Source organism: Gorilla gorilla, chromosome 8, assembly GCF_029281585.2.
Source record: "Gorilla gorilla gorilla isolate KB3781 chromosome 8, NHGRI_mGorGor1-v2.1_pri, whole genome shotgun sequence".
Taxonomy (NCBI): domain Eukaryota; kingdom Metazoa; phylum Chordata; class Mammalia; order Primates; family Hominidae; genus Gorilla; species Gorilla gorilla.
In genome coordinates, this window is record NC_073232.2 from 107,434,593 (window position 1) to 107,573,542 (window position 138,950).

General features: G+C 42.7%; 3 protein-coding genes and 1 long non-coding RNA gene across 4 annotated transcripts in view; 1 reads left to right on the forward strand and 3 right to left on the reverse strand.

Annotated features, from left to right (window-relative positions):
• LOC134759152 (uncharacterized) overlaps positions 1–10,816 on the reverse strand; it is a 19,657-nt gene extending 8,841 nt beyond the window's left edge. The window contains exons 1-2 of the mRNA XM_063709693.1: positions 10,713–10,816; positions 7,163–7,798 (exon numbers count right to left, since the gene is read on the reverse strand). Coding sequence (XP_063565763.1) covers positions 7,163–7,798; positions 10,713–10,816 — 740 coding nt within the window. The remainder of the gene's footprint in view (positions 1–7,162; positions 7,799–10,712) is intronic.
• A 5,689-nt stretch (positions 10,817–16,505) lies between these two features.
• On the forward strand, positions 16,506–50,941 carry ACSM6 (acyl-CoA synthetase medium chain family member 6). The gene is made up of 10 exons (XM_031015449.3): positions 16,506–16,697; positions 24,171–24,381; positions 29,410–29,617; positions 32,820–32,963; positions 34,044–34,200; positions 35,018–35,100; positions 37,015–37,138; positions 42,059–42,139; positions 47,439–47,540; positions 50,801–50,941. The coding sequence occupies exons 1-10, from the start codon at positions 16,506–16,508 to the stop codon at positions 50,939–50,941; spliced, it is 1,443 nt and encodes a 480-aa protein (XP_030871309.2).
• LOC134759230 (uncharacterized) lies at positions 46,245–59,610 on the reverse strand. The gene is made up of 3 exons (XR_010135269.1): positions 55,661–59,610; positions 50,495–50,587; positions 46,245–47,863 (listed from the first exon to the last, which is right to left on the reverse strand). It is a non-coding gene; the product is annotated as an uncharacterized lncRNA (long non-coding RNA).
• A 5,757-nt stretch (positions 59,611–65,367) lies between these two features.
• PDLIM1 (PDZ and LIM domain 1) lies at positions 65,368–118,869 on the reverse strand. Its single transcript, XM_031015346.3, has 7 exons — positions 118,595–118,869; positions 99,442–99,593; positions 96,582–96,666; positions 91,681–91,880; positions 75,040–75,191; positions 66,367–66,484; positions 65,368–65,910 (listed from the first exon to the last, which is right to left on the reverse strand). The coding sequence occupies exons 1-7, from the start codon at positions 118,688–118,690 to the stop codon at positions 65,724–65,726; spliced, it is 990 nt and encodes a 329-aa protein (XP_030871206.1). The 5' UTR covers positions 118,691–118,869; the 3' UTR covers positions 65,368–65,723.
• Positions 118,870–138,950: the final 20,081 nt, after the last annotated feature.

The window sequence follows — 138,950 nt, forward strand, 5'->3', positions numbered from 1 at the left end:
TATGATCGCCAACTATGTTCTCTTTCCACCCCAGGTCCAACACTGGGTAGTTAAGGACTGGAGGTTTCTCCTACATCTGCCTTCTTAGTGCCCACCTACAGACTTTTGTATTTTCCTCCTCACATCCCCGCAGATGGGGTCCACGTTGCCCAACACAGCTGGGTGATCAACAGGGCAGTGACCACCTGTGCCAGCCCTATGAGGTAGCTGAAGGATCACTGTTCCTTCCTTCTCAGGCTCTGGGCAGATGCCAGGGCTGGGGTGACACATACCCTCAAGTTTCTTGCTTTGGAGGGTCACATTTTCCCTTGGCAGGTGGGTAAAGGTCAAAGGGAGCCAGAGACCCGTGACCTGCCTGTGCCATGGGCCCAAACTATAAAGACCTGTCTTAGACAGGCTCTCTCTGTTTGGTATCTAGGTTTATATATATATGGTGTCAGGAGTGGGATTTGAACAAGATCACCATTGGAAGGAATCAGTGATTCCTGGAACCTATATGGAGCACACACTTGGGCTCTTTGACCTTTTCACTTTCGTGGCTCACCTTTCCTTTCCTGGTGAGTGTTCTCTTAGATTACGCCTTCTTCCTATTGGTATAGGCTTTTTCACTTGACTTAGGATTTGGTCGGGGTAAGGCTGCCTTAGTAAGCTTGCTAGCAGGTTTAAGTGTAATAATGTTAAATGACGAGTTAATGGGTGCAGCACACCAACATGGCACACGTATACATATGTAGCTAACCTGCACATTGTGCACATGTACCCTAAAACTTAAAGTATAATAAAAAATAAAACTAAATAAAAATAAAAAAAAAACAGAGCCACTAATTTTAATCCATTTTTCTAAGTCAAGTAACTCAGGAATGGAAAACCAAACATCATATGTTCTCACTCACAAGTGGGAATTAAGCTATGAGGATGCAAAGGCATAAGAATAATACAATAAACTTTGGGGACTTGAGGGAAAGGGTGGGAGAAGGCTTAGGAACAAAACAACATGTTGAGTACAGAGTATACTGCTCGGGTGATGGGTGCACCAAAATCTAAGAAATCACCACTAAAGAACTTATTCATGTGACCAAACACCACCTGTTCCCCCCAAAACCTATTTAAATAAATTATTTTAAATGGAGTTACTAATTTTTTAAAAATTCTAATAGAGCCAGCAAAGGCCATAAAGTTTTCATGCTTGTATGCCTAATAACAAAAATTATCACAAAAAGACTGCAAAACCCACAACCTTTTGCAAGTACACAAGAAATACTTCTACAAGGACATCTGCCCAGCAACTGCCTCTCCAACCTTGGACTGAACACACTTTCTATTGATCTTTGTAGCCAAGTATAATTATTTCCAAAACAATTAAGTAATCCTCTTCATGTTATGTAAAAACCTTTGTCTTCCTTTACCTCTGTGAGTGCACACATGTTTAATATGACAGGTGTATTCTCACTGCAACACTTTATTCCCAAATAAGTATTTTTTGTCTTAGAGAGCCTCTCTCTGTTTGGTGTCTAGGTTTATATATACGGTGTCAGGAGTGGGATTTGAACAAGATCACCATTGGAAGGAATCAGTGATTCCTGTAACCTGTGTGGAGCACACACTCGGGCTCTTTGACCTTTTCACTTTCATGGCTCACCTTTTCTTTCCTGGTGAGTGTTCTCTTAGATTAAGCCTTCTTCCTATTGGTAGAGGCTTTTTCACTTGACTTGGGATTTGGTTGGGATAACGCTGCCTTAGTAAAAGATCATACATCCATCCAGGGATGATAAAATACTTTTTGTCTTTTCTGGTAGGTCCTTTCTGGTATAAAGACAAGTGTCCTTCTGGACTGAGTACTCTTAGTGTCTACAGAATTTACATTCTGCCTGTATGTTTTCTCTGGTTTGCATGCCTGGTTTAATATTTAATTCTGTGTGCATGCCTATGTCAAAATTTTTGCAAACACTTTTATCTTGGTTTCTTTTGATTTGGTTGGACTCTCTTCCCTTGCAGAATGACTAGTTAAAAGTCACCAGTGAAGTCACCACCATCTAAAATACCCATCTAAACTCCTGACATTCCCTGATAGGATTTATAGAATTTTCTTTGCTCTCAAGAGATTAACAAGGAACTGAGTGGTATTCTCAAACATTAAGGGATGACAGGTTTTCTGACACTCTAGACAGCTACATATTACAGCCTGCTCTTGTGCACATTTCAAAACTGTGGGCAAATTACATTAAGAAATGTTCAGTGTTCAAATGGTCATTATTCAAAAACCTACAAGTATAGAGTTAACAGAGTCTTCTAAGTTCTCTATCTCTGTTTTTTTCCTGCCTACTCTGAATCAGCTGACTTTTCTAGTGTTGTTAATATAAAACTCATTGCTTATGGCATTCCAGCTAAAATTTTTTAAAAATAAGTCTTAAAGGGCTTTTAAGTTAATGGCTTTACAAGTTACAATGGCTCCATGGTGAGCAACAACCTAGATACCTTTATAAATACACATTTAGATTTGTCTTACAATTATGTACAGTGATAAAACACTTAACTTAAAAATTAATAATCTAAAAGAAAAGGAACTAGGTAAGTGTTTACCAAAGTTAGGCTCTTAGATCAAACAGGTCAAAATCTTAAGCTCAGAGCAATAATATGTTATCTCTGTCCAGCAAAAAAATGTTTGCTTTTGTTGCCACACAGAAGCCAAAATGTAAAAGCAGAGAGAAAAAAGAAACTACTAAAATTCTTTTGCCCACATTTGCTAACCAAGCAAACTAAATCAGCAAACAAAAGATAGATTGGTTACTAACTCAATGCTACTTGGAGATTTTGTTCTTTCTTACACTATTCCACCAGTCCTAGTTAAAATGTACACATTGAGAATTTAACCATAAATGTATCAGAAACTGAACAAAGGCAGAGAAAAGGGTGAAAGGATTTTTTTTTTTTTTTAATCAAACTGCTGTGAAAATTGCTTTACCCAAAATTTTGGTCCACAGCCTTCACCAGATTATCTATTAGGGCAAATAAAGTTTAGCCTCTATATGTAAACAGGTCCCAATTTTGTCAGAAATATAATTTGGGTCCAAATGTTTTATCAGCCAGTGAGTTTGTATTACTATCTCACAACCAAAATTCTAAAATAAAAGCGATGAGATTTTTATTTTTGTGTGTATACATATGTGTTTAGATGTGTTGATATAGAAGCACATGTATCATGTTACATATTATGGCTACATGGTAAAATCTGGCATAGTCAGCCAGAAATTCCTTAAAGATAAATGAGTACTCATATAAAGTACAAAATATATAATAATTACCAAATGCCTTTTAGTTCACATGACTTAAATAAATCTTTATATTATTATTTTATTTTTTATTATTTGATTTTATTTATTTACTTAAGCTCATTTTTAAATTATTGGTAAAAATAAAAATGTCTTTAGAATTGTCAGCATATATTTCTGTCTGGGTTTACTGGTTACTTTAATATTTATCTCCGATAGATATTTTAAGGTGTCAGGGTTTCACATGAAGGTTATACAACTGTAAGCCCAGGCTAAAACAAAGTGATTTTTGTATAATTATTTGATAAGCAAAACTAACTTAATACTGTTGCTTTAATAAAAACAGCTGTATCTTCTGAGTTGTTGGGAACATGCTCCTACACTTAACTTCAAGGTCCTTAATCAGGTGAACATTGATATTCACAAGCTGTAAAAACGATTAACAGGGAAATAACTTGAAATGAGATCGAGTTTTGTCTAATATCCAAGTTCTCATTGGTAATCTAGGTAAATGTTAGAAAATTAAATGTAAATGAGAAAAATGTCTATAAAGTTTTCATGTAACTTGATGTCTTAAAGTTACATTAAATAATAGATACTAATTAAATGTGTAGGTCATTTCCAAATAAGATTTTAAAGTTATGTTCTAGGGAACCAGGGGCCGTGGCTCACACTGTGGGCCGGGGCTCACATCTGTAATCTCAGTACTTTGGAAGGCCAAGTTGGGTGGATCGCTTGAGCTCAGGAGTTCGAGACCAGGCTGGGCAACATAGCAAAACCCAGTCTCCACAAAAAAATACAAAAATTAACCAGATCTGGTTGCATACGCCTGTAGTCCCAGCTATTCAAGAGGCTGAAATCGAAGAATTACTAGAGCCCGGAAAGCAAAGGTTACAGTGAACTGAGATTGTGCCACTGCACTCCAGCACGGGTGACAGAGCCAGACCCTGTCTCAAAAAAGAAAAAAAAAAAAGTATGTGTGTGTGTGTGTGTGTGTGTGTATTATATATATATATTAGGGAATATGTTTGTAAAAATTATAAAATGGTTCTTATCTATAAAATACTGATAAGTGACAGACAATTTAAAATTTCTTACTTTCAGCTAGGCATGGTGGTTCACAATTATTTTTATTACAAAAATAAAATTTCTGTAATCTCAGCACTTTGGGAGGCTGAGGCGGGCAGATCATCTGAGGTCAGGAGTTCCAGACCAGCGTGGCCAACATGGCGAAGCCCCATCTTTACCAAAAATACAAAAAATTAGCCAGGTGTGGTGGCGCATGCCCATAATCCCAGCTACTTGGGAGGCCGAGGTGGGAGAATCACTTGAACCCAGGAGGCGGAGGTTGCAGTGAGCCAAGATCATGCCACTGCACTCCAGCCTCGGCAACAGCGTGAGACTCCGTCTTTAAAAATTAAGGAAATTTTCACTAAAATTTAAGGTTACTAAGAGTTAAAATTTTTAATTAGTACATATAGTTCTATATATACAATGAGCCAAAAAATAAGGTGTTCTTGGTGAGAAAAAAATTATTAGAAAGTCATAAAAAATACATTTTATTGAGAAAAAGAATATTTTTATCGAATTTGGGGATCATTTAAAAGTTGTTTCACAGTAGCTAGAAAAGAACTAGTAAGTAAGAGACAGAAGTAAAGAAAGTTATGGATATTAAGATGTAATTTTGGTAACAGAAGTATTTCTAAAGATTGAAATTTGACATTAAAATACATTAATACAAAACAACAAAATAAGTTGGTCCCCTATGTTAGAATGACAGTTTGCTTATTGATTTGCTCTTAGTAAAATTTTAAGAGGTTTTATTTTTAATTCTAAAATATTATTTAATAGAAGATTTAAACTATTTCTAATTCTTCCTGAGATCTAATTAACTTCCCTAGTTTCAGATTGGAAATGCGGTGTCTTTCTTTCAGAATGGCCATTTCATTTCTAGAGGTAACATTTTTCTTTTTCAAACTTCTCAGATTTATATCCGAAATTCAACTTTCTCTGTACCACATTGCAGGTCATAAACCACTGCCTTCTGTTTTTTCTCCCTTTAAAAAGGTGTATCTTTTTGCATGGCCACAATGGTAACAGTGGTAGCTCTGTCTTTCAACATTTTTGTCAACTCCTGTAACATTTTTTCTCTGGTTCTAGTTCTGCTGTTATGGCCTGACACTGAAATGGTTAGCATGAAGATCTGGAAAACCAATGTTTTCCTCCAACATAACTTCAATCTGTACTTTTGGCTTTTCTTCCTATGTCTAAATTGTTGTTCCATGTAACCAGGAAACTTCCCATGCTGTTACTAACAGCCATGTATTCCCTGGCTCATGGTACTAATTTCCTTGTTTACATTCCTCTAAAATACAGTGTACACTCATATCCCTGTACATACTCTTCCTGTGTCTGATTAAATTCAAGTACCCTTTTTGATTACTCAGGAAAACTAAGCTTTAAAAGGGTTCAAGTTTTCATATCCACATAACTTTCTGTATAGCTTTTAAGTCTCTGGTTAAATGACTATTCTTTTAACAGTGACCTGTGATTCTGTGTTGATCAAATGTTTTCAATCTTTGACAGGTTTCCCCAGAGTCAAAAATCCTAAATTAAGTCTTAAAATTAACTTCGGGACTGTTCAGCTGGGTCCCTGGAGAGTCTAAAGAATGGATCTCTCACCTTGTAGAGATATTAAATTATTAGATTTGGTAGATTGTATGAGCGGGCATTGTCAAATGTTGTGATACTGCATGGGAGAGCATTGTCAAATCATGTGATATTAGATCCCACTTCAGTTACATTTATAGGTATGTTACTGATATGCATGTTCCAAAAATTATATAAATTTATAAAAATTTAATGATTCATAATTTTGATTGTTACGCTAAATATTTGCTTAAGTTACATTTGTATAAATATGTTATTAATGCATTCTGAAGACTGTATGAAATTTATAAAAGCCTGGTGGTCCTGATGTGATGCTGTCAGTCATGATTTTGGTTATTGTCTTAAAATGCTGCACGTAAGAGAAGTAACTAAATTTCCTTGTCAATTGGGAACTTTCATCAGATTTTCATCATAGCTATTCTGTTTCCATCATCCACAGTTACTGCTTTGAATTCTAAAAATATTTGCGATCAGCGATAGTCCAAATTTGCTTTTCATGGAAAAAACTCTTAACAGGTCCTCTTGAACACAGGTTTCTGATAACTTTCAGATCAATAAACTACCCCAGGCTTTACCACTATGCAATATAGGCATGTAAGAAACTTGTACTTATACCCTTTAAATATATTAAAACAAATTTTTTAAAAAAATAAACTAAACACAAATTCCTAGAACTCTAATAAACTTAAGGGTTCAAAAAACTGCTAAGCAAGATCAAGCAAAACAAAAAATCTATGAAATTAAGATAATATTTTTATAACTTTTATTTAAAACACTGTTGGTTCTTGTTTTCTAGATTTAAGAAAGGTTTCTCACAGATGTTATCTATAATTTACATCAGTTTGGTAAAGCACACTTGTAAACAAAGGTGGAAGCATTTGGTTTTTCTCCCTACTTGATCCCTCCAAAATTTGGAAACTATTCACAAATATTGTAATTTTCGTTTACATATCGGCTCTTTATAAGCAGGATAAAATCGGAAATATTGGTTATATTATCAAGGCTTTGACTGAAACATCATATTTAAGAATATGCATAAAATGCCTGGATTCAAGAGTTTCCAGCCTTACAGTGAGGGGAGAAAAATGTCACTTCCTGGCAGACCTGACAACCTTAGAACTTTTCGGGGAGAAGCTTGGCAGGGAGGGGACCTGGCAGCTGCTCCTGGGCAGGAACCAGAGGGCGCAGCCCGTGGCGACCCTCGGGCCCGGCGGGGACCTTACGCTTCCCGGCGTCTTTCTCTCTGCCCCGCCTGCTGCTGAGGGAGCGGCGGCCGCCCTGCGCCTGGAGGTCGTTCCCTCGCCTCCTCCGCCTCCTCCGGGCCGCGGGTAGGGAGAGGCGGCGGCGGCCGGAGCCGGGATGGGCGGCCTGAGGCGAAAGCCCGGCCGGCCCCTAGGGGAATGAAACAACCACCGGCTACCAGAGCAACAACGGCCTCCGCGGCTGCACCGCCGACTTCCCAGAGGAGCGAAGGCGCCCCGCAAAAACACGCCGCACAGCGGAACCCCGGCCCCGCCGCCCCAGCAGGGGGCAGCAGCGACGCAGACGGGAAGCCCAGGGCCTGGGCGCTGGGCACCTCGGCGGCCTCCGCGACCAACGAGCGCCACACCAACCTCCAGGCGGCGCTCCCACCGCACCTGCCGCCGCCGCCGCCGCCCCGGGGCGAGAACTGCGCCGTCGGCCCTGCCACGCTGACCTGTGGGGCCCCGGCCGCCGCCCCAGGGTGACGAGGAGGAGCAGGACAGGGCCCCGGAGAAGGGCAAGAGCTCAGAGCTCGGGCTCCAGTGCCAGGAAAAGGCCAGGGGCAGAAGATGGAGAGATGGAGAAGCAGCAGGTGCGGAGAAGCGGCGCTCCATGGGCTGGGTCAGCATCCGCTGGCGGATCTTAGATATCTGACTTTGAAGATGAGGAAGCAGGGCAGAAAGAGCGGAAACGAGAAGGTGCAATGACACAACGGAACCCAATGCAGAATCCAGCCCCAGGACTCAAACGCTGGCTTTAATTCCAACTCACACCCCGTGCCCCTAATCAGAGAGGATCAGGGGAGATGGAGGACCCAAGGAACCCTGGCACCTGAAGGGTGGGAATCTGAGGCCAAGACTGATTGTGGGAAATTGTGGGAATCAGGAAAGGAGGAAGTGAGGCAGAATGGGGGGACGGCGGGGGTGGGGGGATGGCGGGGAGCTGGGCTAGGAAGGATTAAAAATCAGAACCTCAGAGGCGAGTAGATCATCTGACGTCAGGAGTTCGAGACCAGTCTGGCCAACATGGCAAAGCCCCGTCTCTAAATAAAATACAAAAAATAGCCGGGCATGGTGGCGCGCGCCTGTAATCCTAGCTACTAGGGGGCGCTGAGGCAGGAGAATTGCTTGAATCAGTATGTCAAAGAGACATCTGCACTCCCAGTTTATTGCAGCACTATTCACAACAGCCAAAATATGAAATCAACCTAAGTATCAACGGATGAACGGATAAAGTGTGGTACGTATATATGAAAAAAAAAGGATTTGTGAATATACTAAAAGCCATTGAATTGTATGCCTGAAATGGGGAAGTTGTATGCTGTATGAGTTCTATTTCAATAAAGTTGTTTTTTAAAACATAAGGAATCTTATTTAATAATCGTGGGCATTCTTGGAAGCCCTCTGCAAGATCCTGTTTTAAGTTCTGCAAGTTTGGGGTCCAACCTGTGTGAACCTTGTTTCCCTATGAGTACATTATTTATGTTTGTGAAACCTTGACAGCCCCAAGAACACTAGTACTTAATCGTTGGTTTTAGCACTAGTCTGTGTAACCAAATACCACCTGTACCCCAATAACTTATGGAAAAAAGTGAAATGTCTTTTGCACTCTGTTATTTCGAGTTTGTTGATTTTTAGCAAAATCTGGGTCATCCCTTTTCTTCTGCTCTGGCAGGCTGCCCCTAGGGATTCCCTGTTCAACCGGTTTGATGAGAGCCCTAAGAAACCCATCAGATACCAAAATAAATGGCTATATTCTGCTGGAATGTTTGTAGTGGGGGAATCACATATGACCAGGAGGTGAATTATTATTGTCATTTCCTTTGTGAAATGTGTCACTTGTCATCTCTTGATTTACCCAAGGCAGGGAGAGAGAAAGAGAAAAAGGGAGTTGATCAGACACTTCCCATTAACATAAGTATTACTAGATTTCTTCTGATCACCATGGCCCAGATGCCTATGGAGGGATCTGGAAAGGTCCAGTGTTCAGGAACAACCCTATCATTTAGGCAGTGTTAGGCCAATTGAATACTTCCAATCAAAAGAACCTATTCTGTTTCTTTTGAGTCTTTTAAAAGAGCAAATGTCTTGAAAACGTTTATTCTTAGAGTTTTGGGGGTTTTGTTGTTGGTTGTTGTTGTTGCTTCTATCTTGGCTGCATTTTTCATAGGTCATCTAACCTCTCTTTTCCTAGCGTCTTTGAGCATTTGGATAAATTAACCTGTCTTGCATTTCCCACCTCCACCCTTGCTCATGGCCGCATTCGCCTCTCAAAATTCCCCTTAGCCTTCTGAGGACAACTTTTTTTTTAACTTTTATTTTAGATACAGGGAGTACATGTGCAGGTTTGTTACATGGGTATACTGCAATTAAGTAGTTTTTAGTGAGCATAGTACTCAGTAGGTCGTTTTTCAACCCACGCTCCTCTCCCTCCTTCCCCACTCTAGTACACTGTGTCTACTGTTCCCATGTTTATGTCAATGGATGCTCTATGTTTAGCTCCCACTTATAAGTGAGAAAGTGCGGTATTAGGTTTTTCTATTCCTGTATTAATTTGCTTAGGATTATGACTGAGACCAACTCTTATCCTTCACGCTGTTAAGTAGCTCTGATCTTCAAGATTAGCCAGAAGGAATCTGTACACTCTGCAAGTGTTTCAGTGGCACTTTGTTTATACTGCTCATGGGGCATTTGAGTTCATTGCCTTAAATTGCAGTTAATTTGTTATAAATTTGCCTCCTCTAGAAAGTCACAGGTTTTGTAAGGGAAAGAACTGGGTCTTGTCTGTTGACTTTTCCTATAGGATATTTCCGTATTGGCAGCAGCTCATATTTCCATGTATTTTGTGCATCACTTGAGCAGAATTTGTCCCACTGAAATAATACCTACATGTCTTTTTAAATCAAATTAGTAATTCCTTGCTGAGGTTGATCTATATCAGTACAGTTAAACGCTGGATGAGCGGTTGAACATAAAGATTACTTCCAATGTTGACAGTTTAAGATTCTGTAAAATTATTTGTGAGGGTGCAAGAAATGTGAAACTACCACATGTATAAGAATGTATAAGAATGGAGTGTACCACATGTGGTAGAATGTGTAGTACGTGGTAGAATGTATGGCACACTGTTTGACACTACACTATGTGGTATATCATAAAAACGTGACACTACCACATGTAAAGAATGCTATGACCTGTGGTCTCAAAGGTTAAAAAGGTTTTAAAAAGGTTTATATCTCACCCTTCTTCATATATTTTTTATTTCTTTCCTTTTCCATATTCTCTTATTTAAGTTTTTTCATAGAGAAAAGTATATTTTCTCTCAGTCTCCCCTCTCATTTTCAAGCCTGATACCTTAGGAAATTTTAAATTCTCTCTTCTTAGCTTTCAAATTAATTGTTTGTGTATCTTCGCTCTGCTGTACTTTTCAGTTTCTCAGAGTTCAGACAACCACCATGAGACCTGCAGCTTTTGTGGCCCTGTTGGATCTAATCTAGGTAGGAGAGTCCACTATGGTTATCTGTGTCCAGACAGTTGCCAGATGGAACCAGAGTGACCACGACTGGGAATGCTTTCCCAAGTAGTGACAAAATGGCCTTTGTCCTTCTTGTCCATTTGATCCCCATCTTTAATCATTGTGCTCAGAGCTACTGCTCCCATTCAGAAAGTGGCTGCTCAAGGACAGTATATTTTTCCCAAAAGTACACACTTTACATGCCTTAGCAGTGAGTGCTGAAGATAAGTGTTGTAAGAGTTCAGAGAGGTTTTATATGCAAGAAACTAATGCTTGAATGTGGATCAGTATACATTATGGGTTTACTGTCTCCTAAAATACCTGTAAAATCTAGTCTTTGTAAAACAGTATGTTTGTCTTTTTTGTGATGATAATATGTTCCAGAAATTTTATATCTTTTTTCATAATAATTTTATAGCTGCTATTAATTGGTTTAGGTGCAATACTATGAAACATGAAGGTGAATTCTTAGTGGTGATTATTTGGGATTGTGTTTCTAATAAGCTTCTATTTTCAGAGTTTTAATCGTGTAATATACAAAAATCCTCTAGTATGAAGTCTTTTATATACTTAAAAACCTTACATTATGTGCCTTGTTTCAAAATGAAAGTGAATGTTGAACAAAAACTGAAATGGTATTAGAAGCATGGATTAATGGAATAATCCCAGTACAACTATAATAACGGCCACCTGTTTTTTTGTTACATCTATAATGTATTTCTATATTATTTTTTCAATATAAAATTTTGATCATTATTTGCATTTTTAAAATTTTTCCATTCTTTCATACTGGTTGTATGTATATTGGGATATTTTCCAAAGGATTTAACCCAGACAATTCATGTATGTTCAAAAGAAAACCTAGGCCCTCTTTTTGTTTCCCATCAAGTTACTAACATGAACACTAATTTATGTTTGAAATCAAAGCAAACTTGTAAAATAACCTTTTAGTAAAGACCTCAGTAAGACAACTGTATAATCTCAATTTTAAAACTTCAATGTACACATTCCTTCTATTAAGAAAGAAAGAAATCCTTTCTATCAAAAAAAGCAATAGCATATATTTAGTAGTCAGTGGGCTTTTTTGCATACTGTTAGCGGTATCGTGAATTCTCACAGGCATCCTAAAAGGCAACTGAATAATAAAATATATCTTTGAAGGCTTTAAAATATTCATATCCTTTTTTCAGTATACTTTCATCTCTGACAATCTACCCTAGCAAAATAACCAGTTGTGCATTCAAAGAACTTATAGGAGGACATTATTTATTATTGTGAAAGTATACAATAATCTAAATTATACGTAGTAGGAGAATTATTAAATTATTTTACACCCTTAACGTGGACTATTAGGCAGTTCTTAAAATTCACATGTTTCAAAGACATTTTAGGATACAGACACTAATCTTGAGCTAATGTCAGATAAAAGAAAGCAGAAACCAGGAGTTTCTATATAGTATAATTAAAAGTATATATGCTCTGCCTGTAGAGTGAAAAACTGCTACATAAAAATACCACAAAATACTGTAAACACCTATTCACAGGGACCAAGATAATTCCTTTCCTTTTCCCAATACATGTCTATTACCAAAATTTCTAGATTGATTATGTAGTACTGTGCTCAGAAAATACCATTTTCTTTGAAAATGCAGATTATATAATGTTTTAAATCTTTGATTTTTACTCATTTGAATGCATTTTTGGTTTAGAGTTTATCTTTGGACTTGGTTGTTATTACATTTTTCTGATTTCTTATCACTTTTAAAAAATGAAAATAGCTTATTAATTTTTAAGTTATATCAGTAATAGCCATCACCATAATCAAGATATGGGATATTTTCATAACCCTCAAAATGTACTCTTTGTCCCTCTTTGCAATCCAACTGCTTCTCCCCTGTCCCAGGCAACTAATTATCTGTTCTCTGTCACTATGGAATTCTTTTGCCTTTGATAAAATTTTACATAAATATGATACACTGTATTAGCAAAATGAAGAACAAAAACCATATGATCATCTCAGATGTAGAAAAAGCATTGACAAATTCAACATCCTTCACATTAAACACTCTCAACAAATTACATATAGAAGGTACATATATGTACCTCAAAATAATAAAACCCATATATACAAGCCTACAGCTAACATTACACTCAACAGTGAAAAGCTAAAAGCTTTTCCCTAAGATCAGGAACAAGACAATAATGCCCACTCTCACCACTTCTATCAACATAACACTGTTAATTTTAACCAGAGCAACTAGGCAAGAAAAAGAAATACAAGGCCTCCAAATCAAAATGAAAGAAGTTAGATTGCCAATGTTTGCAGAAAACATGATCTTATATAGAGAAAACCTAAAGACTTCACCAAAAACCTGTTAGAACTAATAAACCAATTCAGTAATGCTGCAGGAGATAAAACTAACATACAAAAATGAGTGGTGTTTCTATACACTAAAAACAAACTATCTGAAAAAGAAATCAAGGAAACCATTCCACTTACAAGAGCATGAAAAATAAATTAAGATATTTAGAAATAAATTTAACCACAGAGCTGAAGGACTTTTAAACTGAAAACCATAAAACATTTATAAAAGAAATAGAGATAGTTTTAGCAGGACAATGTACCTAGGATTTCTCAGTCAACTTCTCCATACAGCAAACCTAAAGGGAAACTGGTTACATTCCCATTTTACCCAAACCTATAATTTTGAATTGCCCCAAAGTAGCTACCATTAAGTTAGTAGGGAGGATTGGTGAAGCCCAGAAGCCAGTATATAGAAGATCATACTTTCCAGGCCTGAAAGCTATGTTTTGACAAAATATTTGATTATGTCTATTTACACATGGAATTTATCTAAGGAAAGTAGACCAGAAGCCAAATGCTTGAGGAAATTGTATGACAAAAAAAAAATACTCGTTAAGTCTGGACTTTGTGATACATAGACTAGTTTGACCCATAATAGAACTCCTGAGACCCCAATTCTGTACCAGCATGAGGTGGGCTACAAAAGCCATGCTGTCCTCAAGAAGGGCATATTCACCAGTGCCACTTCAGATATGGCCAAAGAGGATCACAAACAAGAAATGGCTTTCCAGAAGGCAAGCCAAATATAGAGATGACAGCAAAGGTGAGATTGCCTCCCAGAAAGCAGAATTAGTACTTGCCAAGTGAGCTGAGAACCCAAACACTGCCAGGATGTATGCTTTCACCATTCCTGCCCAGCAGGATTTGACAACTGGGTATTGCTGGGCCCAAGTCAGCTGGGTAATGCTCATTTTTCTCTTTCCAGTCTTGGAGTTTTCCATGCAATTTTATGGTTCCCACTTCAGACCTAAAGAGTGGGTTGTTTGGAGAGTAGAGATAACTTATGTTTTAGTTTCTAGTTTGCCATATGGCAGGGACCCCATCCCTGTTGGTTGAAGAGAACTGAGCAATACCCTCCATCTTGAATTTTGAGTTAGATGTAGCAATTCTGTGAGACTTAGAGGTTATGCTTCTTGGAGAATATTCTATAAATGGGAAAACTGTTCCATGTTGTGTTCATGGATAGTCAATGAATAGACTGTGATGGAAAATGCTAGTTGTCTCTCAGTATTCATGCCCACATCTGTCTCACGCATATGGAATCTCCAGTTCTTAGTTGAGCATATAGGCACTCAGAATAAAGATCACAGTTCCCAGACTCTTTTTGAAGCCACATAACTTAAGTCTGCGCCAATGGAATATGAGCAGAGGTAATGTGTAAAAAATTCTAGTTATTCACCTAGGCAAGGGGAATGTTCTTCCCCTCACCACTCTCCCGTCCCACTGGGTGGAATATGGACGTGATGGCAAGTTGTTTCAGAAATGCCCTAAAAATGGCGGAGCAACGTTACAGAAAGAATCTGGGTCCCTGAAAGGGTGAAGATACTAAACCAGTGTGATGGATGATTTTAGGTGTCAACTTGACTGGATTCAGAGATACCTAGATATCTGGTAAAGTATTCATTTCTTGATGTGCCTGTGAGGGTGCTTCTGGAGGATATTGGTGTGTGAGTAGGTGGATTGAGTGGGAAAGATCCACCCTCAATGTGGTAGGCGCCATCTAATTGGCTGTGGGCCTAGATGCAATGAAAAGCTGAGAAAGGGAAAATTTCTCTCTCTCTCTTTCCCTCTGTGTGTGTGTGTGTGTGTGTGTGTGTGTGTGTGTGTGTGTGTGTCTACCTCTCCCCCTCCTGGAACTGGAACACCCTTATTCTCCTGCCCTTGGATATCAGAACTTCAGGTTCTCAGCCCTTCAGCCTCAAATTGAGAGTTAGGCCATTGGCTTCCCTGGTTCTAAAGATTTCAAACTTGGACTAAGCCACACTACCAACTTCTCTTGTTCTTCAGCTTACATCATAGGACTTCTCAGCCTCCATAATCACATGAGCTAATTCCCCTAGTAAGTCCCCTCTCACATATCTGTATCTATATTCATCTTTATTTCTCTATTTCCTATTGGTTCTGTTTTTCTGGAGAACCCTGACTAATACAAACAGCTTTTCACTGCATATGCTCAGACTGTCAATTGAAGAAACAAATTTACTATTTTGTGTCTTTGTTGAAGCAGCCAAACCTATATCTAACCAATGCACCACAATAAGGAGTTTATTCATCTTAAAGGCAGCATGATGTTTTAGGCAGTACTTGGACTAGATAATTTATTGGAATATTTTAGTTCTAATATTAGATATAGTTACAATGTTAATATCATCAAATTGAAACCATTAAATCTCAGATTTCTGGAATGCAAATAAGTGAACCCATCATCCAAAGCTGACATTATTTTACTCCCTCTGGTGACTGGAAACATGGATAGGAATTGTGATGAAGAACTTCAACCACCAGTAACCAAGTTACACCTCACACAGTTATAAATAAAGTTAAAATCTTAACAAAATGATAAATCTTCAATATTTTATTAAACAAATATCGTGACCTCTTTTAAATATCTATTATAAACACCCCCTTTCAAATTTTAGTTTTGCTAATTTGAGGCTCCAAGGTGGACCCTCGCCCCGCCCCCCGCTGAGGATCATGAGATCTGGCTCCCTGCCTGATTGTTACGAGACTTTCACCTACACTACCTTGAGAGGCAGTCCCTAGAGGGCCTTAGATGTGCCTATTTATTAAAAAAAAAAAAAAAGACCTGTCATCTCAGTGGGTTAAAGAGGCAGGGTGTGGTTACCTCACCTGGCTGATGAGCAACCCCCTTCTCCCTTTCTGCAGTGCAGGATTTTGTAAGCAACAAAATCGTATTTAAACTCTGTGTCCATCATCTTTTCACCACACTTGGCACAGTAGTCTGTGACCTATTTCTCCTGACATCGTATCAGAAAGCAAGGCACACCTGTTGCTTCAACTTAGCTCACAGCCCACAGATTTTATCTCCCAGAAGCAAAAGAGATTGCCTTTTAGGCTTGAGAGCCAATGAAAGTGAGCCAGGACTTAGTTTGTGCTGGCACCAAGGAAATGCCTTTTTCCCCAGAGCCGGCAACTAAACTATAAGAGGTAAGCAGTTCTCAGAGGAGACAGGAGACAGAAGACAACAGCTCTACCATCCTCCAAACATCTGAAGCCCCCCATAGAAACTCCTCTTGGAATTGGTTAAGTATCTGTGCTCATGGGCTTCATCTCCAATGATCTGACTGTTGCTTGTACTCATAAGGAAATTGTTTGCCTTATGGATTCATTCTCAGCACTACAATCTCAGTGATTATCTCTCTGAGCTGCTCAATTACTCCCTGTCTTTTCCTCGATTTACCTAGGTGGTTCCCTGTCTGACCCAAATGCTAGGCCGATTTCAACCCTTCTCCTTGGTCCGGAGTTTCAGACTGGGATTTGGAGCCTGCTGCTATCCAAACCGAAAATATGCTACTCAGACCATCAGACCCCCTGACTCCAGGTGCCTAGTCCAAGCAGTTTCTCAGAACTTTAATTTTGCAAAGGATGTGTTGGATCAGTGGTCCCAGCTGGAAAAGGTAAAACTTGTTGTTTTCTACCTTGGAAACTTTGGCCAAGGCCAATTGGTAAAGCGTCCAAAGATCATGAGATACAAATCCCATCTATGGCTGGTACTAGAAAGTGCAAATTCAGAGAAAAGAAATTATAGCAAAATGACTAAGAACATAGGCTTGACAGCCAGATGGTTCTACATTGAAATCCTGGCTCTCTGCTAAATAACCATGCAAACTTGGACAAGTTATTTGCCTTCTAGGACCTTAGTTTTGTTATCAGTAAAATGGAGATATTAATGGTGTGTTTTTCACAGTGTTGTTGAGAAGATTAAATGAGACAATCAATAAAAAGTGTTTAGCACAGGACTCAACACCCTGAAAACACTCAATAAAAGTTAGCTTTTATTATCACTAGTAATATTATTGTCACATAGATATGATTCTAATTAACCAACATTTTTGAGCATCTTCTAGCACATACAAAATTTTAGAAGCCAAACACTAAAGGAACTTACTGTGTAGTGTTTTTCTTTAAAGCAAATGATAGCCACAAAGTGCTGAAAAAGAAGTGCCAAAGGAAATAAGTATAAGTATGCCTCTGGATAATGGAATTTAGAAAGATTTGATAAAGGAGGTGGTATTTACTGCATCCTGAAGAATGAGAAGAATTTCAACAAAAAAAAGACAAGGGAAAGACTGTCTAGGCAGGAACAACCACATGAATAGAGACATCATGGAAAGAAGGAAGAGTATTCAGGAACAGTTTGGCTAGGTATAGGGTCAGAGGGAAGAGTATTGAGTTATGAGGAGAAAACAGGCAGGAAGCAGTCTAATTTTGAAAGGCCCTGCTGTGTGGAGTGGCCTTGCTTACTCTCTGGCTAGGTAACTCTGGAGCAAGTCATTTTAACTCTCTGAGCCTCATTTCCTCCCTCTATCAAGTGGGGCTGGTGGTGCCCGCAGGAGAATCCAGTGCGTGTGGAGAGTGAGCAGCGAGAGTTATTTGCATGTGTAATATCTGATTGCTCCTCTATTCTCCTCCCCTCCCCAGGCCCCTTCCTGGCCCTCCCCACCTTAATCACCCGCTTTGGGAGGAGTAAGGAAAGTGGACAAAACAGTAATTCATTGTCTTTGTGCAAAATATACTTATTGCCTTTGGTGCATCATCTAGGGTTAGATAAAAGGGAAGACTTCTGTTTAGGAGACTTAATTTTTACCCATTTGGGCCAAAGAACAAAAATTCTGTAGAGCAAGGATTGTGAAAGCTCCTTGAAAAGGTTTGAGGCATGTATCCTGAAGGACTTTGGGGTGCTTTCACCTTTGCTGAGCTGTGCCCCCTCTTGGGGTGCCCTCCCCACCCATTCTGCCTTCCCAGCCCAGCCTGTGCTGCTTTCTCTCTCCTCTGCTTTTCTTAGCTTGTGTTCTACAACCAGGCACTATGTGTGAGTCCTGGGTCCCAGTAATATTCTAGGGCTAGCGTTGTGCCTTTTATCTCTTTGTGCCCGCATGGCATCTGGCACCATGCAGAGCCTTGTTCCTTTGCTCAGCTCTTGATTAAGCATATGGATTACAGATAAAGGCCCAGCTGGGCCCTACCCAGCAGAAGCTTCCAGGCTGGGAGGCAAGACAGATGAGCAGTGATTGGGTGCCAAGGAATTCAGAGGGCTGCAGCTGTGAGCAAAGGCTTGGGCTCCAAAAGCCACACAGTCAGCCCAACTAAACATTGGTTGTCTGAAGTCACTTGGGGCATCAATCACAGGTGCCCAAAATGTCAGTCAGCAGGAACTTTACAAATCATCTGCTCCAACCCTTTATCATTTAAGAGCACTTCATTATAGAATTGTTAGAAAATACTGGTAAACATGAAAAAATTTTAATATGGAATATTACCCAAAGATAACCACTGGTAATTTTCATATATATTTCTTTTCTACTGATATTTATAGATCATCCAGTTTCACAAAAGTAGAGTCATTCTATATATAACTATTTGTAACCTGGAATCACACTTGTTACTTGACTTGTTACTTGCTGTTTTTCTCCTCCAAACACTATGCTGTGAAAGCACTATGCTGTGGAAATAACATGATGTAGAAACAATGCACTGTAGAAATAATATAATGTGGAAACAATATGATGTGGAAACTACCTTTCAACACCAATAAATATTCTACTTAATACTTTAATATCTTTATGTTTATAAAGTATTTCATTGAGTGTTGAACCAAAATGTATTTATTCTTTATTGTTACCCCTCTAAGTAGTTTACAAGGTTTTTTTTGCTATTGTAAGCAAGGCTGAAATGAATATCTTTGTGTATCTATATTCTTTTCTTCATTTACATTAGCAGAAGTGAAATTACTCCACCAAATGCACTACATGAGCATTTGGAAAACACATTTCTGGATTGCCTTCTACAAAAAAAGTGCCAATTCCCACACTCAATGGCATCGTGTGGTAGGGTGTGTTTCTTCATACATACATAAACTCTTGGTATTTTCATTGTTTTTCATTTGTAGTAGTCTGTTCATCAGTAAATTCTATCATGAAGGGGTGGCCTGCCTCTCCACATCTGTGGGTATTTCTAGTCGGGTGGGATGAGAGACTGAGAAAAGAATTAAGACACAGAGACAAAGTATAGAGAAACAACAGTGGGCCCAGGGGACCAGCGCTCAGCATACCAAGGACCTGCACCGGCACTGGTCTCTGAGTTCCCTCAGTTTTTATTGATTATTATCTTCATTATTTCAGCAAAAAGGAATGTAGTAGGAGGGCAGGGTGATAATAAGGAGAAGGTCAGCAACAAACATGTGAGCAATAGAATCTATGTCATAATTAAGTCAAGGGAAGGTACTATGACTGGACATGCACATAAGCCAGATTTATGTTTCTCTCCACCCAAACATCTCAGTGGAGTAAAGAATAACAAGGCAGCATTGCTGCAAACATGTCTTACCTCCCACCATAGGGCAGTTTTTCTCTCATCTCAGAATTGAACAAATGTACAATCGGGTTTTATACTGAGACATTCAGTTCCCAGGAGCAGGCAGGAGACAGTGGCCTTCCTCTATCTCAACTGCAAGAGACTTTCCTCTTTTACTAATCCACCTCAGCACAGACCCTTTACGGGTGTCGGGCCGGGGGACGGTCAGGTCTTTCTCATCCCACGAGGCCATATTTCAGACTATCACATGGGGAGAAACCTTGGACAATACCCAGCTTTCAAAGGCAGAAGTCCCTGCGGCTTTCCGCAGTGCATTGTGCCCCTGGTTTATTGAGACTAGAGAATGGCGATGACTTTTACCAAGTATACTGCTTGTAAACACTTTGTTAACAAGGCACGTCCTGCACAACCCTAGATCCCTTAAACCTTGATTTCATACAACACATGTTTTTGTGAGCTCCAGGTTGGGTCAAAGTAGCTGGGGCAAAGTGGCTTGGGCAAAGCTACAAATTAACAACATCTCAGCAAAGCAATTGTCTAAAGTACAGGTCTTTTCCAAAATGGAGTCTCTTATGTCTTCCCTTTCTACATAGACACAGTAACAGTCTGATCTCTCTTTCTTTTCCCTACATATCACCCTAAAAAAAAAAAAAAAACCAGGAAGCCAAAGAATTTGGACCTGATGTGATGGGCTGTGGCAAACCACTAAAGGTGCTTGAGTGATGTGAGCAGAGCTCTTACTTGGGTCGCACAAAGATATTATAGAACAAAAATTAAAATTACAACCAGGCACAGTGGATCACGCCTGTATTCCCAGCACTTTGGGAGGCCGAGGCAGGTGAATTGACTGAGCTCAGGAGTTCAAGACCAGCCTGGGCAACACGGTGAAACCCCATCTCTACTAAAATACAAAAAATTAGCCTGGTGTGGCTGTGTGTGCCTGTAGTCCCAGGTACTTGGGAGTCTGAGGCAGGAGAATTGCTTGAATCCGGGAGGCAGAGGTTGCAGTGAGCTGAGATCATGCCACTGCACTCCAGCCTGGGCGACAGAGCAAGACTGTTAAAAAAAAAAAAAAAAAATTACTTCCATGGTCACATAAATAAAATTATCTCTGATGGCCTAGGCCTGAACTACATCAAAATGTGGTTGACAAGAAAATAAAAATTAATGGCAGGGGAGAGATATAGTTGTGTTTGTTGTTATTGGTCATGAGAGGAGAAGGGGTTGGGGAAGGCCTATCCCATCCCTGCCAATTCTCATTGTTATAATAAGAAACTCTATGGAAGAACATTCCATGCTCATGGGTAGGAAGAATCAATATCGTGAAAATGGCCATACTGCCCAAGGTAATTTATAGAATCAATACCATCCCCATCAAGCTACCAAAGACTTTCTTCACAGAATTGGAAAAAACTACTTTAAAGTTCATATGGAACCAAAAAAGAGCCTGCATTGCCAAGTCAATCCTAAGCCAAAAGAACAAAGCTGGAGGCATCATGCTACCTGACTTCAAACTATACTACAAGGCTATAGTAACCAAAACAGCATGGTACTGGTACCAAAACAGAGATATAGACCAATGGAACAGAACAGAGCCCTCAGAAATAAAGCCACATATCTACAACTATCTGATCTTTGACAAACCTGACAAAAACAAGAAATGGAGAAAGGATTCCCTATTTAATAAATGGTGCTGGGAAAACTGGCTAGCCATATGTAGAAAGCTGAAACCGGATCCCTTCCTTACATCTTATACAAAAATTAATTCAAGATGGATTAAAGACTTAAATGTTAGACCTAAAACCATAAAAACCCTAGAAGAAAACCTAGGCAATTCCATTCAGGACATATAGGCATGGGCAAGGACTTCATGCCTAAAACACCAAAAGCAATGGCAACAAAAGCCAAAATTGACAAATGGGATCTAATTAAACTAAAGAGCTTCTGCACAGCAAAAGAAACCACCATCAGAGTGAACAGGCAACCTACAGAATGGGAGAATATTTTTGCAACCTACTCATCTGACAAAGGGCTAATATCCAGAATCTACAATGAACTCAAACAAATTTACAAGAAAAAAACAAACAACCCCATCAAAAAGTGGGCAAAGGATATGAACAGACACTTCTCAAAAGAAGACATTTATGCAGCCAAAAGACACATGAAAAAATGCTCATCATCACTGGCCATCAGAGAAATGCAAATCAAAACCACAATGAGATACCATCTCACACCAGTTAGAATGGTGATCATTAAAAAGTCAGGAAACAATAGGTGCTGGAGAGGATGTGGAGAAACAGGAACACTTTTACACTGTTGGTGGGACTGTAAACTAGTTTAACCATTGTGGAAGTCAGTGTGGCGATTCCTCAGGGATCTAGAACTAGAAATACTATTTGACCCAGCCATCCCATTACTGGGTATATACCCAAAGGATTATAAATCATGCTGCTATAAAGACACATGCACACGTATGTTTATTGAGGCACTATTCACAATAGCAAAGACTTGGAACCAACCCAAATGTCCAACAATGATAGACTGGATTAAGAAAATGTGGCACATATATACCATGGAATACTATGCAGCCATAAAAAATGATGAGTTCATGTCCTTTGTAGGGACACGGATGAAGCTGGAAACCATCATTCTCAGCAAACTATCACAAGGACAAAAAACCAAACACCACATGTTCTCACTCATAGGTGGGAATTGAACAATGAAAACACACGGACACAGGAAGGGGAACATCACACTCTGGGGACTGTTGTGGGGTGGGGGGAGGGGGGAGGGATAGCATTGGGTGATATACCTAATGCTGAATGACGAGTTAATGGGTGCCGCACACCAACATGACACATGTATACATATGTAACAAACCTGCACATTGTACACATGTACCCTAAAACTTGAAGAAGAAAAGAAGAGGAGGAAGAGGAAGAGGAAGAATAGGAAGAAGAAGAAGAAGAAAAGAAGAAGAAGAAGGAGGAGGAGGAAGAGGAGGAGGAGGAGGAGGAGGAGAAGGAGAAGGAGAAGGAGAAGGAGAAGGAGAAGAGAAGGAGAAGGAGAAGGAGAAGGAGAAGGAGAAGGAGAAGGAGAAGGAGAAGGAGAAGGAGAAGGAGAAGGAGAAGGAGAAGGAGAAGGAGAAGGAGAAGAAGAAGAAGAAGAAGAAGAAGAAGAAGAAGAAGAAGAAGAAGAAAGACTCTAAACAGGTCAGAACAAAGTAGAAATTCTATGGGCTGCTCCAGGGTGGATGAGAAAAAGAGAAGAAAGGCAAGAGAAAGAGATAAAAGGAGGAAGAAAGTTGTAAAGGAAGAAAGAAATTAAGTTCAGAAGGTAGGAGAGAAGGAAACGAGGGATGGGGAAAGAGGTGAGAGATGGGGGAAAGAGATGAGAAAGAGAGAGGACAGAAAGGAGGAAAAAAGGAATAAAGGAGAGAAAGAAGGAAAAAAGGGAGAAAAGAGCCTTCCTTCCCTCCATCCTCAGGGAGAGAAGAGGACAAACCCATGTTGTTAAGGAGGAGAAGGCTCAGCTAGAATGGAAATGCTTTGAAAGTTCTAGGTAACTTCATCCATGCATTCACTAAGAGGTATTGGAAATTAAATTCTTTCCCCTTCAAAACTCGTCCCACTGAAAAATAAGTTGCATTGGAAGACAGGTATATTTGAAGGCAGGAATAGAATCCTATGGGCTAGGAGGAGGGCACTCTTCTCTACTTACAGGATCATGCCCTGAGAAATCTTTTGTTAAAAAAATTTAGACTCAGGAGGTGCATGTGCAGGTTTGTTGCATGTATAGATGGCACAATGGTGAGGCTTGAGCTTCTAGTGTACTCATCACCCAAACAGTGACCATAGTACCAAATAGGTAATTTTGCAAACTTCACTCCCCTCCAGCCTCCCCAATGTCTATTATTTCCATCTTTATGTCCATATGTACCCACTGTTTAACTCCCACTTATAAGTGAAAACAGGCAGTATTTGATTTTCTGTTTCTGAATTATTTCCCATAGGATAATGGCCTTCAGCTCCATCCATGTTGCTGCAAAAGACAGGATTTCATTCTTTTCCATGGCTGAGTAATATTCCATGTTTTATGTATACCACATTGTCTTTATCCAATCATCCACTGATGGACCCTTAGGTTGATTCCATCACTTTGCTATTGTGAATAGAGTGCTACCATAAACACATGAATGCAGGTGTCTTTTTTATATAGTGATTTCTTTTCTTTTGGGTAGACACCCAGTAGTGGGATTTATGCCCAGAGAAATCTCTGCCATCCTGGGCAGGGCTGGTTTCACATTACATGCTGAGTTCTCTCAGGAGGTTCTTCCCTAGGCTCATGCCTGACATTATGTTGAAACCTACCAGTACTGCCATGTCAGTAAACAGTAAATATTTCTGTGCCAATTGAGAAACAGTAGCTCCCCCTAAGCCCAGGCATCCTAGCCTCTCAAGATCTAGCCACTTGAGGGTGCTATCTGGCAACAGTGGCCTCCCATAGCCAATGTCCATGCTGACTAATATTCATATTTTAAACATCATCCTGCCTAGGACGGACTCAGAGGGCCTTACCCCGCCCTCTGGAAGGTTAGTGCCAAAGGAGAAGAGGACAAATGGAGCTTTGAAAGGATGACTCAACTCTCCAAGAAGGCCGCCAGCATCCTCTCAGACACCTGTGCCCTTAGCCATGGAGACCGGCTGATGATAATCTTGCCCCCAACACCTGAAGCTTACTGGATCTGCCTGGCCTGTGTGCGCTTGGGTGAGGCATGGGAGAGGGACCCCAGGGGTTGGAGGCTTATGTGAATCCCAGCCTCAGTTATTCACAGAATGGAGATGTTAGAGGGATCTCTATCTGATGCCTGAATTCTTCCCACAGTGTGGGGGATCTTTAAACAGGCCTAGATTTGAACCCAGCTCCACCACTTACCACCTCTGTAAATTATGCCTCTCTGAATCTCAGTTTCCTTGTCTATTAAATATGGACAGTAATAGTCCATATTTATAGAACTGTTACGGTCCAGTCTTACAGAACTGTTGTGAAGAGTAAATAATCCACAGAGCGCTTAGCTCATAGGCTGTTTATCACCTCAAGGAACTGTAGACCTCTGTCCTAACATAGTCATCATCAAAACAATAGACAGAACATGCACATCTTGCCCTCTCTGGGCCTCAGTTTCCCCATCTATAAAAAAAGAGAATGTAGGGGTACTGGGTGCAGTGGCTCACACCTGTAATTCCAACACTTTGGGAGGCCAAGGCAGGCAGATTGTCTGAGCTTAGAAGTTTGAGACCAGCCTGGGCAACATGATGAAACCCCAACTCCACTAAAAAACACACACAAAGCAGAAAAAAAAAATTAGCTGCATGTGGTGGCACACACCTGTAGTCCCAGCTATTCAGGAAGCTGAGGCACAAGAATTGTTTAAACCTGGAAGGCGGAGTTGCAGTGCACTGAGATTGTGCCACTGCACTCCAGCCTGGGTGACAGAGCAAGGCGCTGTCTCAAAAAAAAAAAAAAAAAGACAGAGAAGGTAGGAATATCTCTAAAGGGTCCTCTACCTCAGTCTGTGACATGTTAGGAACTAGGCTGCACAGCAGGAGATGCGCAGAGGGCAAGTGAGTGAAGCTTCATCTGTATTTACAGCCACTCCCCATTGCTTGCATTACCACCTGAGCTCTGCCTCCTGTCAGATCAGAGGTGGCATTAGATTCTCATAGGAGCGCAAATCCTATTGTGAACTGTGCATGCGAGGAATCTGGGTTGTGCACCCCACATGAGAATTTAATGCCTGATCATCTGTCACTGTCTCCCATCACTCCCAGATGGGACTCTCTAGTTGCAGAAAAGCAAGCTCAGGGCTCCCATTGACTCTACATTATGATGAGTTGTATAATTATTTCAATATATATTACAATGTAATAATAATAGAAATAAAGTGCACAATAAATGTAATGCACTCGAATCATCCCAAAACCATCCTCTTGCCCCAGTCTGTGGAAAAATTGTCTCCCACAAAACCCAGGTGCCAAGAAGGTTGGGGACCACTGCTCTTCATCCAGTATTAGAGAGTCCTTGAGAGTCACCCTGAATGAGCTTGGGATCAGCCAGAATAGAGCTGCTCTTTGTGGATATCCCATCCATGCCCCTGAGGCTCACTCCTCCAACATAAACAGGAAATGCCTCAATCAAGAGCCCCTTCACATGTGAGAAGTGAAGGATACTGGAAAGGAGCCCACCCCCAATATCATTCCTCTTTATCTGCTATAGTACCTGACTTTCTATTCTTAGGATACAGGCATATATTTTTTGGTAGTTGGAAGGTGCGTATGAAAAACAAAGTACCCCTGAGATGGGCCAAACTCATTAGGAGTTGCCACAACTGGCCTGGCCTACTGCCTTTGCCTGCTAACAGGGATGCTAGATTAAAAAAAAAAAAAAAAAAAAACTGAGAAGTGATTCAAAGAGCAGGTGTCTTTGAGAATGCCAGCTGTCAGTTATGGGGAGCATACAGAAGAGAGGAAGGGAGTGAACCCTACCCTCAGGCCTATCCAGGCTCCCAGTGTTTCCCCAGTTCCCAATGGACTGAGTTATCCTGAGGGACAATTGATCCATGTCTGAGAAAGGACAGGGACCACTTCAGTCTGGGTCACCAGAAATTCTTCCTACCTGAGGCCAAGTTACACAGAGTGATTTCCTTAGCCACATACCAGTCCAAAGCAGGGCTATCATTTTCACTCACAATAATTAAAATTGCTTATTGATGGTATAAGGCAAAATGAATGAAAACAAAATTGAAAGCTCAGAACAGACCAAAGTATATGTAAGAATTTATCGGCCAGGCGCAGTGGCTACGCCTGTAATCCCAGCACTTTGGGAGGCCGAGGTGGGAGGATCACCTGAGGTCAGGAGTTTGGGACCAACCTGGCCAACATGGTGAAACCCCGTCTCTACTAAAAAAATACAAAAATTAGCCAGACGTGATGGTGGGCACCTGTAATCCCAGCTAATCCAGAGGCTGAGGCAGGAGAATCTCTTGAACCCGAGAAGTGGAGTTTATAGTCAGCCAAGATCACGCCACTGCACTCCAGCCTGGGTGCCAGAATGAGACTCTGTCTATTTAAAATAATAATAATAATAATAATTTATCAGGTCTTTTCAAGCCATTAATGAAAGCATTGATTAGTTCTTAAATGATTTAAAGATAACTGTTTGAAAACGTTAAATGTCATAACTCTACCTCCAAATAATGTACCAAAATAAATTCAAATGAACCATTAAAAATTGAAATGTTAGAAAAGGACTTAAGTATTAGAAGAATATATAGGTGAGTACATAAACTCATGGAAAGGCTTTCTGAATATGACACCAGATACCCAAACAAAAAAAGAAAAAAAAAGATGTACTACACTTAATGAAATTTTTAAAATTTCATTCATCAAAAAAATCACTATAATGTATAAGAAGCATCTGTGTGGCCAACTTGGAGGAGGGACCAGGGTGCACTCCTCCCTTCTCCATATATGTGAGATCTGTCTGTGTGATTACATCTGATGTGCCCTTTTGGTGGCATCCAGAAAGCTGCACAGTGATGGCTCTAACAACACATGCATCTCTCCTAATGAGAGAGCTCTCAATTATTATAAATTACTCAACATGATAAAGTTAAATTGGCTTTTAAACTACGCTGACATTATCACAAGAAATTTCAACATTATATCTGTAAACAAAATGAAAAGCTGTTAGATTATTTTTTAGATATAGTTTCTACTATTATAAAGTTCTAGTATTTTTCTTAAACCACCACAAAAGAAATTTGAACACTGCCTTAGTCTGCTTGGGTTACTATAGCAAAATGCTATCAACTGAGTAACTCATATATAACAGAAATTTATTTCTCATAACTCTGGAGGCTGGGAAGTCCAAGATCAAGGCAGATGCAATGTCAGTGAGGGCCCACTTTCTGATTCAGAAATAGCTCCTTCTAGCTGTGTCCTCATATGATGGAAAGAATGAGGGATCTCTTGGGAGCCTATTTTATAAAGGCACTAATCCCATTCATGAGACCTCCACTCATGATCTGATCACCTTTCAAAGATCTCACCTCCATCACCTTGGAGTTTAGAATCTCAACATATAAATCTGGGTTGGAGGACACACAAATTCAGACCATGGCAAAGACAAATGCCAAAATCGAAAACATATTTGCAACATTTATGAAAGATAAGTGGTCAATGGCCTTAATGTAGAAAGAGTTCTTACTAATCAATAGGGAAAATAAATTAACATTACCTGGCACTCCTCTTCAAATGCTTCATCTAAGGGTGGGGGCACTTGAAAGCGTTTGCAGTTATCTAAAGAAAGATACTTCTTTGTGTCACCCACAATTGCACGGTTTCATATATATATATATATATATATATATATATACTCAATGCTAAAGGATAACTTGATAGCTATAAGATGGCAATCAGTGATACTGAACAAGTCTCTTCCACTGTGTCTCTCGGCCTTCCCATCAGCCCAGTGAGTAACTCGAATTAGATGAACTCCCCATTCCATGCCAGATCCTGTTTCCTATGACTTTGTTTTGGAGATATAATTTATATACTATAAAATTCACCATTTAAAAGTGTACAAATCCATGGTTTTTAGAATATTCACAAAGCTGGGCAACCATCACCACTGTCTATTTCTGGAAGATTTTCATCACCCTAAAAAGAAACCCATTAGCAGTCCCTCCCTATTCCCCGCTCTCTGCAAAACCTGGCAACCAATAATCTACTTCCTATCTTTGGATTTGCCTCTTCCAGATATTTCTTACAAATAGAATGCAACATCTAGCTTTTTGTCCCTGACTTCTTTCAGTTACCATGTTTTCAAGGTTCACCCATGTTATAGCATGTGTCAGTACTCCACTCTTTTTATGAATTAATAGTATTTCATTGTGTAAATATATATACTATATTTCATTTATCAGTTCATCAGCTGATAGATATTTAGGTTGTTTCCACATTTGGGCTATTATGAACAATGACATTTTATGATGCCCAAGAGATTTCAGTGTGAGAAACAGAAGATGAAGGTGCAGTATGTGGGAAAGGCCCACACCGGTAAACCAGATCCTTTTCCAAAATCAATAGGTCTGTAGTTGGGAGTGTAAGCATTACTGCAAGACAAGCAAGGTCATCACCAGTTAATCCTAGAAGTATTCTAGTTCTCTAAGCTTGAAAACTAAAAAGAAGCATCTGTCAGAAGAGCCTCTGGCACAGAGATGCAACCAGCATATGCCAGTCTCATAGGAGGTCCACAATAGGTGTTCTATGGATGCAGAAGAATCTATAGAAACAGCCCAAGAAGAGAGGCAGGAAGGTCTTTTTGTTTTGTCTTTTCTCCAGTGCAAATCCAGAAATCCACAGCAAAAGCCATTCTCAAGCCATGAGAAAACAACAAAGAGGAAGTTTTCATAATCCCTTTGCATCACAGTTTCAAAATTAGGCTATATTTCAAGTAACTGGTGGTCTGACACTTAGCCATATAAACTCAGGACCTGATTGAGGTGAAAGGATAACAGCAACAGAGCCACAGATCACTGGATTGTTTCAGTGGGCTCAGTCTCCTGCCTGTCTCAGTTTTCCCCAGTCGCCATCGTGTTACTGACCCAATAGAGAAGAGAGACTCCTAAGAGAGAGGGTAACCCAGAGACCTCATCCATGCCTGCCAGAATGCTTGAGGAAAAATTCTCTACTCAAAAGATAAAAATGAAGCCTTCTTTTGTGGTTTTTTCAGGAATCACCTTTGTGCCTGGGAGCCCCCAGCTGACTGCCAAGAAAATCCGCTATCAATTACGCATGTCTAAGGCCCAATGCATTGTGGCTGATGAAGCTATGGCCCCAGTTGTAAACTCTGCCGTGTCCGACTGCCCCACCTTGAAAACCAAGCTCCTGGTGTCAGATAAGAGCTATGATGGGTGGTTGGATTTCAAGAAGCTGATTCAGTAAGTGGACACTGAATATGAGATGCTTAAATGAAGGAAATGTTTGACTTTGAAAGATGATGATATATGAGAAAGTGGTGTGAGTGGTCAGAATGAAAAGCTGAATGGCAATTTCTATGCAAGATGAGATGATGTATGAGAAGGTGGTGTGAGTGGTCAGAATGAAAAGCTGAATGGCAATTTCTAGTCCTGAAAAAAGCAGAGTAACCCCCAACACAAGCATCCCTGGTCTGACCTACAAGTTCCCAGTCTGAGTGAAAGTCTTATGTTCCGATTCATATGTAACCATTCGTTCTGAAAGGGTAAAAAATTAGGTAATATAAATATAAACATATTACAAAAAAATAACAAAAAACTTATATATAGACTATATATAATGGAATACTATGAAGCCATAAAAAATGAAATCATGGTCACGCATGGTGGCTCATGCTTGCAATGTCAGCACTTCGGGAGGCTCATGCCTGTAATCCTAGCACTTTGGGAGGCCAAGGTGGGCAGATCACCTGACATCAGGAGTTTGAGACCAGCCTGGCCAACATGGTGAAACCCCGTCTCTACTAAAAGTACAAAAATTAGCTGGGTGTGGTGGCACACACCTATAATCCCAGCTACTCAGGAGGCTGAGGCAGGAGAATCGCTTGAACTCAGGAGGCCGAGGTTGCAGTGAGCCGAGATTACACCACTGCACTCCAGCCTGGGGGACAGAGTGAGACTCTGTCTCAAAAAAAAAAAAAGAAATAATGTCTTTTGCAGCAACATGGATGGAACTGGAGGACATTATCTTATGTGAAATAACTCAGAAACAAAGTCAAATGCCATATGTTCTCACTTATAAGTGGGAACTAAATAATGTGTACAAATGGACACAGAGTGTGGAATAATAGACACTGGAGACTCGGAAAGGTCAGAGGATGGGAGAGGATGAGGAATGAGAAATTACTTAATGGGTACAAGGTACACCATTTTGGTGATGGTTACACTGAAAACCCAGACTTCACCATATATATATGCAATATCCACGTAACAAAACTGCACTTGTTCCCCTTAAGTTTATACAGAAGAAAACCTCACCCTCACTGGGATATGGGGAAATACTTATTAAAATAGCGAGATGATGCCATGTTCATCCTCAAGTTAGCCAAATACAGTAGTGCCCCCTTATCTGTGGCTTTGTTTTCTGCGGTTTCAGTTACCTGTGGTCAACTACCGTCCAAAATAGGTGAGTACAGAGATCACATTTGCATAACTTTTATTACAGTACATTGTTATATTCTATTATTTGTTTTTGTTTTTAATCTCTTACTATACCTAATTTATAAATTTAACTGCATCATAGGTATGCATGTATAGGAAAAAGCATAGTGTATATAGGGCTTAGTACTATTTATGGTTTCAGGCATCCACTAAGGGTCTTGGGACACATCCCCCACGGATAAGGCAAGACTACTAAATTAAGTTTGATAATTATAAATGTGGTCTTTAGAGGGCAGTATTTCAGTGTCCAGGGATGCTAAAAAAAAAAAACAGTAAACGAGACAGTCAAACCCCGACCCTCATGGACTTTATATTATAGACAACAAATAGACAACAAGAAAACACATAAATTATCAATATAATAAAGTTTCCAAAAGAAACTCCAAAACAAAACAGGCAAATTAAATAAATTGATCTGATGTGGAGATGGGGGAATGATTTTAGATTTGGTGACTTCTGAGGTGAGGATAAGCTGAGATTTGAATATGACAGAGCTAGCCTTTGGAAGCTCTGAGGGAACACTGTCCCTTGCAGAGGGAACTCAGAGGTAAAGGACCTGAGGTGAGAGCGAGCTTAAACTGTGTGAGGAACAGAAAGAACACCAGGGCACCTGAAGTGCGGAGAGTGGGGAAGAGAGTAGCAGGAGAGGAGGCCGAAGCGCAAGGGAGGGGAAGACTGCGGCAGGTCTTGGAGGTCATGTAGGAGTCGTCTAGGAAACACTAAAGGGAAGGACTTGATCTCAGCCACAATTGTGAAACTCCCTCAACTGCTGTCTGAAAAATGGGAGACGAGAGATAGTAAAGGGACCCAGGAGAAGGCTGTTGCTCTCGTCGAGATGAGAGGCCGTGCCGGTGTGGACCATGGTGGTGGCAATGGAGACAGGACTGAAAACAGGCCAGGCAAATGAGGAACTCACCTCAGGCACAAAATGTAAAAGGGCACTGAAAAATCCAGTGATCGAGGGAAATAATACTTTAATTTTAAAATATTTTTAATTAAATTATAAAATAATTTTTATAATTGAAGTTTTAAATTTCCACATTTATTTTATATATTTATGTAATGTTTTCATAATTTATAATTTTATAAACTGTATACTCTTTTCAATTGAATAATTTTTTTTAATTAAAAAAATCAAATTGGTAAACTTCTCATGACAGACCAGCTGCCTATTTTTATAAATAAAGTTTTATTGGAACCAGGGACTGGACTGGGCTGACAGGTAAGGTGAGTCATGCAAGTGCCTATCTGGATTATAGGCTGTGTGAGGACTGCATCTTGAAGCTGGCCTGAATCCCATTCCTAAATCATACTGGGAATATTTGAACAGTTTGGAAGTGTTGTTGTCCTGTCTTTGTTTTAAATTTCAATATTTTGTTTATCATGGATTTTTGCATTAGTTTTGATTATTTAAAAACATTTCACTAAAATATTATTTATCTTGACTACTGAATTTGCTGGTATCCCCTTAAATATCACAATGTTTGTGGCAAATGTTTCACTCACTCCACCTTAGTCCCATCCCTGGTTAGGGATAGTGAAGAGAGAGAGACTTGTGACATGTTTTGGAAGTAGAGTTGTCAGGGCTTGGCAATGGTTAGGATGTGGCACAGATAGCTAGGTAGGTAAGTCGATAGATGGGGAAAGAGGAACAATAATGGTTACTACAGATTTTTGACTTGAGCAATTGAATGAATAAAGAGGGTCTTTTACTGAGAAAAATAAGGCTGGCGTATAAATGCATCATATATTTCTTATGCAACAAAAATTAATGCAAAAAAATTTAAGGGAAAAATGGCAGCTGCCCCTCTAACAAATAATCCTCAAATATATCAAGATACCAGCTGTTATTTTTTAAAATCAGAGATTACCAAACCCAGGGCCTAGGCACTTAATCAGAGAACCTAAATTTAGATCTCACTGTTGCCTCTTTCATGGCTTACAGAGTTGCCCCTCCAAAGCAGACCTACATGAGGACCAAAAGCCAAGATCCAATGGCCATATTCTTCACCAAGGGTACAACAGGAACTCCCAAAATGGTCGAGTATTCCCAGTATGGTTTGGGAATGGGATTCAGCCAGGCTTCCAGGTACGGTTCTCGCACAGCCTGTACAGGCCTGAAAGTTGCTCTCTTGCAGGTAAAGGGAGCTTCATGGGACTAAAGCTAAGAAAGGAGTTTCTTACTCAAGACTGCAGAAAGTGTCAATATTGAGAGAAGGAACAGGGCTGAGGGCCCCAAAAGATGAAAAGCAAATTACTATAGTTCAAAATTCTAAGAGTAAGCAGGAGGGAAAAGAGGAAGAGCAGGGATTCCATGCAGTAGGTGAGGGATCCAGGATGATCACCCCAAAGACACACTGTGGGATGTTACTTGTTTTTCTATGCTACCAGCACCAGGGTGAACAATTGTGTTGACCACTATATGTAGTGATAAACACAGAGGTAGAGTCATAATTGATAAGGGGTTTGGGTTCTAGAGTCAGCCTCTAAGATGAAAATCACATGTCATCACACCACCCCTTTTTTAAGAAAGTTAAGTAGCTCATGGGTATCTCTCGGCAAATTCAAAGGGCACTGAAACTGATTTCAATCTCTTTGGTTGAACACGCAATGAAGTAGTTGGCTTGCACTTGTGTTAGCTTGGTTTGTCTGGGGTTAAGTTTCCCCACCTTACGTTCAATTCTGCCTTAGACAAATGGTTGTGTGTTGTTACTCCACCCTCAAGTTCTCTTAACAAACTACACAAAGGTCCCTTAGCGGAAATAGGTGTATGTTCCTCACCTTCACCTCAAAGTCTTTGACTCTCATAAGCTACAATGGCCAGTAGATATCAGGTAGAGAAATAAAACAGGGGAAGCTGAGATCACTGACTTAATCAACCCATTAATTAATAAAAGTGCCTACTGGATTAATTAATTTAATTAATTAATAAACTTCTGAGACCCCTGAAAGCCATAAAAACTGGAAGGCAATGCCATGCCAATTAAGGCTGATACTGAAAAAATTTAAGGAGTCCATTGGCCTCATGACCTCATAAATAGGCTTTGCCTGTTTTCATCTGTGTGATCTCTGTTTCTCCCCACAGGTCAGGGCTTGATAATAGCAAGTATTATTGTTGTTGCTAGTACCAGCACGAGAGAATTCAAATGTCTTTCCTCTTTCTCTTTAGACGGTGGATGGATCTCCAGCCAACAAATGTCTTGTGGAGTCTGGGTGACGCCTTTGGTGGATCTTTATCCCTGAGCGCTGTCTTGGGAACTTGGTTCCAAGGAGCCTGTGTGTTTCTGTGTCACATGCCAACCTTCTGCCCTGAGACTGTTCTAAATGTAAGATCAATTCCTAGTGTGGAATGTGTGGGACAAAGGCCAGAGAGAGGCATTAGCAATGACCCAGTGACTCATGACCAGAATGGGGCAAATCAAGAATTAAATTTGGAATGTGATCTTGACTTGAAGATGCTCTCCCTGCTTGTGAGAGCAATGCTCTCTCTCTTCCCTAGGGGCTTTGCAATTAGGAGGACTTGGCTACTTCCATTGTATCACTGAGAAGGAAACTTTTAAAAGACAATAGTGATATTGAAGAAGATAATATCAGTTATCATTTACTGATTACTTACTGGCACTTCATATGGATTATTTCATCTCCCCAAGAACCCTGTGAGGGAAGAACTGGGGAAACTGATTCTCACAGAGGTTAAGTAACTAGCCTAAGGAATCACAGAGGCAGAACTAGGAATTAAACTGTGGTCTACTGAACTCAACAGCACAATTTCTACACTGCTGTGCTAACCTCTCAACTGCTGCACAATCCACAATTTTGCTGGCAACATCTAGGCTTATTATTTAAAGCGACAAAGATCAAAACAAGGCTTCTTGGATCCAGAAGTAAATGCCTCGCTGTGTATGCATTCGATTATCAGTGATTAATATGATAGCTCCTATGTTCACAGAGCTAAAGCTAAATTCTCTCCCAAGGTGTGGAAGGTGGGGAATCACTAAGTCTTTGAGATAAAAGGCATCCCCGAACTGAGTGTCAAAGTCCGTGACCCTCTTCCCTGGACTTTCCCGCCTGGACCCCTGCCACAGTCTCACTGTCTCTCCCACCTCACATGCAGATTTTGTTTTTCCTTCCTTTGGGGCCCAGGTCCTGTCCAGATTTCCCATCACCACTCTATCTGCAAATCCAGAGATGTACCAGGAACTGCTTCAGCACAAGTGTTTCACCAGGTAAGAGAGGATCCCTCAGGAGAGAGTCCATTTCCACTCATGGTACCATAAATAAAATTAGGACCCCTTAATTTGTTGAAGTAGATCCAATCTTACCCTCCGGTAACACACTTGTCTTGTTGCCATTCATAACAACAACTCCATTAGTGTGTGTGATTTTTTATTCCCTTGCAACTTGAAATCCATATCTTGACCCAGAACATAAAATTAAGTTATAATTAGAAGGTTGAGTTTGTTAAAAAATTTATAATTATACCTCCCTTTAAAAAGATAAACATTAAAGACAAATATACTACCTCTAATTCAAAAAGTAAATATTAACCCATTTCCCATTTTGAAGAAAAAAAAAATGTGTAATTCACCACCAGCACTCATTTCTCAGAGCAAACGGGAAATGAGTTATAGACAAAGACCACCTTCTCTCTTGGATATGAATTCTTCTAGGCCTTTTTAAAACAAATTTATACCTATGTGTATCTACCTATCCATCTATCCCAAAAGAAACATATTATGATATTGGGGTGGGATTATATAGATGGTATCTGTTTATATCATAGTGAAACTTGCAGTTTTTTCACACTATTCCTTAAAGCTCTATTTATGATAATATGGGTAATACATTTTTAATCATTGCATAGTATTCTTTAGTATGAATGAATTGTACATTAATAAGCCAAGTACCTATCAAAGATAGTTGAATCTTTTCTAAGCTGCTGAAATGAGCATCATTGCACACACCCCACAATTCCCTAGGGTACCAACTAAGAAGTAGAATTGCCAATCATCATCGATAAAGATTAATGAGAAATCACAGGTTCTCAATCATTGTATCAAGCCTTAGCGTTTGCTAAATAATCATTTAAGTGTAAATTTCATTTTAGCTATGTGGGCAAGGACATAAACTCTACAGAAGGACACAACCATGGTAGCAAACAATACCACCGTATTAAATTATGTTGACATGAAGGAACGCCTAGTTCATTGGCATTTTGTGGAGCAGTTAAAAATCGCTATGATTAAATATGGTATATCTTTATTCAGCAACATTCCATCTCATATAAAATGTTCAGATTATTTCTTAAACCCTTAAAAGCACTTAAAAATTTTAAAATAGTCATCTCTCACTTATACCCTGAAATTAATAATATAAAGGCAATGATGTAATGGTATATTTGGAATTAATTCAGAATCAGTTCTCCAATTCTGATCTTGCTTAGTCTTGGGACCTAACTGGGCAGGCAGTTATTATCTAATACAGATGAGCTACCACATTACCATTAATATGGTACATTCATGTATTCAGAATATACAGGGTCACTGCCTCTATCTGAGACCATAAAAAGTTTTGCTATAATCTTCCCACACTTGACCCTTCCACTGGACATCACCAAAATCAAATAAACATAAAATGAATTGTGGGTTTATAAAAAATGCTCACTACTATTCTATTATGTTGGGGCGCTGTGGAAACTTATAATATCTAGAGATTTTGAGCCTAGTTTATAAAATTAGTGGCTCTCTTTCCACCTCCAGACTTCAGAAAATTAGTTCCTTTTTTACCTTACCATTGCTGACACGTCCTTCACAAACACTTCTGGCTTTGGGAGAGGTAATAAAACTCAGAAGGGTTTCTGCAGAAGGCTGGCTTCCTGCCATCAGTTAGCACTGGTTGATTTGCTTTTAACATTAATGCCGCTTGTCCAGAAGAGTAAATGAGAGTCTTCATGGAGATTGATCTAACTGGGGTGTCTGAATAGATTATCTAATAGAGTAGTATTAAGAACATCAACTACCACTTAATGAGCATTTCCTGTATTGGAATATCTGCATCATTTTTCCAAGATTCTTTCTAACAGGCCTGTTATTGGTAGAAATATTCCCTGAGGCTAAGAACAACTTTTGATGCCTCTCCAGCTACAGATTCAAGAGTCTGAAGCACTGTGTGGCTGCAGGAGGACCCATCAGCCCTGGGGTGATTGAGGACTGGAAACGCATCACTAAGTTGGACATCTATGAAGGCTATGGGCAGACGGAAACTGTAGGTTGATGCTGACTCACTATTTAGCCAGAAACCAAACTTGCCCATTCACTGTGTAAGCACACTGTCAAAGCACTAAGCACGCACTAGAAATGCACAACTGGATCTTAAGCACAGGAAGAGGAAATGGCTTAAACTAGGGAGACCCCTCTTCCATGATAAGACAAAGAATTACAGGTACAGATAACTTACAGATTTACAGATTTCACAACAGAAACTTGAACTAGTTTCCACCTGACAATTCCTGCCCTCTTTGTGGAGTATAAGGCAATGTCATGTGATAAGAATGAAAAAATGATGGGGTAGAAGTCTGAGTGGAGGATGTTTAAAATTATCATTGCTGAAAATGGAAGAAAGAGTAGATTATGAAAATAAAGGAGAAATGGGTTATGATAAGAGCACATTTGAGGTTGGAGAGCATTAATCTTCAAAGTCACTAACTATTTAGTTGTGTCACTTTCTCCAATATCACTCTAAAACACAGATGAAAAGCATGGTAAAAGTGGACAGTTAAGATTGAAACAGGATTAACATTTTGCCAAGAAGGTGCAATAAAAGGGCAGCAGGCAAGGGATATAGGGATATTGGCATTAAGATGAAAGACTAAGAAACTAAGCTGATCAGAGAAGGAAGGGAATTCAAGAAAAGGCAGGTCAATGGTGAGAAGACAAGGCACTGGAGATGTCAATGGAGCTGGAAGGACTGAAGATAATTGTCTTAGTCTGCTCAGGCTGCTGTAACAAAATATCATAGATTGAGTGGCTTAAACAACCAAAGTTATTTTTCTCACAGTTCTAGAGGCTGGAAGTCCAAGATCAGAGTGCCACAAAGGCCGGGTTTTAGGAAGAGTCCTCTTCTAGGTTGGAGACTACCAACTTCTCATGGTGTTCTCACGGACAGGGAGAGAGAGAGAGACCAAGCTCTTTCCAAGCTCTTTAGTGTCTTTCAGTTTGTTTGTTTGTTTTTAAAGAGAGGCAGGGTCTTGCTTTATTGCCCCAAACTAGAGTGCAGTGGTGTGACCATAGCTCCCTGCAGCCTCAAACTCCTGGGATCAAGAGATTCTCCAACCTCAGCCTCTCAAACAGTTGGGACTACAGGTATGCACCACCATGCTTGCTATTTATTTTATTTTATTTTTTAGCACAGACACAGTCTTGCTATGTTGCCCAGACTGGTTTCAAACTCCTGGCCTCAGGGACCTTCCCACCTCAGCAACCTAGAGTATCCAAGATGACAGACACAATTCACTGTGCCCAGCATCTCTTCTTATAAGGGCACTAATCCCATCATGAGGGTGCCACCCTCATGACCTCATCTAAACCGAATGACCTCCCAAAGGCCTCATCTCCAAATACCATCACAGTGAGCAGTAGGGAATTAGCACATTAATTTTGAGGAGACACATCACACTCCCTGGAGATCAGGATCAAGGAAGGAAGAGACTGGGGGTAGAACTGATCATTCACATGGATGTAGAAGGCACTAGGGATGACAGTGGGACCTGAAGTCAAAGGAAAGATCATGAACCTCATGCTGAAGGCTTTAATGGATAAGGAATGACTGAGAGGTTGGTAAATTATAGACAACAAAGAGTGGTATAGGGTGGTAAATGTAAATGTAAATGGCATGAATCTCAAAAAGACAAGGGAATTGCACCTAGCGTCAGAGAAGTAATGGTCAGAAGGTGGTACTGGGAGCTCAAAAGATGCCAAACCCAAGGAATATAAAAGGATCAACATCCCCCACTTGAAAAAAATAAGTAGAAACCTCTTCCCATGGAAAAGCCAGGTCTCTGGAAAGGTAACTGATGAAGAGAACATCCAGTAAAGAGGATATAGATGTGGATGTAGAATAGTTCCTTAACCACTCAATTGATGTTCTATCTAGACACCACTGTGAAAAGTTTCTGGAAGGAAAGAGTCAGGGAACAAACAGTCCTGTTCCTGCAACATGAGGATGAAAATAAGCAGAAAAGCTTATATGATGGAAACACCACAGATAAGAATGTAGAGCTGGTACCTTAGGCTGGTGGCCAAATTTTTACATGAATTGGTTTCAGTGTTTTCCAGGTAGATAGGAACAATAGAAAATAGAGAAGTGGGCCAGGAGCGGTGGCTCACGCCTGTAATCCCAGCACTTTGGGAGGCCAAGGGAGGCAAATCACGAGGTCAAGAGATCGAGACCATCCTGGCCAACATGTGAAACCCTGTATTTACTAAAAATACAAAAAATTAGCCGGGTGTGGTGGCACGCACCTGCAGTCCCAGCTACTCAGGAGGCTGAGGCAGGAGAATCACCTGAACCTGGGAGGCGGAGGTTGCAGTGAGCCAAGATCGCACCACTGCACTCCAGCCTGGGGACAGAGTGAGAATCCATCTCAAAAAAAAAAAAAAAAGAAAAAGAAAATAGGGAAGTGTTGCCTGAATTAACTGCATTCACTGCCAGATGGTCCATAAAATAGGCTCCCTGAGAAGCAAAAACACAAAATATTTTTGAGAGAATTGAATACCCAATATTTTTAAAACATTCAAATAGCCAGCATGGGAAAAATAAGAATTTGTAGTGGGGGGCAGGGGGATTTCTTACATTTGTTTTATATATTACTACTGTTTTTATGAATTATACTAAGAAGGGAATTCCATAATCTTGGTAACACCAAAGCCTTTTTATAGGACTTAGTTCTGTCATACGTCCAAAAAAAATTCTTTGGTGACTAGGAAAACCTCAGATTGTGTGGGAGAAGACAAAACAGTCAAATTGATAGCCTAGGCTCTGGGGAGAGGTCTATAGTTTGAGGACCCTGGTGGAGCTATGTAGTTCCATATGGCTCAGGAAACATCCTCACTTAGAAAGCTAAGAAAATTCAGAACACAAGCTTCAAATCTTTGAGACCTCATAGTCAAGCTCACGCTTGGTAGGCAAGTTACAATTCAAAACTGTAAAAGAGGGAACTTGAGAAATGATCAAATTCTGTCTCAGATTCTGTCTATACTACACTCACAGATCCATTTAATTACATCCAAAGAGTTGACATTTTCAGCACCCAGGACTCATTGCATTGTATTTCCCCACTGATCTCAGGTTGTGAATGATTCTGTCTAGCAAGAAAACAGCACATCTTAGGCAATAATGATTTTGGCTTTATCTTTCTTTTTATGAAATACAAATATAACTGACACTCAGAACATCTGAAATAAGGCAAGGTTGATACACTAAGTTGATATGACTCCAGCAACACCTAATAAGCTTGGCATTTTTAGTTAGTCACACAACCTGCATGGGAGAAAATGTACATCTTCCGTTTAATTGTAATGTACTGGCAATAGCTAAGGAGTCTTGGGTTTTGTGAGCATTATTTGGGATGCAAGTGATGGAAACGTATTTCAAACAAGCCTGAGCAAAAGTGGAAATTATAAGTCCATTTTGCTGGGAACAGCTTCAAGGCTTATGGAATCAAGACTGGAGAGGCCAAAACACCAGGACTAAAAAAAACTCTTAAAACATCAGCTCTCTTTTTCTCTCCCTCTCAGTTGCTCCATCTGTTTTTTTCTCTGAGTTGTTCTCTGATGAGTTTCTTCCACAAAGCAGACAAGATTAACACCAGCAACTCTGGAGTCACCACTCCTTCAGACAAGATCAAAATAGCCCTACTTCTACCTCTACTTTGGAAAATTCTTGAAACAGACTCTGATTGTCCATGCTTCTGTCATATGCTTTTCCCTTGGACTGTAACTTAAGGGGCCTAACCTGAGACATTTGTTCATGCCAAAATGTGGATCTACAGAACCATGATTAATAGTCCCACCAGATTAGATGGAGGGAAGGAGGAGTTCTTAAAGGAACCATAAAACTAGTTACTGCAGTACACTAGAGAGAGATCACTATGGCCATCCTCAAAAACATTCAGAATCTGGGGGCTCCAATTTGTTAGCATGTAAACACAAGAAAATATTAAGTCTCTTTCCGTGTAAGACACAGCAATAGGTACTAGAAAAATAACTATGTAGAAGACAGAAATAATTCCTGTTCTAGGCTGGGAACAGTGGCTCATGCCTATAGTCCCAGCACTTTAGGGGTAAAATTCTAATAAATAAAATTTTCTCCATCCCATTACACCCATGGTTGACTCATCCAAGATCCAGTTCTCATGTCCTCCAAGGTAGACCTCTGTGCCCTCGTTGGGGTGCCCTGCATGTATGCTAAAGTATTTCTCGGCAGTCAACAATTACTTATTTTTGAGACATTTATTATTGAAAATCTCAAAAGACAAAAAAAGACAAAACTGTATTTGAATTCCCATGTATCCACTGCTCATTTCAACAATTATTACCTAATCCTGTTTTATCATTACTCCTCCACAATCCCAAAAATATTTTTTCATAGCTTTAGTATATTTAAAAAAAACAAGCACTAAAAAACAAACATATTCTCCAATTATACCTGAAAGTTAACAGTAATTGCCTTTTATTAACAAGTATCTACCATTGACATTTTCATCCATCATCTAAGTCATGCATGTTTTCTTGCTACCATTTATTCCAATTAAGCTCACACATTGTGGCTAGTTGATAAGACTTTTGTGTATCTTTTAATCTATGAATTTCCTCATTACTTTCTTTTTCCCTTGAATTTGTTATTTTAAAAAACTGAGTTGTTGGTTCTTTTGAATATTTCACAGCCTGGATTTTGCTAATTGCAGTATGGTTTACATGTTCTTCTGTTCCCCTGCATTTCCTGTGAATTGACCTAGAGGTTAATTTAGTCACACTCCTGCTTGATTTTTTTTTTAATCAAGATTACTTGTTAGACTGTGTAATGTTGTTCTGTTAGGAGGCACATAATGTCTGGTTATGATCAATAACTAGATCCATTAATTTATTGCTTTTTTAAAGAAAAACTTGTCTGCATTTCTTTGAACAGGGTCTACTCTGTGCCACTTCCAAAACAATAAAATTGAAGCCAAGCTCTCTGGGGAAGCCATTGCCACCTTATATTGTCCAGGTAGGAGATCATAGTAATGATTATGACAGATATTATTAAGTGAGCTCTTACAGTTGTTTATCTAAATTTCTGACATAAAGGTAGGCAATGAGGAAAGTCCAGCATTCTCTAAATTCACCCCAAGGATAATCTCACATTATTGCTTTTATTTCCACCTCAATATCCTTTTGGAATACAGAGCCCAGACACAGGAATGAGGGAAGGAGATGCTGACAATTTTGCAGAATATCCCTTTAATGTAGTTCAAGTTTCAAATATGGAGAAATCGAATTAAAAAAATTTGCTATTAAAAAGATATGTGCAAAATAAAGACAACTATTTTGAGTGCACCATAATAAGCATTCTGTACTTGAACTAAAAATATACTAAAGTGGGAAGTCTAAGCCACAAGTCAGCTGCTTGGGTGTCGATTATTATAAATACTGTAATGTGATTCCCAAATGATGTAGCTGAATTCACAGTATGGGCATAGGTAGCAATACTAAGATGGTAGGGCAAATGCTGTGTCTAGGATTTTATTACATAAAAGCAGACTCAAATTAGCAGCAGTTATAAAATTACCATTATTCATTTTAAGATAGTCCTTTGCTTTCACGTCTATCTTGCCTTTTTTTAACATTGGTCAAAAGGAAATAGTAAGTTCTCAACCTGAATGAAACAAATATTAGTATTTACTTTAACTATTGTATCATTCTGAAATTGACCCAATTTTGTTAAAGATAATGTTTACTGTAGAGTTCTATTTTTTGTTTTTTGTTTGCCTATCCAGTTTCACTACATATTATTTAACAGGATGTGGAAGTTAACCTAATACATTGAGGTTTATATGTTTGTTTTTTCCAATAATCATGAATAGGTACTACATTATATTAAATGTGTTTTCTGATCCTATTAAAAAGGTAAAATAGTTTTTCTCTATTAATAGAGTTAATTAAAAATATTTTCAAATGTTAAATTTTCATTGCATTTCTTCTTTTTATTTTCTTGGATTGAATTTCTTAATTTTTATTTGGGCCTTTGCATTTAGAAACATGAATAAAATGAGCATGTAATTTTTCCTCTCAAAAAATAAGAAAAAATTAAAATGTTCCTTGCATACTAAAGTATAAACAAAAATGAAATAAATGAAATTGAAAAATAAAATGTTCCTTAGGATTTTCTTAGAAAAAAAATCTTCCTACAAAATCAACAAACCTTAGAACTAAGAAAAACAAATGAGAAAAATACACAAAGAAATAAAATTAGAAATGAAAGAGGAGAAACTCCAACTCATGCCATAGAAATGTGAAGAATCCCTATAGAATCCCTATGAATAATTATATGTCAACAAAGCCAGGTGTGGTGGTACATGCCTGAAATCCCAGCACTTTCGGAGGCCGAGGCCAGTGGATCACTTGAGGTCAAGAGTTCAAGACCATCCTGGCCAACATGGTGAAACCCCGTCTTTACAAAAATACAAAAATTAGCCGGGTGTGATGGCAGGTGCCTGTAATCTCAGCTACTCAGCAGGCTGAGGCAACAGAATCGCTTGAACTCAGCAGGCAGGGGTTGCAGGGAGCCAAGATCATGCCACTGCACTCCAGCCTGGGTGACAAGAGCAAAACTCCATCTCAAAAAAAAAGGAAAAAAATGATATGTCAACAAAATAGACAACTTAGAAAAAATGGAAAAAGTCCTAAAAACATACAACCTACCAAGACTGAATCATAAAGAATTAAAAAGTCAGAACATACCAATAACTAACAAAGAGATTAAATTAGTAATCAAAAACCTTCCAACAAAGAAAAGCCCAGCACCAAATGCCTTCACAGATGCATTCTACCAGAATGAGGGACAAAGATGACATGATAATCTCAAAAGACACAGCAAAAGCATTCCACAAGATTCAACATCCTTTGATGATAAAAATTCTCAAGAAATTGGGTAGAGAAGGAATTTACCTCAACACAATAAAGGCCATATATAAAAAGCACATAGCTAACATCATACTCAATGGTCAAAAACTGAAAGCTTTTCTCTCATATCTGGAACAAGGAAATGATACACATTCTCACCACTTCTATCCAACATAGTATTATAATTTCTAGCCAGAGTAAGTAGAAAATAAAAGGAAAAAAGAAGTATTCAAATCAGAAAGGAAGAAGTAAGATTATCTCTGTTTGCAGATTACATGATCTTATAGACGTGCAGAAAATTATATTTCTACATATGGTATAAAGAAAAGTCTAAAGATTAACCAAAAAAATTAGGATAAACAAATTTAACAAAGTTTCAGGATACAAGATCAATACACAAAAATCAGTTGTGTTTCTATACACTACAATAAATTATCAAAAAGGAAATTAAGAAAACAATCTTGGCTGGGCAAGGTGGCTCACACCCGTAATCCCAGCACTTTGGGAGGCCAAGGTGGGCAGATCACTTGAGGCCAGGAGTTCGAGACCAACCTGGCCAACATGGCAAAACCCCATCTCTACTAAAAATACAAAAATTAGCCAGGCATGGTGGCATATGACTGTAATCCCAGCTACTCAGGAGGCTGAGGCAGGAGAATCACTTGAACACGGGAGGTGCAGGTTGTAGTGAGCAGAGATCGCACCACTGCACTCCAGCCTGGGTGACACAGCAAGATGTGTCTCAAAAAAAAAAAAAAAAAAAAAGTCTAACTCATAGATCTGGAAAGTGAATTGGTGGTTGCCAGGAGCTGGTGGAGAGGAGAAAACAGGAAGGTATCCACCAAGGGGTACAAAATTTCAGCTACACAGACAGTAACTACTAGAGATCTACTGTACAGCATAATGCCAACAGTTAACAACACTGTATTACATACTTAAAATCTTGCTAAGGAAATATATTAAGTGTTCTTATTACCAAAATAATAATAATAAGAGGGTGGGAGGAAACTTTGAAGGTGATGAATAGGTTTATGGCATAGATTGTGGTGACAGTTCCATGGGTGTTTACTTATCTTCAAACTCATCAAGTTGTACACATTAAATATGTATAGCTTTTTGCATGTCAACTGTACCTCATTAGAGGGTTTATTTTTTTAATTCAGGTGAGAAAGGAGAAGAGGACCCACACAAAGGGGGAAGATGAAAGAGATATTTTTTAATTTGTCAAAATGAAGTGTAACTTCATTCCTTACACTCCCTATCCAAAACACGCACACATACAGACACACACACACACACACACACACTTCCCACAAAGAAAAACAGGCCCAAATGGCTTTGCGGTGAATTCTATCCAACATTTAAGGAAGCATTAACATTAATCCTTCACAAACTCTCCCCAAAAACATATAACACCAGGATTTTGGAGGCTGTGTCTCAAAATGGGGTCATAGTATGAGCCAGGATCATCCTGATACCAAAACCAAAGACATCACAAGAAAAGAAAACCATAAATTAATATTTCTTATTACTATAGGTGCCAAAAAAACTCAACAAAATACCAGCCAACCTAACAAGGAACATATAAATGGATTATATACCATAACCAAGTGGCATTATTCCAGAAATACAAAGTTGGTTCAAACTATAAAAACCAATTAATATACCATAAAACAAAGTACACAAATCACATGATCATCTCAACAGACACAGAAAAGTCACTGACAAAATCTAACACCAACACCTATTTATGGTAACAACCCTCAACAAACTAGCAATGAAAGGGAGCTTTCTCAACCTGACAAAGGGCATACAGAAACCCCATAGCTCACATCAGACCCAACAGTAAAAAACTGAAAGTGCTCCCACTAAGATCAGGACTTATGAGAATATTCACTCTTCATAGAGGTTCTATCCAGAGCAATCAGGCAAGAAAAAGAAATAGCATCCCAATTGGAAAGGAAGAAGTAAAACTATCTCTATTCAGCATGACATGACCATGTATATAGAAAATCCTAAGGAATACACACACACTATTAGAGCTAACAATTGAGGTCATCAAAGTTGCAGGAAATAAGATCAATATACAAAAAATTATTAATAGTATTTCTACATAGTATCAATAAACAATCAAAAAATAAAATTAATAGAACAATCTCATTGAAAATAAAATTTTTTAAATCTCATTTAAAAATGTATTCTCTAGATAATTCATCTAATTTACTAGACTTAGTACTAAATGCCACTTCTTTTCCCAAAGTCTAAAGTTCGTCATCAAAGTATAAAGATGTATTAACCCTGAAGACCTCTGATCCTTAGGGCTGGTAGTTTCTATAGAAAAGTTTCCAAGTATTCAGCAAGGATAATAAATTCAAAATGAGTATGCATATTGCTTTCCAAGGTGACAACTTGGAAGGTTGTAGCCCTCAAAATTGAGCTAGCATCTCAGTGTACTTTTTAACTCCTGTCACATTACTTTATGGTCATGCCTTCCATTTCAGGTCAATAAAGAAGCCACTCGGCTGAAATAAGTCATTATTTTCTTTTTGAGACAGAGTTTTGCTCTTGTTGCCCAGGCTGGGGTGCAATGGCATGATCTCGGCCTCCCGGGTTCAAGCAATTCTCCTGCCTCAGCCTCCCATGTAGCTGGGATTACAGGCATGCGCCACCACACTCAGCTAATCTTGTATTTTTAGTAGAGACAGGGTTTCTCCATGTTGGTCAGGCTGGTCTCAAACTCCCGACCTCAGGTGATCTGCCCACCTCAGCCTCTCAAAGTGCTGGGATTACAGGCGTGAGCCACCACACCCAGCCAATAACTCATTATTTTCAAACTGTATTTTATTTATTCCTAACCTGCCCTCTAATTCTTAATAGGAAAAAATAACACCACCTCCTAGACTGTTATAAAACTGCCAAATCTGTTTTTAAATTTTCATGTTCTTTATATTTCTTTTCTTATACATAAGATGGCTAATTAAGTGTCCTTGTTTGAAAGGCCTTTCTGAGATGCTGGCTTTCTTAAAACTTTGTACTAACCAGGCAATGGAGCCCTTACCTGTATTGTCTTATTTCATCCTCACAATAAAGCTGTATAATAGGTGCACTTTAAATCTCTGATTTTCTAGATGACGTAACTGAGGTACAGAGAAGTATCCAAGAATCTCAGAGTCAGAAGGCGTCAGAGTGGACATGCAAACCCAAATATTTCCAGCTCTGGCACCCTCACACTGATGACTGAACCACACTGCCTCTTAGGTTGCCCAGTATCTAAGTACACCAACCAAGCACTTTCCTGGCATCTTAAATGGGGGTAGAAAGGCTTAAGTTTAGATCTTGTGGTGTTTTAGGAAGAGCACAAGTGGTTTGTAAGGAAAATTCCTTTAGTGATTATCTAATTTCAGATTGTGGATGAAAACTCAAATCTCCTGCCTCCAGGGGAAGAAGGAAATATTGCAATCCGCATAAAACTAAACCAACCTGCTTCTCTGTACTGTCCACACATGGTAAGAAATTTTTCTTCTTTCCTAAATACTTTCATTGTTGCTACTAATCATAGTGCCATTACTGTTGAGTACTTTATGATTTGCCAAATACTTTTGTCCCAATTTTTAATTTTGCAAATGTTTGAGTCTCCAAAAATGTTAAATAGTAGCACTCACCTATATTCACTTCTTATTAAGATTTTGCCCCATTTACTTCATATTTGCCCATTTTTGATGAGACATTTGGGAGTAAATGCAGACATTATGACACTTTGTCCTTAAATATTTCAGCAGCATTCTCCTAAGAATAAGGACTTTCTTCTTAAACATCAGCACCATCACATCTATGAAAATTAAAAATAATTATTTAATACTATCTAATATCTAGCCAATACTTAGACTTTCTCAATTGTACTCAAATGTGTTTTATAGCTTTTGTAAATCCAGAATTCAATCAAAGTTCATGCATTTATTTGGTTCTCATATCTCTTTAGTTGTTTTTATCTATAACTGTCCCACCACCATGTTTTTCGTGATGTGGACATTTTGAAGAATAGAGGACTGTTGTGTTAAAAAATGCCTCACTTTCTAGGCTTACATATTGTTTCCTTATAATGAGATCCAGGATAAACATCTTTCTCAAGACTATTATGTAGACGATGTATATTTCTTATTTGCTTACGGGGGGAAACATTAGGTTGTCTCATTTTGGGTGCTGATCATTTTGATCGTTTGATTAAGGAGGTGAGTGCCATTTCCATTGTAAAGGTACATTTTCCTCTTTGTAATTAGTAATAATCTGCCGTCTAACAATTTGAGAATCTGTAAATATCCTATTCTCCAATTAACTTTCACCCAATCATTTTAGCATCCATAGATGATTCTTTTCTTTTTGGAAACAATTATTAAAATAAAGAGTGGCTGGGCACAGTGGCTCATGCCTGTAATCTCAACACTTTGGGAAGCTAAGATGGACAGATCACTTGAGCCCAGGGGTTCAAGACTAGCCTGGGCAACATGGCAAAACTCCGTCTCTACAAAAAAAATACAAAAATTAGCCAGGCATGGTGGCATGCACCTGTAGTCACAGCTACTCAGGAGGCTGAGGTGGGAGGATAAACTGAGAGCAGGACGTCAAGAGTGTAGTGAGCTGGGTGTGATGGCACCACTGTGCTCCAGCCTGGGCAACAGAACAATACCCTGTCTCAAAAACAAATAAATAAAATGGAGGGTGCAGAACGGTGATTTTCAAACTGCTATTTCTTATACATTAATTAGGTGGCATTATTCCATAAAGATGAGCAGTCCATTTTATCTATAAAGAGAGGCTTTCTTTTAACTACTTTTAAAATATTTATTTAGCCTTTCCTGATAATAAAACTCACTTGTGTTCAATATAGACAACTTTCAGAAATACAGAAAAGACCAAAGAAGAAAAGCATATTAACTCATAATGCCACCATTCTTAGCCACTATTAACATTTGATGTGTATATATCCTTCATTCTTTTTCTATTTATATGTCTTGTTTTATAAAAGTGGGATTGTACTCTATCAGCTTTTGTGAAGCCTGTTTTTTTACTTATGATTTTCAGGGATCAGTAAATCTTATATGACAACTTTTTTTTTTTTTTTTTTGAAACATGATCTCACTCAGTCACCCAGGCTGGAGTGCAGTGGCACAATCTTGGCTCACTGCAACCTCCACCTCCCGGGTTCAAGCGATTCTACTGCCTCAGCCTCATGAGTAGCTGGGATTACCAGCTCTCACCACCACGCCTAGCTAATTTTTGTATTTTTAGTAGAAACAGGGTTTTACCATGTTGGCCAGGTTGGTCTGGAACTCCTGACTGCAAGTGATCCACCTGCCTCAGCCTCCCAAAGTGCTGACAGCCACCGCACCCAGCCCTTATATGAAAACATTTTTAATAATTTTATAAAATCTTATCAAGGAGAACTATCATGATCTATTTAACATATCTGCTATCGTTGAAAATTTTGGTTACTTCCAATGTTTTATATTGTAAATACTTCTTCAATGAGTATCCTTGTTAACTCTTTAAATGCCTCTGAGTATCTCTCGTGGAGTTTTTGAGTTAAAGCCTAGGTAAACTGTTTTAAATATTTTAATATTATGAATTTCTGTGAGAGAATAATGCTTAATATTTCCAAACTTTGATAACACAACTTCAATACACTGAGACTTTAAAATCATGTTCTCACCCATAAGACAGATTCCAAAGAAGAGACCCAGATATCTCATATACCTACTGGGATTATTGTGCTGTTTGAGAATGAGCTGCTTACACAGCTTTTCACTAAAGTTTATTAGAACTCTAACAAGCAGGTTGTCCATTAGATCTAAGAATCTGGACAAATTGGTGACACGGTCTCTATGGCAATGAGTCAAATGCTGTTAGAATCTGGCCGGGCGCGGTGGCTCATGCCTGTAATCCCAGCACTTTGGGAGGCCAAGGCAGGCGGATCACCTGAGGTCAGGAGTTTGAGAGCAGCCTGGCCAACACGGCAAAACCCCATCTCTACTAAAAATACAAAAAAAATTAGCCAGGCTTGGTGATCAGCGCCTGTAATCCCAGCTACTGGGGAGGATGAGACACGAGAATCACTTGAACCTGGGTGGCAGAGGTTGGCAGTGAGCTGAGATCACACCACTGCATTCCAACTTGCGTGACAGAGTGAGACTGTTTCAATTAAAAAAAAAAAAGAATCTGTGAACATTCCATAGAACGATCCTGCAAAATGGGCCAATCTCATGCAAAGGGAAATTTTCACCAATCACTCTAATTGTGCTTCTGGTGTAAGAACCTTAAGCTGAAGCCACCTTTTTCTGATGGAATTTTGGTCAGGGGCGGTATGAAAATTAAAGGCACAATTCAAAGACAGGGAACAGTGATTGCCTCTGATGGATGATGAGCCTGAGAAAATAGCAGCCAACACTCCTTACACATACTGTACCTGGCCTTGTGCTAAAATGCTGTGTCCATGTTGCCTCATTTAAGCCTCAGGACAAACCTCTGAGTGAAGTGCCATCATTACTCTTGTTTCTAGCTGGGACAAAAAAAAAAAAGCTGAAGTTAAGAGAAATGACCAAGGAAAGTTCTCCGTGTTTGTTGAGTTTTCTATGTGAGATCCCCTGGAGAGTGGGGATCCTGACTTATTTTTCTCAGTCTCCCCTGGGGCTAGCCAGAGTGCTCAATTCATATCACTAAATGATTGTGAGAGGGAAGTAAATGTAGGTTTCTGGATTCGTCATTCTATCAGGTGAGCTGGGAGGAATATGCTTCAGCAAGAGGCCACATGCTTTACCTCACAGGTGACAGAGGGATCATGGATGAAGACGGCTACTTCTGGTGGTCTGGTAGAGTTGATGATGTTGCCAATGCATTGGGTCAGAGATTGTGAATGCTTTGGTTATTGCTATTGAGCCTGGGGCTGTGGGAGTTTGAAGAAGACTCTGGACTGCTTCCAATACATAGGAATTATATTTCTAAAGTTTAGAAAATGCAAACAACCAAAAATAAAAAAATAAAAGTCATCCATAATCTCATATTGTGGAGTATATTCTTCTAATCTTCTTTCTTCTTATATATAAACTTTTTTTTTTTTGGTAGAATTGAGTTCAGGGAGAAATGCTCTAGCATAACTTGCCTTTTTCACTCAACAATGTAACAGAAATATTTTTCTGTGCAATTAAATATAAAAATTCATTTTTTAAATTAGTTTATCATGACCAATAAGTACACAGATCTTACATGAATAGTGTCAGGCCTCTGAGCCCAAGCTAAGCCATCATATCCCCTGCGACCTGCACGTACACATCCAGATGGCCGGTTCCTGCCTTAACTAATGACATTCCACCACAAAACAAGTGAAAATGGCCTGTTCCTGCCCTAACTGATGACATTATCTTGTGAAATTCCTTCTCCTGGCTCATCCTGGCTCAAAAGCTCCCCTACTGAGCACCTCGTGACCCCCATTCCTGCACGCCAGAGAACAACCCCCCTTTTTCCTTTACCTACCCAAATCCTATAAAACGGCCCCACCCCTATCTCCCTTCGCTGACTCTCTTTTCGGACTCAGCTGCCTGCACCCAGGTGAAATAAACAGCCTTGTTGCACATACTAAGCCTGTTTTGTGGTCTCTTCACACGGATGCGAATGAAAAATAGCCCAATGGATGTCTACACACATACACACCCCTGTAACCATCTAGATCAAGATATAGGATATTTTTAGCCTCCTGGGCTCTCTCATGTCCTCATACCTCTGTGAAAGCTGTACTTCTTTCATGAATTTTGGACGAATTTCTATGCCTAATGACAGTTTCAGAGACTGAGAAAAGGAGACTAAATTCTAAGGAGCAACAAATTCCAAGGGCAGATGGTGCCAAGTAGATACCATGGGTCATCCTGATTCAGAGCTTGCTGACCACAAAAATCACAGGAATGTTGAGAAATAGAAATCAAGATCTAGGTTTTATGGACTCATTGCTATTACATGCCACTGCTTCTGGGACGTGAGTCAGCAAACTTGCTTTCTCTCCACTATTCCACTCTGATCCTTGACCCAATTAAACAATCCCAACTATATTTTGCTCAGGAAGTCTCTCTCCTTTGAGCACTCCTTGTTGCAGTAGCAGTGAACGAAGTGCTTGCCTCTGCCTCTAACTGCTCTCAATTTGTACTTTGAGACCCTCCTCCACAAGTAGCAATTATTCTGACTTCTAAAGTACAGGTCAAATTTGCCTGATCCTGAATTTCATATAAATGGAATCATACAGTTTGCACCCTTTTGTGTCTGTCTTCTCACAAAATAATGTCTGGACAATTCATTTATGTTGTTGTATGGATCAACAGTCCATTCTTTTTCATTGCTCTGCAGAATTCCATTGTATGAATACACCCAGAATTTATCCATTCTTATGTTAATGGTGACTGAGGTTGTTTCCAATTTAAGAATGCCTCCTTTGCCCAACACCACTGCACCTGGGAAGTTAGGCATTTTCTCTCACCCTTGGGATTAAGTGTGCGGGTGGTCGAGCAGCAGCGATTTCCAAGCCCCGCTAGCAGCTCTCACAGCAGGTGTCACAAAAGAGTTTGCACCGCTCCAAACAGTCAAAACGGGCCATCCACCCACCCGACCCCCGCCTTCTCTGGATTTTAAAGACTGTGTAGGAGGAGAAAATGGGGACGGGGGTCCCCTGGTTAATTCATTTATCTTAAGTTCTCGTAACAAAACTAGCCCCTCAGTTTACGCGTTTGACCCTCAAAGTTCTTTCCACTTCCTACCGTGAGATCAGAATCCCTGAAAGAAGCTGCTTGCCCTACCCGGCTGACCATCCTTGGGCACTCAGCGGTGCTGGGATGCTGCTGCCCTATTTTCCGCGTAGAAACAACTGCTGGTGGCGCCGCCGGCTGAAGAGTGCAGAACTGAGGCCCTGAGCCAAGCTGGGGCAAATATGGGAGACACGGGATGGGAGAGAGTGGGGAGAGAGGACGCTATGAGGATTCTTGGAGGGAGGGACCAGAGCAGAGGCGGTGAGTGGCAGGAGGCGGCAAATGTCCCTGCAACCAGGAAGTTCATCGGGCTGAAGTTTCCTCTGCCGTCGCCTGCTCGCCAGCAGAGCTGAGCAAGGTGTGCTGCCTTTCTGGAAAGCCGGCCGCCACCACCCTCGGCATGGGATGCCAGCCCGCAAGGAGCCTCGGGGACACACAAATGGCCGCACCTTAATCTGGCTGCGCATTGTGACTCTGCTGCGCATGCGCGGCTCTGTCACCTTGGAGGCGCGCATGTGCTCGCCAAGGGGGCGCTTCTGTCAGGCCTCTGAGCCCAAGCCAAGCCATCGCATCCCCTGTGACTTGCACGTAAAAGCCCAGATGGCCTGAAGTAACTGAAGAATCACAAAAGAAGTGAATATGCCCTGCCCCACCTTAACTGATGACATTCCACCACAAAAGAAGTGTAAATGGCTGGTCCTTGCCTTAACTGATGACATTACCTTGTGAAAGTCCTTTTCCTGGCTCATCCTGGCTCAAAAAGCACCCCCACTGAGCACCTTGCGACCCCCACTCCTGCCCACCAGAGAACAAACCCCCTTTGACTGTAATTTTCCTTTACCTACCCAAATCCTATAAAACGGCCCCATCCTTATCTCCCTTCGCTGACTCTCTTTTCGGACTCAGTCCGCCTGCACCCAGGTGAAATAAACAGCCATGTTGCTCACACAAAGCCTGTTTGGTGGTCTCTTCACACGGACGCGCATGAAATTTGGTGCTGTGACTTGGATCCGGCGACCTCCCTTGGGAGATCAATCCCCTGTCCTCCTGCTCTTTGCTCTGTGAGAAAGATCCACCTATGACCTCAGGTCCTCAGACCCACCAGCCCAAGGAACATCTCACCAATTTTAAATCGAGTAAGCGGCCTCTTCTTACTCTCTTCTCCAACCTCTCTCACTGTCCCTCAACAACTTTCTCCTTTCCATTCTTCAATCTCTCCCTTCTCTTAATTTCAATTACTTTCATTTTCTGGGAGAGACAAAGGAGACACGTTTTATCCGTGGACCCAAAACTCCGGCGCCGGTCACGGACTGGGAAGGCAGCCTTCCCTTGGTGTTTAATCATTGCAGGGACACCTCTCTGAATATACACCCACGTTTCAAGGATGTCAGACCACGCAGGGACGCCTGCCTTGGTCCTTCACCCTTAGCGGCAAATCCTGCTTTTCTGGGGAAGGGGCAAGTACCTCAACCCCTTCTCTCCTTGTCTCTACCCCTTCTGCTTTTCTGGGAGAGGGGCAAGTAACCCTCAACCCCTTCTCCTTCACCCTTAGCGGCAAGTCCCGCTTTTCTACGGGGCAAGAACCCCCAATCCCTTATTTCCACGCCCCAACCTCTTATCTCTGTACCTCAATCCCTTATTTCCGTGCCCCAACCTCTCATCTCTGTGCCCCAATCCCTTATTTCCGCACCCCGACCTCTTATCTCTGCGCCCCAATCCCTTATTTCCGCACCCCGACCTCTTATCTCTGCGCCCCAATCCCTTATTTCCGTGCCCCAACCTTGTATCTCTGTACCCCAATCCCTTATTTCTGCACCCCAACCTCTTATATCTCTGCACCCCAATCCCTTATTTCCACACCCCGACCTCTTATCTCTGCGTCCCAACCCCTTTTCCCACTTTTCTGGAAGGTAAGAACGCTTGAACCCCTTCCCTCCGTTTCTCTACTCTCTCTTTTCTCTAGGCTTGCTTCCTTCACTATGAGCAACCTTCCACCCTCCATTCCTCCTTCTACTCCCTTGGCCTGTGTTCTCAAAAACTTAAAACCTCTTCAACTCACACCTGACCTAAAACCTAAATGCCTTATTTTCTTCTGCAATGCCGCTTGACCCCAATACAAATTCGACAGTAGTTCCAAATAGCCAGAAAATGGCACTTTGAATTTTTCCATCCTGCAAAATCTAAATAATTCTTGTCATAAAATAGGCAAACAGTCTGAGGTGCCTGACATCCAGGCATTCTTTTACACATCAGTCCCTTCCTAGTCTCTGTGCCCAGTGCAATTCGTCCCAAATCGTCCTTCTTTCCCTCCCGCCTGTCCCCTCAGTACCAACTCCAAGCGTCGCTGAGTCTTTCTAATCTTCCTTTTCTACAGACTCATCTGACCTCTCTCTTCCTCCCCAGGCTGCTCCTCGCCAGGCCGAGCTAGATCCCAATTCTTCCTCAGCCTCTGCTCCTCCACCCTATAATCTTTTTATCACCTCCCCTCCTCACACCTGGTCTGGCTTACAGTTTCGTTCCATGACTGGCCCTCCCCCACCTGCCCAGCAATTTACTCTTAAAAAGGTGGCTGGAGCCAAAGGCATAGTCAAGGTTAATGCTCCTTTTTCTTTATCCCATATCAGAAGCATTTAGGCTCTTTTTCATCAAATATAAAAATCCAGCCCAGTTCATGGCTCGTTTGGCAGCAACCCTGAGATGCTTTACAGCCTTAGACCCTAAAAGGTCAAAAGGCCGTCTTATTCTCACTATACATTTTATTACCCAATCTGCTCCCGACATTAAATAAAACTCCAAAAATTGGAATCTGGCCCTCAAACCCCACAACAGGACTTAATTAACCTCACCTTCAAGGTGTACAATAACAGAAAAAAGTTGCAATTCCTTGCCTCCACTGTGAGACAAACCCCAGCCACATCTCCAGCACACAAGAACTTCCAAACACCTGAACCGCAGTGGCCAGGTGTTCCTCCAGAACCTCCTCCCCCAGGAGCTTGCTACACGTGCCGGAAATCTGGCCACTGGGCCAAGGAATGCCCGCAGCCCGGGATTCCTCCTAAGCTGCGTCCCATCTGTGTAGGACCCCATTGAAAATCAGACTGTTCAACTCACCTGGCAGCCACTCCCAGAGCCCCTGGAACTCTGGCCCAAGGCTCTCTGACTGACTCCTTCCCAGATCTTCTCGGCTTAGTGGCTGAAGACTGACACTGCCCGATCACCTCAGAAGCCCCCTAGACAATCACGGACGCCGAGCTTCAGGTAACTCTCACAGTGGAAAGTAAGTCCGTCCCCTTCTTAATCAATACGGAGGCTACCCACTCCATATTACCTTCTTTTCAAGGGCCTGTTTCCTTTGCCTCCATAACTGTTGTGGGTATTGACGGCCAGGCTTCTAAACCTCTTAAAACTCCCCAACTCTGGTGCCAACTTAGACAATACTCTTTTAAGCACTCCTTTTTAGTTATCCCCACCTGCCCAGTTCCCTTATTAGGCTGAGACACTGTAACTAAATCATCTGCTTCCCTGACTATTCCTGGACTACAGCCACATATCATTGCTGCCCTTCTCCCCAACCCAAAGCCTCCTTCGCGTCTTCCTCTCATATCCCCCCACCTTAACCCACAAGTATAGGACATCTCTACTCCTTCCCTGGCAACTGATCACATGCCCATTACCATCCCATTAAAACCTAATCACCCTTACCCCGCTCAACGCCAATATCCCATCCCACAACACGCTTTAAAAGGATTAAAGCCTATTATCACTCGCCTGCTACAGCATGGGCTTCTAAAACCTATAAACTCTCCTTACCATTCCCCCATTTTACCTGTCTTAAAACCAGACAAGGCTTACAAGTTAGTTCAGAATCTGTGCCTTATCAACCAAATTGTTGTGCCTATCCACCCCGTGGTGCCAAACCCATATACTCTCGTATCCTCAGTACCTTCCTCTACTACCCGTTATTCTGTTCTGGATCTCAAACATGCTTTCTTTACTATTCCTTTGCACCCTTCATCCCAGCCTCTCTTTGCCTTCACTGAGACTGACCCTGACACCCATTAGGCTCAGCAAATTACCTGGGCTGTACTGCCGCAAGGCTTCATAGACAGCCCCCATTACTTCAGTCAAGCCCAAATTTCATCCTCATCTGTTACCTATCTCGGCATAATTCTCATAAAAACATACGTGCTTTCCCTGCTGATCGTGTCTGATTAATCTCCCAAACCTCAATCCCTTACAAAACAACAACTCCTTTCCTTCCTAGGCATAGTTAGTGCGGTCAGAATTCTTACACAAGAGCCAGGACCGCATCCTGTAGCCTTTCTGTGCAAACAACTTGACCTTACTGTTTTAGCCTAGCCCTCATGTCTGTGTGCAGCGGCTGCTGCTGCTTTAATACTTTTAGAGACCCTCAAAATCACAAACTATGCTCAACTCACTCTCTACAGTTCTCATAACTTCCAAAATCTATTTTCTTCCTCACACCTGATGCATATACTTTCTGCTTCCCGGCTCCTTCAGCTATACTCACTGTTTGTTGAGTCTCCCACAATTACCATGGTTCCTGGCCCCGACTTCAATCCGGCCTCCCACATTATTCCTGATACCACACCTGACCCCCATGACTGTATCTCTCTGATCCACCTGACATTCACCCCATTTCCCCAAATTTCCTTCTTTCCTGTTCCTCACCCTGATCACGCTTGATTTATTGATGGCAGTTCCACCAGGCCTAATCGCCACACACCAGCAAAGACAGGTTATGCTATAGTACAAGCCACTAGCCCGCCTCTTAGAACCCCTCAACATGCCCGAGTCAGGAAACTAAAATACCTCTTAGTCTAAATAGACACTTTCACTGAATAAGTAAAGGCCTTTCCTACAGGGTCTGAGAAGGCCACTGCAGTCATTTCTTCCCTTCTGTCAGACATAATTCCTCAGTTTAGCCTTCCCACCTCAATACAGTCTGATAACAGACGAGCCTTTATTAGTCAAATCAGCCAAGCAGTTTTTCAGGCTCTTAGTATTCAGTGAAACCTTTATATCCCTTACGGTCCTCCGTCTTCAAGAAAAGTAGAATGGACTAAAGGTCTTTTAAAAACACACCTCACCAAGCTCAGCCACCAACTTAAAAAGGACTGGACAATACTTTTACCACTTTCCCTTCTCAGAATTCAGGCCTGTCCTCGGAATGCTACAGGGTACAGCCCATTTAAGCTCCTGTATAGACGCTCCTTTTTATTAGGCCCCAGTCTCATTCCAGACACCAGACCAACTTAGACTGTGCCCCCCCAAAAAAAAAAAAACTTGTCATCCCTACTATTTTCTGTCTAGTCATACTCCTATTCACCGTTCTCAACTACTCATACATGCCCTGCTCTTGTTTACACTGCCGTTTTACACTGTTTTTCCAAGCCATCACAGCTGATATCTCCTGGTGCTATCCCCAAACTGCCACTCTTAACTCTTGAAGTAAATAAATAATCTTTGCTGGCAGGACTATGCCGAATCTCCTTAAGCACTATCTAATCAGACATCCTGAGTCGTCCCAATTCTTAGACCTTTTATACCTGTTTTTCTCCTTCTGTTATTCCATTTAGTTTTTCAATCCATACAAAACCGTATCCAGGCCATGACCAATCATTCTATACGAAAAATGTTTCTTCTAACATCCCCACAATATCACCCCTTACCACAAGACCTCCCTTCAGCTTAATCTCTCCCACTCTAGGTTCCCACGCCGCCCCTATTCCCACTTGAAGCAGCCCTGAGAAACATTGCTCATTCTCTCTCCATACCACCCCCCAAAAATTTTCGCTGCCCCAACACTTCAACACTATTTTGTTTTATTTTTCTTATTAATATAAGAAGTCAGGAATGTCAGGCCTCTGAGCCCAAGCCAAGCCATCGCATCGCCTGTGGCTTGCACGTAAAAGCCCAGATGGCCCGAAGTAACTGAGGAATCACAAAAGAAGTGAATATGCCCTGCCCCACCTTAACTGATGACATTCCACCACAAAAGAAGTGTAAATGGCCGGTCCTTGCCTTAACTGATGACATTACCTTGTGAAAGTCCTTTTCCTGGCTCATCCTGGCTCAAAAAGCACCCCTACTGAGCACCTTGCGACCCCCACTCCTGCCCGCCAGAGAACAAACCCCCTTTGACTGTAATTTTCCTTTACCTACCCAAATCCTGTAAAATGGCCCCACCCTTATCTCCCTTCGCTGACTCTCTTTTCGGACTCAGCCCGCCAGCACCCAGGTGAAATAAACAGCCATGTTGCTCACACAAAGCCTGTTTGGTGGTCTCTTCACACGGACGCGCATGAAAGCTTCCTCCAAAAGGAAAGCCAGAGGCACGCAGGCCTAGGTTGCCTCGCCGCCCCCTGCGCCCTTTCCTGCAGACTGGTGCATAGTATTTTTAAAAATACTGCGAGGACAACGTCTTCTCTGCGAGCCTGAGGAGGAGGCGAAACCACGGGAAGAGTTGAGATGTATCCAGTTAACCAGGTAGAAATTGTACCTCCAGGACTCATCAAGGCTAAATATAAAAGTTGCATGGTTGTTTTGTTTTTGCTTTTTGTGACTGAGTCTCGCTTTTGTCGCCCAGGCTGGAGTGTAATGGCGCAATATCGGCTCACTGCAACCTCCACCTCCTGGGTTCAAGCAATTCCCCCGCCTTGGCTGGGATTACAGGCGCCCGCCACCACGCCCGGCTTTTTTTTTTTTTTAAGTAGAGACAGGGTTTCCCCATGTTGGCCAGGCTGGTCTCGAACTCCTGACCTCAGGTGATCCGCCTGCCTCGGCCTCCCAAAGTGCTGGGATTACAGGCGTGAGCCGCCACACCTGGCCAAAAGTTGTGTGTGTTTACCAGGGACAACCCCTGTGCTTTGAGTTCTACCTGAGCTGTGAATCTCCTGTTATTACCAATCTGTCTACAGATGAGTAAACTGAGGTTCAGAGAGATTACATGACTTATCCATGTCATACAATGATCAAGAAGTGGAGCCAGGATTTGAACCCATGAAGTCCCACTCCAGATTCCTTCATATAAGTTTACACGGAAAAAAATTTTTAGATAAGATGTCTAGGTGCCTTCTTTCCTGCCTGCTTTAAAAAAAAAAAATCAGCTGGAAGAATTTTTTAATTGTTTTTGTTTTCATAATTGATAATCATGTGGGGAGCACTAATTCCCCAAGTGGGTCACAAGGAGTTATCCTGAGCAGGAATGCTCTTACTGTCCCCCTTGCTCCTGTACTCATACAGTCTACCTCTTGGGGACACAGCACCAAGTAAATTTCACCAATTGAGTGTTCCTACGTTCTAGAAAATGGCACTCTACACTCACAAGGGGTCGTATATAAGTTGGCATTTCAACTATGTCTTCAACAGGCCATACCATCACCCTTTTATGCTGGCCATTTCTGGGTGGTGCAGATTGTGATAGATCCACTGGACTCCATGGTCATGTGCCCACTGCTGTGCCTCCTTTGCAGTAAAATGGGTCCTTGGTCCCACAAGGCCGTGAGGGATCCTGCGCTAGTGGATCTAAAGGTCTTTATGTCCTCAGAAAGTGTTGTGTTTGAGGCCCTGTGGACAGCAAAGACAAACCCAATATACCTATATGGGTCTATTCCTGATTGAATAAATAAATCACTGCACTTTCCAAAATGGAAGGGATCCAAGCTATTCAGCTTGCCACCAAGTGGCTTAGCTGGTGTCTTCAAAAGATAGCACTGTCCAGTTGGTCATTCTTGCTGGAAGGTTGAACATTTGGCAGCAGCAATAGCTAGATTGGCCTTGAAATAGAAGCCCATCTTACTGCAACCATGTAGAGCCTCTGACAATCATGGCTACCCCACCCACGCACCCATTACGCCAACACAGGGGTGCCCAACAACAGGCTGGCTCATGTCCATTGGTTAATTCATTTTTGTCAACCTGGTCACTTACTGTCTCTTCCATGGTTTATTCTAATGAGGGTTAACAGAGGTCTATCCACATTCCTCTACTCCAGACCTCCTTGTCCTGATCTTCTCATCTTTACCCTCTGATCAGCCAACCACATCATTCACCACTGTCCATAAGTCCAGGCACATTTATACTGAAGCCACTTCTCTTGCCACACAAAGTAGATCATTAGGAATACTACCGGAAGCTCTGCCCAGTGGGAGGACTTCTTTTCTCCTTACAAAGCCAGCTCAAGAAGTAGAGCAGTGCAGCCACCATTTCAGCATGCCCTTACATACCTAGCCAACTCATCCATGAATCAAGTCTGGGCTTCCTCTTCCACCATCTGCTGCCCATATGGGATCCCCCATCAGCCATGGGGAACTGCTAAGGGAGGGGCACAGCAGTAGAAAGAATGAGTATCCAGGCTGCCATGCCCCTACAGCTCACATACTTCCTCCAGCCCTGCTCAAGCCTTCCTCTCATCTCATGAGGGATTGCTCTGGAAGATGCCTGACCTTCTGACCTAATGAGAATGAGAGAACCCAAATCATGATGGGCAGTTCTGCCACCTGATGTCCCATGGTCAGGGGCTTTGTCTCTATCCAAGCTGTGGAAGAATGCCAGGAGTTATTTTATGAAAAGCATAAAGTTCTGTACTGCAGATGGCAGTCTTGTTCTAGAACCCAAGGGGCTTGGGTTTTTATTCTCCCACTGGTGTACCATCTTGAGAACTCTGACATCATAGGGTCTCCTAGATCATATGAACCAAGCACAGAGCCACTTCCACTATAGCCTGCACCTGCTGCAGATCACTTTTCTGCTCTGGGCCAGATCGAAGCTGGCAGCCTTGAAGGGAAACAGAAATCCAAGATGTCTTTGTTTTTTTGTTTTTTTTGAGACGGAGTCTGGCTCTGTCGCCCAGGCTGGAGTGCAGTGGCGCGATCTCAGCTCACTGCAAGCTCCGCCTCCCGGGTTCACGCCATTCTCCTGCCTCAGCCTCCTGAGTAGCTGGGACTACAGGCGCCCGCCACTACGCCCGGTTAATTTTTTGTATTTTTAGTAGAGACGGAGTTTCACCATGTTAGCCAGGATGGTCTCGATCTCCTGACCTCGTGATCCGCCCGCCTCGGCCTCCCAAAGTGCTGGGATTACAGGCGTGAGCCACCGCGCCCGGCCGATGTCTTTGTTTTAAGATGAGTTTAAAGTTGTGTTGTCCAATACAGTAGCCACTACCCCCATGTGTCTACTGAGCACTTGAAATGTGGCTTGTGACAAATGTTGAAATGATAATACTTTGGATATATAGTATTATATAAAATGTATTATTGGCCGGGCACGTTGGCTCACACCTGTAATGTCAGCACTCAGGGAGGCTGAGGTGGGCTGATCGCTTGAGCCCAGGAGCTCAAGATCACCCTGGACAACATAGGGAAACCCCACCTCTATTAAAAAATATAAAAATTAGCCAGGCACGGTGGCTTGTGCCTGTAGTCCCAACTACTCAGGAGACTGAGGTGGGAAGATCACTTGAGACCAGGAGGTCGAGGAAGCCATGATTGTGCCACTGCACTCCAGCCTGGGTGACACAGCAAGACCTTGTCTCAAAAAAATAAAAAAGAAAGTATTATTGGCCGGGCGTGGTGGCTCACACTTGTAATCCCAGCACTTTGGGAGGCCGAGGTGAGTGGATCACAAGGTCAGGAGTTCGAGACCAGCCTGGCCAACACAGTGAAACCCCTTCTCTACTAAAAATACAAAAATTAGCTAGGCATGGTGGTGCGCGCCTGTAATCCCAGCTACTTGGGAGACTGAGGCAGGAGAATGGCTTGAACCTGGGAGGTGGAGGTTGCAGTGAGCCAAGATTGTGCCACTGCACTCCAGCCTGGATGACAGAGCTAGACTCTGTCTCAAAAAAAAAAAAAAAAAAGTATTATTATAATTAATTTTACCTGCTTTTTTTGTCTTTTCACATTGCTACTAGAGAATTTTAAATTACATTCATGCCTTGCATCATACTTCTATTGGACAGCGATGAAGCAGCAATCACCCATTTACAGATTTACCAAGCTTGTGGACTATCTGCCACTTGCAAGGTACTGAGCTGAGTGCCGAGGAGAAAAGGCTGAAAAAGACAAAGGATCAGCTCTCATGGAGGCTTCTTTCCCTTCACAAGATGAGTGATTAGTGTCTTGTGTGATGCATGCCAAGGAGGAGGTGTCCCCTGGGTATGGGAGCATAGGAGAGTGGCATCCAAGTCATGCTGGGCAGTCAGGAAGCCTGTCTGGAGGAGGAGGTGGCTCAATCTCGAAAGACAACAGAAATTTATTAAATGTTAAGTAATCAAGAGGTGCAGGAAGAGCATACCAAGTCAGAGAAAACAGCTTGATCACAGTCTGCATGACTCTGGCTGACTTTTTCCTCTTCAGGAAATTTTCTGAAAGCTTAGTAATTAAAGATGGCTACAGAGTTAGACTGTTCCTTCCAATCTTTTCATTTTAGAGGAAGCATGAAAGAGAAACAATCAGATAAATATGGTAGGCATGAAGCACAAAAAATAGGCCAAATCTCAAATTGCTCTCAGCAGTAATTTTTTTTTTTTTTTTTTTTTTTTTGAGACGTAGTCTCACTCTGTCACCCAGGCTGGAGTGCAGTGACACAATCTCAGCTCACTGCAACCTCTACCTCCCAGGTTCAAGTGATTCTCCTGCCTCAGCCTCCAGAGTAGCTGGAACTGCAGGCATGTACCACTATGCCCAGCGAACTTTTGTATTTTTAGTAGAGACAGGGTTTCACCATGTTGGCCAGGCTGGTCTGAAACTCCTTACCTCAAGTGATCCACCCACTTCAGCCTCCCGAAGTGCTGGGATTACAGGCGTGGGCCACCACGCCTGGCAGAGCAGTAAATATTTGTATGTGCCAAATACTGGGGGCAAAAGGGAAGGGCTTCTTTGCCACATAACACAGCTGGCACTTAGGGGTGGTAATGCCTGTTTCATTCAGTCAGGAAATGAACTCCTCATACAGGCTATATTGAATAGTAATAATGGTCACCTGAAGCTGTTGGTGTTTGGCCTCCCCTGGAAGCAAGATATCTGTATGAAAGACCCACACCTAAGAAGTAATACTGACAAATGTCAGACATTTGATTGGCACATTATCTGAGGAGAGGGATTAGAGAAAGTTCTAAGTATCCATGACTCATCTATTCCTTACAATCAAAATCCAAATCATAACTGTTAATGTCTTTGTAAATGAGTCAGACCTGCTGTGGTTCAGAGACTTTTCATTTTATGTTGATTTCTAAGAATTGCATAGTTTAAGCCACCTTGACTTTTATAAGCGTAGAAACAGATGGGGTTTAAAGTAAGAACTCATTAACTGCCAAAAAATAAAAAAAAGAAATCGAGAGCTTTAACATGGCATGATTCTCTGCCTGAACAGTTTCAGTTCTGCTTGTTGTGGCACTAAAACAGCTCATGTGCATTAACTGTCCATCGTACATTCTGGCTTCAGAGTCTGTGGTATGAAATCCTGGTACTAATTAAAATTCTTACTCTTAGAGTATGTACCATGTTAGTGCATTCATAATGAAAGGTCATGAACTATTACCGAGGGTGGTGAGCACTGCTCAAGAATAGATGGTTGCTCCTTTGGAGGAAAGAGGGTTGCTTGGAGTACCCTGTCCGCCTCTCATAACAATCACTTAGTCTCAGTGTCTGGAGGGATGGGGGCACCACTGTTTGAGCCCATGAGGGATTAGTCACCAGGAGATAAACTGTGGTGACCTCAGATCTTGACTCAGGACTCTTTCTTAGCAGCCAGGGTCCTCAGTCTCCTCTGTGAGGAGGACACAGTGGCCATGTCCTGGGCTCTCTGCTGCTGCTGGACACTTTCCTGAGGTTGCTGCCCCTCATGAAGGGGAGCAGCTGTGATGTCAGCAACCAGCCTGAAGAGGGACTTACTAGGGAATGTTTCCAAGCCAACTGCTAATGCTCCCACCTATTATTTGGGAAGCATTCATTTCCTCAGATAAGCCTCAGAACAGCCCAATGCAAAGAAAACTTCATTTCATTAAAACAGAGCTAGGGGCCGGGCGCGGTGGCTCACGACTGTAATCCCAGCACTTTGGGAGGCCAAGGCGGGCGGATCACGAGGTCAGGAGATCAAGACCATGCTGGCTAACGTGGTGAAACCCCGCCTCTACTAAAAATACAAAAAAATTAGCCGGGCCTGGTGGCAGGCGCCTGTAATCCCAGCTACTCGGGAAGCTGAGGCAGGAGGATGGCGTGAACCCAGGAGGTGGAGCTTGCAGTGAGCCGAGATAGCGCCACTGCACTTCAGCCTGGGCAACATAGCAAGACTCTGTCTCCAAAAACAAAAAAAAAAACAGAGCTAGGTATCTTATATTAGCATTACAGAAAGAGGATTTCAAGCAAGCTTCGAAGAAATATAAGAACAGAGCTTGTTAAGATGCAAATTGCGGGGGAAAGGCCAGTAAATCTGAGAGAAACAAGAAACCCAAAACAAGAAGACAGGCCTCAGAAATCTCATCAGGCTTGAGTAGGAAATGGGACACATAATCAGATAACAGACACCACACTGCTTTGTAGTCTATACATTTACTGAGTAAAAACAAAATCAGTGTCAGACACGTTATATTTGATTGGGTTCAAATTTGGCTGATGTCCAAATGCAGCAGAGAAGAACGGCAGGGCGAAGGGACACAGTGTTGCTGACAAGGTGACACTGAACAAAACAGTTTTCCTTTAATTGTAAAAGCGGGCATCGCACAGCTGGTGTGAGTCAATTAACCAAGGCAGGGAGGGGACTCAATGTTTTACAAGCAGAGGGAAAACCAAAGTAAGCAGAGAACTTTCAAGAGAGGAGAGGGCCAGAACACTGAGAGAAAAAGCTGCAGCAGAGGCCTGCTGGAGAACAGTGGTCGGATCTGCTGGCTCACTTGGGGAACACAGTGACCACTTCATAGCCCTCAGGTGGTGTGACTCGCTCTCGGGCATGCTTCTCACAGTAGATTTGATCCTCCACAAAGAAATGGCCCTTCTGTTTCAGGTTGGTGCCACAGTCAGTGCACACATAACACTCAGGGTGGCGGTGACGGTCCCGCAGCTTCACGAACACACCGCTACAGAAGCAAGGGAGGGAAGGGACTCCATCAGTGACAAGCACCTGCAGGTGGCACCCGAGCAGGTGGCACCATCCTTCCTGAGCAGGGGCCTGGGGCTTCTCCCCAGGAACCCATCACAGGGGAAACCAGGGCCTCCCAACTGGCCTCCAATCATAAGGGGCTTGCTTCTCCTTCCCAGGGTCCAGAGACATTTTTCCAAAAACCCCTCCTACTTCAAAAGGGCAGCCCTGATTTTTCTCATTTTACATGTTCATAACCTAAGGGCTCCACAGTGAAGGAAAACCTTCACAACCTGGCTCTGGGACACAGGACCTTTCTGGCCTCTCTTTTGCATTTTTCCAGGAGGGATTTGTCTCCCTCACAAGCAAAATGTGCAACATCCAGCACTTTCCACATTTTCATGGTTTACCCAACCTGCAGGGTCTGCAAAGGCTGTGGGAAGCAGATACTCACACAATCCCAGTGCCACATTTGTCACACATAGGCAACTTCTGAGCATTTCCAATCGACGCAGCCACTTTAGTGACAGGAGCTTTAACACTTCTGAATCCTGAGGGCTTGTTGGGATCCCCTGAAATGAGGAAAACACTGTCATTGGCCAGGAAGGGCAGAATTGCATAAGTATCACTCAGCTCTTCAGAACCACTCATAAATATATGTTCAAGCAAGGCCATGGGAACTGGAGTGACTCTGCTCTGTGATCCTGGGCAAGTAACTTAACCTCTCTGGTCCCCAGTTTATTTTTCTATAAAACAGGAGATTAACACCTGGCCAAAAAAAAGCCCAAAAAGCCAAGACAATCCTAAGCAAAAACAACAAAGCTGGAAGCATCATGCCACCCAAATTCAAACTATATTACAAGGCTACAGTAACCAAAACGACATGGTACTGGTAGAAGAATAGACAAGACACATAGACCAATAGAACAGAACAGAGAACCCAGAAATGAGACCACACACCCACAACCATCTGATCTTTGACAAACCTGACAAAAACAAGCAATGAGGAAAGGATTCCCTATTTAATAAATGGTGCTGGGAGACCTGGCTAGCCATATGCAGAAAATTGAAACTGGATCCCTTCTTTACACCATATATAAAAGTCAGCTCAAGATGGATTAAAGACTTAAATGTAAAGCCCAAAACTATAAAAACACTGTAAGAAAATCTAGGCAATACCATTCAGGACATGGGCATGGGCAAAGATTTCATGATGAAAACCCGAAAAGCAATTGTAACAAAAGCAAAAATTGACAAATGGGATCTAATTAAACTAAAGAGCTTCTGCACAGCAAAAGAAACCATCATCAAAATGAAGAGACAACCCACAGAATGCGAGAAAATTTTTGCAATCTATCCATCTGACAAAGGTCTAATATCCAACATCTGCAAGGAACTTAAAACAAATTTACAAGAAAAAAATAAGCCGGGCACAGTAGCTCACTTCTGTAATCCCAACACTTTGGGAGGCCGAGATGGGTGGATCACCTGAGGTCAGGAATTTGAGAATAGCCTGGCCAACACAGCCAAACCCCCTCTCTACTAAAATTACAAAAATTAGCCAGGTGTGGTGGCATGCACCTATAGTTCCAGCTACTCAGGAGGCTGAGGCAAGAGAATCACTTGAACCCAGGAGGCGGAGGTTGCAATGGGCTGAGACTGTGCCACTGCACTCCAGCCTGGGCAACAGAGCGAGACTCCATCTCAATAAAAGAAAAAAATAACCCCATTAAAAAGTGGGCAAAGAACATGAACAGACAGTTTGCAAAAGACATACATGCGGCCAACAAACATGAAAAAAAGCTCGACATCACTGATCATTAGAGAAATACAAATGAAAACCACAATGAGATACTGACTCACGCCAGTCTGAATGGCTATTATTAAAAAGTAAAAAAACAACAGATGCTGGCAAGGTTGTGGAGAAAAAAGAACGCTTTTACACTGTTGGTGGGATGTAAATGAGTTCAAACATTGTGGAAGACAGTGTGGTGAGTCCTCAAAGACCTAGAAGCAGAAATACCATTCAACCCAGCAATCCCATTACTGGATGTATACCCAAAGGAATATAAATCATTCTATCATGAAAACACATGCACTCTTACGTTCATCACAGCACTATTCATGATAGCAAAGACATGGAATCAACCTAAATTCCCATCGATGATAGACTGGATAAAGAAAATGTGGTACATATACACCAGGGAATATTATGCAGCCATAAAAAGGAACGAGATCTTGTCCTTTGCAGGGACATGGATGGAACTGGAAGCCATTACCCTCAGCAAACTAATGCAGGAACACAAAACCAAATACCACATATTCTCACTTGTAAGTGGGAGCTGAATGATGAGAACACATGGACACATGGTGGAGGGACAAGACACACTAGGGCCTGTCAGATGGTGGGGAGTGGGGGAAGGAGAACATCTGGAAGAATGGCTGATGGATGCTGGGCTTAATATCTAGGTGATGGGATGATCTGTGCAGCAAACCACCATGGCACATCGTTACCTATGTAACAAACCTGTGCATCCTACACATGTACCCCTGAACTTAAATGTTGGAAATTTAAAAATAAATAAAGTTCTTAAAAAAGAAAAGAAATCCACATCACAGATAGAACAAAACCATCAGAATACAGCATGCTACAGCAGGCAGATAACAATCACCTCCTACAGATCAGAGGAAGGAGCCTTTCTGTAAAGGCGTGTAAAATAAGCCCCTAGTAGCTAGATGCTGAGCTGCCTAAGGCCCCACTCATCACATCTTAGGTAACAAAGCCCTGTACCATGGTAGCTATTAATAATGGTAAAAATCACCTGGAGGCCTTGTTAACACACAGATTGCTGGGCCCCACCCCCAGAGTTTCTGAGCCAGAAGGCCCAGGATGGGGCCCAAGACTTTGCATTTCCAACAAGTTCCCAGGTGCCACTGATCCAAGAACCACTGGACAAGAGCAAAGAAACAGCTTCCTGTGCCAGGTGAGGGGATGAGGAGAGGGTCACCCCATGACTGCAGTCACGTCGGGCAATCGCGGGGCTGACAGACAAGGGCCTTAGCTCTCTTGTTCTTTCAGAAAGTGAGTCCCTGTATGCTGACCAATCCTTCCGAACCAAAAATTGAGACACATGTTCACACAATGGACATTTATTAATTGTTTATTTTTACTGATTAGAGATAGCATCTCGCTATGTTGTGTCTCAAAGTCCTGCCCTCCAGCGATCCTCCCACCAGAGCTTCTCCAGTAGCCACTGTGCCTGGCAACAAGGGGCGTTTAGAATACATGGTTGACTGTATTTTGACCACAATTACCCCGCCCCTCTCTTGCCGTGCTTACCTCCAGTCAGTGGTTCCCTACTGGGGGCAATTTTGTCTCCTAGAGAGCAGTTTCGATTGTCACAGTGAAAGGGGGTGCCACTGGCGTCTAGTGGGCAGAGGTCAGGGATGACGCTGAACATCCCAAAATACACAGGGCAGCCCCACAACAAGGACTCATATGGCCCAAAATGTCAATAGCACCAAGGCTGAGAAACCCTGCTCTCGATGGAGTAGACTTCCCCATCCTGACTTTAGCCAATGTGAGCAGATGTGAGCCTTATACAGGCAAAAGCACTAAGGGCACTTGTGTGGTTTGGCCCTGTTCCCACAGAGTTATTGCCTCTGCCATGAAAACAGCAAGCACCAGAGTGCCTCTCCCTTCCCTGGGCTTGAATGAGAGGACTCAGGGGGCCTGGTCCAGCCCTGCCAAGCCCAGCAGAGCCACAGCTATCCGGTAGCCCTCATAAATACAGGTTACCCACTGCTGAATAATACAATATGAGAGATGGTTTGGGGTACTTGGCTGGCTTATGGGGAACAACAAGAGGGTATATGTGAATGCAGCCTGAACTCTCAATAGCCCTATCATGCTGCCATGGCTCAGACTTAGGCTTCCCCCGTCAGAGCTGGGACTATTCATCGCTGGGAACCGATGCACACAGATGTCCCCCTGGCAGCACATGAGATGGGGCTGAGATTAGGAGGCTCCATGGTTTTAAGTGGTGAGCTCTACAGATGGGCTTGGGGAAGACTCAGTTCTGCCCCACCAGCAGGTGCATAAGGAGAAACCACCTTGGTGCTTCTGTTCTCCCCGAGCCTAAGGCACCTTCTTGCCCTTCCCAAGCCTTCCTCCCTTCCTTTGGGAGGAGGCCAAAGTTCCAACTTTGTTCACCATATATTTTACCTGTATTAATTTTTTTAATATTGCATTTAAATGTCATTTTTTTTTCATGATTATTGAGTTTTCCAGTGCCCCCTTAAATTCTGCACTCAAGGCCGGGCGCAGTGGCTCATGCCTGTAATCCCCAGCACTTTGGAAGACCAAGGCGGGCAGATCACTTGAGGTCAGGAGTTCAAGACCAGCCTGGCCAACATGGTGAAACCCCATCTCTACTAACAATACAGAAACTAGCCGGGCATTGTGGGACGTGCCTGTAGTCCCAGCTACTTGGGAGGCTGAGGCAGGAGAATGGCTTGAACCCGGGAGGCGGAGGTTGCAGTGAGACGAGATCACGCCACTGCACTCCAAACCTAGGCGACAGAGGTCTCAAAAAAAAAAAAAAAATTCTGCCCTCAAAGCAGTGCCTCCCTCACCTCACCCTGATCCTGGCCCTTCCTAGAGGGATCTCAGAAGGGCCTGGGTGGGCATCTTCTCTAAGCATCATGCCTCAAGCATCCCAAACGGATTCCCTCATTTTCTGGCTGATGAAGCCATCTGGCTGCCTGCCCATGACAAGAAGGAAATGGCACCATCTCTACATACCTGGGCAGTTTGCAAAGGCACTGATTGGGCTGAGAACCAGCTCAATGAGGTTGGGCTCTCTTATGCAATGGGCTTTTTCACATTTCACACTTAAAGACCTGGAATCCACTCAATCCATAGAAAAATCACCAGGAAAGAAGAGAGGCTGCAAAAGGGTAGAATGAGAAAAAGCCAGGAGGGACATGAAATCTCCATTAGGTAGGAGAATCCACATCTGTTTCTAGAATGAAGAGACCTGACCTGGATAAAACTGGGCACAGCTTGGGGGAGAAGGCTGCCTGCCCAACAGAAGACTCACTGTGGCCTGTTCAGCCCTACGGTGCCACCTGTTGGCTTTAAGGTTTTTTCTCTCGCATATCCAGCCAACACTGCTAATCCAGAGAAATCTCTCTTCCTTTCTTCTCAACTAGCTTATAGTGAAAATACTAGCTTCCTTTGAACTCCAGGCAACTAGAAAAATTTCCAAATTTCTCTTCTTACAGTGAACCCTGTATCCCAAATATTTCTGGAAAAAAAGTGAAAATTAGCTAAATAAACCACAGCTGTTTTTCTGTCCACTTCACTGCTCAACAACCTTGCATGGCTTCACACTACCTTTAGAATCAAGCTCATGATTCTTAACCTTGCACCTGGTGGTCCCCCATATCTAACTCGAGATCACCCGAGGATTCACCTAGAACCCTGGGTAACCAGCCAAAACGAGCCTCGGTACTTGCTGAACAAGTCTCCAGTTTTCTCATCTCAGAGCCTCTGGCCACCACTGTGTTTTCTCAGCCCATGACTGCTCCTTCCAAACCTCCAATCATTAAAAGTCTCCTTCAATGGACAGATGAATGGATAAATAAAATGTAATATACACAAACAATGGAATAATACTCTGCCTTAAAATGGAAAGAATTTCTGACACATGCTACATGGATGAACCCTGAGGATATTAAGCTAAGTGAACTAAGCCAGGACCAAAAGGACAACTACTGCATGACACCACTTATACAAGGTATTTAGAGTAGTCAAATTCATAGAGACAAGCAGGAGGGTGGTTACCAGGAGCTGGAAGGAGAGAGGAATGGTGAAATACTCTTTAATGGGAATAGTTTCAGTTTTGCAAAATAAAAGAGTTCTATGGATGGATGGTGGTGATAGTAGCACAATCACATAAATGTACTTAATACCACTAAATTGTACACTTAAAATTTGTTAAGATGGTAAATTTTATATTAAGTATATTTCACCATTTTTTTTTAATATAACGGCTTCTTCTGCCTGCAAGTTTTGGAATTTGATCCAGAACAAGATGAAGGTGAGGAACCAAGAGCCCCTTTCTCCTAGTCTAGAAGCTGAATTTTACCCAAAATGAGACAGCTTGTGTTGGGTCTTCAAGGTTTATGACCAAATACTGCTGTAGCCAAGCTTCCTTCAGGGAGGGGCCTTACTCACTGTGCACCTGGCAGTTTACAGACGTGGCTTTACTTAACCCTGTAAACAATCCCATGAGGTCCTGGCTATTAGCTTCAATGGATCTGTGCAGAAACTAGAGCTTAGAAAGGCAAGCAACTTGCTGGAGGTGTCACAGCAGGTCAGAGGCAGATCCTGGATGCCAGTGCTCTTTCTGCCCTGCAGCACTGCTTTCTGAACCAGAGGCGTTTCTGAATGACAGGACCTCTCATCAACTGCTTTTACTACCTTAACCTTTCACCATTTTATCTCAAATAAAAACAGGCATTTGGGGCCGGGTGCAGTGGCTCACATCTGTAATCCCAGCACTTTGGGAGGTCCAGGTGGGTGGATCACCTGAGGTCACAAGTTCAAGACCACCCTGGCCAACATGGAGAAACCCCATCTCTGTTAAAAATACAAAAATTATCTGGGCATGGTGGTACACATCTGTAATCTCAGATACTTGGGAGGCTGAGGCAGGAGAATCGCTGCAACCTGAGAAGCGGAGGTAGCAGTGAGCCGAGATCATGCCACTGCACTCCAGCCTGGGCAACAGAGCAAGACCCTGTCTCAAACAAAAACAAAAACAAACACAAACAGGCATTTGGGTTCCTTCCCCGAAGAGCCTTCTGCATGTAAAGAATGTTTAGAATGGAATTTATCCTGTTACTGTCAGTAAAGATTTAATGCGGGTACACAGTAAGAGATACAAGAGAAACTACAAGATTTGCTATCTCCCTCTTCCCTTCCGGCAGAATCTTGATTCTCTTTGGGGCAAGAACCATCCAGACTAAGGGCTAAAATTTTTTTTAAAAAGAATCCTAATTCCCAGACTCTCATTTAACTAAGTGTAGCCAGGTGACTAAATCATGGTCAATAAAATAGAAGAGTAGTGTGGGACTTCTGGGAAGGAGAAAGCTGGCTCATCTGAAATTGGAACTCCCCGGTTAGCATTATCTCCCTTCTTCCTCCCTGTCACCTGGAGGCAAGCATGATGGTTGGAACACCAGCTGCCAACCAGGACCACGAAGTAACCTTGGGAATAGAAGCCACAAATTTGGGTGCTGGAGTGCCGGATAGGAGTCCAGATCTTTAAGAGCATGGAGCTTCCAAATCCATGCTCAGGTCCTTCTCTGTGAGCTGAGATGAGCTCTGCAGCATGTCTAGTTGGGCACGGATGAACTTGACCTTGCCTCTCATTGAAGGGTTTCACATCCACATAAGAGTGAAATAAGTTGTGGTTTCTCACATGTTTTTACAAAGCTATCATCCTCAAGGGTTGGCCCCCAAGTTGTTTGTCAGGCAAAGCTAATACTGGAACTTGATACGAAGTATGGCTCATTACTTCCCAGCTGCTCAGCTACTCCAAGCAAAAGAGGAAAGCAGTGGTAGAACAGTATCATTTTAGCATAAAAGAAGCACATGCAAACACATGGCCCATGGTTTCCTAATTTCCTATGGTTGTAAACTGCCACTCTCTCTAAAGAAATCACACAAATGGGGAGGAAGCCCAGGTGTCGGGTGTGTTCAGAAGAGAACTTTCTTATCAGAAAGGACTCCCCAGGAAGCTGAATCTTCGGCTGCGGACTTTGAGGAGGGAGGTTCATCTTCCAGAGAGCACAAGCCTCTCAGCCAACATGCCAATCCCTTTGCAGCCTGGCTGAGGCAGGTCTCACACTCACCATCACAAGGTGTCCCCTCACTGGAGCATCCACTGTCTCTTTGCAGATGGGTCCATGAGAGAGATAAAGAGGGCATAGAAAACAAGACCCCACTGAAGTGCCCAAGCCTCAAGAAAGGAAGGGAGAGTGTGGAGGACTGGGCATCACAGGGACCAGGAAAGGGTACAAAACGCAGCTCTCTGGAAAAGACTGCCCATGAGCACCACAGGAAGTGCTGATGAGGAACTACCAGGGAAGAAGCGGGTGTGAGGGCTGCTGATCATCTTTGTGAGGGGAATAAAGCATCCCTTCTTCAATACATCCGCCTGTCACAATTTCTCGACGTATAGCATTGTTATTAAGTGAAGATACTTTTACCACTATCCACTTAAACATCATCATAATAAGTGTACATTACATAATGTCTTCGGTGAGAAGCATGTCTCCTGAGACCTGCAGAACCCTACGGGGTGACCCTGGGTGCCTCAACATCAAAGTTCACCCCAAGGACAAGAAAGCCTCTTCATGACATTTCAAACACCACAATAACTATGAAGCGAGTACTCAGTTACGATGATGGATGTTTTACACAACTTATGCCATTTCATGACCATGATAATCTTAGAGGAAAGGAGTTTTATCCCTGATGGACAGATGAGAAAACAGGCCTGGGAAGGTTGAGATTTGCCAAAGGTCACAGAATAAGAACATGGCCACAAGGGGGAGCTCTTGGGCCCTCAAGAGGCCACTCGCCCTAGAGCAAATGCAAACACATGCCCCCAAGCAAAGCCAGCCCCTGGCTTCACTGAGCACTAATTCATTCTCATTCTGCTGCTCATTGCCCATGGCCTTCATCACTGAAGTTCCTCAGCCACCACCAAGGTATTGTTTCTGGGCTCAAAGCAAATAAATGGCCAAGGGACAGACCAACAGGCTCCCACAGCAGTCAGGCTCACCTCAACCTTAGCATCCTCTTGCACATGTGACAGGACACAGTTGGCCAGGCCTGGAGTTTCTTAAATACAGACCCAGATGGGAAAATGTGGTCAGCACTCTCTTCCTCTCTCTCTCTCTCTCCCTCTATCTCTTTTAAAGAATTTCAGCATTTTAAAAGCCCATGCCCTCCAAAGCAGGCTCCAGAGTGTGTTCACCTGTGCTTCCGCAATGACTGACTCTCACATCTGACCTTGAACAAGAGCCTCTGACTGCAGATGGAGCTGATTACCTTTTTCTTCAGACTCCAGGATTTCCTGCAAAACCAAGAAAGACGTGGACTGTTTCGGGGGCTCATTCAACTCCTGTTTCTCCTGAAGCATCTTGTAAACTTCAGATTCTTTGTCGATGACAAGGCTGCTTGGAGGCTGAGCATGGTCTAAGCTGTAAAGAATGTTTGAAAAATTGATTAGGACATGACAGAAGTTAAAAATAACTTCACCAGGAACCTCCTCCAGGCAAAGACACTGCTGATTTGAAGGATGGATAGAAATGATCTCAAAGCCCTCTCCTAAATCAGCCACAGACCTGCTGCCAGCACAGTGAAACTGAGATGTCTTTGTAGTCAGAGCTGGCTGCTGCTTCAATGCAATCAGAGGCTCTTCTTCTAAATAGCTTCAGTAGCTCAATTACTTTTTGGCCTAATCCAGTGGAATGAGAATGCTCTCTTTATAAATTCCATCAGCAGCATTATGTCCAGAGAAAATTTAGAAAAAAAAAAAATGTCAACCACAACCCAACCATGAAGAACTCAGCCGGGTCCCCCTTGTATGGGCCACAAACATTGCTTGCACAAGCAGGAATCAATAGTGTTATTCATTCCCGACGATCTCACAGTGCTTTCCCTGTCTATAAATACTTCCTGATTCTCAAGGCCAGGCACTTGGGTCTCCTCACCTATAACACAGAGGTAACAGTACTTTCCTTGCCTGGTTCACAGTTTGGTGGTAAGGATGGGACATGCAAGTGCTTTGTGAACTGTTGATGTTCAGGCCCAGGGACTGGGCAAGCCAGGCCTTGTCTTCCCCACCTTCCTCCTGTCATTCTGGGTGACCCAGAACAAGCTAAGACAGGCAGAGCCTGCCTCTTTCCCTGAGGGCTCCACTTTCTAAGCAGTGGATGGTGACAGGGAGGTAGTCTCTCATCAGCTATACCTGTAAATCTATCCTCCATCTGACCCCTTCTCACCTCCCCACCTCCCCCAGGTCCAAGCCATGCCATGCTTAGGTCAAAGTGATGGCCTCCATTCAAAATATCAGAGTGATATTTTTTGTTTTTTAGAGACAGGGACTCACTCTGTCACCCAGGCTGGAGTACAGTGGTGCAATCACAGGTAACTGTAACCTCGAACTACTGGCCTCAATAGATAAATCCTCCTGCCTCGGCCTCCTGAGTGGCTAGGACTACAGGTGTGCCACCATCCCCCGCTGATTTTGTCATTATTTTGTAGAGACAGAGTCTTGCTGTGTTGCCCAGGCTGGTCTCAAAGTCCCGGCCTCAAGTGATCCTCCAGCCTCGGACTCCCAAAGCGCTAGGATTACAGGCATGGGCCAGAGTGCCTGACCTAGAATGATATTTTAAACATGAATCAGACTGTGTCATGCTGTGGCTCAATGTATTCTCATTTGACTTAGCACAAAATATTTAGTTTTAATACTAAAATATATGTTTAATCAAATCCAACTTTTTTGGAGTAAATGTTATCACAGAGGAGAAAGTCCCTCACATATGTGACCCAAACTTCTCCCTCCACACACATCCCCTGCCAGCCCTGGCCCACTCTGCTCTACTGAGACCAGGCTTCCCGCTGTACCTGGGAAACACTAGCTTCACAGCCTACGCACTTACTGCGCCCTCAGCCTGCAATGCCCTTCCCAGGTGTTGTCATGGCTCCCATGCTTCATCCAGGTCTCTGCTGAAGTGCACTCCTCAGAGAGGCCTTCCTGACCCCGACTCCAAACAGTCCGCCACATCCCCACTATCACTCTTAACTCCCTACCTGCTCTCTCACCATGGATTCCAGTGTATTCCCTTATTTCTTTGTTGTCTATCTCCCCCTGGAAAGTAAGCCCCAGGAGGGCAGAAGCATGGCCTGTCTTGCTCCCCATCACATTCCCAGGCCTGGCTCAGTGCCTGGCACAGGTCACAGTTCAGCAGGCATCAGGCAAGTGAATGAACACTGAAGAATGGGTCCAGGGCCTCCTTCCTCCTTGCTGTGCTCCCCCTGTTCCTGCAGTCTCACGAGGTCCTCCAGGGCAGCTGGCCTCTGAGGGTTGTGCCAGGGACATGGGCAGCCCCACCTCCTGGCCCCAGATCACCACCTTCCTCTCAGCTGAGCTGCTAAGGAGGAAGGCCAGTGTGCCCAGTGGAACCAAAGAGCAAATATCAGATGGTGGGGCAATTTATTGATGCAGATGGATAGATTTGTATATAAACAAGTTGTGCTTCCTGAGTAATAAAGCTATAAAGTCTCCAGCCCACCAGGCTGCCTCCCAGCTTTACAGATGCAGGCAGTGGCCAGGAGTGGTTTTATTCAGCAACTCTAAACAGACTCTCTTTAGGGCTGGAGCCACTTTCACAGGTGCAAATGAATTATATCAGTTACGCTTACTCATTTCCAGGGTATATGTTTTCCCTAGGTAATTCTCCGCAAGTTCCCTTTTCCTCTCCCTCTCTCCCTCTCCTTTCTTCCTTTCTCTTTTCTGAGACAACCTCTGGGGCACGTTCAGTACTCAGGTCCCCAGCTAAAGGCAGAGTCAATCATAGCAATCAAGGTCCAGGTGTTTCCCTTCCACTCCAACCATGTTCTCACAATAAAGGAAAAGGCACCCAAAGAGTGGCATATGCTTCATGGCTACCAAAGAAGGTCAGAGTTTAAGTAGCAAGATTCATGGGTTGGTCACTCCGGCTGGCTGCATTTGGGGAAGGGAAAGCAGCTATCCCTGCCTGTCCTGCCCACTCCTGCTTGGCCTCTTCCCCCACCTGCAGGGAACTGTGGATGCCTCTCAGGGCAGGCAATGGGGCCACCTGGGGGAGTTGTTTTAACCAAGGGTCTTTCTTTGTCTCACTTTCCAGCCCTTTATTTGAGTTATATGCCTGACTCTTTGAGTCCTGAGTTTGGAACTTGCCCCATAATAAGCATATTACATTATTTTTGGATAAATCTTTTTTCTATTACACTTAGGACTATTTTAAAATTGAGATCAGACTATGGAATGTTCTTGGGAAAGATTTTTCTTCTTCTTTGGTGTATGTTATGTCTGGAAGCCACCAACGGAACACACCAAAAAAATGACAGAACCCAGACCACAAGGCCATCACATATTCTTCCAGCAAATCACCTTGTGAGGGATTTCTATAATTAAAAAAAAAAAAAAACTTACCATTTTTCTCAAATAATGATAGTATCTTTAAACCACTGGACAATTTATAAAGGATTTTCAATATCTATTACCTTACTTAAGGTATTGATACACCTGACTCAAAAATAACATCCTAAGATCCAACGTCTAAGTCTTAGACACTAGATTACAAGGTATTGACATGATACCACAATATCTTAAAAAATGATGACAAAAATATGAAGGAGAAATGGAGCAAAAAAATTTCTCGTTTTTATATTAATAACAGCAATGAAAGAACATTACAGTGATATGGCTTCAGAAAATATAATACACACCACTCAGTCTCCAGGAGAAAAAGTTCTGACGGCGGAACAGTGAAAATAAACACTTTCTTCTGAACCCACTCTATACAGTTTTAATAACGAGTTTAAGCAAATTCAACTACTTTGGAGTAACAATACGTTACACAAAGTTTCCTAGTTCTTGTTGCTCCCTGGGAGCTGATGTGTATCTGTTTCCTAAATGTTTAATATTTTCTCCCACTATTTTAGGACGTGACCTGAGGGCCCCAGGGTTATTCTAGCCAAGCCACTCCCATCCCTGCCAAATAAGATGGCTGACACAGCCAGGCGTAGGAGGATCCTAGTGGTCTTTAGAACATAAGCAGAAACTCCCCTTGAGCCCACCTCCCAGAGGAGGATTTTGGAGGCTGAGCCTGCAGACCTTATGTGATTCTCACAGCTGCTCCAGCCAAAAGGGCAGCTGGGGTGAGGGTCAGAAGGACAAGGAGGATGGAAAGCAGTACGCCCATGGCTCTGGAGCGTGGGTCAGCACAGCAACCCTGGGATGAAAGTCTACTCCGTCAGAACCATGAAGTGCCCAGAGTGAGGATATAAGGGGCTTTTTTTTTTTTTTTTAACTTGGGCCATCATCTGTGGCAGCAACTTAATTATCTGTATATAAATCTCAGCTAGGCCAGGTGTGGTGGCTCACACCTTTAGGAGGCCGAGGCAGGCGAATTGCCTGAGCTCAGGAGTTCGAGACCAGCCTAGGCAACACGGTGAAACTCCTAACTCTACTCAAATCCAAAAAAAAATTAGCCAGGTGCTGCAGCGTGTGCCTGTAATCCCAGCTACTTGGAAGGCTGAGGCAGTAGAATCGCTTGAACCTAGGAGGCAGAAGTTGCTAAAACAAGACAGCCATAAGAAAAAAATCCTCATTGCTGATACAACCTTAGTAGGGTCATTTTCTCACACAGTAAGAACATTTTGATACTTTAATAAAACTACCTGTATGTGAGACAAAAATTGGAATAGAAAGGGGGATTACGTGAATTATTGAAAGCATCCAGACAGGAGAAGATGGTCTCCTCATAAAAATCTTTTTCCTGTCTGAGAAGATGAGGTAGACATATTTTTCCCTGTTTCACCCAGTAAAACCAAAAACCCTGGACATTACATATAAAACAACATAAGAAGACTCTGAAGGCAACGGAAGGCACACTGGCTAGGGACCCCGCGTCCTGAGGACCATGGTGGTGAGCTCCCAGGGTGTTCTTGTTTCCTTGGACATCCCAGACATGGAGCTGAGGGCAGCAACCTGGAAAGGGCAATGGGCACAGACAGAAGAAGTCTCAAGAGGAGCCTGCTGTATCTGACTAAATAACCAGAAAGGGGCAGCCCAGCAAAACACAACACGTTGAAACAACACTATTCTCCAGCCAAATGCCAGAAAAGGCCAAGTGGGGGGTCCAGACTTCCAGTCTCACCAGGCTATGATGCGGTTCCCCAACTATCTCACTGGGGTAGACTCAGAGAAAGCCCAATAGAGAGTCCATATTTCATCCTTACCCAGCTGTAATGAAGAAAACCTAGGAGAGAATCAGGACTCTCACCACCGCTCAGCAGTGTCTAGGCCACCACTCACCCATAAGGTGTCAGTGGAAGCCATATGGGGAGCCAGAACTCCCACCCCATCCAGCAGTAATGAGTGGCCCCAATGACCTCAGATGTGACATAGGCAGAGTGGGGAAAGTGGACTTTACCCCCACCTGTCAGTAATGAGGCAGCATCCCCAACCCCATATCTGAGAGGAAGCCAGTGAATACAGAAGGTTTTAATGCGATCCAGAATCTAATAACATAGTAACAAGAATGTTCAAGATTCAGTTGAAAAATCACATCTCTCAGAAGAACCAGGAAGATCTCAAACTGTAAATAAGACAATAAAGAGATGCCAACACCAAGATGACAGAGATGTTGGGATTATCTAACAAAGATGGTAACACAGTCATCATAAAAATGTTTCAATGAACAATTATGAGCACATTTAAAACAAATAAAAGTCTCAACAAACAGAAGATATAAAGAATGAAACGGAAATTCTAGAACTGACAAAATAACTGAAATAAAACCACAGCGGATACACTCAGCAGCAGCATGAAGGAGACAAAGGAAAGAATCAGTGAACTGGAAGGTGAATATTAGAAATTATACAATTTCAAGATCATAGAAAAATAGAATGGGGAGAAAAAAAAGAAATGAAGAGCCTCACAAACCTATGGGAATATATAAAACATCAAAAATTCATGTCAATGGAGTCTTGGAAGAAGAGAAAAAAGGTGGAACTAGAAAAGTACTAGAAGAAATCATGTCTGAAGGTGTCCTAAATTTGGCAAAAGACATAAAGAAGTGAAGTGAACAGGAAACAGGATAAACCTAAAAAAATCCACACCAAAACACATCATAGTAAATTTCTGAAAACTACAACAAAGAAAGAATTTCCAAAGCAGTAGGAGAAAAATGACGCCTTATCTAGAGGGGAAAACCAATTCAAAAGACAGCAGATTTCTTATCAGAATCCATAAAGAAAAGAAGGAAGTAGCACAATGCTTTCAGCTGCTGAAAGAAAAAAAACTGCCAGCCTAGCATTCTGTATCCAGTGGAAATATCCTTCAAGAATGAAGGAGAAATCAAGACATTCTCAGATACAGGGAAACTGAGAGCATTTATCTCTAGCAAAGCTACCCTAACAATGTTTAAAGGAAGTTCTCTAAATAGACGAAAAAAAATAAAAGAAGGAACCGGCCAGGCATGGTGGCTCACCTGAGGTGAGGAGTTCAAAACCAGCCTGGCCAACATGGCAAAAACCTGTTTCTACTAAAAATACAAAAATTAGCTGGGCGTGGTGGCAGATGCCCGTTAATTCCAGCTACTCAAGAAGCTGAGGCATGAGAATCACCTGAACCCGGGAGGTGGAGGTGGCAGTAAGCGGAGATCGCACCACAGTAGTCCAACCTGGGTGACAAGAGTGAGACTCTGTCTTAAAAAAAAAAAAAAAGAAGGAATCTTGGAATATCGAGAATGAAAAAAGAACCCATAAGCAAAAATATGGGTTTAAAAAATACTTTCCCTCTCAATATATTCTAACTCTTGTTGACAAGTAAAGCAAAAATTATAACACTGTCTGATGTGGTTCTAAGTGTATAAAAGGATCTATTTTAACTATATTGTAAGCAGGGGAGGGCAAAGGTTCACAAAGAGAAGCAAAGTTTCTATACTTCTTTGAACTCCTGAAATGATGACACCAGTAAACTGTGATAAGTTATATATATACAATGTAATACCCAGATAACTACTGAAAAGGTTATACAAAGACATAGAATAAAAAACACTACAAATAAAAATGTTATTCTAAAAAAAATGATATTAAATAACCCACGGGAAAGCAGGAAAAAGAAAACAGAGAAATGGAAAACAGAAAACAAAATAAAATACCAGACTTAAGCCCTAACATATCAATCATTGCATTAATGTTCATCATCTAAATAAACCAACTGAAAGACAGAAACGAACAGGGTAGATACAAAACAGTACATTTTAAAACATGACCCAAATATATGCTATCAACATAAAACTCATTTCCAATATTAATATATAAGCAGGCTAAAAGTAAAATGGTAGAGAACAATATATCATGCCAATATTAATCAAAAGAAAACAGGACTGGCTATATTATTAATAATATCTGATAAGTATACCTCTGAACAAGTAAATCTACCAGAGATGGAAATGGACATAATGGACATTATATAATCACAAAAGGGTTAACTCACCAACACCTATAGCAATGTTAAATGTGTGTGCATCAAATAACAGAGCTTCAAAATATGTAAAGCAAAAACTGATAGAAGTGAAAGGAAAAGAGACACATTCACAATTTTAGTTGAAGACTTCTATACCCCTCTCTTAACAACTGATAGATCAACTAGACAGATAATCAGAGAGGATACAGGAAAATTCAACAATACTACCATGCCAGGCACGGTGGCTCACGACTATAATCCCAGTACTTTGGGAGGTCAGTGCAGGAGGATTGCTTGAGCTCAGAAGTTCGAGACCAGCCTGGGAAACATGGTGAAACCCTGTCTCTACAAAAATTACAAAAAAAATTAACCAGACATAGTGACACATACTTGTAGTCTCAGCTACTCAGGAAGCTGAGGTAAGATCACTTGAGCCCAGGAGGCAGAGGTTGCAGTGAGCCACTGCACTCCAACCTGGGCAAGAGAGAGAGGCTGCCTCTAAGTAAGTAAGTAAATAAATAAATAAATAAATCAGAAATGAAAGAGACATTACAACTAATACCACAGAAATAAGGATAATAACAGACTACTATGAACAATTGTATATTAACAAATTAGAAAACCTAGAAGAAATAGATAAATTCCCAAAAACACAACCTACCAAGACTGAGTCATACAAAAATTAAAAATCTCTAAACAGACCTATAACTAGTAAGGAGGTTCAATCAGTAATCAAAAACATCCCAACAAAGAAAAGCCCAGAACCAGATGGCTTCACTGGTGAATTCTATCAAACAATTTTAAAAGAATTAAAACTAATCCTTCTCAAACTCTTCCAAAAAACTGAAGAGGAGAGAATGCTTCCAAACTCATTCTATGAGGCCAGTATTACCCTGATATCAAAACCAAACATACTACCAAAAAAAAAAAAAAAAAGCTACAGACTGATATTACTAATGAATATTGATGCAAAAATACTCAACAAAATACTAGCAAACCAAATTCAACAGCATATTAAAAGGATTAAACACCATGACCAAGTGGAATTTAATCCTGTAATGCAAGGATGTTTTAACATATAACAATCAATCAGTGTAACACATTACATTAACAGAATGAAGGACAAAAACTACAGTCATCTGAATGCAGAAAAAGCATTTGACAAAATTTAACAAACTTTCATGATAAAAATACTCAACAAAACAGGAATGAAAGGAAATTACCTCCACATAATAAAGTCCATGTATGAAAAACCCACAGCTAACATCTCACTCAAAATGAAAAACCAAAAGCTGTTCCTCTAAGATCAGCAGCAAGGCAAGAATGCCAACTTTTACCACCTCTTTTCAACATAGCATTGGAGGTCCTAATCAGAGACCTTAGGCAAGTCAAAGAAATAAAAGGCATCCAAATTGGGAAGGAAGAAGTAAAATTGTATCTGTTCAAAGACGCGATGATTGAATACACAGAAAACCCTAAAGATCCCCCCCCCACCACACACACACACACACACACACACACACACAATTGGAACTAATAAATGAATTCAGCATAGTTGCAAAATACAAAATCAACAAACAAAAAACAGTTGTTTCTATACACTACCAATGAATAATCCAAAAAGAAAACTAAGAAAACAATCTCATGTAATCATCAAAAAGAACAAAATACCTAATAAACTTAACCAAGGAGGTGAAAGACTTGTACACTGAATAGAGTACATTTTAAAATTATAAAACATTTTAAAATGTTTAAAAATATAAAACATCATTGAAAGAAACCAAAGAATGCACAAATAAACAAAAAGACATCTCATGTTCATGGACTGGAAGACCTAAGACTGTTAAAATATCTGTACTACCCAAAGCAATCTACATCTTCAATGCAATCACTATCAAAACCCTAATGGCATTTTTTGCAGATAAAAAAACACCATTGTAAAATTATATAAAATCTCAAAGGATCCTAAATAGCCAAAACAACCTTGAGAAGGAAAAACAAAAATGGAGGCCTCATACGTCCTTATTTCAAAACATTTTACAAAGCTACAGTAATCAAAACAGTATGTTACTAGCATAAGACAGATATAGAGACCAATGAAATAGAATAGAGAGCCCACAAATAAACCTTTGCATACACTGTCAAATGATCTTTAACAAGGGTGCCACAGCTACACAATGGTTAAAGAATAATTTCTTCAATGGTGTTGGAACAACTGGATATTCACATGTAAAAGAATGAAGTTGGACCCTTACCTAACACCACATAAAAAAATAATTTGGCCGGGGACAGTGGCTCATGCCTGTAATCCCAGCACTTTGGGAGGCTGAGGCAGGCAGATCACTTGAGGTCAGGAGTTCAAAACCAGCCTGGCCAACACAGTGAAACTCCATCTCTACCAAAAACTACAAAAAAATTAGCCAGGAGTGGCAACGCAAGCCTGTAGTTCTAGATACTCAGGAGGCTGAGACCAAAGAATCACTTGAACCCAGGAGGTAGAAGTTGCAGTGAGCCAAGATCATGCCATTGCACTCCAGCCCAGGCAACAGAATGAGACTTCATCTTTAAAAAAAAAAAAAAAAGAAAGAAAGAAAAAAATAATTCAAAATAGATTAAAGACCAACATAAGACCAGAAACTATAAATATAAAACTTCTAAAAGAAAACATAGGGGGTCAGGTGCTGTGGCTGACACCTGTAATCCCAGCACTTTGGGAGGCCAAGGTAGGAGAATCACTTGAGCCCAGAAGTTCGAGACCAGCCTGAGACCCTGTCTCTATTAAAAAATAAAAATAAAAATAAAAAAAGCTTCCTAACATTGAATTTGGTGATGATTTCTTGAATATGACACAAAAACACAAGCAACAAAAGCAAAAATAAACAAATAGAACTACATCAAACTTTAAAACTTCTGCATCACAAAGGAAACAACAGAGTGAAAAGGCAACTTATGAAATAGAAAAAATATTTGCAAAACATACGTATAATTAATATCCAGAATATATATAAAAAAACTCCTACAACTCAACAAAAAACAAATAGCTCGATTAAAAAATGATCAAAGGATTTGAATAGACATTTAGCCAAAAATGATTAACAAGCATATGAAAAGATACTCAACATCACTAATCATTAAAGAAATGCAAATCAAAACCAAAATGAGATATCACCTCACATCTGTTAAGATGGCCACTATCAAAAAGTCATAAAACAAATGTTGGTAAGGTTGTGGAGAAAATGGAGCCCTTGAGTATTGATGATGGGAATGTAAAATGGTGCAGCTGCTGTGGAAAACAGTATGGAGATTACTCAAAAAATTAAAAATTTACCATATGATTCAGCAATCCCACTTTTAATTATATACAAAAGAAATGAAGAAGGATCTCAAAGAGATATTTGCTCACCCATGTTCATTACAGCATTACTCACAATAGCCAGGAGGTGCAAGCAACCTAAACGTCCATAAAAACATGTGTATTCGTGTGTTTTCATGCTGCAGATAAAGATATACCCAAGACTGGGCAATTTACAAAGAAAGAGGTTTAATTGGACTTACAGTTCCACATAGCTGGGGTGGCCTCACAATCATGGTGGAAGGAGGAGCAAGTCACATCTTACATGGATGGAGCAGGCAAAGAGAGAGAGAGCTGGTGAAGGGAGCTCCTCTTTTTAAAACCATCAGATCCTGTGAGACTTAATCACTATCATGAGAACAACATGGGAAAGATTTGACCCCATGATTCAATTACCTCACACTTCGTCCCTCCCACAACACGTGGAATTCAAGATGGGATCTCGGCGGGGACACAGACAAACCACATCAACATGAATAAAGAAAATGTGAAAAAAAATGGGATATTATTCAGCCTTAAAAAAAGAAGGCCCCATCTCTACTAAAAAAATACCAAAAAAATTAGCCGGGCATGGTGGCACACGCCTGTAATCCCAGCTACTCGGGAGGCTGAGGCAGAGAATTGCTTAAACCTGGAGGGGCAGAGGTTGTAGTAAGCCAAGATCGCGCCACTGCACTCCAGCCTGGGGGACAGAGCGAGACTCCGTCTCAAAAAAAAGAAAAGAAGAGGAAATCATGTCATATATTACAACATGGGAAAACCTTGAGGACATTATGGTAATTGAAAAAAGACAAATGCATGACTCCAATTATATGAGATATCTAAAGTAATCAAACTTAGAAAGTATTATAGTGGTTGCCAGGGGCTTGAGAGATGGGGACTTTAAGGTGAGGTTGTTTTGCAATGGGTATAGAATTTCAGTTTTTCAGGATAAAAAAGTTCTAGAGATGTGTTGCACAACAATGTACACATAGTAAACATTACAATACACTTAAAAACGTTTAAGATCATAAATTTCATGTTTTTTAACACAATAAAAAAAGACAAACCCATAGAACAGAAAAAAAAGGAACAAACTATTGATATATAAACCTATCGATACAAAAACCTAAATAAATCTCCAGACAATATACTGAGTAGAAAAGCTAATCCCAGGTTACATACTGTATGATTCCATTAATATAACATTTTTGAAATAATAAAAATATAAAGAGTAGATGAGTAAGTTGCCAGGGGTTAAGGAGGGTGAGGGAAAAGGAGGGAAGCGAGTGTGGCTATAAAAGAGCGACATGAGAAACCCTTGCAGAGATGGAAATGTTCAGTATCTTGAGTGTATTGATGTCAATATCCTGGTTTTGTTACTATTGTGTTTTCAAGATGTTACTATTGAGGGAAATTGGTAAAGGGTATAGGGGATCTCTGTATTATTTCCTATAACTGCAAGTGAATCTACAATTATCTCAAAATAAAAATTTTAATTAATTTTAAGAAATATTTTCCCCAAATGGTGGAAGTTAAGTGCTAGCTGGAAATAATGTAGAGGAATACTTGTTTTTCTATGTAGGTGGGGGAAAGGAGGTAGACGGACCCAGAAAAATCTTTCCTAGCTCATATCCCAAGAAATGAGATGTCCCAGCCTGATTACCCCAATGTTCACCCAAAAACGCCATTCTGGGAAACCCTATGTAATCATTTTCAGAAGGGAAGCCTGGCCTGTGTGCTTCCTAAGTTTTGGTCTTCAAAGGCACACATATTGGTCCTGCAATAAGAAACCAGAGGGGTAATTGTGGGCACCAGGAGAAGAGAGAGGAATGCCCGCACACCAGAGCCAGTTTTCTGTGGGTGGCAGGCAAGTTTAGCTAGAGGGGCAAGCAGCCTTCATGATAGAGGTGTACTTCTGATTCAGCTCTGAAGAAGCCAGGGTTAACATCATCCTTGTGATAATATTTGAATAGAAAATGATGCATCCCTTTATTTCCAGGGCAGCTGCTTAGAAATCTCCCTCATGAATGTTTGGGGGCAACACCTTAAAACACAATTTGGAAGAGCTATTATCTAGGGCCTAGTATGTTGGTTACAGGAGCTCTCCAATCATTCCTTGAAGAGAACACAACCACCCCATCAGTAAGCTGATTAGCTGTGTGGGCTGGCTGAATTTAATGGGAAAGAAAGAAGTGTACCATAAGCCACAGCAAAGTCTTCTCCATTACATTTGTCTATGTGCTTCCACACTTCTGTAGCCCCCAGTTCTCAGAAGTGATGGGGATGGAGATCCTCATGGAAACTAAAGTTAGCAATAATTAGCATTTACTGAGCACCTACCAGGGGCCAGGCACTGTGCTGAGTGCTCTGTGCACATCCCATTGCATTGTCTCAACAACCTGGTGGTAAAGAAGTTAGTATTATTTCCACCTTAAATCTCAGGAGACTGAGTTTCAGAGATGTTACATGGTTTTCCCAAGGTCACACAGCTAGTAAGAGGCAGAGCTGGAATTCAAGGCTCAGGCCCCTCTATCTACCAAGCCTTTAGGAAGTATCAGGCAGTATCATATAAACAATGAAATCTGGGCTCTGAATTTTCTGATTTTGACCAGGGTCCCCTCAACTCAATTAAAAGAGAACAGAGGAAAGGTGCTAGCTTTCTGCTGAACTGACATTTTCTTCGCCCACCTGGTACACAGTAGGCACTCAATAAATGATTATTATGCTGAACTGACCTAGAGGAAAAAGGCCACTGAGGACCTCCCCCTCCACTGTGTGCACTGGGAGGAAGGGCAGCAGAGAAACCCCCTCACCTGCCTTACCAGTTGGCAAGGCTATCTCTGTTCTTATCTGACTGGGACACAGCTCTGTAAAGACCTACAAGACAGATAGCAACAGACACACCACGATACTTTCAAGTGCATAGGACAAAGAAATCCAGGGCAAGCCCCAGAGAATGGGTGATGACCTCAGATGCAAAGTATGTAGTGAGCCAATTCTGGAACTTCAGCGAATTTCACAGACTAAACAGTGGGAGGGAGCGAGCACTTGGGACTTGTGCTGACTGAGCAAGCAAAGTTACCGGGTGACTGCTGGGCTCACAGGAGAATCTTTCTTTGTGGGAATGCACTAGAAATACACCAGCAAGCTGAGATCCCCCCATACAAGCAGCATGGCCAGTTAGGCAGCTCCTCTGCCTTAGGCTGTTGGTTTTCCCACTGTTTCTGGGTTCAGCCTCAAAGAGTGCGGGATGGAACAGAAACAGCACCCTCTCTGCTGAGAAAATCTGCAAAGAGACAAATTTTGATACTCGGCAACTACTGCAGCCAAAGAGTCTGGGCCAGGGGCTAGAGGAAAGGCTTACACAGCCACCTGGTAGTTTCAGACTCGGAGGAGGGAGCAGGCAGGGAACATGAGAGAAGAAGAAAGACATTAATGAAGGAAAAATAGCCAAGGCCATACTAAAAATATTTCCCAGGCACATATTTCTCCCAATGCATAGCAGCTCTTTCAATTAAGGATGTGTCATTTCCTGGGTTACTAAGTCCAGATCATGGAATATTCCACTCTGGGACAGTAAAAGAGGGTCATGTTCTCAGCCTCCCCAGCACCAAAGCAGCTAAAAACAGGGATCACAGCCCCCAGTGTTTCCACCACTCCTGAGCTGCTTGGGAGCTTCCTCTCAGGGTGTGTCTGTGGAAAGCCTAGGGGGCCCAGTATGATACCGTTTCTCAGGTATCTCAAATGTTCCCACAGTCACCTGGAAGAGGATCACCATCTCAAGCCAGTAAGACCTTGCAAGAACCAGAATTGGAGGGAAGAAGAAACATTGGTGGAGACTTTGCCTTGGTTACTATGACAAATGGCCAGTAACCTTTAACATCTTCTAAAGCCAAAGTCACACAGAAAAAAGTCTGCCCTACTAGACTCAAAGAAATGTTAAAAGAAATCTTAGTGTGAGCTGGGCGCAGTGGCTCACGTCTGTAAGCCCAGCACTTTGGGAGGCCGAGGCAGGCAGATCACCTGAGGTCGGGAGTTTGAGACCAGCCTGATCAACATGGAGAAACCCCATCTCTACTAAAAACACAAAATTATCCGGGCATGGTGGCGCATGCCTGTAATCCCAGCTACTCGGGAGGCTGATGCAGAAGAATTGCTTGGACCCGGGAGGCGGAGGTTGCAGTGAGCAGAGATCACTCCATTGCACTCTAGCCTAGGCAACAAGAGTGAAACTCCGTCTCAAAAAAAAGAAAGAAAGAAAGAAAGAAATCTTAGTGTCCTCTCAGTGTCAGGCACAGGGAACAGGGATGCACATGTCATGGGTGTCCAATGACATCTGTCTCTCTCTGGGGAGGGGAGGGGTGACTATATGCACGGAATGGCCAAGGAGCCCTTGAGAGGTGTTGCTACAACAGCCCTTTCCAAACATTTAAGTAGTTTGGAACCTCTAGTATCTTAACCTCTCTCAACCTACATTTGAAGCCATTGGTTTGCAATTTAATTACCATAAGAGTTGAGCAGGTTCTTGTTAAAGGTGAATTGGGGAGAAACTGAATGGCAAAGCGGGCTTCAGAGGCAATACAAAAATTGATGATTCCAAGTGGGAAAGGTTCTCAGAGCTAAGGCAAGTTTGGACCACACAGTGTTTTCCAACAAAATTTAAATGTCACCAATAATTAAAAATCAGGAGATTTCCAAAAAAAAGAGGCTTTCCAACTTCTGTTTTAATGGAAATAATCAGCAGAAATGAGACCTGCATGAGGCACGTGGCTGGAGCCAAGGAGCAGCGTCCCCTCTGGACCAGGAATGCACGCTCCAGCTGCCACCCCCACCCCCACCCGGCACGCTTGTTTACTCAGAGCTCTGCCTCAGTTCCTCATCCTGCCTGCCACTTTTGGGTATTTGAGTGGGCAATTCCTAACCTAGTCCACCCCCTTTACACCTACAGAGAATTGGCCCCATCTTTAACCCATCCTCAAACCCAGTTCCTTTGCTGGGATTCCCAGTGTTTCTGGATTCATCCTCAAAGAGCCTGAGATGGAGCAGACACTGGGCCCCTCTGCTGGCAAGATCCAGGAGACTCCAATAAAGACTCAAAGGGCTTGGTGGCTCATGCCTGTAATCCCGGAACTTTGGGAGTCTGAGGTGGGAGGATCACTTGGGCCCAGGAGTTCGAGACCAGCCTGGGCAACATAGTGAGACCCCAATCTCTACAAAAAAAAAATTAAAACTTAGCCAAGTGTGGTGGCACACACCTGTAGTACCAGCTACTCAGGAGGCTGAGGTGGGAGGTTCACTTGAACCCAGGAGGTCGAGGCTGCAGTGAGCTGTGATCAAACCACTGTACTCCAGCCTGGGTGACAGAGCGAAAGCTTGTCTCAAAAAAAAAAAAAAATAAAGACTCAAAGGCAGCTGCAGCCAGATGATCTGTGACAGAAGAGGACATGCCTCCTCAGTCCCCAGCAAGGCACTTCCTCAGACACCTCTCCCCTTTCCACCTGCAGCCCTACCTCTCCCCCAGTTAAGCCTGCCTCTGTCCCCAGATCAGAACCTATTCCTAGGACAAGCATTTATATCCTCAGGGACCTCTCTTCTTTCATGACCTCTGGTCCACTCTAGGGAAAAAGCAAACACTGCTTCACACTGCTTCACCAAAACTGTGCAGCATGAAGTATTTCTCCCTTGCTTAGTTCAGATGGTGAACACAAGCACAGGCTACTCTAGATTCCCTCAAACACTCCCCGACTAATAATACTGAAGAATTTCTCGGGAAGCAGCAGGCCTGTCAAGAAAGGACTATGTTCAATTAGAAGATGATGACCACAGAAATCAAAACACAAATAAAAACAGTTCTGGAGGATTAAGTGATTTGTTTGTGCTTAACACAATGCTGGGCATTTTACGTGTTAATTCTTACTTTTACAGACACCCTATAAAGCAGGAGGTATTGTCCCCTTTGTGTAGATGAAGAAAATGAACACAGAAGTGTTCTGCTAATGTAGTCATTTTTCTCCCTGGAGTAGTGGCTCTTGCACCTGCCTGGGCAGCCCTGGTCCTGATGTGAAAAGCCCCTCCCAGGAGCGGCTCAGAGGAGGACTCCTGGGCTACTTACGGTCTGCTGTTCGCCTCCACCCCGCTGGCAGCAGTCTTTGACTCCAGGGCATTGTTGAAGTTGGAGATATTTTCAGAAGAGTAGAGGCCAGCTGGGTTGTTGTACTGGTTTGTGATGACCCTGGCAGTAGTGCTGGAGGCAGGCGAGGCGGTAAAGGGCATGGCACTTCGGTTGTGGGCGCTTCCTATGTGCAGGACCTCCTGCAGGCAGGGATCAGAGGAGAAATCAAGGGGGGCATCCAATGCAAACCCCTTGATGGGCAGTGCAGGCTGAGCGCCAGGGAGAGGTGTTCCAGCTGCTAAGATGGCCCTAGTTCAACCCAAACTTTAGCTGAGGAACACTGACACACCCACTGAGACACATGGGCAATGACTGGGGAAGTTTCCCACAATGGGCACCTGTGCGAGTTCACACCCCCTGAATCATCTCTACCTTCTGATTCTTCCTTGAGGCCCAGCAAAGCCTGCCCTCTAAGGCACCCTCGGGCAGGACAGCCCTTGATGCTTTGGGCTGTAAGATTCAAGTCAGAGCTAAAACACGCTTTCAGGGCACATACCAAAGAGATTAAAGCACTAGGTGGAGAGAAATACGCAGTCACTTTGGTCAGTGCAAAAGCAGGAGATGATAAAAGGTGGAGATAAATTCTCCAGAAGTGAGCAAGTTAGACAAGCAAGATAAGAGGGTGTGGTGTCACAGGGGAAGCAGCTGCTGACTAGGCAGAGATGGTCTCAGCCTCCTGCAGAGCAAGGGTAAAGGAAATTAAGGATCTATTGTTTCTTCTGGGAGAAAGACAAGGCTAATCAGATAGAAGGTCGGGGATACCTGTTACAGGGGTGGTACCCAGCAGAGCTGCAGAAAAGGACTTTTGAGTTCCTTGTGTTCTCATTCCCCTCTTTCTGTAATTTGAGAAAGTTCCCTCCACCCCCACCCTAGACTTGTTAAGAGTCAGGTGAATAATTACTACAGCTACAACATCTCAGAGCTCCTTTACAAACCCCCAAAACCACTTTGGAAATTAACATTCCTGTTTTCTAAAACTACAGCTTTTCTACTTTTTCTTTCCCTCCTGCCAGCATCACAGCTTTTCTGATAGCCCAATCAGCAAGGTCCTTTCTATATGGGTGTCTGGATCAACCCATGGCTTCTAGGTGATGCATGCTCTGTGCAGCTGGCTGAACTCAAAATGTGTCTCAGTGTCTGTGTTTTCCAGAAAAATCTTCCTGAACTCTAGTCTCTTTCTTAAAACACCCAGGCCCAGAACAGCTGCCTCCAAAAGAGTTCCTGTCATCTGTTGCACTTCCTTTTTTTCTCTCCTTTTTTGTTAAATCTTCAAGTCTTTTATGCTTTCTTAAAAAAAAAAGTCATGAAAACTAAAAGCTTTATTGAGTACCTAATTTAAAATAAAAGAAAACAACCTGAAAATATTTTTATGTTTAAGATTTCTCTTTTGGGCTGAGCGTGGTGGCTCACGCCTGTAATCCCAGCACTTTGGGAGGCTGAGGCGGGTGGATCACCTGAGGTCCGAAGTTCAAGACCAGCCTGACCAACATGGAGAAATCTCATCGCTACTAAAAATACAAAAATTAGCCAGACATGGTGGCGCATGCCTGTATTCCCAGCTACTCGGGAGGCTGAGGCAGGAGAATCTCTTGAACCCAGGAGGCAGAGGTTGCGGTGAGCCGAGATTATACCACTGCACCCCAGCCTGGGCAACGAGAGTGGAACTCTGTCTCAAAAAAAAAAAAAAAAAATTCTCTTTTGGCTGGGTGCAGTGGCTCACGCCTGTAATCCCAACACTTTGGGAGTCCAAATCAGGAGGATTGCTTGAGCCCAGGAGTTCAAAACCAGCCTGGGCAACATAGTAAGACCCCATCCGTAAAAAAAAGTTAGACAGTCAAGTAGCCTGTAGTCCCAGCTACTTGAGAGGGCTGAGGCAGAAGGATCATGTAAGCCCAGGAGATGGAGGATGCAGTGTGCCATATCGTGCCACTGCACGTCAGCCTAGGTGACAGAGCAAGACTCTCATCCCTAAAAAAACAAAACAGGCCAGGCACGGTGGCTCATTCCTGTAATCGCAGCACTTTGGAAAGCCAACGCAAGAGGATCACCTGAGGTCAGGAATTGAAGACCAGCCTGGCCAACATGGTGAAACCTCGTTTCTACTAAAATATAAAAATTAGCTAGGTGTGGTGGCACCTGCCTGTAATCCCAGCTACTCAGAGGCTGAGGCAAGAAAATCACTTGAACTCAGGAGGCAGAGGTTGCAGTGAGCCAAGACTGCACCACTGCACTCCAGCCTGGGTGACAGAGCAAGACTCCATCTCAAAAATAAAAAATAAAAATAAATAATAAAAAATAAAAAACAGCACAAAACTTCAGCAGTTATCAAAGAGTAGTTAAGTAAATTTTATGGCACAGCTACCCAAATAAATAATATATAGTAATTAAAGGCTATGGTCATGAAGACAGAGATTTACAGATGGGTGGCCTGGTACCCTTGCCTACATGTGCCGCAGCCAGGATGGTCATTCTTTCTTCTTCTCTCCATCACCATGGCAATTCCTAGGAGCAGCAGAGGATGCAGAGCCCCAAGGAAGGGTCTTTATTTTTCTGCCTTGGCTCAATTTTTCCCTGCAATTTCCTGTTTGGCAAGGAATACCCCTCTAAGCCCGTTTTTCATCTTTAAAATGAAGAAGATAAAGCCTTCTTTACAAGGATTTGTGTGAGTTACTAGAGTGTCAAGTACAGTGCCTGGCTCGTGGCACATATTCAACCAGGGTCTGTTCCCTTCTCCCTCCACCGAAACACATTTCCAATTAGAATGGAAGTCAATGGAAAATTCAGGTTGAAAATTCGGATGATTTCACTTTATAAACAATCTTTCAAGAATGCATCTGGTTTGTACATAAAAGGAATATCTCTACCCTCATCTGAATACTGACTGGTCTTTCCAGAAAGCAGGCAGATTCAGGGCTTGCCTTTTAGAAGGGATGATGTAATTGTTTGGGCTTTGTATTTATCAGTCTCCAAGGAAACTCAATAATGAGGAAGTACAAACTAGGTGTGTAACTATGCTGACCTCAGATAAGCTGGGGTGTTGGTTGGCATTACATGAACCAACAGATCTTTTTATTATAGATGAACTCTGCTCTTACTCATTTATCCTCTACTTTAGAATGGCTGGAAGTAAAAGACTGGAAAAATGATGGGTGAGAAGTTTTTCTTACAGTAATAAAGCATTACTAGAATCACAAGAAAAATACAAGGGTTTAAAGTATTTGAGAGTTTTTGTAATCTGAAGAGAACTACCTTCAAAAGATTAATACAGGTAACTATAGATTTAAAATGAAAATTCAAATATACTACAAATGAAAACTATAACTGAAATTTACATAATTACCTTATTTACATGAAAATGAGGATTTCAGATAGACCAAGTTAAAATGAAATCATTCCTTGTGTGTTATAAAATATGTAAAAATTAAAATTTAACAATTAAAATTTAACATTTATGGTAAATTTAATGAAGTAGCTGAGAACTCCCAAGGAAACTGAAACTAACTGTGGCACGTTTTAAATTAGTTTGCACAACTGCCAGTGTATAGACCAAGTGCCATTTTACGAACTTTCCTGAGAGGAGTTGTATAGAAGAATATGTTCACGTCAGTTTTGAAATGATGCAAAATGATCCTTAAAATGACTCTTGGGATTTTTAATAATTATTTTTACTATCTTAATGGCAAAAATTTTATGTGACTTCGTTTTTGAAATTTTAATGGATTCTATTTGAGAAAATATGACTTATATCCAACCACCCAATTAACACACACTAATATACCAAGTGAGTTCAACTTCATACAAGTTTCTGTTTTATGTATAAAAGATAGCTAGCTATATACTGTATTTTAATTATATCTTAATTCACCGTAAAAACTAAATAGTATCCCAAATGTAGAAAAATAAGTTAAATTTCAAATCTTCAACTTGGGTCAAATGCATAACCATGACAAACCAGTGTAAAATTTTCAAAAGGCATTATCAACATACCTAGTTTATCATTACTAATTCATTAATGTATCCAACAGACACATACTTTGAGACAAGTAGCATGTTGGGTGTGAGGAATTTTACAAAAGATGTTCTAAACATCTCTAAGTTTGTCCCTTATTTCAAAAACAATATCCATGCCTTGTAGATTATTTAGAAGAGGCACATAAGGCAGAAAGAAATAAAACCACCTACAATCCAATAATCCAACTACTGAGATTTATTCACAAATATGGGATCTTAGGGCAGTCTACTGTCCTGAGAAATTCTATCTGGGTGACAAATTGTACACTATGTACTGCTTTTTTTATATTAATTGCTGCTTTATTTTAGTAATTTTGAAGTCTCACTAGAAGTTTCACTGTAACAAAAATAGAGATTTCCACTCCATGGCTCATGGAAACCAGACGGGGCATACAGTGGGGAAAAGCAGGGCTTCCTATTACATATTCCCCGATTTCTTCTAGGCTCTAGGCCTCCAGACCTAAACTTATTTTCATCCCTGTCATGATTCATTTGTTGCTGAAATCCATAACGAGCTGAATAGCTCCTTGACTTCACTGTGATCCTGCCAACCCTTCCCACGCAGGAAGGCTTCCACCGGCTTCCCTTATCGCCTTCCGACCCCCTGCTTCCAGCCCAGGACACAGCGTCACTGCCCTGGGGTTTTCCAGCCCTATCCTCCTGCAGTTCCCTTACGGGAAGAACTGAACAAGAGCCAGATACCAGCAGTGACAGTGAAGGGTCTTATCCCCAGGCCTCCAGGGCAGGAAAAACAGGAATGTGCTGAGCAGTGTCAGAAACGGCAAAGTGCTGGATGGTGAGAGCAGCGGCAATGATGAGCAAGAACTTACCTGGGGTTCAGAAGCTAAATTCATCTTGTATGGATGACGCTTCCCTTCCTCCGTCACCAGAGGAGACCAGACTTTATGTTCAGATCTGCAACAGATTAACAAAGCTGCTGTTTCACTCATGTAAAATAAATAATATATACCAAAGACAAACTGGAAAAATGCCCCCTCTTTCCTGGACTAGGCACTGAACTAGCACCCTCCCATCCGCTCTACCTTCCATTTGCCACCAGGTTGATCTTTTAAACACCCCCAATCTGATAACATCCATGGCTGATGGCTCCCCAGCATAGCCCCAAGGGGCTTCCCAAGCACTTCATCCTCCCTCACCACACTCTGGGTAGCTGACACCAGCAGTGTGGTCTCCTCCATGTTCCTAAGCATGACTCACACTGCCCTATCTCTGCTCAGGATAGAATGGGCTTCTCCTCTATCTCAACCCAGTGTGTTTGGTCCAGACCAAATAACCAACTTATTTGTGAAGCCTGTTTGACCCAAATGAAAATAACGCCTCTTGGCTGGGCGTGGTGGCTCACGCCTGTAGTCCCAGCACTTTGGGAGGCTGAGGTGGGGAAATCACTTGAGGTCTGGAGTTTGACATCAGCCTGGCCAACATGGTGAAACCCCATCTCCACTAAAAATACAAAAATTAGCCGGGTGTGGTGGCATACGCCTATAATCCCAGCTACTCGGGAGGCTGAGGCAGGAGACTCACTTAAACCGAGGAGGCAGAGGTTGCAGTGAGCTGAGATAGCGCCACTGCACTTCAGCCTGGGTGACAGAGCGAGACTCCATCTCAAAAAAAAAAAAAAAGAAAAAAAAAAAAGAACGCCCCTCTTTTGCTCTTATAAACTATTTTCTTTGTACCAACCACAGAGCAATGATTTTACTTTAGTCTCAGTCTTCATTAGTGTCGGTGTTTCCTCTCTTGCAGGTAGAAAATATTTATACTTATCTTTATTTATTTTATTTATTTATTTTTTGAGACAGAGTCTCGCTCTGTCGCCCAGGCTGGAGTGCAATGAATGGCATGATCTTGGCTCACTGCAACCTCCGCCTCCCAGGCTCAAGCGATTCTCCCACCCCAGTCTCCCGAGTAGCTGAGATTACAGGCACCTGCCATCATCCCTAGCTAATTTTTTTGTGTTTTTGTAGAAACAGGGTTTCATCATGTTGGCCAGGCTGGTCTTGAACTCCTAACCTCAGGTGATCTACACAACTCGGCCTCCCAAAGTGCTGGGATTACAGACTAGCGCCACCATACCTGGCCATACTTAACTTTGTATTTGTCACAATGTCTATGCCAGATATACAAGATGTCCCTTTTCAACATGTCAGTAAACAAATAAAAAATCAATTAATCAATCAATGAATGAATGTCCTGAACTCAGGCTTGAAGGAGAGGATTTGGACAAAGATAGAAACGGAGATGAGAATGAAGGGCAGATGTGCTTTTGAGGGGGTAGTAATAACACAGTGTACCTCTCATGGGGTAGGTCTCTGAAGTGTACAAAATATTTTGATATACTCCCCCACACTCGATCCACCTGCCAGTCCTGTGCCACAAAGCGAAAAAAAAAGCAAAAAACATACTTCACAGATGAGAATCTAACCAAAGGCTTCATGACAAAGAGCTGTGGCAGCTAAGGTTAGTGAGATAACAGGTGATCAGAATGAAACATCTGAATTTGATGCAGTAGGAAACAGTGAGCCAACTGAGGGTTGAACCAAATCACTTCAGAAATCCTGCCTTTGCGGGACCCCTTCCAAGGCTAAATGAAAGAAGAATGGAAATTCTACCCTAATTACAGCTCCCAAGGTGCTACCCTCATTCATTCTTTTATCCCCAGCGCTCCCTGCTTGTCATGTACTTAAAGTTACACTCAGTACTCTGCTGCTAATGTGTTCAAGTTTTTCTCTGTTATTGCAATCTCCCGGCATGGTACCCACTGCTCAGCACAATGCAGTAGCAGCAGCATCCTAAGGACATTTTTTTTTTTGAGATGGAGTTTCGCTCTGTCGCCCAGGCTGGAGTGCAGTGACGCCATCTCAGCTCACTGCAAACTCCGCCTCCTGGGTTCAAGTGATTCTCCTGCCTCAGCCTCCCGAGTAGCTGGAACTACAGGTGCACGCTACCACACCTGGCTAATTTTTTAATTTTTAGTGGAGATAGGGTTTCACCATGTTGGCCAGGCTGGTCTCAAACTCCAGACCTCAAGTGATTTGTCTGCCTCGGCCTCCCAAAGTGCTGGGATTACAAAGACAGCCACCGCACCTGGCCAGGACATTTTACTTACTCAAAATTTTGGTTGAGTTGGATCAAGTGAAAATGCAGGTATCTTACTGAAAGAAGCCCACATCATAAGCACTGTGAAAATCAGAGGGGGGCTGGGCACGGTGGCTCACACCTGTAATCCTAGCACTTTGGGAGGCCAAGGCAGGTGGATCACCTGAGGTCAGGAGTTTGAGGCCAGCCTGGCCAACATGGTGAAACCCCATCTCTACTAAAAATACAAAAATTTGCCGGGTGTGGTGGTGCACATCTGTAATCCCAGCTACTCAGGAGGCTAAGGCAGGAGAGTCACTTGAACCCAGGAGGCAGAGTTTGCAGTGAGCTGAGATTGCACCACTGCACTCCAGCCTGGGCAACAGAGTGAGACTCCGTCTCAAAAAAAAAAAAAAAAAAAATAGAGGGGAAATAAGCAATCTGAAGTTCAAATTCCACAGACCTTTTGGCATGCCTATAGTATATACATGGCACTGAGCTAGGAGGTCTGGGGGATTCTGAGATAGGGAAGGCAGTCCCTGCCCACAAACAGCTTCTAGTCAATCAGAAATGAACAAAACGTTTCATAGGCTTCACCTGGCTACAGTGAGAGTCAAGTTGTCTGTGCAGCCTTTGATTCTGTTCTGAGCTTCCAAGTGTGTCATATTGCTAGTATTTTCCCCATCAATGGCTGTGATTACATCTCCGATACATAAATTAGCTAGAGCCGCCTTGCTTCCAGGAGTGACCTAGAAAAAAAGGGGAGAGCAGGCTAGTTACTATTTGTCTCCAAACCACTAAGTTACCACCAAGTTAAGTATTCACTGATATGGAGCAAAGCCCTGAAAAAGAAAAGAGGGCTGAAATCATAGCTTAAATAATAACAATCATTTATATTATGTTATCATTGACAAAGAGGGCTTTTCTAATATGATCTCATTGTATCCCTATAGCAACCTTATGAGAAAGGAGGACAAATAGCAGTCCCCATTTCCAAGACCAGGATCTGAGGCTTAGAAAGACCTATGACTTACCCAGGATCACCCAACTAGTATATTATATTACTGGTCCTCCAACTAGTGTATTACTGAGCCAGGAAACAAACCCCGAACAGATCTGATGTCCTTCCCACTGAACCACATTTGCTTCCTTAAAATTAACAATTACATTTAAAAAAACACACACACACATTTAGGGAACATTATATACTATAACACCCTATTTCTTTAAAAATCTTAATAATGTTATATATACAAAAGAAAGTGGAAACACTGCACACTAAATTGTTCACAGTTATACAGTTTTGCAATGTTTTCTACAATAATATTGAATTACTTTTTAATTTAAAAAATTGTTGACCAGGCATGGTGGCTCATGCCTGTAATCCCAGCACTTTGGGAGGCCAAGGCAGGCGGATCACCTGAGGCCACGAGTTTGAGACCAGCCTGGCCAGCATGGTGAAACCCTGTCTCTACCAAAAATACAAAAAAATTAGCCGGGTGTGATCTCAGCTACTCAGGAGGCTGAGGCAGGAGGATCACTTGAACCCAGAAGGTGGAGGTTGCAGTGAGCCAAGATCATGCCTCTGTACTCCAGCCTGGGCAACAGAGTGAGATTTCGTCTCAAAAAATAATAATAATAATAATAAAATAAAAATTAAAAAAAAAATTGTTAAAAGCAATCAAGGATATCCTAAAGTATGGTAGTATAGGTTTATACTGGTTTAATCTCCCAAAATGACTAGGGTCATTCCCTATAGACGGCTGGTTTTCTGCAGACTGATGCTTCTAAAACCAGTGGTTCCAAATTGACAGATCACTGATGCTTGGGGGAAGCCAATCAATTACTGCAATAGGTCCTTAAATTCACCTGCCTACAGAGCAATACATGCAGACTCAATACATATCACATCTCCTACACTGATGTACAACCATTTTTCAAGTGAATATAGATGCTATTAGAATGAACAAGATCCAAACTCATTTTGAAATAGTACTCACCTCAGAGTACTATCTCTAACCAAGGTATCTGGTTAGATTTTCTAAACTAAGGTATACTAAAAATATTACTGTCATTGTCCCAGGGTAAGTTCACAACTTTTTTTTTTCCATATTACAAGACCTTCCTGGATGGGAATTCCAAGTCCACAGGATCAGGGTGGCAGTAACACCCCCAGGCTCCCAGTGCCCACAGGGCTCTGGCTACCCTTTGGAGAAGGCCCTTGACTCTCAGGATCCAATTGAGGAAGATCTTATGAACACCTGGGTGTCTCCTTATGGCTGAACCACAGGTAACAGGTTCTTCAAGGCACCAAACCAGGACACACAAGTTGGGTCCTAAACCTCAGTATCTGATGCAGTTTTCAGCAGCTACAGTTTCCGATTAGCCCTCAGCGCAGCTAGTGTGGTGCCGCTATTATGGTGCATTCCCCATCAGCACCGTGACCCCATAAAATGAGGACAAGACAAGTTGATCCTTGAGGTCCCTTCTGGCCCGCACATGCTATGACTTTATCAGGCAAAACTCTCCTGGAATGTGGCAGGATGTGGAAACCAGTACCGAGATCCTGACCTCCTAACCTTCCTTTCTGGCTCTCCCATCATTTGTTTACCAGAGATCTGGGTTTTAGGAAACGAAAGCAGCCTCCTGATTCAAGGTTCAGATCGTCCCCTCATCCAGCCACTGGGACAGGACTTTTTATCCAGGCAAGCACAGGCCGCTCTCATTTCAGTCAACAATGAGAGTTAGCTTCTGAGTCATCCAGTGCATGCAATAAAAAAAAATTCCTCCATTTTCTGACCTGTTGTCCTGAGAAGACTGATCTGGTGCATCTTCATATACATTTCACTGTTACTAAAGGACAATGCAGGCTCAGTTTTTAAATGGCTCTAAGCATCATTTTATTTGGGATTGGCAAGCGTTCTTGACTGACAAACTCTAACTCCAAGGAGAGCAGCCTGAATCAAGGAGAATAATGCCTTTTGGAACTCATTTATCATGGCTAAATCTAGCAGTTTCAAAGAGCAGTCCCCTTAGGATCAAATCCAAAATCTTTAACAAGGCCGCTAAAGCCAGTGCCTCCCTCCCCACCCACATCATGCCTCTTCCCCACTGGGCTCCAGCTACAGGGCCTCAGGACTTTCACACCTGCCTTTACCTCTGCCTGATTAACTTCTCATCTTCCAAGTGTCTGTGTAAACAACCCTTCTTCTCAAAGAGGCCTTCCCTCACCTCCAATCTAAGCTATACCCCCACAGTCATCCTTTTTTTTTTTTTTTGAGACGGAGTTTCGCTCTTGTTGCCCAGGCTGGTGTACAGTGGCGCAGTCTCGGCTCACTGCAACCTCCACCTCCCGTTCAAGCGATTCTCCTGTCTCAGCCTCCTGAGTAGCTGGGATTACAGGCTGCACCACCATGCCCAGCTAATTTTTTGTATTTTTAGAAGAGATGGGGTTTTTTCACCATGTTGGCCAGGCTGGTCTCGAACTCCTGACCTCAGGTGATCCACCCACCTCGGCCTCCCAAAGTGCTGGGATTACAGGCGTGAGCCACCATGCCCAGCCCAGTCATCCTTTTAATACACTTGGTTCTTCTTCACGGCACTGGTCACTTTATGTTTGCAAACCTCCTTGGTGGGTTAGTTTGTTTAATGTTGAAAGGCCTACTCAGCAGTAAGGTGCATGAGGGCAGGATTTTGTCTGCCTTCTGTGCTGTGATATTGCAAAAATTTTAACAGTGAGAAAATTATGACAGTTAAAGATCTGGCCTGACCAATTTCATCTTGCCTTTAACCTCCAAACTGTCTTTGGTCATTCCTGGACATCAGCAAAGCTAACTTCCGGAGAAATTTTAGTGTATAGTTTAAATGATGATAGCACTTTCCAAAACTAAACGTCTGAAAAACTAACGAAAGGCCACCAGGTTAGGAGGATGAGAAGGGCCTGAATTCTGCTAAGATGTAGGCATAGTTAAATGATTATCAGCCATTATTCCAGAGCTCACAATATTTGCAACTTCCCCAGTTACTCCTGTAAATAACACCCCTATTGTAGAACCTAAGATTGGCCTTTTGCGATGTCCTTTCAGGCTTTTGCATCTCTGACTACCTACCGGATGCCCCCCGACCAAGAAGCGAACTCAACACACTGTTTTCCACACCCCTGTGATGCCATGCCCAACCAATCAGCATTCACCTTCCCTAGCCCCCTGCCTGCCGAACTATCTTTGAAAACCCCTAGCCTTCAACTTTCATGGAGGCTGATTTGAGTAATAATAAAACTCTAGTCTTCCATTTAGCCAGCTCTACGTGTATTAAACTTTCTGTATTGCAAATCCCCTGTCTTGATAAATCAGCTCTATCTGGGCAATGGGCAAGAACCCATTGGGCAGTTACAGTATCCTCAGCACCCAATAACTGGAACATAGTAGGTGCTCAATAAATATCTGTATAATAAATGATTGGCTCTAAAACACCTAGTGTTGTTAAATATGTAATCAGCCTGCTTCATTTTATCCTTTAAAATGAATTATTTCAAAAACATCAAAAATATTTTTATTTCAAAAATCAAACAATCATTTCCCTCTACACTGCTATTCTGAAGCATGACCACTCACAAAACGCAAATGAGATTGGAACTGGAGAGGTTGAGAAGATGAAAAAGAAGTTTCCTTTCACTTTTTTACGGTGAACTGCTGAGAAGTCCAGAATGTCCAGCATTTGGTTCTAACTGTTTTGTGGGAGAGACATTTCTGCTAAGTATATCCCAGCAGGTCCTGGACAAGCTAGAACCAGTCTTAGGAGCCCCAAGCCTGAGTAATTGAGGTCTGGTCATCCTATCTTTCAGTATAATTTCTTTGTTTTTTTTTTAAAGCCAAACTGGTAAGAAGCCAAAGGAAATCTCAGAAAGTCACAAGCAACATCAGATAGGACTTGAAAGAAATTACACATACAGATTAAGTTCACATTCTTTTATGAGCTATCATTTTTAGGGGAAAAAATTGATTTAAACGAATAATGGGATTTGCCTTTCCAAAGCCCTTTCATATACAATCTCCTATTTGAGATAATAATATGATTACCTCACCACCAACATATTAGATAAACTTTACAGATGAGGAAATTGAGATTCAGAAAAATTGTGAGTGGTTCAAGTTCACACAGCTAAAGGCTGAGCCTGAACTTGAAAGGCTCTCTCATTGCAAATTCCATTCCTTTTTGCTTTAGCACATTGCCACAAGCAGAGGCTCCAAACTCAACTGTCAAAGCCAAAAAAAAATCCAGGAGACTCATCTGCACTGGCCTTCTACATAGGACCTGGAGTGTCACAAAGTCCTGATGCTGGCTGAGTGCCTCCCTACCACAGGACAGTCACTCCCCTGCCCTGTACTGATCTGGGGCCCAGTAACCCCACCCATTATAAAATTTACAAACCATAACACAGAAGTGACAAGGGTTACAGGAGAGAAGGCCTGTGCCTCCAACACTGGATAGTTCCTGTCTTGAATGGTGGATTCCAATCCTTGCCAAACACTATTTATCACAATCATAATCATAATGACAGCCATCAGTTAATGAACGTTTAGGTACCAAGCATGACAAAGTCTTTAGCAAGGGTTAACTCACCAATATTCACGTGATGCTACCAGACAGGCAATGTTATCTGCATCATTACAGATGAGGAAATGGAGGAACAGGGGTTAAGCAGTTTGCCTGAGGTTCCACAGCTGGTGAGCGGCAGGCCACAGCAGGCTCCAGAGTCCACCCACTTAACCAACTAGGCCACACTATCTGCTCTAATTTCCTCCTGACCATCAAGTTCCATCAGAACCAGCTCATAATAGAGTCAGCTTCAGTTTCCTAAAAAAAAAAAAAAAAAAAAAAACTTCTGGGCCAGGCATGGTGGCTTACACCTGTAATCCCAGCACTGTGGGAGACCAAGGTAAGTGGCTCGCCTTGAGCTCAGGAGTTCGAGACCAACCTGGGCAACATGGCGTAACCCTGTCTCTACAAAATACAAAAAAAATTTGCCAGGTGTGGTGGCACACGCCTGTAGTCCCAGCTACTCAGGAGGCTGAGGTGGGAGGATAGCTTGTGCCCAGGAGTTAGAGGCTGCAGTGAGCTGAGACTGTGCCACTGAACTCCAGCCTGGGTGATAGAGTGAGACTTGTCTCAGAACAAGAAAAAAAAAATTATATACTCACTCCGATTAGTTCAATGAACATGGCATTGCCAGCCTTTTTCCCCAGAGACCATATAACTAGATCACACAACTCTTGCTGCATAAGAATAAATGGGGACAGGCACAGTAGCTCATGCCTGTAATCCCAGCACTTTGAGAGGCCAAGCACTTTTGGGAGGTCAGATGGCAGGCAGATCACATGAGCTCAGGAGTTCAAGACCAGCCTGGCCAACATGGTGAAACCCTATCTCTACTAAAAATACAAAAATTAGCCAGCTGTGGTGATGCACACTGCCTGTAATCCCAATTACTCAGGGGGCTGAGACAGGAGAATTGCTTGAACCCAGGAGGTGGAGGTTGCAGTGAGCCGAGATCACACCACTGCACTCCAGCCTGGGCAACAGAGTAAGAATGTCTAAAAATAAAATAAAACAGTAAACGGGTTTAGGCACAACAATTTCCACTAATGAACAATCTATCATTTTCTGCTCAATTCATTCTTGTGTCCCTCACTCTTTGTCCCCACCAGCACCCCAGGCAGACACTGCTTGCTTAGAGGCCAACATGTTCTCCACTCCAAGTTCATAATGCAACTTTAAGACCTGTCCACTGCTGCCAGTCCTGAGCACATAAGAAGGTGTTTGAAGTTTAACTGCACTTCTAACTGGTGTAAATAAAATAGGATGATGATGTAGCTCTCCCACTTTCTTCAACTTACATTTAAATAACTACATACCTAAATGACACTACTATCATACAGAACTGGATGCATACCCATGACAAATAAAAAGATAGCCCTCCTCCTCAGTGATAATGGCATGTTTCTACTTCATCCCTCCCCTGTTCCTTCTTTCTCTCTCTGTTCATTCACTTATCAGACATCCTTATGTACATTCTGAAAGACAGTGTAACTTGTTCATTAAGATGTGGTTTCTGGAGTCAGATGGCCAGGGTTCAAGTCCTGCCTGGCTTGTGAGCTAAGTGTCCTTGGGCAGGGTATTTCACCTCTGTGTAAACAAGGATGCACCAAGGATGGAAAGAACAGCTTTGACATCAGAAGGCTGTTGCGAGGATTACATTAGGCAATTCAGGCAGAGCCCCCACTGTCAGGGCTCCAGAAATGTGAGCTATTGTTTGTAGATTCCAGGAACCACACAAGGCACTGTAACTCAGCTGTGAAAAGGGTGGTGCCTGCCATCAAGAAGCTCACAGTCTCCTGGGGGGAGACAAGCATGTACAACAGCTGATGAGTGTTGTGCTAGAACCAACAAGGTAGTAGGGGCCTAAAGGTGGAATCACGGAACACTCCCTGGAGGAGGTGCTGCTTAAAACTGTGCAAAGCCACAAAAGGAAAAAAGCAAAAGGAAAGAGCATGCCAAGTCTCAAAAAAAAGAAAAGAAAGAAATTTAGCAAGCGAAGGGAGAGGAAGAGGATGAGGCTGTAGATGTAAACACAGACTAGGAGACCAACAAAGAAACTGAAACATAGCGTCTGACATTGACTGCCCAGTCAACTGCCAAGAAACAACCACTGAGCCTTAGCTCTGCTGAGATTAAGGTGACTGCATTTGACAGATACTCTAACCTAACCGACACTCAAAGAAGCAAACCCATTCAAGGGGTCACCCGTTTTTGGCCTCTAGGTCAGCCATTCTGTGGCTGGCTTTCCCTAGCAGGTCTTTCAGAAGGCAGTCCTACTTAAAAATCACATGTTCTACTGACAGCTAGATGGGGTTCCTTTAACTCTCTGGCTCAAGATTGAAAGCTAGAGGCCTGTGAAATGGACCCAGCCAACAGTCTTGTTTTTTTTCTTACATTTAAATTACATGCCAATATTTATATATCAACAAAATCACTCAAACCCCTAGATTCGCAGCTTCTTTAGAAAAATCAGAAAATCTGGCAATTCTGGGCCTAGATTCCCATATGGCAACAATCAGCACCAAATGAGGAGACTCTGATCCTCTATATGAGACACATGCTCTCCATTTAGCCACAGGCTCTACCATGCTCTACTGCCCCAGCCACAGAAACCCAGTACCTGTTACCATTTATGATCATTCTTGCAGCTATTAATTTTCTGACTATCTCACCTACTCAAAACTCATTTATTATGGTATATAAGTTTCTAGCCATTTTTTCCCATTCTAATATACACATATAATTATACTTTATACCACAATATAACTACCTTCTTGACTCTTCTAATACAGTATGGGAAAAAAATAATTGAGCAGAGCTTACTGGGTAAGGCAATTCAAACCCCAACTCTAACGCTTTTCCTCTCTACTGCCTTAAAGGGTGCCAGTTTTTAGGGGAAATCATTTCGGAGGTCTGGTCCACATCATTTGTTGATTCAACCAACACGCTGAGCTCTGCATGCTACACACTGGGCTGAGTCAGAGTTTACTGTGATTACTCAGGGGAGCAAAACGTTGTCCCTGTGCTAGAAATGGTTTGGACTAGGGATTATAATTTGCCTTCTGTAAAATTACTAAAGCAGAAATGAATGCAGCAAGAAAATGTGATTCTCAAACAAGCCAAGCAACATTCTTATTTAATTCTCATAGGCAAAGAAAGAAAAGATAGCAGAGATCCCATTGGGGACCCACTGGGATTCAGCGACGAGGAAAAATATTATTTACCAGGCAACTTCCTGCTGCAAACAGGCCATATGCTTCAATTCTAGGCAACATAAACCCAATGCCAAGTTCTTAAAAGTTGCATTTTTTAAAATGTTCTTTTACATATATAACATACAGAATTTAACAAAAATGAGTAAGTATGAGCATATTAGTCCTTTTTAGTAAATTTTCTTTTTAAAAAAACAAATTTTAGGTCAGGCATGGTGGCTCACACCTGTAATCCCAGCTCTCTGGGAGGCCAGGGCGGGTGGATCACTAGAGGTCAGGAGTTCAAGACCAGCCTGGCCAACATGGCAAAACCCCGTCTCTACTAAAAATACAAAAAATTAGCCAGGTGGTGGCAGGTGCCTGTAATCCCAGCTACTCAGGAGGCTGAGGCAGGAGAATCACTTGAACCGGGGAGGCAGAGGTTGCAATGAGCCAAGATCACCCCACTGCACTCCAGCCTGGGCAACAGAGTGAGATTCCATCTCCAAAAAAAAAAAAAAAAAATTAAAAACTCTTGTGTTGCCTCCTAGCCCCTTGATACAAATGAGTTTGTGACCACTGGCTCAGTTTAAAAGTTATGGAAAGCATGATTATATGTAGAAATACTTTATGACTAGGATTACCAAATGCCCTGATTTGCCCAAAACAGCTTAACTATCAAGACCACACCATTTCATTCTCAGAAGTACTCCAGCCTGGATAATAAACAGTACTGTTGCCTTTTTGACAGAGGTGGGGGTTTTAACCAAATATTTGTCAAATGGTTTAAATGGTTCTAAGGCAGAGGTTTTTGCTTTGTTTTATTTTTTTCTTTTTCTTGAGGGAAAAACCGTGTCTATTCAGAAGGTTTATTTGTGGACAGGACTACAGGTCAATTTCCTGACTCTTCATGGAACGTTGTTAACCTTGCCCCTTGGAGTTGGCTCTAAACCTCAGGCCAGAAATCAACCCCACTCACCAATACTCAGCCAACTGTGATATTTGCAAGGATGAGGCAATGGTTTTCAAACAGGTTGGTCATCAGATCCCATGGGGGCAGGGATTCAAAATATAGATAGAGCTCCACAACCCATCTCAGATCCACCAAAGACAGCCTATACAGTGAAACCCAAGAACCCATACCTTTTAAAGCTTCCCAGAAAATGTTAATGCTCATCAGGTTTGGAAACACCAAGAGAGATGATGACTATGACTATCTTTTCCCCTTAAACTCTCTCCCTGAATGAAGTTAAAGTCATCAGGTAGACAAAAAGTAATTAGACCCTAAAATCTCAGCTCCTCCAGAAACACCTTCAAGGGCAGAACTTATACTCCTATAAAATACATAGAAAGCCCTTGAAAGGAATATCCATTAGAATAGTATTTCTCTATCTCTTACCAAAACAGACTTAAAAAAAAAAAAAAAAATAGGCCAGGCAGGGATGGCTCATGCCTATAATCCCAGTACTTTGGGAGGCCACAGCAGGAAGACTGCTTAAGCCCAGGATCTTGAAACTAGTCCGGGCAACATAGTGGGACCCTGTCTGAACAAGAAATTAAAAATTAGCCAGGCATGTAGTCCCAGCTACTCGAAGAGACTGAGGTGGAAGGATCGCTAAAACTGGGAGGAAGTGGAGGCTGCAGTTAGCTATGATAGCACCACTACACTCCAGCTTGGGCAACAGAGCAGGATGCTGTCTCAAACAAAAAACAAACAAAAAAATACAGCCCCTGTAATGTTGGTTAACACCCCTGAAAATGCTATGCAAATGAAGCATTGCATAAGTAATTTTGTTGTTTTTTTAAAATAGAGATGGGGTCTCACTGTGTTGGCCAAGGTGGTCTTGAACTCCTGGCCTCAAGCAATCCTCACACCTCGGCCTTCCAAAGTGCTAGTTTCACAAGCATGAGCCACTGCGTCCAACCAGTAGAAGTATAATAACTCCAAACAAGATATCTAAATAACTCGACGTGGGTCCTATTTTCCCTTGGCCAGAAAACTCACAGCTAAATGTAGTGTGCAATCACAGAACCAACTGATTTAAAGTTCCTGGCACTTCTCTCTCTTTCCTCTTCCATGTTCCAATTTTTTGTTAAATCTTATATGTGTTCTTGTGTTTTAAATATTGTAAATGTGTAAGTAAGTGAAAGACAAGCCTAAGACAAGCCTGCAAGTAAGTGAAAGAGACAGCCTAAATAATGATAGTAATAATTATATACAACTGGGATAAAGAAATGTGAGATTCAAGTTCAATCTCAATGCTACATGCCTTTAAGCATAATCTCCGCTGATTTAATAGTTGTGTCAAGGTATTTGGGTACAAATTTAACAGATTCTAAACTGGGGATAAAGCAGGACCCAGCTCTGTAGGATGCCATTTAGATGTGGAATTTGAACTCTCTTTAGTTAGAATCTTCTGACTCAGTATGTTTGTCAGCCGAGGCTGTGGCACAGACTTCACAGCCACATTATGGCTGCAGAAGCTGTATGCATTTACACAGGGTGACCTGAAAACATAACACTGTTTTAAAATGTTCTTGGTTAGTCTATAACCATTTTCTCAGAGAAATGAGGCAATAAAATAGGGTAGATGCTTGTAGATAAGTTGCACCTTAATCCAGCTTCACACTATGCATGGTGCAAAAAGAAGTTATTAGTGCTAAGGGGTGACAGTTCAAAGAGACGTGCTGCTCTCTCAGTCTGAAAGACCGACCACCATTTCTCAGATAGGAATATAATAAAACAGGTAGCCAAATAGAATACCCTGACTAAATTCTTAAGAAGTCATCGAGGCCAGGCGTGGTGGCTCATGCCGGTAATCCCAGCACTTTGGGAGGCCGAGATGGGCGGATCACTTGAAGTCAGGAGTTCAAGGCCAGCCTGTTCACCAACATGGTGAAACCCCATCTCTACTAAAAATACAAAAATTAGCCAGGTGTGATGGCGCACGCTTGTAATCCCAGCTACTTGGGAGGCTGAGGTGGGAGGATCACTTGAACCCAGGAGGTGGAGGTTGCAATGAGCCGAGATAATGCCACTGCACTCCAGCCCAGGCGACAGAGCGAGACTCCGTCAAGAAGTCGTCGAGTTCCTCAAAAGTTTCCAAACAAGCTCCTATGAACCCTACGTGCTTTTAAATAGCTCCAACAGCTACCACCCATAACCCAAAGCCTAAACACTCACTATACCTTGAGGGAATTACTTTCTCTGACTCAGTATCTTCATTTATCAAATGAAATTTATAATGCATCAACCTCATCAGGTTGTTGGAAGGGTTAAATGAGACTGCATTTGTAAAGAGTTCAGAACAATGCCTGGCACGTAATAAACACTCAATATATAGTAGCTACCATTAATATTTTTAATATTTAATAGTTTAATAGTACCACTAGGCTCTCTCTATATATCATCTTAATCCTCACCACAACCTTTGAAGACAAGCGCTATTATTCTCACATTGCAAATGAGGACACTGAATTTTCAGGGGTTAACCTGTCCAAGAACATACAAGCTAGTAAATGGACAAGATAAGGTTTGAACTAGATCTAGCAGATATCAAAAATGTATTTTTCCCTTGACATTAAGATGTCTTTAATTCTTGATTTGTTACAGTAAAAATAAGGCAGAAAGCACAAAGCAATGAAGTCCCAATAGTTCACTGAGATACAGTAATTTGGTTTTAGAAATGCTACGTGTACGGAAAAAGTCTGGAAAGGTTTTCAGCCAGCTGTTCACTGTGTTTACCTCTGTAAAGTAAGACTGGGGAAGCCTTTTACCTTATGCTTTCTGCAGGTTTATATTGTCCGATCTTTTAAACAATTACGCAGGCTTCTATGTAACCTTTACTGAACGATGACATGTATACAGCACAAATGGTAACGATACAGCTGATTGAATTCTCACATACAGAGCACACCCAAGGAAACAGCATGAGATAAAGAAGAGGACATTACCTGAACTGCTAAACCTCCCTGTGCCTGCCTTCCGTCACTGACCTTCTGGCAAAGGTCTGCCATGATCCTGACTGCTAACACTGTAGATTAATTCTGTCTAATTTTATGTAACTGGAATCACACAGTATTTACTCTTTACTCTTAGGTATGGCCTTTTTCTCTCAGTGTGTGTGTGTGTGTCTGTGTGTGTGTCTCCTCCATGTCACTGTGCATAGTTGTAATTTCTTCATTCTTGTTGCTGTGACGTTTTATATCATATAGTTACACCCACTACGTATCTATTCTATTGCTGTTAGACATGTGAATCGTTTCAAATTTGGGGCTATTATGAATAGTGTTGCTTGGAAAATTCTCAAACTTGTCCTTTAGCACTCATGTGGACCCAGTTTCTATTGACTATTTAACTAGGAGAACTGTTGGGTTATATGGTATGGGTATGCTCAGCTTCAGAAGCATAAGTATTTTTTATATTTTTTTTAAAGAAATGGGTGCAAACTATTTGCTGCATCAACCATATTTAATCTATCTGTATGCATTTTTTTTTTAGATGGAGTTTCGCTCTTGTTGCCCAGGCTGGAGTGCAGTGGCGTGATTTCAACTCACTGCAACCTCCGCCTCCCAAGTTAGAGCAATTCTCCTGCCTCGGCCTCTTGAGTAGCTGGGACTACAGGTGCCTGCCACTACGCCTGGCTAATTTTTGAATTTTTAGTAGAGACAGGGTTTCACCATGTTGGCCAAGCTGGCCTCAAACTCCTGACCTCAGGTGATTCACCCACCTTGGCCTCCCAAAGTGCTGGGATTACAGACATAAGCCACCAAGCCCAGGCTCTGTATGCATTTTCAATATCTTTATCTAAACTAGGTCCTATCTATGTTCTTATTGTCTTACTTGATATGAATGGTCGTGTCTATAAAAATTAGTCCCTGAGTGTTCACTAAGGAATCTGGCCTCCTACAAGACCGCTGTTTTCTTCAGAAAATCATTTTTAGTATTTATGGCATTTACCAAGGAGACAGTGTACTACATATGGGAAAGTGCACCACAGAACTCAGCCATGGATGAGCAGCCCAATTTGCCCAGGATGTGGCTAACAAGAGTATCAATAATCACACAGGGTGCTAACAGCCATACAGGAATTACCTTTTTTGTCTTAGGTTTCATGGGTATATTCGGTTTTGGACTTAGCTTGGCTACCGCAAGGTGGAAGTGTTCACTGCCTGGTCATCTTCATCTACCACAAGAACCATTCCCAAATGCCCTCCTATCCCCCACAAGCACGTCTTTCTCTAGCCAGTCCTTCCACTCCTCTGCTCTTGTTCTTCACTGTCCAAGTGGGCATAGAACCTCATAACTGGACTGTAAATTCTCCCAGGTGGTGCCATGACTTTCAGTTTTTCAGGAGGGACAGGGAAGGGAGGTGCTGCTTTCTGAGGTGCTCTGAGCTGAGGCCACAAGGCAACTGGAGGGCCACCCCAACCAACCTCAGGAGAATGAGAGGCTCCAGGGTGTGGAGCCCAGGAGTGTCTTATCCCTCATGTTGAAGCCTGCACCACCCTTAGCACTTTTCAGAGCTGTGTGCTGGGTTAACACCGTTAACAATGAAATATTGACAGTTATGGCTTATTAGGAGGCAGAATATAGTGGTTAAAGCTGGCCTGGAAGTGAGTCTGCCTGGCTTCACTTCCCAGCTCTGCAATTGTCTGACTTTGTGTTCTGTGTCCCTCTGTCATGGGTTGTGGGGAATACAGAAGAAGATAATGTAAGTGCACACTTAGCACAGAGCAGGCACTCAAAAAATGTTAGCTGCTATTAATATATTACTATGACATAGAGATTAAGACTACAGGCTTGGAAGCCGGACTCCCCAGCCAAACTCCAGGTCTACCACTCACTGCTATATGATGCAGGCAGTGTACTTAAAGTCTCCATGCCTCAGTTCCCTCATCTGTAAAATGGGGATCTTAATCCTACCTCACAAAATACGTGTGAAGATCACTGAATATATTATGGTCTTAGAATGGTGCCTGGCATATTAAAAGTCCTATATATGTTTTAACTATGGTTATTACTGCAAGCAGATCAAATAAATATTTCTCACACAAATCTTTCAAATGTAAATGGATGCTGCTGTGATTAACAGAAGACAAATACATCTGAAACATTCCTGAATTCATAGTGTTTTCTAAATCAACTTATGATTGAAGGTACAACTAATGCCATGAGAGACTACGACACTCTAACAATAAAAAAGTGGGCTCTTGGCTCATGCCTGTAATCCCAGCACTTTGGGAGGCTAAGGTGGGCAGGTCACTTGAGGCCAGGAGTTTGAGACAAGCCTGGCCAACATGGCGAAACCCCATCTCTACTAAAAATACAAAAATTAGCCACATGTGGTGGCTCATGCCTGTGATCCCAGCTACTCAGGAGGCTGAGGCACAAGAATCACTTGAACCCAGGGGGTGGAGGTTGCAGTGAGCCGAGATCATGCCACTGAACTCTAGCCTGGGCGACAGAGCGACACCCTGTCTCCAAAAAAAAAAAAAAAAAATGTAGCTCTCATATTCAAAGGGTATGAAAACCTCTGGGTTTGCTTGCTTATTATTTTATCTTTACAGGGAATATTATTTTATTTTATCTTTACAGGGAACTGAACCCAGGAGAAGACATATGATTTTCCCAGGATCACCCACCAACGTGCTCCGGACTAGAGCTCAGCTTGAGTCCCTGCCCTGGACACTGTACCAGGCCCTCAATTAAAGTCCTGGAAGCTTCCCCCAGGCTTTCCTCTGAGACCTACTGGAAGCGAAATAATCCTTTAAAAGTTAGTTTTCTGACACAACCACTTTTGCTCCAGTCTCTACCCTATCCTTTACAAGGAAGTTGAGTAGTAAGTCAGCCAGTGAGAAATTATGTAAATCAACCAAATTACCTAACCTGTGAGCACCTGAGCTTTTCTGTTTGCAAAAGGCAAAGAATGCTAGCTTTCCTCTCCTCTGTGGAGCAAGAGTTAAGGCATGGCCTAAGAATGTGCCAGTCCTATCCTGATCCCAGTACACAGCAATTCCTTGGTGCTTTTCCCAGTCCTGGTCAGCCTAGGAGAATATGACCCAGATGCTTAGATGACACTCTCCTCTCAGTCATCTACCTGGCTACAATACCCTAAAGCCATTGTTCTTCCCTCTTGCCTCCTCAAACAAACCAGCAAGGTTGGCATCAGGAGTTTAGGGAGGCGAGACTATCTGGTCAGAGGGTGATAATGTAGTATGGGCTCAGGCATTCACTTACATGTCATTCTCTTTGGTTTGTCCTCTTCCCCCTCTCTCCTTAAGTCAGCTGCGAGCAGCTGAAGTCGCTAATATTTCCCAGGTATCAATTTCACAGACCAAGGGCATGCAGCACAATGGCCATTAAAACATAATGACCCTTTTTGGACATTTCCTGCTTTTCATAATCTGAGAGACAAACCCTTCTCTTTCAATCTTTACGACATGATGTAAAATCTATCTGAATCCGGAAATACCACTCTTAAAAATCAGAAATGACCCTCTGGCCACAGTAACCATTATTAAGCATCCCTTGGGATACTTGAGAAAAAGCATAAGCACTTGCCACAAAACCGCTCAGCTCTTAGCAAAGGGTTCCCCAGGACTCCAGAGACAAATGAGCAACTCCTCCAACTAAGGGCATCCCTTGATCTTGGCCTCACCCTTTCCTGTCTTTTATCAGTTGCTGGGAGAGAAAAACAGTCAACATAAACTGAGTTGCAATGTTGGCCTGGGTATTTCTCTGAAGGCTTCCCTTGAAAGTAACTACAGGGAATGAGAAATTAACATGGAAAATTTTTTTAATTAAATAAATACCTCAAGGAAATGGGCAAGTGTTGATTTGAAGCAGGAACTGACAGAAAAAAATATCAGAGAACAGTGGCAAATGTGTGGCTGGATCATCAGGGAACACAAGGCAAGAGCACTAAACGAGAATGTGGGTAAAAGAAGCTAGCCTATGTCCACTTAAAGTTGGAAACCTGGGTTGAAATTTTAAGTTGATAACGATACTAGATGAAAACATTAAGAAGCTAAAGAAGCTGTTCACACAGACACACACACGTGTTCTGTATGAGTCTGTTCAGAAACAGGCAAAATTAAGCTATGGTATTTGGGATACCTAATTTAGGTGGTAAAACTATGAAGAAAAGCAAGGAAGGGATTACCATAGGTCAGGATAGCATTACATTTAGGGAACTTTTGGGTGCTGCAATATTCTATTTCTTGACTTGGGTAGTGATTATACAGATGCTTGCTTTATAATCACTTGCTGTGCATTTGTATTTTATGATTTTTTATTCCACAATAAAAAATAAGTTAAAAAATAAAAAAAAAAATTGCAAGTACATAAGATTAGCATTATATTAAGAAGCTTTAGCAGTTTAGCAAAAGACTGGAGCCAATACCACAATAATTCATGCAAGAGAAAGCAAACATGGTTATTTAAATAAAAGGCACTCCTCTCCCAGCCTAATTTTATGGTTTGCTTTGGTGTGGAGACTCAAAGTCTATCATATACAAAACTATACCAGCAAATTGCCCAGGATGATAAATAATGTAGCATACCTACCAATCAGAAAGTGTGTACAGCTCTTTGTCAGTGCTCACATTTCCTCACTATCACTATTTACGGAGCACTCTCACATACCTTAACTCACAGCCAAGGGCTGGTGCTATCCCCACTGCAGAGGTTTGTTTTTTTTTTAAGTAGCCTCAGACAGTGGAAGATTCACCCCAGGTACAGCTCAAGCAAGAAGACACTGGACCAGCACCAGATCTCAGATGGCCACACCAGGGTCCCTTTATGACAATGACTTTCCCATTCCCATGAGGTGAACAGGCTCACAATTTTTCCATGTATTAATAAGGAGCTGAAGAGAAACAAATAAATTACTGTCAGCATGAAAATGTTACCTCTTCTGAGTCACTTCCACTTTTCCATTAAAGCACCTGCCAAGGGCATTATAAAGATTAGCTTCCCTCACTAGACCATGAACACCTTGAGAATGGAGCTGTGCCCTCTCATCTCTGAGGCGTTTGCACAGTTTCTGGAATATGATACGTGCTCATTAAACACGTGCACACGCCATAAATAAATAATATAAATAATAAATGAGTGAATATATGAAGGTAAAAACCAATGAATTCACAGTGTGGTGTTTTCCACCCCATTCCATCATTCACTCATGCATTAAGACTTTTAAAAGCAGCTAAAGTGAAAGGCAGTAACTGCCCTTTTAACAGATTGCCAATACGTCCTCCACTACTTAAAAAAGGGTTTCATGTCATATATAAATATCAGAAGTGGAGAGGGCTGACAGGTTAATTATAGACACAAAGAACAGGGACAAATGGACTATGAGGTAAGCGAGTTGAAATGTGCAGACACAATGTCCTCCCTGGACAAGCATTTATTAATAAGGCTGCAAGGATTTACCCAGCCAGGCCAGGTACAGGTCTGCTACCAAGCTCGGGGACGATTCTGGGGAAGGCACAGTTCCTGCGCTTGAGGAATTAGGCTGGTGGCTGGAAAGGCAGTGTGTACCTTTGAGAATAATCAGAGGTCTCTGTGGGACGAGGCAAACAGGCGGAAGATAAGGCCCAAAAACTGGCCCGCCTACTCTTTTAGGGGGGTGAGATAGAGAAGACCTCCTCACTGGGCCAGGCCAACCGGGAAAGAAGCATGGGTAGGACTGTGGCTGGCAGACAAGTCAAGAGGAGGCCACCAATTCTTCTCCTGCACCTCCCACCAAACTCCTTCAGCTGCTGGACGCAGGAGCTTGAGTCAAAAGGATCCATAAGGATATTTCCCTTTCTTCTCCACCCTTCCCCCAACCCCAAGTAAAAAAGAAGGATGTTTAGAAGGTCTGGGAGACAAGCTGAAGGGCAGCTTCAGCAGGCAGATGAGCCCAAGAATGGAATGTGCCGCCTACAGGCAAGGAGTGGCCATGGGTGGGGAGAAAGGGGACTTCTTTTTCTCCCTTTCCTCATTCGAGGTACTTACTGAGTCTCTTCTTGGTGCCCAAGCACTGAACGTGACATCTCTTAGTGGGACATCAACCTGTGTTTGGCCAGATTAAATGGCCAAAGCCCAGACCTCTGAACACTGAGTCTGGGTCTCCCTGGGGGTTTCACTTTATTAGGGGGGCAATGGTTCTGGTGGCCCCTGATTCAACGTGAGTCCTTCTAAAGATCCGAAGCCCCTCTAAGATTTCAAGCACCTCAACCCCACCCCAGGTGGACACCCCATCGCAGTATCTACTCATGCCCTGAGAAAAAAGGGCTGGTGCGGGGAGGGGAAAGAGATAATCTGGGAATGCTAGGAAGAATGACGGCGGGGCCACGTTCTGCAGAGGGGAGAAGAATGACCAAGAGGGTTTACTTGAGTTTGTTTGTTGTGTTTATTTCCCGAATCCAGCACATTCTCCAAAAGGCATTCGAGGGGCGAGCCTCTGCCGTGGGTCAAGTCCAAAGAGCGTGTTTCGGTTGTTTTTTTAGGTTAATCCCACTTACCCCCAACCCCAGTAAACTTCCCACCCACCCCACCTCACTTTCCAGGTCTTTCCTGTTGCGTTCGGCTGCACTGCGATCTGGGAAGAAGGGAGAAGTGCCATCTCCCAGCGCGCGGGATCTGCGGGGACCCTCGTCCCCTCGCTGGTTGACAAAGAACTAACACCCGCCCCGCCGCGCTTCCGGGGCCAAAGAACGAAAACTGCCTTCTTTTTTTCTGGCGGACACGGAGCGCGCCCGCGGCGGGCCGGCCAGCCCGGGAGCGCAGCCTCCGCGAAGGGGCGGCGAGGAGCGGCGGGGCCCGGGCGCGCGGAGAGCGCTCAACTAACAGCGCACCTGGACGCGCCCGGCTGCGGTTCCGACTCCGTCCCCGACCGCGCCCGCGGGGCCCCAGTCTCCGCATATCACCTCCCATAGCGCCCCGCTTCCACGCACGTCCCAGCTGCTCTTACCCGGGAAATGGCGAGAGGCTGCTCGAAGTCCTTGCCGCCCACGAGGCGGAAGCCCCACGGCCCCGGGCCCTGGAGGACTATCTGCTGGGTGGTCATGGCGCGGCTGTGGCGGGCGACGACCCGCGGGGACAGACGGGCAGGACGCGCGGAACAGCTTGCAGGGCACCCCCGGCGGCTGTCGGAGAAAGAGCGGCGCGGCGCGGCGCGGGCCCGGGGAGCCTGGGGCTGGCGGGGGCAGGGCAACCGCGAGGGCCAGGGCGGGGGCGGCTCCGCCCAGGCCGCGTCGCCGCCCGCCGCCCCGCCCGTCCTCCCGCCCGCAGCCGCTCCCCGCCCTGCGCGCCGGCCTGGGGGCCCCCGGCCCGGAGTCCCGCCGGGAGAGCGCGAGTCAGATGCGGGGCCGGGGCTCTCAGCAGCTCTGCCCGGGACCCCACACCGCCTCCCTCCCTCCTGTACGCACGGCCGCACCGCGGCTCTCGGGCCCGGGGCGGGTGCTAGGTGAGAGGGAAGCAGGTCCCGACAGCGAGACAAACTCGCGCCTCGTGCTTTGTAAAACGAGAAATTTTAAGTGCTGTGCCAAGTCAGCCCTCTGAGGTCAGCTCCGACTTCCCATTTGCTTTTTGTAATCGGTAATAATGTTTAAAAGGTGCTTTCGAACGATCTCATTTGATGCTGAGGCAACCGGGACGTTTAGTCCCATTTTACAGATGAAGTAACTGAGTCTGCTCAGTAGGTGAGAAGACTTGCCCGAGGCTACACCACTCGTCAGCATCTGGACCACTGCCCGGGCCCAGTGCTACAGAACCCCATCCTGGAACTTTTATAATGCTAATGAGACCATCACACAGGTTATAACTGAACTTCAAGGCCTTCCTAGAAATCTTTCCTCCAGGCTGGAGTTCATGGTAGGTTCTGACCTCAACAGTTCAAACCTCAAGTTTGGGGCGGGCCAAGGGCCAAGTCAATGCAAAAAAAGAGCTGAGTCCGGAGACCTGGATTCCCAGCCTCCCACCAGCTTCCTAGCCAGGCTCCCCCTGACGCCCTCCCGGTGGAGTGCATTCTCCACGCCGGACCAGACCATTTCTCATGCTGTCCATGGCGTCCCCACCTCACCACCAGTGAAAACCCAGATCCTTACAATGCCTACAAGGCCACCGCTAGAATGGCCCCAACTCCCTCTCTGACCCCAACTCCTCCTGCCCTTTCCTCACCTGCCCCCCAGTCTGCCAGGCTGTGCTCCTTGCTCCTAACTCAGGGCCTTGCCTCAGGGCCCTGTCTGTAATGCTGTTCTCCCAGACATCCCCACCACTCTCTGTCATTTTCTAGGGGCCGGACACGTGGCTCACGCCTGGAATCCCGACACTTTGGGAGGCTGAGTCAGGAGGATCAGTTGAGCCCAGGAATTCTAGACCAGCCCCAGCAACACGGCAAGACCCTGCCTCTACAAAAAAATTTAAAAAAATAAAAATTAACCGGGTTTGGTGGGGCACGCCTGTCCCAGCTTCTAGGGAGACTGAGGCGGGAGGATGGCTTGAGCCGGAGAGGTCAAGGCTGCAGTGAGCTGTGGTCGTGCAACTGTACTCCAGCCTGGGTGACAGAGTGAGACCCTATCTCAAAAAACTAAAAAATAAAAAAAATGCAAATGTCATTTTCTGAGGTCATCTCTGAGCATCATTGAAGATATCCTCTCTAGAATGCTCTATTACCTTCCCCTGCCTTATTTTTTTCCTTTGTATGTATCACCATCTGGCATTCTCTATATTTTGTATATTTATTTGTTCCACCCCCACTCTTAAGCATTAATTCCATAAGGACAGGGGTTTTTATCTGTTTAGATCACTGCTGTGCCCCAGTGCCTAGAATAGTGCCTGGCACATAGTACTTAATGTATATAACACATTGGCCATCCTCAGGACCACTTACCCTCTCTGGGCCCAGTTTCTTCGCAGTTTTCTTGGCACCCATTCATCCTGGTACCCAGGCCCCAGCACAGTGCTTGGCATAGAGCCCATGTTCAATGAGTTTGTTCCCTGCACAGCTGTGTCTCCCTGTGATCCTGGCCTACCTACTGAGGAGCCCTGTGCACAGATTTACACATAAAAAGATTATATTGCTTGTCCAATTGTGTGACAGCACAAATGCCTATGTTTGGGAATAGTTTGTTTGCTTTTAGAAATCAAAGTGGAGGGCCGGGCACGGTGGCTCACACCTGTAATCCCAACACTTTGGGAGGCCAAGGTGGGCGGATCACCTGAGGTCTGGAGTTCGAGACCTGACCAACATAGAGAAACCCATCTCTACTGAAAATACCAAAAATTAGCCGGGTGTGGTGGCGCTTGCCTGTAATCCCAGCTGCTCGGGAGTCTGAGGCAGGAGAATCACTTGAACCCGGGAGGTGGAGGTTGTGGTGAGCCGAGATCGCGCCATTGCACTCCAGCCTGGGCAACAAGAGCGAAACTCGGTCTAAAAAAAAAAAAAAAAAAGGAAATGAAAGTGGAGTTATATGATTATACATCCCTCTCAACCTCTTGCATCCTGATATTCTTTCCTGAACCTGAGAAAAAGAATGGTGTTATAGGCAGTAACCAGCCACCTGCTTTATGAACACCAAACATACATTCTCTTTGTTTAAGATTCTGTTGATTAGAAAGCATGACTGTGTTTCAAGTCCCTGCAGAATTTGCAGGAATCACCGAATTCTGAATCTGTCCCTAGATGTGTAACCATCTTGAATATTTTCTGTCCTAGAAGGAGAAAACGGTTGAAAAGTCACAGCTTCTGTGCTTCTGAGGGTAGAGACTGCCTTTCATTCATTCCAAGTGCCCTGCTAGCATGGACCTCAATCACAGTGGGTGTCAATAAGTGTTTATTCCGTACAATAGTCTATACAGACATAGTGCACTAATGTGTTAGCAAAATGTCCGTGAGACTTGAGTCCTCAGTTGCTTTGTTTTTAAATGTCCTCGGTTGTAGTCTGGCTCTACATAGCAAGAGCTATAAAACAGTCAGCGCTTTGACCCAGTCATCCACTTTCTGGGCAACAATTCCAAGGACATAATTTTTAAAAAGAAAAATGCTGTATGTATACAGATATTTATAGCTGCATTATTTATAATGACAAAAAATTGGAATCAACCAGTAACAGAAAAGTGGCTAAATATGGTATGGCCGTAAGAGGGAAGAGTATGCAGCATGAAAATAACCATGAAGACTATGAAGAGACAGGGAAATGTGTTTTCAAAATATGTAAAAAGAGTGCAACAAAATTATTCGTATACCATGTTAAAAAAAAAAGCTTATCTACCTATTGAAATTAAGAGAAAGTAGGAAAACTACTGGCAGACAGAATGAGAATTTTTTTAAATAATTGCCTCTAATGATGATATAAAATTTTCATAATAAACATCAAAATGGTCCCAGCTCCTTGGATGGAGACTAAATGCTAGTCTTTCTCAGGATAGAGACCTGATCATTTATCCTTTTTTTTTTTTTTTTTTTTTTGAGACAGAGTCTCACTCTATTTCCCAGGCTGGAGTGTAGTGGCACGATTTCTGCTCCCCGCAACCTCTGCCTCCCAGGTTCAAGTGATTCTCCTGCCTCAGCCTTCCAAGTAGCTGGGATTACAGGCACCTGCTACCACGCCTGGCTAATTTTTGTCTTTTTAGTAGAGATGGGGTTTCACCATGTTGGCCAGGCTGGTCTCAAACTCCTGACCTCAAGTGATACACCCACCTCGGCCTCCCAAAGTGCTGGAATTAGAGCGTGAGCCACCGCGCCCGGCCTCCATTTATCTTTTTTATCTCTTCTCTCCCCCAACCAGCTAGCTCTGAACTGGGCACACAGCATATATACTCAGAAAATACCCAGAAACAGATTGACGGCCCTCACCCCAAAACATAAACAATCTTCTCTTAACTTAAACACCATTACTTATTTATTCATGCTTTCCAGTTCCCTCAGACCCTCGACTCCTGCCCAGTGCTAGTTGAATGGCCTTAAGCAACCTCTCCAAACTTCAGTTTGCCTTATTTTTATTATTATAACACATTCCATGAAAGTTTGTTAACCTAACCAGCCTAAATTCAACATCTGGGTGTTCTAGGGCAAGCAGGGAGAATGAGAAGAGGAAGCAAGGAGGGTGGAAAGTGCAAGGGGTGGGACAGTGGTCTCTCCAGCTCTCAGTCCAGTTTTACAATGTGACCTGGGTGGGAAATGGTTGATGCCCTGGCTCCCCCAGCTTGGCCTCTGCAGAGCTGGCAACTCCCACACCCAGGGTGCAATTACCAGGACCTTTTAGAGCCACTGTGTGGAGACTACTTCCTGGAACAACAGCCCCGTTTCCTAAAGACAGTAAGTCTAGGATTGTGCTCAGCTTTACAATAAGTCTCGTTGACTCTGCAGAACAAGTCCTGGACTTGCCCAGGTAACTCAAGAGCCCTCTGTGGGGCTAGGCTTCTAGCTGGGACCAAGCGAAAGCGTGTGACTCCTGATTGGGAGGTCCGCTCTGGTATCTAAGTGAGGCCAGGCTCTGCGCAGCCAACCAAAGAACCGCCGGAAGCTCTGGTTTCACCGCGGCTGAGCGCAGATCGCGCACCGGTTCTCACGTCTGCAGACGTGCAACTGCCTGCCGCGGGCGCCCTGATCAAACAAGCAACTTGCTTCCCTTTGCTGTGAAAAGAACCGAAACTCAGGCTCAGAGCCTCGCAAAACAAAGACATGTTTACCCGCCCAGTGCTATCCTGTGTCACCCCCCTCCCAGGGTCTGCGCGTCTTTGATGGAGCCCCACGCGCAACTCGTCGCGGCGCCGCTCCAGGCAGCTGGCTGCATGCGAGACCCGGCGGGGAGAGGTTCTCCCGGCCGCGCTAGCGACTGGGCAGGGAATTGAGCTCCCAATCCTTTTCTCCTGCTTTCTGCTCCAGCTCGGGAAATCTTGAAGTGTCCACTGGGGATTGGGTGCCTCTCGGATTCCAGTTGCACAAAGCATGCTTCGTGGGCGTCTGGATATAAAGACACCTACCTACCTGAGCACAGAACTGGCTGGCGTTCCCTCAGGGCTGGTGAGGTGTGAGTAGATGAACTGCCAGATCTGAGGCCTGCCGAGTGCCTAGTAGACAAAGAACTGAGGGGCGAGCCCAAGGACCACAGCTATGTCACCCACCTGCCTCCTGGTTCCCATTCCACCTGGACAGATGGCACTGGTGTTCTCAAAAGCAGAGAGAAACTTGGGCGATAATGTCTCAAGCATCCTTGAATATCAAAAGGAGAAGAAGAAATTCCAAAACAGGGTAATAGATAGGGTGGCTCATATTAAATGCTTATATTGAAAAATTAAAACAAAAAGACAATGTATTATATTAGTATTAATGAATTAGGCCAGGCACGGTGGCTTACACCTGTAATCCCAGCACTTTGGGAGGCCGAGGCAGGAGGATCGCTTGAGTTCTAGAGTTCGAGACCAGCCTGCACAACATAGCAAGACCCTGTTCCTACAAAAAATACGAAAGTAGCTGGGTGTGGTGGCACATGACTGTCGTCAGGGCTACTCAAGAGTCTGAGGTAGGGGGATTGCTTGAGCCCAGGAGGTTGAGGCTGCAGTGAGCAGTTCCTGTGCCACTGCACTCCAGCTTGGACTATAGAGCGAGACCATATATGTATGTATATACATATAGTTCTATATCGGAACAAGAGGCCAGTGAAGTGTCATCATGCACTTTTCACAAAGGAGAAGGCTGAGGCACTGGGGCACCATCCAGAACCCCTTCATGAAAGGACCTGTCCCAGGTGCCAGGAGGTGGACACCCTTCAGCATTTAGTTATTTTAGGGACTATCTCTACTACAGAGCAGCTCTTCCCAAAAGCACACCTTCCCTACGCTGCCTGCCCAGGGTCACACATCATCTAGGTGGGGGTGAAAGACTGGCCATATGGGCCTAACATGGGACAACTCTGATGGGACATTTTGACTCCAGAGCTCCCCATGGAATCAGTGAAGGCTGTCAGGCCGACATGGCAGCTCTTCTTCCTCTGCCCAATCCATCCCCCTCCCTGCTTTCTTTCACAGGTGTTGAGCCTGAGGACCTTCTTTAATTAACATCCTGCATGATAAACTGTCTCTGGGACCAGGGAATTCAGCCTGCAACAGGTCCAGAGAGACTAAGAGACTTCCCTAAAATCACTCAGTAACCAAGGAACAGGGCAAAGGAGGCAGGAAAAGGGCTAGAGAGGCAAGGGAAGAGCTCTTGGATGTGAAGGGCCTTGTAACAGAGCAGAAGGCTATTCAGAGGTTCCCTAGGACCCCAGGAGACCCTTTAGGTCCACAATTCATGGAGATCCAAAGGGCTAAATCTTCCTCCTATACTAACAGGGATGCCCACAGCCCAAGTGTCACCATCTAGGAACTAGACTAGATCCTTTCAGGAATGGCTTTTTCAGTTTCCTCCATGGAAGAAGTGGAATTTGAAACATACTTTAAAAGTACAAGCAACTGTGGAGGCAGAAAGGCCATACAGGCAGCAGGGACAGAATGAACAAGGTAGTGGGAGGGAAGCGGGATGGCCTGGTGGAATAACATTATTGATGATATGCAGGCTGGAAATTTTGCTCGGGAGGGCTTTGAATGTCAGTGATCTGATGTGGATGCGCTAGGGACAGGCAAAGGCTTCCCGTCAGCCCCTCTCATTCCACCCACTCTGTCTCTATAACTCCATCCTCCCCCACCAATCCATTTCCTCTCAGGGTTTGCCTGTGCTGCTGGCCTGGTCTGGCCATAACTGATACTGAAGCTGACTATTTATAGCATTTGAGGACAGAGAGAATGGCAGGGCCAGTTTCCATGACAGCAGGGCTCCTAGAGGATGACTTCCTCTCTGCTGGGTCCCCACCCATCTCCTCCTCTGGGTCCACCTTCTCTCCAGTTATCTCCAACACTGCTTCCAGTGTTATTCCTTGGGTAGCATCAGGGCTGCTGCTAGGTGAGAACACAGCAGGAGACCAGCTAGCAGTGACAATGCTGGCTCCAGGTACCACCACCATTTCCCCCTGTCCTCCCATCTTCACATTAGGGCACATACCAGGCTGGGGCTCAGCCATCACTGCTGGGTCATGTGGGCCTGGGGTCCTCTTCTTCTACCCCCAGGCCCTCCCACCTACCCTCTGCCTTCAACTCCTACCTACTGACCGCCTGAAGTTGTGAATCCCAGAGGGTAGAAAGAGAAGAGGTACAAATGACAGAGGTCTGGAGATAGAAGAGGACAGAAAAAACAATAAAGGTGGGAAAATCACAATGAAGATATCTATTAATACTATCCTAGCCAAACTTAGCTCCTATTTGGAGTCTTCAAAGCATGGTTAAAAAAAAAAAAAGAGTTCTTCCATTTGTCAGCTATGAGGATTTGACAAGTCCTTTAGCCTACTAGAGGTATTTCTTTATTGTCTTTTAGTCAACAACTCTTTATTGAATGCTTTCCATTGGCTATACACTGTTCTATGTATTAGAAAATCAACAGCAAACAAAACTGACAAAAATGTCCTCCCTTGTGGAGTTTACATTTTAGTGTAAAGGGCAAACAATAAAATAAATAAGTAAACTATATGGTATGTTTTGTGTATGTATGTTTCTGTAGGCACGTATGTGTTTATGTAAGTATGTACATGAATATACATATGTATAGGTATGTGTATTTGCATGCATATGTTTTTCTGCCCCAAAGGCCTAAAAGCAAAAATAATCCAGAGCAATATACACACCCAGTACCCATACCTTGGTTTCTAAATGAAAAGGAACCACGACCCCTCAGATAAATTCCAGAATAGGTAGCTGTGGCAGGATAGGTATAAGATGCACCTGAAATAGCCTATTATGCATAAAGTAAAAAATAACTTAGAAAAGTAAAAAGTGATGGGGGCATGTTAAAGGACACAGAAGCCTGCTTCAGGGGGCTCCCACTGGTGACATGCACAGCAATTTGAGCACTAAAATAATAAAGAATTGGCCAGGCGCAGTGGCTCACACCTGTAATCCCAGCACTTTGGGAGGCCAAAGCAGGCAGATCACCTGAGGTCAGGAGTTTGAGACCAGCCTGGCCAAAATGGTGAAACCCTGTCTCTACCAAAAATTCAAAAATTAGCTGGGTATGGTAGCACATGTCTGTAATCCCAGCTACTTGGGAAGCTGAGGCAGGAGAATTGCTTGAACCCCGGTCGGCAGAGGTTGCAGTGAGCCGAAATCATACCACTGCACTCCAGCCTGGGCAACAGAGCGAGACTCCATCTCAAATAATAATAAGAACAAGAAGGAATTATAACCCATTAGAGAAAATAAGAATCCACAAGTCCACACAGATAATAAATTGATGAATGGATGGATGGATGAGTGAAAAGCGAAGGTTCTTGATTACAGTAGAACCAATATGCCAACTAATAAATGTAGGGGGAGTGCAGGAGTTTCAAAAACATCATTTTGCAACCATAGTAGTAGATTATTTAGGCAGGAATCATCACTGGATGCAAAATCTAGGGTGAGAGTTTGATGATGAGCTGGATTCTAGTATGGTCTTAAATATCTCCCTACAGATTGCTTATTTGATGCGAAGGAAAAAACAACAATGATGTGTCTTAGTCTGTTGGGGCTGCTCAACAAAAATACCGTAGACTGTTTAGCTTATAAACAAAGGAAATTTATTTTTCACAGTTCTGGAGGCTGAGAAGTCCACGATCAAGGCACTAGGGGATTATCACGTAAGGGTCCACTTTCTCATACATAGCATCTTCTTGCTGTGTCCTCAAATGGTGGAAGAGGCAAACAAGCTCCCTTGGGCCTCTTTTACAAAGGCACTAATTCCATTATAAGGATGGAGCTGCCAGGCATGGTGGCTCACACCTGTAATTCCACCACTTTGGGAGGCTGAGGCAGGCGGATCACGAGGTCAGGAGTTCGAGACCAACCTGACCAACATGTTGAAACCCCATCTCTACTAAAAATCCAAAAATTAGCCGGGCATGGTGGTGCACACCTGTAATCCCAGCTCAGGAGGCTGAGGCAGGAGAATCGCTTGAACCCGCGAGATGGAGGTTGCAGTGAGCCGACATCATGTCACTGCACTCCAACCTGGGCGACAGAGCGAGACTCCATCTCAAAACAAAAAAGAAAAAAGAAAAAAGAAAAAAAAATGGATGGAGCCTTTATGATCTAATCATCTCCCAAAGGCCCCACTTGGGGGGGTTAGATTTCAACATATGAACTTTGAGGGGGGACACAACATTCTTTCTGTCTTAGTCTGTTTGTACTGCTATAGCACAATACCTGAGACTAGGTAATTTATAAAGAACAGAAATTTATTTTCTCACAGTTCTGAAGGCTGAGGGGGAGAAACACTATGTCCTTACATGGCAGAAGGCCAAGGGAACCACACTCTGTGTGAAGCCTCTTTTATAAGGGCCTTAATCTCATTCATGAGGGAAGGCGCCTCATAACCTAATCACTTATTAAAGGCCCCATCTCTTAATACTATCACACTGGCCATTAAGTTTCAACACCTGAGTTTGGGAGGGGACACATTCAAACCATAGCATGGACTATAGTATGATACATGGCAAATTCCAACAATACCTTACCAGGAGATCAAAATTAACATCCCCAGTGAGGGGCAGAAGAACATCGTGTAACTCAGATATGATACTTTGATAAGGACACACCTCATACGTTACCTTCCAGGAAGGAATGCATAACCTGAATCTGATCATAGGGAAATATCAGACAACCCCCTATTAATAAAACTGAGTGTGGGTGGAACTATAGTCTTCAAAAAGACGATGTCCTGAGACAAAGAAAGGCTGTAGCTACGTTTCAGATTAAAGGAGAATAGGCTGGGCACAGTGGCTTAGGCCTGTGATCCCAGCACTTTGGGAGGCCAAGGCAGGCAGATCACTTGAGCCCAGGAGTTCAAGGCCAGCCTGACCAACTTGGCAAAACCCTGTCTCCACTAAAAATACAAAAATGAGCTGGATGTGGTGGCACATACCTGTAGTCCCAGCTACTCAGGAGGCTGAGGTGGGAGGATCACTTGAGCCTAGGAGGTTGAGGCAGCAATGAGCAGAAATCGTGCCAAGCATTGCTTAAGTTCAGGAGTTCGAGACCAGCCTGGCCAGCATGGTGAAACCCTGTCTCTACTGAAAATACAAAAATTAGTCAGGAGTGGTAGCAGGGGCTGTAATCCCGGCTACTCAGGAGGCTGAGGCAGGAGAATTGCTTGAACCTGGGAGACGGAGGTTGCAGTGAGCTGAGATCTCCCAACTACACTCCAGCCTGGGTGACAGAGCAAGACTCCATCTCAAAAAACAAACAAAAAAAAGACGTTATTGGATCAATTGATGAAATTGGAAACAGATGGAGGATTAGATAAAAGTATTGTATCAATGTTAAATTTACTGGTTGATAACTGGACTGTGGTTATGTAAGATAGTATCTCTATCCTTAGGAAATTCACACTGAAGTATTTAGAGATAAAGTGCCACAATATGTATAATTTATTCTCAAATGGTTCAGAAAAATGTTTGTGTATGTGAGTGTGTGTGTTGAGGTCAGGACGGGCGTAGGGAGTAAATGAAGCAAATGGGATAAAATGTTAACAAAAGGGGTATCTGGGTAAAGGACATATGGATGCTCTTTGTACCATCCTTATTCTTGTAACTTTTCTGTAGTCTTGAATTTATTCCCAAACAAAATGTTTTTTATTGTTTTTTATTTTTTTGAGGCAGAGTCTCACTCTCTCCCATGCTGGAGTACAGTGGTACAATCTTGGCTTACTGCAACCTCCACCTCCCAGGTTCAAGCAATTCTCGTGCCTCAGCCTCCCAAGTAGCTGGGACCTACAGTTGTACACCACAATGCCTGGCTAATTTTTGTATTTTTAGTAGAGATAAGGTTTTGCCATGTTGGCCAGGCTGGTATTGAACCCCTGACCTCAAGTGATCCACCTGCCTCATAGACACTGCGCCCAGCCCATTATTTATATACATATATATAATTATAAAAGGAATTATAACCCACTGGAGAAAATAAAAATCCGTAATCCATACAGATAATAAATAAATAGGCCGGGCGCAGTGGCTTACGACTGTAATCCCAGCACTTTGGGAGGCCGAAGCAGGTGAATCACGAGGTCAGGAGATCAAGACCATCCTGGCTAACATGATGAAACCCCGTCTCTACTAAAAATACAAAAGATTAGCCAGGTGTGGTGGTATGAGCCTGTAGTCCCAGCTACTTGGGAGGATGAGGCAGGAGAATCACTTGAACCCGTGAGGCAGAGGTTGTAGTGAGCCAAGATCATGCCACTGCACTCCAGCCTGGGCGACAGGGCAAGACTCTGTCTCAAAAAATATAAATAAATAAATAAATGGATGGATGCATGAGTGAGTGGTTTGATGGTTGGAAGTGTGGGAAGCAAGGATTCTTGCTTACAGTAGAACTATAAATACCAACTGATAAATGTAGGGGAAGTGCAAGAGTTTCAAAAATATCATTTTGCAACCATGATATATTTTATATATATAATACATATTAAGTATATAATATATAATATATATGTATTATATAGTATATCTTTTTATATATTTATATAATATGCATTATATATAATATATGTTATATATACAATATAATATATACATTATATAATATAGTTATGAAAGGAATTATATATAATTATGAAAGAAATTATAACCCATTGGAGAAAATAAAAATCTGCAATCCATACAGATAATAAGTAAATAGTCTGGGCATATATATACATATATAAAATATATAAATATATATTTTATGTATATATAAATATCTATATCTATATCTATATATATATTTTTTGAGACCGAGTCTCTCTGTGTCACCCAGGCTGGAGTGCAGTGGTACAATCTTGGTTCACTGCAACCTCCGCCTCCCAGGTTCAAGCAATTCTCCCGCCTCAGCCTCCCAAGTAGCTGGGATTACAGGCACGTACCACCACGCCTGGCTAATTTTTGTAATTTTAGTAGAGACAGGGTTTCACCATATTGGTCAGGCTGCTCTCGAACTCCTGACCTCAGGTGATCCACCCGCCTCGGCCTCCCAAAGTGCTGGGATTACAGGCATGAGCCACCACACTTGGTCGATTATATATATATATTATATATAAAACATATATAATGTTATTATATATAATTATTAGAGACTTCAGAATCTAGCTGTGCCACCCAGGCTGGAGTGCATTGGCACAATCTTGGCTCACTGCAGCTGCAGCCTCAACCTCCTAGGTTCAAGTGATCCTCCTGCCTCAGGTAGGACTGCAGGTGCATGCCACCATGCCTGGCTCAAATAAAATGTTTTCTTAAAAAAAAAAAAAGAAAAAACTATATATATGTGTGTGTGTATATATATGTGTGTGTGTGTGTGTGTATAAAACTATATACATATATATATGGTACAATAGATGCTGTTATGTTCTATGGAAGCAGGGTTAAAAATAAAGCAGATGCCAACAATAAGAGTAATGAAAGAAGACTTCTCTGGGAAAGTGATTTAAGGAAAGACTGAATAAGGTGAATGAGCAATCCATGGAGATATCTGGAAGATGAGCAGTCCATGTGCAGGAAATAATAAGCTCAAAGACAGGAACAAGCCTGGAGCATTCACCAGCAAGATGGCCAGTGGGGTGGGAGCTGAGGGAGTGAGGGAAAGAGTGGGGAAGATGAAGTCAGAGAAATAACAGAGAGTCTGAATGGGCAGCGCCTCGTGGGCATTTGAGAAGCACCAGGAGTAGGAGGGAAGGTCATGAGGGCTTTGTGCGGAAGATGAACATGGCCTGACTTACGTTTTCAGCACTCTGATTGCTGTGTTGAAAACAGATGGAGGAGGCAAGCCGCAGAAGCAGCGGAGCAGTAACCAGCTGTTGTTATCGTCCAGGCGAGAGCTGATGACTGGCTTGGGCCCAGGATGGGAGTCGAGGAGTTTGCGGCAGCGCTTGGATCCTGGCTACATTTTAAAGCATCTGCTGAGGGATAGGAAGTAAGGTATAGGAGGGATGTTTGAGGATGAGTCATGTTTTTTGGCCTGAACAGCAGCTACAGGATGGAACTGCCATTAACTGAAAGGGGGAAGCAGAAGCTTTTGGGGATACTGCTGAGTTTAGGAATTTAGTTTTGGATATATTTAAGTTTCAGGCACCCATGAGATATTTCAGTGGAGATGTAGAGCAGGCAGTTGTATATAGGAGTCTGGATTCCAGGGGAGAGTCCAGGCAAGAGATCAGCATATAGAGGACATTCAGACACAAGAGTGGATGAGGGCACCAGGGAGTAGGAAAAAAGGTGGAGGCCAAGGGTGGAGCCTGGGAAATGAGGAGGAACTAACAAAGGACACTGAGAAGGAGCAGGGAGAACCTAGAGAGGGTGCATCTGCAAGCAGGTGAAGAGAGCCTCTTCAGGAGGCAGGAAAAGTCAAGTGTCCCAAATGCTGCTGAAAAGTCAAGGAAGTTGAGAACTGAAAGTCAAGCACGGGGTTTAATACTGGGAAGGTCATTGAGTGTCCTAAGAGAATGGTTTTGTTAAGGCAAGAGATCAAAATCCTAAACAGAGTGGTTCAAGAGAGGATGAGAGGACCAGAATTGGAGATAGCCAGCATCGACAGCTTTTCTGAGGTGTTTTACCTTAAAGGGAATGAGAGAAATGAGGCAGGAGCTGGAGGAGGAGAAGGAATGAGAGAGGTTTTTCCTTAACTGAAAAAGAGGGGTGTAGACCTTCTCAGCAGGGTCATAGAAAGGCTGCTGTAATTGTATACAGGGCCCTTCATTGTTCTTAGGTAAATGGGGCACTATTGTTACTCTCCTTTATGGCCTGACCCTGCCCTGGGTTGACCTTACAATGCCCAGAGGATTAAAGCTTAACTTCCTACCTGTCACGTTTCTTTTTGCAGCTCTTCTGGAAAGCTTCTCTCTCTTCCTTGATTCCCCCTCTTTCCTTGGTCCCATCTGGGCTTTTTCTCCCATAATTTGCTAAGCATGCCCCCTTTACCACAGCTGCCTTCCTTGACTCCCAATGCCCTGTGTTAAGGACCCCCTCTTCAATTCTCTGGAAACTTTTCAAAAATACTAAAGTCTTGTTCACCTGTAATTGGACTCCCAAACTGAAGGTGACAAGGGCACCTCTAAATCCACAACCATTTTGTGAGTAGGAAGAATTTTATCATAGAAGAAGAGATTTCAGGCAATGGTATCAGTTGAGGGAGGGTGTAAGGTGATGATTATCAGAGACAGAGAGGAAGGACAAACCCAAGGTAATTTTCAAGGAAGAACCGACAGGTCTTGTCAACAGTCAGATGACAAAAATGTAGGTGTCGAAATTCTTAAATACAGCATACTCTTTGATCTAGCAATTCCACTCTAGGAATTTATCTGGAAAAAAAGTAGCCATTCAAAGTGTCAAGAGTATGGAGAAGGATGTTCATTATAGAATTCTCCATAATGGCAAAATATTGAAAACATCCCAAGTATCAGTAATAGAGGGTTGCTAAATATACCATGTCATGTTCATACTACAGAATATCATGTAATCATTACAATGATGATGCAGACATGAGTATATGTTGTCAAGAAAGGACTTTTTAATCTAGTAAGTAAAAAAAGCAGTTTATACACATATCACCTATATATATGTTTGGTAGAGCACTTTAGAAAGGTTATGTCTCAGCAGTGGTGATTATACCATTTATTTATTTTTTAGATGGAGTCTCACTGCCACCCAGGCTAGAGTGCAGTGGCACCATCTCAGCTCACCGCAGCCTCTGCCTCCCAGGTTCAAGTGATTCTCCTACCTCAGCTTCCCGAATATCTGGGATTACAGGCATGTGCCACCACTCCCAGCTAATTTTTGTATTTTTAGTAGAGACAGGGTTTCACCATGTTGGCCAGGCTGGTCTGGAATTCCTGACCTTAAGTGATCCACCTGCCTTGGCCTCCCAAAGTGCTGTGATTACAGACGCGAGCCACCGCGCCTGGCTGATTATACAAGTTTTCAGTTTGTTTTACTTCTTAAAGTTTAGCTAATAACTTTGTTTTGTTTAATTTGAAAAGTGGAAACAAGTAATTTGCAGAGAGGTGATATTTGAAACAAAGGGAATAGATAAGATTGCGCAGCTAACAGATTACAGAGAGAAACTTGGAAACATTCATATTTAGGGAGTGAGAAGAAGGTGAGAAGCCAGGAAAGAACTCAAAGAAACTGAGGGAAGAGGCGGGAAGATCTCACAGAAACCTAAGAAAAAGATACAGAAAGGACTTGCTTACAAAACCCACCCCTGGTTGGCTACTTCAAAGCCACTCCCAGTCCTCTCTGCCTGGTCCACTTCCTCGAAGCAATTTCTTAGTAGTTAGAGTAGCCCCATGGTCACCTCTAGCCAATGAGATGCGGGGTGGGTTGGTGGGGGGTGCTTTTGGAAAAGATTTTTCTTCCCTGATGAGGGAAAACTTGCAAAGATAAAACTTCTGTCCTGTGTTGTTGCTCCCTGCTTCCAACCTTCAAAAGCAGTTGTATGAGGATGTGGTGCTTGGAACTGCCATGGTAGCCAGATTGCCATTATGAGAGAAAGGCCAGGGGACATACTAACCCAGAGCCCTGTCTTCTTTTCCACGAGATAATGAGACACATCTGCGTCACATAAGCTGGCATTTATTGGGCCATATGTTACTGCAGCTGGAGTTAGTCTTAATTGACACAGAAAATAAGAGTGCAAATTTTTGTTCACTTTTAGCTTTGCAGATCTATAACACCACATATGGGAGCCACAGTGCAGGTGACAAAGGGTTCAGACTAGTGGTCAGGCAATACAGGTTCGAGGCCGGACCACACTTCTGAGAGGTTTGTGAGTGCTGGAGAATAAGATGACATGAAATTGGCAGATTTCTTCTATGCCATTGCTGCTGTCTCGGCTCTGGCAGAAGACTGACCAAGGAGGGACATAGACCTTTAATGCAACTTTCAGTGTTCAAGCACGTAGTAGGTGCTCATCTAATGGTTATCACTATTATTCAATGAGGTTGCTTTTGAAGATGTTATAGTCTTTTGGTAAACTTTAGGTGATCCAGAGGTATACTGGTCCACAGTCTTGTCCCAGCTCTGTGCCTTGCAGGCAGTAGAGTGTGATCAATGGAAAGGACACTGGCTTTGGAGTCAGACTGAAGCCATGTACTTGCACATATACCCTGGGGCTGAACTCCTTTGAGCCTCAGATCCCTCACCTGTCAGTGGAGATAAGAATACCTTCCTTACCGAGGTGCTATTAAAAGATAACACATGGAAAGTACTGGTATACAGTAGGCAATAGAATGACTGGGGAGCTCCAATGTGGACATTGCAGATTGCCTTCCAAACATCCTTTTTCTTCCTCCTTCCTAGAAGGATCTCACTTTGGTCCAGGCATCTTTCCCTCCTAGATGAAAAAACTCAGACAGCCTATGTGGCATTTCTGAGGTCTCACAATGTATGTAAGCCTAAGAGCCATTTGAACTCAGGTCTTCAGACTGCCAGCCCATTGTTCTTTCCAATACTTCTCCTTTTTTCAGGAATTAGTGCATTTATCCAACACAACAAAATACCAGAACTTAGAAGTTCTAAACTGTAGTCCACTCCTCCTCAAGTGAGTGATCCAAGCATGAGACAAAAGCCACAAAGGTTTTTCTTTTTTCTTTTTTTCTGATATGGAGTCTCGCTCTGTCACCCAGGCTAGAACACAGTGGCACAATCTCGGCTCACTGCAACCTCTGCCTCCAGGTTCAAGCGATTCTTGTGCCTCAGCCTCCCGAGTAGCTGGGATTACAGGCACCCACCACCATGCCCGGCTAATTTTTGTATTTTTAGTAGAGACAGGGTTTCACCACATTGGCCAGGCTGGTCTCGAACTCCTGACCTCGGGTGATCCACCCACCTCGGCCTCCCAGAGTGCTGGGATTACAGACATGAGTCACCATGTCTGGCCAAAAGCCATAAAGGATTTTACAACCTAACCTTGGAAGTGATATGCTGTCACTTTTCTGCAACATTCTGTTGATCACACAGACCAATCCTGATAGAATGGGGAAGGGGATCACACAAGAGCCTGAATACCAAGAGGTGAGGGTGACTGGAGGCATCTTTGGACGCTGACTACCACAAGCAGCTTCACATCATTTGAAAATAGTTCTGACATTATGAATCTCCTGAAAGGGCTTGGAGATTCCAAAGTGACCATGAGCCATGCTTTGAGATCATCAATTTACATTATGCTACTATTGAAGATGATTTGATCTCCCTTTTGCAGATTCGTCTGTTTGTCAGATATTACTTGAAAAACAAGTAAACCCTAAGGGTAGAGAGACTCTTAATTTACTCAATGTTTTGCCCCTGACAAGGCTAGAGTGAGGGTCCTGGAAGACCAGTGCAGTTGTCCTCCGGGACAGACTTCATAGTGTCACACGGTCATTCAGAGCTTCTCATTATGGATTTTTGCATCTATGGATTTATCTTAAATGTTCTATAATATTTTCAATCTGAACCACTTTGTTGGCTAATTTGTTCCAAAAATTACCTGTATCAAGTGATAAGTTCTTTGATTTGTCCTAAAAGACCTGGTTAAGTGTTCCTGAGACAGATGTGGTTTCTATGTGCTAAGACTTGGAAAAATACTCCCATGTACAACTCATCCAAACATCCTCTGTGACTTCTGAGACATCAACTTTGTTCCCTTCCATTAGAGTCTGATATTTTTAGCATGAGATATGGTTGTGCTGTGCCCCCCTGGTCGCATTGGCCCCCTCCTCTGGGACTTCTCCTCCCACTGTATTCTTGTCAAGACCTTGGCTAGCAAAACTTCAGCACATAGCCTGCTTTCAACTACACTGAAGTTTATACTGGGACAGGACAATAGTGTTCCATTTTCAAAGTGTGTTACAATAACTCTCCAAGTCCAGTGGACCATTGAGCTGTTATCTGTCCAGTTTCCTTTTCCCCTTCTTAGAGAAGACACCCCTTCACCCAGCCACTCCTCTCCCTCATTCTTTGAGGTTTTGGTTGAGCTGCCAATTCACCCACCTCGGCCTCCCAGAGTGCTGGAATTACAGGCGTGAGTCACCATGCCTGGCCAAAAGCCACAAAGGTTTTTACAAGTTAAGTTGCCTCTTTAGTCAAAGTGATTAGTCTAGGGAAGAGTAAATATCCAGGCTGGGCCTGCCAGCATCTGGAGTTGTTTTCAGGGAAAGCCAAATAGGAAGGTCCTTTTGCCTTGAGAATTTGGAGACAGAGAGCTGGAAGGAGGCTGGAGCAGCTTGCAGCCATGTTTCCCACTGCTGCATTCAGTAGGTGAAAATGTAGCCAAACAAAACGCCAAGAATAAGACAAATGCTGATGAGAAAGTTTGAGTCTCTGGATTAACTCCTGACTGAGACTAGTTCTAACGCCCTTTGGTATGTCTCAGCCAATGCAGTAGTGTTAGGTTTTGTTTTGTTTTGTTTTTTTGTGAGATGGAGTGCAGTGGCACGATCTCGGCTCACTGCAATCTTTGCCTCCCGGGTTCCAGCGATTTTCCTGCCTCAGCCTCCTGAGTAGCTGAGATTACAGGCACACGCCACCACGCCTGACTAATTTTTGTATTTTTAGTAGAGATGGGGTTTCACCATATTGGTCAGGCTGGTCTCAAACTCCTCTCCTCAGGTGATCCATCCACCTCGGCCTCCCACAGTGTTGGGATTACAGGCGTGAGCCACTGCGCCCGGCCTAAGCTTCTACCATTTAATCATTGAAAGGGCCCTCCCACAATTGACTCTTTGGGCCGTAATTATGTTGGGAGAGATCTGCTCTCCGCAGGAGCATGTATTGAGATAAAATAACAGAGGGCTGAGAATGCAGTGAAGATCTAGAAAGAGGATGAAGAAGGGGCTGGCCAGCCAAAAGCAGGTGCACCAAGGAGCAGCAATTCATGGAAGCGGACAATGTAGTAGTTTTAATTGGGTGGTGGGAAACACACTTCCATGGACTTGGTGGGAGTATAATTGGAATTTTTGGGAAGTCAATTTGGAAATCTCTTAAGGTTTGAAATGTTCCTGCTCTTTAAGCCAATAATTTTACTCAAAGCAGCATTGTTGTGGTAAAAAGCTGGCAATAACCTCAAATACCTGCATCACCAATACAGGGTGGGTTAAGTAAGTTATGGAAACATGTCCAAGTTCTACTAAAGGAAAGTAAAAGTATATGAGACTACATAAAGCATTTTAGAGACGTGTGTGTTTAGTATGTGTAGAAAAGCAAGCTGGGAGGACCATATATAGGAGTGATCTCTGTGAGGAGTGTTATTATGGAGAACTTTCACTTTCTATGTTTGTATGAAACCAGCATAATTTGAAAGATTAATTCGTTGTTTCTGCCACTGTGAGAAAATGGTTTCCCTTCTTTCATTGTTGGTAGAACGTATTCTGAGTTCTAGGATCTCTGGCCTCAAGGGCTTATTTATCCGTTTATTTGATAAACAAAGGATTGAGTGCCACATTAGACTCTCTTCTTGGTGCCAGGCATATATTAGCAAAACAGAGTCACTAACCCCATGGATTTTACAGGATTGCTTGTGGAGACAAATTTCAGATGGTGATAAGTGTTATGGAGAAACAGAGAAGGAAGAGGAGGATGGAATGCAGGGGGTGGGGACAACAGGTTCCTAGATGTATGTAAAGTAGTCACGAAAAGCCTCATTGAGAAGACAACAGGAAGACCTAAAGGAGGAAGAAAACCATGCAGCTCTTGGGGAAAGGGCCTTCCAGGCACAGGGGATTGCAAACATGAAGACCCTGAACCTCAAATGTGCTTAATGAGTCTGAGGCCATAAAGAGGGCTGTGTGGCTGGAATGAAGGAGATGAATTCAGGGGTAAGGGGGAGGGGAGGAGCAGTATGTCTATGGACTTGCCATTGTACCACATTAGCGAGATGAGAAGCCGCTAGAGGGTTTTGGACCAACGTTAAGATGATCACTGTGGTAGCTCTGTCTAGACTAGAGGGGCAACAGCAGAAGCAGGGAGGCCAGTTAGACAGTTATTGCGATGATCCAGGTGCGAGAAAATGGCTGGGGCTATGATGGTAGAAGTGGTTGGGTTCTAAATGTAGTTAGGAGGTAAGCTGATGGATTTGTTGGAGACAAGGGTTCATAGGGCCTGTGATTCAGGGCCTAGTGTTAAAGACTGTCAGACCCTTGAAACAAGAGACTGTTAGGCCCCTCTCCCAGGGGAGGCCCAAGTACACTGTGATACCCCAGAGGCAGCACTGCAAACTGGTGCTTTGAGTTGGAGGTGGAGGACAGAACCCAGGGAGAG

Bases quoted from the DNA above. Each gene is read 5' to 3' on its own strand.
- PDLIM1 (XM_031015346.3), bottom strand. From the start codon at position 118,690: ATGACCACCCAGCAGATAGTCCTCCAGGGCCCGGGGCCGTGGGGCTTC. The intron at 99,594-118,594 runs GTAAGAGCAGCT...CTTTTTTTCTAG, and splicing joins AGCCTCTCGCCATTTCCCGG to GTCACTCCTGGAAGCAAGGC. The intron at 96,667-99,441 runs GTGAAGCCTATG...AATCTGTTGCAG, and splicing joins TTGACTCTCACTGTAGCCAG to ATCTGAACATAAAGTCTGGT.
- ACSM6 (XM_031015449.3), top strand. From the start codon at position 16,506: ATGCTAGGCCGATTTCAACCCTTCTCCTTGGTCCGGAGTTTCAGACTG. The intron at 16,698-24,170 runs GTAAAACTTGTT...CATCCTGCCTAG, and splicing joins AGTGGTCCCAGCTGGAAAAG to GACGGACTCAGAGGGCCTTA. The intron at 32,964-34,043 runs GTACGGTTCTCG...CTTTCTCTTTAG, and splicing joins GGATTCAGCCAGGCTTCCAG to ACGGTGGATGGATCTCCAGC.